This window comes from Mesoplodon bidens, assembly GCF_964165515.1.
Source record: "Mesoplodon bidens genome assembly, chromosome: 12".
Taxonomy (NCBI): Eukaryota; Metazoa; Chordata; class Mammalia; order Artiodactyla; family Ziphiidae; genus Mesoplodon; species Mesoplodon bidens.
In genome coordinates this window covers 62,799,869-62,911,658 of record NC_138168.1, presented here as the reverse complement: position 1 = coordinate 62,911,658, position 111,790 = coordinate 62,799,869, and the positions used below count along the sequence as shown (strand labels likewise).

At 38.2% G+C, this 111,790-nt stretch overlaps 2 protein-coding genes across 5 annotated transcripts; one reads left to right on the top strand and one right to left on the bottom strand.

Annotated features, from left to right (window-relative positions):
• The first annotated feature begins 20,439 nt into the window (after window positions 1-20,439).
• MED23 (mediator complex subunit 23) lies at window positions 20,440-64,241 on the top strand. 3 transcript variants are annotated; one of them, XM_081250597.1, is made up of 30 exons: window positions 20,440-20,637; window positions 20,991-21,022; window positions 21,181-21,268; window positions 24,038-24,162; window positions 26,502-26,613; window positions 28,530-28,628; window positions 29,204-29,305; window positions 29,790-29,859; window positions 31,145-31,257; window positions 32,580-32,675; window positions 33,221-33,238; window positions 38,315-38,515; window positions 40,085-40,228; window positions 41,803-41,948; window positions 42,927-43,172; window positions 45,013-45,155; window positions 46,310-46,484; window positions 47,166-47,329; window positions 49,835-49,959; window positions 50,511-50,716; window positions 50,805-50,985; window positions 51,938-52,108; window positions 52,548-52,764; window positions 54,424-54,660; window positions 55,630-55,795; window positions 56,376-56,448; window positions 57,251-57,465; window positions 58,123-58,243; window positions 59,211-59,342; window positions 60,987-64,241. In XM_081250597.1, exons 1-30 carry the CDS (start codon window positions 20,590-20,592, stop codon window positions 61,152-61,154), a joined length of 4,134 nt encoding a protein of 1,377 aa, XP_081106723.1. In that variant the 5' UTR covers window positions 20,440-20,589; the 3' UTR covers window positions 61,155-64,241. The 3 variants fall into 3 exon arrangements, with proteins under 3 accessions (XP_081106723.1, XP_081106724.1, XP_081106725.1); XM_081250598.1 differs by lacking the exon at window positions 33,221-33,238; XM_081250599.1 differs by lacking the exon at window positions 60,987-64,241 and having other exon boundaries at window positions 58,123-58,232.
• An 87-nt stretch (window positions 64,242-64,328) lies between these two features.
• On the bottom strand, window positions 64,329-76,309 carry ARG1 (arginase 1). Of its 2 annotated transcripts, XM_081250634.1 has the most exons (9): window positions 74,639-76,028; window positions 73,383-73,422; window positions 71,693-71,765; window positions 69,117-69,291; window positions 67,093-67,252; window positions 65,765-65,859; window positions 65,326-65,430; window positions 64,964-65,100; window positions 64,329-64,720 (listed from the first exon to the last, which is right to left on the bottom strand). In XM_081250634.1, the coding sequence occupies exons 1-9, from the start codon at window positions 74,722-74,724 to the stop codon at window positions 64,554-64,556; spliced, it is 1,038 nt and encodes a 345-aa protein (XP_081106760.1). In that variant the 5' UTR covers window positions 74,725-76,028; the 3' UTR covers window positions 64,329-64,553. The 2 variants fall into 2 exon arrangements, with proteins under 2 accessions (XP_081106760.1, XP_081106761.1); XM_081250635.1 differs by lacking the exons at window positions 73,383-73,422; window positions 74,639-76,028 and adding an exon at window positions 76,035-76,309.
• Between the last annotated feature and the right edge of the window lie 35,481 nt (window positions 76,310-111,790).

The window sequence follows — 111,790 nt, the reverse complement described above, 5'->3', positions numbered from 1 at the left end:
TTTCTTATTTACATAGATGAGAATGGTCTCATGATACATATATTTCATGCTGAGAGGGGGTTACTGATTTCTGATGAAAGAAGCTAAATTAGTAGCAGTGTGGCCAAAGAGAGTTCTAATAAATGGTGGGTTTTACACATTTCTATTTTAAATGGCCCTAAGGCAATAATTCTCCAAGTGTGATTCCATGGAACTGATAAATGAAATATTTTCTGCCATGTCAGTAAGCAAAGGGTGTCACAGTCATCAACGATTGCCACCCTCCAACATGAGCCGGCAAGCCCTGAGGAAACCCAAGGCTGAAAAGAATACCTGCCATCTAGCAGCCATCAGACGGCAGCTACTCCCTACCGTGAGCCCTGAGGAAACTCAGGATATGAAAACACAGGATACTGGCCCCCAGAGAGCTGAGGTGCACATCAAAGGAATGATTTCAGTGAGCCCAGACTCTTGCATCTTCCCATACATAGAAGAGTACTAAATTCCTTAACTTGAGGTATCTGGTTTTCTTTAATTTTTTTTTTTTTTTTTTGAGGTACGCGGGCCTCTCAGTGCCGTGGCCTCTCCCGCCGTGGAGCACAGGCTCCGGATGCGCAGGCTCAGCGGCCATGGCTCACGGGCCCAGCCGCTCCGCGGCACGTGGGATTCTCCCGGACCGGGGCACGAACCCGCGTCCCCTGCATCGGCAGGCGGACTCTCAACCACTGCGCCACCAGGGAAGCCCTGGTTTTCTTTAATTAACAGTAATTTTTTGACGTTCAGACTACCTGCCCTTTGTTACAAAACTTCTATATAAACTGGCTCCTCGCCTTGCCTCTTCGGAGCAGTTTCTCAGAAGCATCTTAAACGCCGTCTCCCAGGTCGCAGTCCTCATTTTGCCCCAAATAAAACTTTACTCGCAACTCTCACGTTGTGCATTTTTTTTAAGTCAACAGAACATTAGTCCTATGATAACCTCCTTTATTTAATCAAATAAAACTTGAATACTCTCTTTTAGTGTAAAGATTATAAAAATCCTGTAGACTGCAGTACATTCTTTGGAAACCACTATTCAAATTATTCCAACCCTAAAGACCATGAAAAGAAATAGGTAATCAATCTATCCTAATATACAATATACAATATGACATAAATATTAAGAATATTTATGAAAATTGTAGCTAAATCCCTTTTTCTGTTACTGAAGTGCACTCCCTTCATGAAAAAATCTGCAGCATAAAAGCCAGGTTTCCTTTTGTGGCTTTGAGGATTTGTGCTATTCTTTCCCATCACATTCTCCATCCACTATGCCCCCCACTTCACCAATTCCACCTACAGACTTACTAGTGGAAGCATCTGTATTTGTTGCAGTAACAGAAGGAATTAAGGTTTAGAGAAAATCTAATTCACGGTCTTGCAGACTTCTTTCCATGGACCACAATGAACTACCAGGTCTTTAAAAATTCAGAAATGAACAAAAACATATTTGAATACCTTTGGCAAATGGTTCTTTGTACCGGGTAAACTTAGTAGCACCCAAAGTAGTTTTTTAAGTTTTTAAATTCTGAAGCCCAGGCTCCACATTGATTGAATTAGAATCTTCTGGACTTTTGACAAAGGCAGCAGTATTTTTAGGTATCCTTCCACGTGATTTTCTTTATGTAGCCAAGATCAATCTGAGGCAGGAGATAGATGGGCTCCAGGCTAGGCATTTACAACTGGCCTCCTGTTTACATTTCATGGGGCAGGAACAAGTGGGCTTCAGGCCAGACACTTACCAGTAGCCTCCTGTTTACATTGCCTGAGACAGGAGATAGGTAGGCTCCAGGGTAGGCATTTACCATCAGCCTCCTGTTTACTCTGAAATGGAAGTAACAACAGAAAGAGGGTAAATAGCCAGGCTTTGTCTCCTGTGGACACCTTAAGATACCAGTCACAGGAGCTAAACCCTGTTTGAGTAAAGGCTCAAGAGGTAACATATTTCCCCTCCTTGGGGCAAGGGAGACACTACACATGCAAAGAAAGGCTCTTTGGGGGTCAAAAGTCAGGGGATGCCGGGCCATAATGTCCTGCTTTTTTCTTCCCAGATACCTTTGCATTGAAATCCATCTTGGCTGAGGGGTGCACGTGCACCTAGGGGAGGGTCCTGAGACAAATTAGCCAAGGGGACAAAACAAGACAATTGGCCAGAGGGAAGACAAAGACTGGAAGAACTGACCTATATAAATGACTTAACCACCTTTTACGGGGCTCCTCCTCATTGGGGGGGACGCCCATACCCTTCCTCTCCTGGTGTGTATCTCTGCCTTGCTTCTGTCTTAACTAAACAAACTGTCTCTCTGTGCGCTCTTCCACTTGTTGTGCTGTGTCTCTAATAATAAACTTTGTACCTGTTTTTAAAGTTTTTGCCTCCTTGAGAAATGCATTTTTCAATGGGGGGAAGAGCCAGGGAAAATTTGCTTCTAGCCTCTACCCCTTGCTGGTCTAGTGGCTAGGATTCCTGGTTTTCATCCAGGTTACCCAGGTTCAACTCCTGGGCAGGGAACTAAGATCTCTCTTCAAGCCACCACTCACTGCTGCCTCTCTGAAATCAAGTCTAAACACTTGCTTTGAGTCCTGTATGCACTTTTGGATTCTCTTCTGCAAACTTTCACTCTGGATTCTAATCAAAATTGATGACTGTACAGATAAAGCTAGAGGACCCAAGGGACTTGATCATCTGCCCAGATCACCTTGGTGAGCAATCTCTCAGAAATGAGATTCTGCCATGTCTTCAGGCTTCCACTGCAGAGTATTTTGTTGTTATTGTTGTGTTATAACATACTGATTTTATAAAAGATAAAGTCTACATCGCAATTTGCCTCAAAATTAGGAGATTCCTAGGACCTACGGCTTTTGTGTACTCATCTGACTTAAGCCTTCAGTTTTTCTTGGGTTCTGGGTTCTAATTGCCTATTTGCAATTAGGACAATCTATCTAGTCTCCTTGAGTCTGGTTCACAGTGCTCCTGGCTTTATCTACCTCTCTGTGGTGGTTTGTTTTGTATGTCAACTTGGCTATGCTATCATAACCAGTTGTTTAATCTCCCACACTGTCAGAACACCCCTCCTCTCTTCTTCCACCCTTGTTCCCCAACCCCCTTCAACCTTGAGAACACAAGAAAACATTAGGTAAGGAATTTAGGAGGCCTCTGATAAAGTCTTATGTCTGTTACAAGTTAATTGACTCTTGACATTAGATTCTTCGTTTTCAAAGTGATCTCAGATTATCTCCATGCTAATAAATGTTGGATATTATAATGGAGAAATATCTTAATCCTTCAGTTCCTGAGGGTAGTAAACCTCAGAGAATCTACCTGGGACATGTACAGGTATGTACAGTAGAGATGTTGGCATTGCCCAGCTTCTAGTCATATTTTCTGCTATAACAATTCCCCTGAGTCCTAAGCTCCAACCTCTTTTGAGTTTCTCAAGTCTTAGAAACTTCTTAGCAGTTCTCCTAAACATTGCACACCAGCCAAATCCACAGCTTCCAGGCAATTTAGACTTTGGACTAGACTGCCTGTGTCATCTGAACCTACGCTCTCTAAGTTACTTGAATCTTGGAAGCCTCACTATTCTTCTTCCCTTCCGTTTTAGAACAATCACCACCTTCTGGGTTCTGAAAGCTCCACTCCGCATATTCTAATGCTTAGAACACTTGGGCTCTGAAAGGCAGCTATCATTACACCCCCCACCCATCATAAATATGTTTTACATTCTACAAGGTCCCCCTGTCCACAGATTTCTGGGAATTTTCTAAAATTACAGAAAGCCCACTTGTTAATGTCTCGGGAAAACCCCAAGGGCCTGCCAACATCAACTTCCATAGGTCTTATAGAACGGCCCTTCCTGGTTCTCCCACTTGAGCTTGGGTGGTAGTTGGACAAGCCAGACTGGGAAAGTTCAGAGAAACTAGATACTCTGAGGGTGGTGGAGGTGAAGGGGATATTAGGCTCAGGTCCAGCAGAAAAAGTCCATCAAGACAGGGAGACCTCAAGTAACATAAGAGCAGGGATGTGTGGGCAGGTGGCCAACTTCAAGGAAGGCTTATTATGAAAAAAGGCTAACCAGATAGGCAGGTGGTATAGAAAGCACAGATGCTAGCCCTTGGAAAGTGGAGATCCAATATTGGAGCTGAATCTAGACCAAGCTGTCCAGGTGGGACTGGTGTTAGCAATATGCCAAACCAGGGCCAAGAGGCAGCAGTATATAGGAAGGGACAAGGCAAAATCTCACCATGGACTATAGGACCCTTGTTCTTGGAACTGAAATACTAATAAAGTGACTGGGTTACTAGACATCCAACCAATGATTGATAAAGTAGAATCAATGCTGTGGACTGCATACCTACGTGTATGAAAAAAACACTTTTCAAGATGAAATACATAAAATCTCATTACCAGTCAGCACAGATGAATATTGAAGACAGGTAACAGTAATTTTGAACCTCAACTAAACAAAATGTTATCCCCCAATCCTAGGGGAAAAAAAGCTCTACTACTTTATTTTTATCAATAAAAATTTGTGAAATTTGTTTCCTTTTGCTATATAAGTACACACATTTTTAATTTCATACACATACCTACATAGTATCTTTGGTTATGCCTCTTGGCCCACAAAGCTTAAAATATTCACTAACTGACCCTCTGCAGTTTTGGAGGCTGGCACTAATGTACTTAACGAGAGAAACCCACCCCAGCTCATCACTTGAACCATTGATTACTACCTCTGATGATTCAAAAAGTCAGAAACCTGATTTGATGCCTCCAATTGTGGCAATTGTCTTCTACTGAACAGTCAACTTTTCTAAGGTTGTGTCTGGGGTCTGGAGAACTACTTCTCTTTCTTTGCCTCAAGTGCAGATCTGCCCTACTAGTGTTAGAATTCCAGTGGCCCACTCTTGTTCATTTCAAAACTCAGAAATAATTTTATTTCCAAAAAATGTCCAAGCTTTCCTAGGCTCTTGGTGTTTTTAGTGTTTTCAAGGGAGTGTCATTCATGACACAATTTCTAGGGACATCTCCAGAAGAGACATCCCAAAATCGGAGTCCCGCCATGCTGCCTGAGTTCACCAGTGTTTGGGACAGCAGCCCCACAAGTGTCAGTCTATGAAGATAAGGGCTGTGAGTTCACTCCACTTCTTTAAACCCTGACAGGCACTGGGCTATTTCCCCAAAACCTGGAATCTCTCTGGCATTCCAGCCCCATTGAGGCAGGGGCTACATTAGTTTAGGCTTGCCATTTTGTTCCATTTTATCTAGCACAATGGCTGGCACCTAGAAAACATTCAATGAACATTTGCTGAAATTATTTAATGGTTTCAGACATGACCTCGGAGGTTTAAGTCATAAATGTCTAGTGAAACAAATTGTTATAAATTATGACAACCTTACAGGTATGTGATCCAAATCTTTCTCTACATCCAGCATTTCAGAAATAGCTATTATCTCAAAGGGAGCCTCACCCATGAAATAATGCCACGTTGGGTGCTTTTATTCAATGCAGAGTAACAATAATAACTGAGAACCACCAAGCCCCAGATTTTATGCCAGGTGTTAGGAGATGCAAGAATGTTCCGTTTCTGTATCTCTTCTAAAGAACTTCAGTCTGGTAGAAGAAAGAGACATGTTAAACCATAATATAATGTGAGATGTGCTATACTAATAGTATTAATGAAATGCCAGGGGAATAGAAGAGGAAATAATAAACTTTTTTCAGGGGATTCAGAAAGGTACCTATATTAGTTTGCTAGGGCTGCCATAACAAGGTAGCCCAGACTAAGTGGTGTAAACAACAGAAATGTATTCTCATAATTTTGGAGGCTAGAAGTTTAAGATCAAGTTGTCAGCAGAGTTGCATTTTTCTAAAGCCTCTACCCTTGATGTGCAGATGGCTGTCTTCACACAGTGGTCTCCCTGTGTGTGCACTTCCCTGATGTCTTTGTGTCATAATCTTCTCTTCTCATAAGGACACCAACCATCGTGGATTAGGACCCACCCTAATGACTTTATTTTAACTTAATTACCTCTTTAAAGACCCTATTCCAAAAACAGTCACATCCTAAGGTACGGAGGATTAGGACTTCAACATATGAATTTGGGGGAAACGAGTCAGCCCATAACAGTACCTTAAGAGGTAACATTTCTAATAAGCACTATGTGACTTAAAAAGTAACTCAAGCACCGTTGTTGAGTAGTGAAAACATGAGTCCCATCACCCGTGCCAATTGTACTTACAGCAGAAACTTTGCCAAGATTTCATGTGCTTACATGGATAGGCTTAAAGGGAAGGTCTGTGGACCACTTGAAATTATGCACAAACTTTATGTGTATATATGTGTAGGTATATGCATAGGTATATGTATGTATTTGTTTTCTATATAGCTTACCTCAGAGTCTCAAAGGCAAGAGCTAAACCTTCTAAAAATAACACTTTTAAGGATACAATAGCATACCTACAGAAAACAAAATATGTTTAACCTGAATATAATCATGAGAAATGAGACAAACCCAAATCAAGGGACATTCTGCAAAACAACTGCCCTGGAATCTTCAAAAATGTCAATTTTATGAAAAGTGGGGGAAAGAATGGGTTAGTGAACTCTTTCAGTTAAAGGAGATCACAAAAACCTAACAACTAAATGCAATGCAAGACCCTTGTTTGGCTCCTGGATGGGAGAAAAAAAAATATATGTGAAGGACATTATTGGGACAGTTGAGGAACTGTGAGTATGGATGTATTTTAGATAACAGTATTATACTGATGTTAAATTTCCTGAGTGTGCTGTGTGTACTGTGGTTATGAAAGTCAGGTCCCACATGCATGACTTTCAGAAAGCACACAGTGAAGTATTCAGGAGTGAATTATGACATCTGTAAATAATTCTCACATAGTTCATATAAAGATAATAGATTGATAGAGAGAAGACGAGGGACAGAGAGGAGAGAGAGAGACAGGAAGAGACAGAGAGAAATAGCAAATATGGTAAAATATTTAAAATAACACGAGATGATTGCAAAATTCCTGCCATTTTTCTCTAGGTTTAAATTTTCTCAAAATAAAAAGTTGGGGGGAAAAGAAATAGTCTTTCTGAGGAAATAAATGGAGGATATGATCTCTTCCATCTTCAAACAGGAGAGTATATTGAGAAAGAGGAAGACATGAAACTGAGCAAACAGAAGATGCCTGTAAGAGAGAACAAAAGAGAATCTCCAGGACACTAGCCAGGATAGTAGCCAGGAGGCAAGCTTAGAGAGTAGCCAATCCACACGGGCAGAGGAGGACAGAAGTTCCAGGAGGGATGTCTGCAAGAGGAAGATAAAATCCTGAGAAGAGACTATTATCTCAGATGGAGGTTTCTGGATGAATTAGTCATAGGCACATCCCAAACTAAGCAAAGAAAAAACATGGCACAATGATTAACCCCTGAAACAAAACAAAAAGTTGTACAGAAAAGGAAAATATAATCACAATGCACTCTATTGCATTGTGTAAATAATAGCTATAGAGTCAGAACAATATAAACAGTCTGTAATCTAACCGATAAATTCTGATACACGAGTGGGATAAAGAAGGAGGAAATGTGAGAGGTATTCAGGAACACTAAACGCTCATCTTTCATTGTAAGTCAATATATAATACCTAGAACTGAAAGAGCAAGAAATGGTGGGATAAAGCATATTATTTTTAAAAAGAAATGAAAGTGGTTATTTCTGGGGCATGAGAGTTGAAGGTGGGGAGGAGTTTGGTTGGAATGGATATACTTTAAATATGAGGTTTGGAGAATTAGTCATCTTTTTATTGAAGTATTATTGATGTACAATATTATATAACAATTAGTCATCTTTTTACATATATTATTACTTTGACAAATTAGAATACCAAAAAGAAATTAACAATTATAGTAATAGTATTATCAATTGATTTCACAGTGAATAACCAAAAACTAAAGTTTTAAACTCTGGACAGCACAGTGATCACTACTGGTCTGAGTTAAAGTACTATTTGCATCCAAGTTTCTATATACAAATAAAAGGACCCAGGACAGTGAAGTTTTTACATGACTGAATCGATGATAAAAATCAGATTTCTTCAGTCTGTAAAATCTATGTGATAGGATTAAAAGAATAATAAATTTGGAGGCAAAAAGCATTTTGTGGCAAAAGAAAGAAAGAAGAAATGAAAAGGTCCAAACTGAAGAAATTGAAATGTGAGTCTGTTGAAAATGAAACACCAAGGCTGGATTTAGAGGCAGAGAGTAACATGATAAAAGATGTGCTTTAGGAACATTTTCCCGGTTCTAGAGAATGGAATGGACCGGAGTGGGGAGAGATGAAGGCAGAGGGGCCAGGTAGATGTAGCTGTCACAGTCCCGTGAGAGGTCACAAGTCAGATGAAGGCTGTGGAAAAGGCTAATACATGTTGGGTTTGAGAAATATGAAGCCTGAGCTTGGAGAATGAGTCTAAACCCAGGTGACCCAGAGAAGAGTGGGGCCTGAGCAGAGAGAGCGGCATCAGGATGGGAGGCTAGTTTTCTGGAAAGCTGACAAGTAGGTCTTGGACCGAATGAGGCGGAGGTATTTATAGAACACATATCTTGAATTATTCAGCACCAAAAGTAAAGATAATATCTTTTAGGAAAAAAGTGTAAAAATGCCTCTATTGTATTTTTTTAAAGTAGTACTTCATAATAAATAGTATAACACATCCAATAATCTCTCCCATCCCTCTCAGGTAGCCAATGTTGATACTAGGCATTTATATAAGTTTTCTGTGGCTGCTATAGCAAATTACCACAAACAATGGCTCAAAACACCACAGATTTATTATTTTACAGTCCTGCTGGTTTAAAGTTCCATCCAGATCTCACTGGACTAAAATCAAGATGTCAGATGGGCTGAGTTCCTTTCTGGAGCCTCTTGGGGAGAATCTGTTTTATTGCCTTTTCTAGCTTCTAGGAGCCACCTACATTCCCTGTGACTCCTTTCCTCAGTTTTCTAGGCTAGAAAACTTGCATCTTCCTGACCATTCTTCCTTAGTCACATCTCCTTCTGACTCTCCTCTTCAGCCTCCCTCTTCCACTGCTAAAGGCCCTGCAATTGGACCTACCCAGATAATCCAGGATAATCTCCTTATTTTAGGGGTAGCAGATTAGCAATCTTCATTCCATCTGTAAATTTAATTCCCCTTTGCTATGTAATCTAACATATTTTCAAATTCTGGGGATTAGGACATGGACATCTTTGGGGGGAGCCATGATTCTGGCTACCATAGGCAAAAATACTTTTATGCTTTGATGAAATAAAATTTCTATTTTAAGGAAGGACAAGAAAAATTAAACATAAAATTCTCTGTGTTTGGGGCTTCCCTGGTGGCGCAGTGGTTGAGAGTCCACCTGCCGATGCAGGGGACACGGGTTTGTGCCCCGGTCCGGGAAGATCCCATGTGCCGCGGAGCAGCTGGGCCCATGAGCCATGGCCGCTGAGCCTGCGCGTCCGGAGCCTGTGCTCCGCAATGGGAGAGGCCACAACAGTGAGAGGCCCGCGTACCACAAAAAAAAAAAAAAAATTCTCTGTGTTTGGGCCTCCTCCCTCCCTAATGTGCTGTGTGCATCTACACTGCACAATAACCAGAGCTCCTCAAAGATGGGAGAGCCTGTTCAACTGTAAAGATCAATTTTTTTCTTTCTTCTGACGCTAGCAATGTAACTTCTTAAAGAATAGCATGGGGTCATGGTGACTTCCTGCTCACTTTGTACATGCTTACCTGGACTGTGCACCCTTGGTGCACTTTATGTAAAATATTATTATGTCATTTGATGTATGATCCTTTGCCTTGAAAATGTATAAGGCTGTGCATTTGACTTCTAACAGGCAGAAAGTTCTCAGAGCTGCCCAGGTTATAGTCCTCAGTTTGGCTCAAATAAAGTTCCCTTTTTTTCTTCTTAACTCGACAGTTAATTGAATGTTTGTCAACATTTTCTTGGCGTAGTCGGCAGGATATCAAACCTGGCATCTGCCCTGAACCAGTGCTTGATATCAGCATGGGCCCTTTGAGCCCCACCTGTTTACTGGTATTCCTCAGGTGCTTTGGTGAGTTCTCGTGATATCCAGACATCATTGCTTTAAATGTCCTGAATTTTACTCCAGCTGTTTTTCTTGGGATTTGGAGTCCTAAGAGTATACCAGTACATTTCCTAGGTAGGGACCTAGGGGGAATTTTGGAGTAAACTGGCTGGCTGTCCTTTTTTCAAAGTTGCCTTAAATTGGAAAGATATGTATATTTGGTCTGAACAAACTGTTTGCTAGTGAAATGAAAGACTGAGCCTGGTCAAGTCTGAAGAAAAAGAGACATCTGCTCCTTCTGGCCACAGCACATGTAGTGTCTGAGGGTCAATCCTCCTGCCAGGTAGTGGTCCCACAGAGGATCCCACTACAATCACTAAGTAAATCCTGCTCGCCAGGTTGCATTATAAAAGCTAATCGCCTAGTGCCCTGAGCAGTTTTAGACCATTGGAGGGAGAAACAGACTCAGACTCAAACACACCCAGTTGAGTCTCTAGAATTCTAAACTCTCACCACATTCAGCAACATTCTGAAAGCCAACAAACTTCTTATGAAGTAATGTTGCTTTCTGCACCTCATACCACCTTGGTTTGATGTAATAACATTAATCTTGTAACCTTGCTTCCAGCATCCCAGGAAGAAAAGAACTACGACTGCGTTTTGTTGACAGATTATCTTCTTGCTCCCTGGAATGACTTACAAGAAGCCCCATTGATAAGGCTGATCTAATTAGATTTACAGATGGTTCCTACGTAAGGGATGAGCAGGGACATTACAGAGCTGGAGATGCAATCACATCCGTAGAGGATATAACTGAAAGCTTTTATTTATCAGAAAAAAAGTCAGCACAACAAGCCAAATGAATTGCCTTAACTCTAGCTTGTCAACCAGCTAAAGACCAGGTGACAAATATTTATAAAGATGGTTGCTATTCTTTTGGAGTGGCACAAAACTTTGGAATGCTATGAAAACGATGAGGTTTTTAACCTCTTCAGCACAACCTGTAAAAACTTAAATAAAAGACAAGTTGCAGCGTTATTAACTGTTATACAATTGCCAAAACAGTTAGCAATTATCAAGACAACAGGGCATTCCAAATCTGACACTAGGGAAGCTAAAAGAAACAGCTTGCTGTTGCTGCAGCCCAACAAGCAGTTTTAAATATTCATCCTGTTCAGCCTCGAGAATGCTGGCCGTTAACCCTGCTAACCCAGTAAAAGGTTTCTTTCTACAGAAGTAAGTCAGAAAGAGAAAGACAAATACCGTATGCTAACACATATATATGGAATTTAAGAAGAAAAAAATGTCATGAAGAACCTAGGGGTAAGACAGGAATAAAAACACAGACCTACTAGAGAATGGACTTGAGGATACGGGGAGGGGGAAGGGTAAGCTGTGACAAAGCGAGAGAAAGGCATGGACATATATACACTACCAAACGTAAAATAGATAGCTAGTGGGAAGCAGCCGCATAGCACAGGGAGGTCAGCTCGGTGCTTTGTGACCGCCTGGAGGGGTGGGATAGGGAGGGTGGGAGGGAGGGAGACGCAAGAGGGAAGGGATATGGGAACAGATGTATATGTATAACTGATTCACTTTGTTATAAAGCAGAAACTAATACACCATTGTGAAGCAATTATACTCCAATAAAGTTGTATAAAAAAAAAAAGAAAAAGAAATTGCCACTACAGAAGGGAAACGGACACGGCAACAAAAGGGGGGAATTTTGATCCCACTACGCATATATGGTTTAGACCTGATGAAACAAAACAAAACAAAACTTATAGAGTCTAGTGAAACCAAATTGCCGTTACTCCAGCATGTACATTCTTTTTTTTTTTAAATAAATTTTTGGCTGCGTTGGGTCTTTCTTGCTGCACAAGGGCTTTCTCTAGTTGCAGAGAGCAGGGGCTACTACCTTCGTTGCGGTGCGCAGGCTTCTCATTGCAGTGGCTTCTCTTTGTTGTGGAACACGGGCTCTAGGCACGCGGGTGCAGTAGTTGTGGCTCGCGGGCTCAGAGTGCGGGCTCAGTAGTTGTGGCGCATGGACTTAGTTACTCCACAGCATGTGGGATCTTCCTGGACCAGGGTTCAAACCCGTGTCCCCTGCATTGGTAGGCGGATTCTTAACCACGGCGCCACCAGGGAAGCCTCCCCAGCATGTACATTCTTTAATCCATTGGGCATCTGAGAAAATGGTTTTCTGGGAAAACAATATTTTGGAAACTTTCACCCACAATGGTTCAAAGGAAATATATTACGTTATTGCCAGGGTCTTATTAAGACACTTTAAAAAAATTAGTAACTACCTTTACAGCAAACACCCAAGAAATGAAAAGGATCATAAATTACAACCTAGAGATTTTGTTTATTGGAAAGGACATCAAATAAAAGATTATTTGCAGCCACAATGGGAAGAACCTTATCAGGTATTAGTAACTAATCCATGCACAGCCAAACTGAAAGACAATAATTCATGGTTCACATCTCTCATTTTAAAAAGCCTCCTCCACCTGAATAGGGCTTCCCTGGTGGCGCAGTGGTTGAGAGTCCGCCTGCCGATGCAGGGGACACGGGTTCGTGCCCCGGTCCGGGAGGATCCCACATGCCGCGGAGCGGCTGGGCCCGTGAGCCATGGCTGCTTAGCCTGTGTGTCCGGAGCCTGTGCTCCGCAATGGGAGAGGCCACAACAGTGAGAGGCCCACATACCGCCAAAAACAAACAAACAAACAAAAAAAAAGCCTCCTCCACCTGAATGGACTTTGACCCCTGTTTCTACACCTGGCTTCAACTAAGACAAGCATCACCAAGCTAGGGGGAGAAGAAGATGACAACAGTAGGAGACAACTGACTGGTCTCTTCCCATCCTCCAAAGATTCTAAGCTGCTTCATCTCCATCCTCAGCATCTATGGTTTCCAGCTTTCCGTTAGAATTGCTATATCCTATTCCTTAGGGAGGTAGGTGCATCCCCTGATCCTCAAATCTGGCCCAGTATTTCTTCTAAACCAAATGTTTATTTTCTAAGAGACTGAAAGGAAACCAAATTTTCTTTCTGTCTCTTAGCTCACTCCATTATTTACAAGCCCAAAGTGATCATCACATTAGCTGATGACTCAAACAACCCATCCTGGCTTTCAGGGCTCTCCAATTCTGAGAGGTACTACCTTTGACTCACTCTCCAGGATGATTCAACTATTTGTCCTAAGACCAGCTCTAACAGCGATCCAAATATACTAGCCGTTTTTACAAAGACATCCTGGTTGATCTCACAAGTCCTGCTGGTCTCACAAGATGTCATTTTTACAAAGACATCCTGGTTGATCTCACAAGTCCTGCTGGTCTCACAAGATGTCATTTTTACAAAGACATCCTGGTTGATCTCACAAGTCCTGCTGGTTTCACAAGATGTTGTTTTTACAAAGACATCCTGGTTGATCTCACAAGTCCTGCTGGTCTCACAAGATGTCATTTTTACAAAGACATCCTGGTTGATCTCACAAGTCCTGCTGGTCACCTTTACCTCTATTTCTGCCTTAGCTTGTTTTCTGAACTTTTGACATATTTCCTGTTCTCAGCACCAAGCCTCCACTATGCAAAATTGCACTGATAAATCACACTGATTTGAATACTACTATACTTCCTTAGGTACAGTTTTATGTTCACCCTTTTGCTCAATCTGCTGCTCCACATAATTTTTCTTTCTGCTAAAGCTTTGGTCATGTTTGAGGAAAGCTAGGACAGCTCATACTGTATTTATTTCTAAAACTACCCATCTATTAAATCCATGAGTTCATATCAAAATATCCAATTTCAATCAAGCACTGTAGGGTTCATCCTAGTTTTCTCTTTCCACATAGGTATTCCTCTTCTCCCACAATGTGAAACCAGACTTTCACTGAACTTACTATTTCTGCTTAGTTGATAAACTCCCCTGTATGCAACCAGCCTCTCAACCTCACCACCACCCCTCCCATGCTTGGATGCCCATGTCACGCCACTTAGGTGTCTACAAGCTTCACTGAGCCACCCCCCCCACCCCCCATCCTGGAGGACAGAGCAAATAATCAAACTGAAAAGGATTATTCTCAAGCCTCAAAATCTAGTGGAAATTGCCCAGCTAGATTTCAGAGTTGCTTGGAACTTGTGACCCCTTTATTCTTTTCAATTTTTCCCTTTTGGAATGGGAATGTATATCCTAGGCGTGTCCTATCACTGTGCTTTGGAAGCAGATAACTTGTTATCTGGTTTCACAGTCTCATAGCTGAAGGGGAATTTTGCCTCAGAATGCCTCACACCTGAAGCACCTATACTGATTTAGAGGATATTTAGACAAGAGTTTGGACTTGGAATTGATGCTGGAACGGTTAAGATTTGAGAGCTGTTGGAATGGGTTGAATGTATTTTGCATGCTAGAAGGACATGCATTTGGGGGCCCAGAGGAAGGAGTTTTGAGGCTGAATTGTATGCCTCCAAATTCACATGTTGAAGATGTAATTTATTTGGACAGAGGGTCCAAATAAAGAGGTAATTAAGTTAAAATAAGGTCATAATGGTGGGCCCTAATCCAATATGACTGGTGTCATTATAAGAAGAGGAAATTAGCCACAGACATGCACAGAGGGAAGACCATGTGAAGACACAGGGAGAAGACAGCCATCTGCAAGCCAAGGAGAAAAGCCTCTGAAGAAACCAACCAACTGATAAATTTATGAATCATAAATATTTCTTATATATTTATCAAAATAAGTAATGATAATAATGGATTTTGACTTATTGAGTAAAATAGGAAACCTTGATCTCAAATTTCTAGCACCTTGATCTCAGACCTCTAACCTCCAGAATTATGAGAAAGTACATTTCTATTGTTTAAGCCAGCCAGTTTCTATTGTTACGGCAGCCCTAGCAAACTAATACACTCAGCCTAACTCTTGAAGCTACTCTGTAGCAGGAAATTTGAATTCTTTCATTTCAGGTTTTTAGAAGCTCTTACGTGGTAACAAGGGCATATTGTGTTGTATATACATATTACAAATGTTAGGGAACTAAATATCTGCCAGGTCAAAGCCACGACAGGAGAATTATTAGTTCGTCACCTAGCAAGTGAACGACACGAGTTCAGCTGTACAAGATATTCCACAGCCTTCAAAAAAAAAAAAAAAAAGTTAAAGGGCTTTTGGAGACCTATGACTCCTAGCAGTTTTCTTCACTAGTTAAAGTTGATTACTCAAAAAAAGGCATGTTTTGTTAGGAGTTGGCGATGATAGTAGCATATGAAAAAAAAATACAATCTCAATAAAATATTAGCAGATAGAATCCAGAAATATATAGAAAGGATAACATATCATGACCGAATAGTATGTATCCCATGGAAGCAAAATTGGTTTAGCATTTTGATGGGGTTCAGGGCAGGCTGCCCCAAGATGTGCCACTCTGGCATGCTGAAAAGGCTCAGGAAGAACCTTTGAACTTCCCCCATTTATTGTCTAAAATAATTTATGATAGAAGACCTGTTTGAGGAAGGAGTCAACACCATAGATACTATAGTAAAAATATAAGCTAGGTGTGGTAGACACCTTGGTAGGAGGAACCTACCAAGGCTAGTTAGATTAAAGTCCTATCTGTGTTCTACTGTCTCTAGATGGCCTAGCAAACATATGCTTACCAAATATTAATTCTTTTCATCTTCCTGTGAATGCCTTATGTCCCTTTGAAGTCCCAGACCCCTACCTCCTTCTCTCCAGTCCAGAATAATAAATATACCTCATCTTGCCTTACTGTCTTTGGAATTCTTTACGCTTATGAGGGTTCCCTGTATATATGTAATAAATTTGACTTTCTCCTGTTAATCTGCCTTATGTCCTTTTAATTGCCATCCAAAAGAACTAAGAGGAAAAAGAGGGGGAAATTCCCTTCTCCCACAATTCAAAACCCCATCAATTAAACCCATCACATTAACAGAGTAAAACTGAAAAATCTCAATAGAGGCAGAGAAACATTTGACAAAATTCAATATCTATTCATGATAAAAACTTCCAGTAAACTAGGAATAGAAAAGAACTTCCTCAATCTGACAAACAGTATCAATGAAATGATAATGAAAATCAGTGAAAAACCTACAGCTAGCATCAGACTTTATGAAAGGCTGTTTTCCCCCTAAGATCAAGAACATGGCAAAGGTGTGTGTTCTCACCACTTCTATTCAACATTGTACTGCTGAAGGTCCTAGCCAATACAGTAAAGCATGAAACAGAAATAAAGGAAGAAGTAAGTTGGAAAGGAAGAAGTAAAACTGTCCTATTTACAGATGACCAATTGTGGACATAGATGATTCTAAGGGTTCTATAAAAAACTACTAGAACTAAAAAGTGAATTGAGCAAGGTCACAGGATTAATGACCAATATCCAAAGATCAATTGTATTTCTATATGTTAGCAATAAACAACTGGAAAACAGAATTTTTAAAATGCTATGTGAAATACCATCTCCCCCAAAACGCATATAAAATACATAAGATTAAATTTAACAGAAGATATGTAATATCTGCACACTGAAAACTATAAAAGATTGCTGAAAAAAATAAAAGACTAAATAAATGGAGAGATCAACTCTGTTTGTGGACTAATAGAGTTAATATTGCTTAGGTATCAATTATCTCCAAATTACACTATAGCTTCAATTTAATCCCAATAAAAATCTCAGTATTTTTTAATCAAAATTTACAAGCTGATTTTAAAATTTATATGGAAATGCAAAGGATTTAGAATAACCAAAATAAGCTTAAAAAAATAAATTTGGAGAACTTAAGCTACCTTACTTCAAGACTTAGTAATTAGCTACAGCAATTGAGACAATATGATATTGGTATAAGGATAGACAAATAGATCAAAAGAACAGAATAGAGAGTCTAAAAAGAGACCCAGACTAATACAAGGCAATGCAATGAAGAAAGAAGGGTAATTTCAACAAACAGTGATAGAACAAATGGATGAAACTAGAGGTATTATTCATCCTTTGGCAAAATTCCTTTCTATGAACATGTGAAACTACAAAACAAGTTATCTGCTTCAAAATACACTGGTGAGACCAGCATTCCTATTCCAAAAGAAGAAGTCAAAAAGAAGGGGTCACATGGGTCCCAAGCGAGTCTGGGACCTGGCAGGGAAAATTCCATTAGATTTTAAGGCTCAAGAATAATTCTCTTTAGCTTGAGGCTCTGTTCTCTAGGCCCATCAGGGTGGCAGCTGAGCAACTCAGCCCTAGGCAGCAGCCATGACCCCTCTGGAAACAAGGAGGAGAGAGCCCTGCCCCACCTAACACATACACACACATGCACCCCACCTACAAAAACTAATTAAAGATGAATCATGGATCTAAATATTTGAAATATATATCTACACTATCTATACTAAATATAAAGCTTAGTTCTTAGAAGAAAACATTGGAGGATAGCTCCATGACCTTAGGGTAGACAAAGATTTCATAGGCTACTTAAAACAATAACCATAAAATTTAAACATAATAAATTGGACTTCATCAAAATTAAAATTTTCTGCTAATCAAAGACATCATTTTTTTTTCTTTTGCGGTACGCGGGCCTCCCACCGCCGCGGCCCCTCCCGCCGCGGAGCACAGGCTCCGAATGCGCAGGCCCAGCGGCCATGGCCCACGGGCCCAGCCGCCCCACGGCACGTGGGATCCCCCCTGACCGGGGCACGAACCCGCGCCCCCTGCATCAGCAGGCGGACCCCCAACCACTGCGCCATCAGGGAAGCCCAAAGACATCATTTTAAAAATGAAAAAGCAAGCCAAAACAGAGAGAAAACGTTCACCATACATTGATTTGATAAAAGGCTTGTATACAGAATATATAAGTACTCCTACAAACAAATGAGTATATAAGAAATCACCTGATTAATAGTAAGCAAAAGGCTTAAACAGACCCTTCACAAGAGATATCTGAATAGCTTATAAGATACACATTTAAAAAAAATCAACATCATTAGTCACTAGGAAAATCCACACCCATTGGAACGGCTAAAAGTAAAAAGATTGACAACACTAAACGCTGACAAGGATGTAGAACAATTAGAAACCACACAGATCTGTAGTATCAGAGTGTAAAAAGAGTAAAAACCATTCTGGAGAACTGTTTGCCTCTTAACTTCTTATAAAGTTAAGCATATACTCACCATATGACTCCAAAATTCTGCTCTTAGAAAAATAATATATGTCTCTACAGAGAGACTTGTTTGAGAATGTTCATAGTAACTTTATTTGTAGTAGTCAAAACTGAAAATGTAAATATCCATCAACAGGTGAATTGAAAAATCATCTGTGGTATATTCATACAATGGAATGATATACATGGATAGATCTCAAAATACAAAGTTGTGTGAAAGAAGTTAGACACAAAAGAGTAAATACTGTGTGAATCCAATTATATAAACTTTGAGAACATGCAAACTAATTAATGATTACTTAAATTAAACCAGTGTTTGCCTCTGGGAGGGGGATTGCGTGCAAAAGGACTCTAAGAACTCTCTGGCAAGATAGAAATATTCTATATCTTGCCTGAGGTAGTAGTTAAACAAGTGTCAACATTTGTCAAAATTCATGGAGCTGTATATTTAAAATATCCATTTCACTGTATACAAATTATACATCAATTTAAAAAAATGACTTGGGGGGAAACACTTGAAGAAGGTCTAGAAATGGATGGCCAACTTTTATTCAATGAATAGAGCATCAGCAAGCATAATATAAAAATTAATTTGTATTTGGTAATGACAAATAATTCTTACCTGACCATTTTACCTACTTAATTGTACAAGCCCTGGCCAATATCAAGAGTAGCTGGCATTTGCTGAGAATATACCGATTTCCCTGAAGAACCTAGGAGCAGGACAGGAATAAAGACGCAGACTAAAGAATGGAGTTGAGGACATGGGGAGGGGGAAGGGTAAGCTGGGACGAAGTGAGAGAGTGGCATGGACATATATACACTACCGAATGTAAAATAGATAGCTAGTGGGAAGCAGCCGCATAGCACAAGGAGATCAGCTTGGCGCTTTGAGACCACCTAGAGGGGTGGGGTAGGGAGGGTGAGAGGGAGATACAAGAGGGAGGAGATATGGGGATATATGTATATGTGTAGCAGATTCACTTTGTTATAAAGCAGAAATTAACACACCATTGTAAAGCAATTATACTCCAATAAAGATGTTAAAAAAAAAGAGAGAATATACCAATTTCTAAACACAGAGCCGAAACGTGGAAATCTGCTAGTAAATGAAAGCTGTCTTAGAAGTGAATCTGGTTGAAGACAATCCACAATAAAATAATCTGTTTAGCATACAAAAAAGAACAATAGGTTGCTAGGGTACTTGGATTTTAATAATTCTGGCTCTGTCACTCTTCTATAATAGCTCAGATATTCTGAAAAATACACTCTGCAATACAGTTCATTGAATACCTAACACCGCGTCTAGCACTGAGGGAACGGTGGATAAATATTCCATAAATGAAGTCCTCTACTACTTATACACAAAAGTGTTATATGAAGACAAAGAAGAGACGCCTAAATCAGCTTGAAGAATGAGAGCAAGTTTCCACAAAAATGTCAACGGATGCTTGAAAGAATACAGCGGTGGGGGGCACACCACTCAGTGTATCTGCTCCGACCATGCCACTGAATCAACCTTCCTCTTTGCCACCCTTCTCCATCCCTACCCACCACCAAAGAGGCTATATGTATTCAGTTATTGATAAATATTATTTTAGATGATCATAACTGAAAACAGTATATATTATTATTCGATAATTTTAATTAAAAATCAGCAGTGATGCGTTCATTCACCTTTTCAACCTTCATTGAAAGCCTGCTGTGCTTCTGGCACTCTGCAAGTCACTGGGGTTACCATAGTCGAGAAGGCATTGTCCCTGTCGTCTAGAAAAGTGAGCTTTCAACTCCTGGCTCCAGGCTGCTGACAGAGTCCTAGAAGGTCAACAGCTCGTAGACATCAGGTTGACCCAGGTCGCAAGAGGAGCATTTCCAGCAGGCTCTAGCCCCTGGGTCTCAAGCTTGTTTTCTTCCCGCCGTGCAAAAGCATCAGCACCAAGCTGGAAGCAATTCCCGCTTCAGCCGGGAAGTGGCGGCCTGCAGCCGACCGGGCCTCGGGGTGACTTAGGCTCGAGGTTCCACTTAGGGGCGCTCTCGTCTGGCTCGCGAGCCGCACTTCTCCACGTGCGGAACCATCTGACTGGGTCCCCGGTTTCTGCGGGTTTCGTAATCAGAGGGCACCCAGCGCTCCGGCTTCCGTGCAGCTTCCGGTTGTTTGCTGGGCCCTGCAACAAACAGGGGCTGGACTCAGCTGGGCGCTTGGGGAAGAAACCGACCCCGGCGAGCTGAGGTTTCCTACAGGCGTCTGCGGCCCTCTGCCCCTCCATTGCCGAATCTCGGGCCTGACCCGGGCAGCGCGCCTGGTGTCCAAGGAAGGCGGGGGAGATGGTCCAGATGGAGACGCAACTGCAGAGCATTTTTGAGGAGGTGGTGGTGAGTGGAACGGCCAGGGATCCAGGACGATGGCTGGGAGAGGGGGTGGCTCGCGGGCAACGGCTCAAGAAACGTAGCCCGGGCAACCTCTCCACCATCTCTTCTTTGTTGTGAAACCGTGTATGTGTGCAACTGTTGAGCAGTTCTCAAACTGCTGTCCAATTCCAAGTCTCCTTTGAAATCCACAACACCCTTTGTTACAGGCCAAGCAGGCAGGTATTGTTTGTTTCTGCGTGTTGCTGATTAAGGTGACTTGCCCTTGTTGCACTGTATTATTTTGCTCGGCGACGCCCCTCCCCCTCCCTTTTTAAAAAACAAAATTCCCATCGTTTACTTTTTTTTTTTTTTAACAGAAAACGGAAATTATAGAAGAGGCTTTCCCTGGGTGAGTATATGCATGGCAGATTTTTGTGTTTTTACCTGAGTGTACCTTTGTAAGATTTTATTTAGGCCTGTCTTGGAGGTTTATAAGATCCACTATTCTGGTTATGTTGGATTACCTTTTTAAAACTAGTGGCAAATAATGCTATTTTTGTTTTTTAGCATGTTTATGGACACCCCTGAAGATGAAAAAACAAAACTAATTAGCTGTTTGGGGGCCTTCAGACAGTTTTGGGGTGGTCTTTCTCAGGTGAGCTCTGCATTTTTAATACACTCAGCTGATGATTTTTGACCCTTTCTTTTTTCACATTTTCTTTGATGTTGCTGTTAAGGTCTTTCTGGGAAAGGAGAAATAAAATTGTCATCATCTTTTATTTGTCTATTCTGATTTCCATTTGTTTCAATTTGTATTCTTCCAGTAGAGAATCTGTATTGAAAAATCAGGTTGACGACAGCACAGTGTGAGTTGTTTTTATAAATTTCTCCCAAGTTAGATTATATAAAACCATTTTGATCCTATGCTGATTTATTTGGTGCACTTCAAAACAGCTGTGTCAGGGATTGTAATGGATAAAAATTTCATTCATTTACTCAACAAAGGAACTGGCCCAGCATTGATACAAAGATACCACAATAAGGATACAAAGATATAATAAAATTGAGGAAAGGAACAGTAAAACTTAGTAACAGAGAACATTCACCAGAAAATGCAGCCTTGAAAAAGATAAAGTGTGTGATCCTTAAAGAGCTCATAGTCCATTAGTACCTTATCTTCTCATGGTGCATTTTGGTAGGAAAATGAGAACTGTTTGCACTTGAGCTGCTGGTGGTTAAGACTTGCTACTCAGACATGAATCACAGAGTTTCAATATATTAGTTTTTTTTTATTTCTTTTACTTTTAATTATTTTTTTTCTTTTTGTTTATTTATTTATTTTTGGTTGCGTGGGGTCTTCATTGCTGCACGCGGACTTTCTCTAGTTGCGGCGAGCGGGGGCTACTCTTAGTCGCGGTGCACAGGCTTGTCATTGCGGTGGCTTATCTTGTTGCAGAGCACGGGCTCTAGGCGCACGGCCTTCAGTAGTTGTGGCACACGCGCTCAGTAGTTCTGGCTCGTGAGCTCTAGAGTGCAGGCCCAGTAGTTGTGGCACACGCACTTAGTTGCTCCGCGGCATGTGGGATCTTCCTGGACCAGGGCTCGAACCCATGTCCCCTGCATTGGCAGGCGGATTCTTAACCACTGCACCACCAGGGAAGCACCCTAATTATTTTCTAATAGATAATGTATTCATACGGTATAAAATGCAAAGGGTTGGACCAAAAGTTGGATCCAATGATGAATCTGCCTTCCATCTCTCTTAGCTTAATTGTTTGTTTCTTTTTCTGTCTGCAAACAGCATTCCCAGTTTATGTTTCCTTCTAGAAGTGTTTTTTTTTTTAATACATTTATTTTATTTATTTATTTTTGGCTGCGTTGGGTCTTCGTTGCTGCGCGCAGGCTTTCTCTAGTTGGGGTGAGCAGGAGCTACTCTTCGTTGCGGTGCGCGGGCTTCTCATTGCAGTGGCTCCTCTTGTTGCAGAGCACAAGCTCTAGGTGCACAGCCTTCAGTATTTGTGGCATGCAGTCTCTAGAGCGCAGGCTTAGTAGTTGTGGTGCAGGGGCTTAATTGCTCTGCAGCATGTGGGATCTTCCCCGACCAGGGCTTGAACCTGTGTCTCCTGCATTGGCAGGTGGATTCTTAACCACTGCACCACCAGGGAAGCCCCTAGAAGTGTTTTATGCATAGAATCATTTTTATAGAATGTTCATATGCCGTGTACACTGTTCATTAGCACCTTGCTTTTTTCCTCTTAATATTAAATTCTCAAAGTAATTCTACATCAATCCATTAAGAGTTACTTCTGCCTTCCTTTCTTACTTATAGCAACATAATATTCTATTATATGGCTGCACCTTCCTTTATTTAACCAGTCTCCTACCAACTGACAGGTTGCTTCTTACCTTGTTTCGCTTTAAATAATACTATAATGAACAGTTTTATGCATGGGACACAGAATAAATTTATAGTATTGCTGTGTAGCTTTTATAGAAATTGCCTAATAGCTTTCCATAAGGGTTTTACCAATTTATACTCCCGATAGCAATGTATAAGAGTATCTGTTCCCTAGAGCCTCAGAGTAGAGTGTTAATCTACTTTTTGATCTTTGAACTTTTTGATCTTTGCCAATCTAAAATGGGAGAAATTTTATTTCAGTGTGGTTTTATTTTTGCATTTCTCTGAGTGATGTTAAACATCTTTATGACATACTTTAATATTTTGATAATTCGTTAAACATTTTATGAGTTAAGATACAGCCCTTGTCTTCGAAAATTTTATATTCTAATGGAGGATCTGGGAAGAAAATAAGTATTTCTAAATCAGCATTACATGTTCAACAGTAGAAGTGTGTATCAGGGACAGTGGTAGCACAGAGGAGCAGGACATCTTGAGGATATCCTAGAAGATAATCTGTGATTTGGGTACTACATTTTGGTATCAGATTTAAAGTTTTGCAAGTCTAGAAATTGGTTATGTCATTAGATTCATAACTCATTGGGCTCTTAGGGATTAGACTCACGAAATTCTCATGAGGCTGATATACTAATTCATAGTGGATTTTTCCCCCAGTGACAGGGATATTTATATCTGCCATTAAGGGCACTGCTTACAATGCCGTACACAATCTTTGCTAGAGTTTTCTGTTAATCATGAATATGCTAATAAAATCGTACTCCTTTTGGAGGTGCCATGTAGCAAAAATGGTGGAAGTTTATATAATTGTATGATTTTAAGCTTACTATAACTCCAGTACTAAATCTGAATTTTTTCAGTTTATTTCTTTAGAATTTGTTTTCATCCATGAATTTATAATGGAGTATCTCATTCATAGTCTTGATATACTCCCAGGTACTATTAGCTATTTGTTAGTTATAAAATGTAAGTTTAGACCTAAAGTGTAATCATTTTCTGATTTTCCAGGAATCTCACGAACAATGCATCCAGTGGATTGTTAAATTCATTCACGGCCAGCATAGTCCTAAAAGAATTTCTTTTCTTTATGACTGCTTAGCAATGGCAGTCGAGACTGGTCTCCTTCCACCCAGGTACGTTTAATGGTGAATATGAGCAATCTAAAGAATTTTCTTTCTTTCTTTCTTTTTTATAAATTTATTTATTTTATTTTTGGCTGCACTGGGTCTTTGTTACTGTGCGTGAGCTTTCTCTAGTTGCGGTGAGTGGGGGCTACTCTTCGTTGCCGTGCGTGGGCTTCTCATTGCGGTGGCTTCTCTTGCTGCGGAGCACGGGCTCTAGGGCGCCCAGTCTTCAGTAGTTGTGGCTCGCGGGCTCCATAGTTGTGCCTCGTGGGCTCTGGAGCGCAGACTCAGTAGTTGTGGCGCACGGACTTAGTTGCTCCACAGCATGTGGGATCTTCCCGGACCAGGGCTCGAACCCGTGTTCCCTGTATTGGCAGGCGGATTCTTAATCACTGCGCCACCAGGAAGCCCAGAATTTTCTTTTTTATTAATGTTTAGAAATTGGTTGAGGTTGTTGTTGTAAAAGGATAAGGGAATGAAGAAGGAAGTTGGGCTCAACAAGAAATCCTTTGTAATATCTCATTTTTAATTTCTAGGATGCAGTATTCTTAGAATTGTATACTTACAGCACTCAAAACCAGGCAGACTTTGCCTTTCAGTCCAGAGACTAAAATCACTCACGTTGATGAGCTTGTTCCAGTTAACTTTTGTTGTTTTTGTTATATTCACTAGTTTGTTTATTGTATTTTTTAGATTCTACATATAAGTGATATCATACAGTATTTGTCTTTCTCTGTCTGACTTATTTCACTTAGCACAATACCCTTCAGGTCCATCCATGTTGTTGCAGATGACACAATTTCATTCTTTTTTTTTTTTTTTTTTTTTTTTTTTTTGCGGTACGCGGGCCTCTCACTGTTGTGGCCTCTCCCGTTGCGGAGCACAGGCTCCGGACGCGCCGGCTCAGCGGCCATGGCTCACGGGCCCAGCCGCTCCGCGGCATGTGGGATCTTCCCGGACCGGGGCACGAACCCGTGTCCCCTGCATCGGCAGGCGGACTCTCAACCACTGCGCCACCGGGGAAGCCCTTCATTCTTTTTTTATTGATGAGTAGTATTCCACTGTGTGTGTGTATGTATGTGTGTGTGTGTGTGTGTGTGTGTGTGTGTGTATGTATGGCATGTCTTCTTTAGCCATTCATCTGTTGAGGGACACTTAGGTTGCTTCCATATCTTGGCAATTGTAAATAATCCTGCTATGAACATTGGGGTGCGTGTATCTTTTCAGTTTAGTGTTTTTGTTTTTTTTGGCTATATACCCAGGAGTGGAATTGCCCGGTCGGTTCTAGTTAACTTTTGCTGCGTGATGAATTACTTCAATACTTTGTGGCTTAAAACAATAATAATCCTTTTATTATTAACATTCATGATTATAGTGCTTGACTGGGCAAGTAGTATGTAGTTTTTTCTCAGGTTTAGTGATTGCAATCAGATAGTGGCTACGACTGGAGTCATGACAAAGGTTTCCCTATTCATATCTGGTGGATGATACCTGGCTGTCATCTGAGACATCAGCTGGCACTGTTGGCCAGAACCTACATGTGCCTTCTCCATGTAACCTGGACTTTCTCACAGCATAGTGGAGTCCAAGAGCAAGCATTCATAAGAGGGCTAGGCAGAAGCTTTATCACCTTGCCTTGAAAGTCATACAGCGTCCCACTTGCCAGTATTAGGCCTGCCCAGGTTGAGGGGTAGAGAATGACACTGATACTTTTCATGGGAGGAATATCAGTGTCACATTTTAGAAGAGCATGTGGGATCAAAAGTCTTCTTGCAGCCATCTTGGAAAAATACAGTTTGCCACAAACTGGTAAATGGTAAATATTTAACCAATAGCTTTTGGTACATATCTTTCTAGTAAAAATATAATGTAGTTAATATTATTTAGTTCTACTTTGTGTTTAGTCTTTCATATAAGCAAAAAATGTAAAATACTATATGTAATTTTTTGAAAGTGTGCTTGAGTAATATGTACCTTTATGAAAAATACTTACTGGGACTTCCCTGGTGGCACAATGGTTAAGAATCCGCCTGCCAATACAGGGGACATGGGTTCGATCCCACATGCCACGGAGATCTAAGCCCGTGTGCCACAACTGCTGAGCCCATGTGCCTTAGAGCCCGTGCTCTGCAAGAAGAGAAGACACCGCAATGAGAAGCCTGCACACCACAACGAAGAGTAGCCCCCGCTCACCACAACTAGAGAAAACCCGCACACAGCAATGAAGACCCAACGCAGCCAAAAAACTTACTATGGCAAATATAATGTCCAGAGTACGCAGACCTTGGCTATTAGAGAACTTGCAAAAATTCTGTCTTGTAATTGAAATGGGTATTCCTTTTTTCTAGGATGGTTTGTGAATCCCTGATAAACTCTGACACACTTGAATGGGAAAGAACACAGCTTTGGGCCTTAACATTTAAACTGGTTCGGAAAATAATTGGAGGAGTGGATTACAAGGTATTTTTTTCCTAATTATTCTATATAAAAAGTAATCATTGTTAGGTATGATTACTTTTTCAGTGTACATATCTTAATTTCACATGGGAGAAATGAAGTGGAACCGCTTACAAAGTCTCCTTTTTTGTTGTATCTCCTGAAGGGATTTAAAATTGCTCAGTGTTTCTCACAGCTTCTCTGCTCCCCTCCCAACATTCTTAAAAATGCAGGTGGCTGGTAAATTTCTGTGACAAGTAGGGAAGTCACCAAGCAGACTCTGGGTCTCTTCATGCCACAGATCTTAGGATGTTGGGGCCCCTTTCCAGTGAAAGCACAGAGCAGGTGTGTATGGAACTGAGAAGAGCTGCAGGTATCAGCTGATGAAGGGAGCAAGTCCTGCTTCACCTTGACCTCCCTTGGACACATTTCCTTCCTTAACTGGTGTCTTCAGCACTCTGGTCTTGACCCAAAACAACAGCATACACTCTCTAATTGTGTCTCAGAATACATCTCAGGAGCTCCATAGCTGCAGAAGCTTCTCCTTCATTCAAGCCACTTTTGTTATTGTCCGTTGTAAAAGACTTGCCAGTACCTGACCCTGTACTTTATGTCTGTATTTTTGCTAATCTAAAATGACTTAACTGATAAGTATTGGCTTGAATCGTGATTTAATACAGAATTAATTCTAAGAAGCTTTTTTCTGATTATTTTCTCTGTACTTGTACTTCACTTGTCTTAGCATTAATATGTAGTTTTTACCTCCTTACTTATTTGTATGGTGCTTTATAATTGTTTCTAATTTCTTTCATATATATGTTTTGTCTGTCTTTTTTACAAGATTGATCGCACTGTTTATACTATGGAGTGAAATTTCTTCTCTATATATCAGATTCTGCTCTGAAATAATGTAACTGGTAATAGATATGAGTAGATGACCAGTTAACACAATGGCCTTATTCAATAAGTTTTAGGGGTTAAAGTATGTGATGGATGATGAGAAGTGGGAATAAAGTTAGAATATGCAAGGGAAGGAGTAGAAAAAGTCATCTGCCAGAAAGTTTGTATTATTGTCCATGTTTTCAGAGTATTTTCAAGTTATATTCAAATATATTTCTGTCTGTTAAGCTCAAATTAAACTTTTTGGACCCTCATAGTAATAGAAACTCTTCTAATGTTGTGAAGGTCAAAAAAGCTTAGCAGGGCTTCCCTGGTGGCGCAGTGGTTGAGAGTCCGCCTGCCGATGCAGGGGACACGGGTTCGTGCCCCTATCCCGGAAGATCCCACATGCCGCGGAGCGGCTGGGCCCGCGAGCCATGGCCGCGGAGCCTGTGTGTCCGGAGCCTGTGCTCCGCAACGGGAGAGGCCACAGCAGTGAGAGGCCCGCGTACAGCAAAAAAAAAAAAAAAAAAAAAAAAGCTTAGCAGAGTGTGGAAAGTTTAATTTTTATTTATTTATTTATTTTTTTTTTTTTTTTTTTTTTTTTTTTTTGCGGTACACGGGCCTCTCACTGTTGTGGCCTCTCCCGTTGCAGAGCACAGGCTCTGGACACGCAGGCTCAGCGGCCATGGCTCACGGGCCTAGCTGCTCCGCGGCATGTGGGATCATCCCGGACCAGGGCACGAACCCGTGTCCCCTGCATCAGCAGGCGGTCTCTCAACCACTGTGCCACCAGGGAAGCCCTAATTTTTATTTATAAGTGACTTTCTTCGTTCATTCATATTGCAAACCATTCTTCAGAATTCTGCTTTGGAACATGACACTTCTCTTGGGTTAATGTTAGGGGGTTGAATGTTAGCTCTGGTTCAGAAAAAAATCAAAAGTGTGACCTTGAGGGTAACATTTTTTTTTCCAAGTGTATAACCTTGAAAACTTTAGATGTTTTAACTAGCACCGGGGACGTTCTTATATTTTAACCTATGACTATTTTGTTCTATCAGGGTGTTCGAGATCTCTTAAAAGTGATTTTGGAGAAAACCTTAACAATTCCCAATACAGTGAGCTCAGCTGTTGTACAGCAGCTTCTAGCAGCAAGAGAGGTAATTTAAACATGTCTGCAATTCATTGATCATATCCTAAAAGAGGTCTAGTTTTACATAGTTCTGTGCTTTTAAAACTTATGGTAGTTTGTAAAACGTTCCATTTCTTTACTTCTACAAAAATCGTGTTTTAAAGGTTCTATTTCACTTTCATTATATTTCAAAAGGAAATTTTATATTTTAATTAATTCATGGTTTTTAACTATGAAAACAACAATATTGATATTAAAGTATTTTCAACCATTTTAAAACATCAGCTGTGGACCACTTAAAAGATCTTTGTGCTTTGTAACTAATGTTGCAAGAATTGTTAGTCTGTTGCCTTCCTGTTGGAGTCTACAAATAATTGATGAATTTTCAATGTTTCTTACTATCAGCAGTCATTTTATTATTTATTAATCTTCATTTTTAGATATTCACATATAAACAAATTTTTTGTGCTACAGTTGAAGCCCAGTGAATCCATGAAGTAATATCTCTACTTTTTAATACCATAGTTCTTGTTGTTGTTGCATTTAAGGGGCTTTTCTGTGGGACTAGTCAAAATAATAACATCGCCCTCTTATTTTTCTTAGGTTATAGCATATATCTTGGAAAGAAATGCTTGTTTATTACCAGCATATTTTGCAGTCACAGAGATCAGGAAATTATATCCTGAGGGAAAACTTCCACACTGGGTAAATTTGATATTTTCTAAAATTTTTAATAGAAAGTTTTATTAAAAATCGTTATATTAATCTGATTTTTTGTGTGCTTATTCTTTTAATGGTCACTTTATTCTTAGATAATAATGTGATTTTTTTGTGTGCTTATTCTTTTACCAGTCACTTTATCCTTAGATAATACGTAATATGTATTTCTTTCATTTCTCTGCTGTCCTGCTGAGACAGTTTATATATTATGTGATGAAATATACATAGCTTCATCAAATAGCTAAGAACATGGTGGTATGACCTGGCTTAATTTAGGAAGAAATGAACTGGTAAGTAATTGGAAGGAAGGAAGCAAAAGAGAACTAACCTTTGAATAATTTTATGTGCCAGGAATTGTACTAAATCTTTACATATTATCTCATTTTATGTAAATGATTATTGTATTCAGAGCAATCTTGATTTTATTTTTATACTTATTTGTTTTCTGTTTTGTTTTGTTTTGTTTTAGTTACTTGGAAACCTGGTATCAGACTTTGTGGATACCTTCAGGCCCACAGCAAGGATCAACTCCATTTGCGGTAGGATTATAATTCAAAATATACTAAATAGTACCTGGTCTTTAGTGATCTGACTACTGAACAAAGTTGATAGATGGTATCTTATATATGTCTTGGTGATTTGTCATTTTAGTATAACTCTAGGAGCTTAATAATGTCCTTTTACTTGCTTCAGGTACTTTGTGTGTTAAGTACAGGGAAGGAAAAGCAACTGTCTGGACTGGTCTAAGCTTCAGATAGAACCATTCTAGAAGATGTGTTTCCTGGTGATTAGAGGAAACTTTTAGTAGAGCTAGTAAAGCACCATGGAATCTGTAGGCAACTGGAAGTCGCAGTAGATCTGCCCCTCGATTATCTGACTCTCTCAACCCATTCCAATTTACACCTTTGCTCTGTATTTCATTTATTTTGTTTTCCATTTTTTCATGTTTGTTAGATTCTCAGAATTTTCTTTTAAAGATAAACACGTGATTTTCAATTTTTGCAGTGCTCATATATATTCCTGAATAATTTCTAGAAATCATGGTGGCCTCAGAACAGCCTGGAATATAGACATTATTTAGTCAATGATGAAGTTTTTAGCACTTTCTGTGAGTCAGGTGCTATTCTGGACACTGGAAATACAAAAATAAACTAAACAGATACTAGACAGATAATTCTTAGGCTTTTAGCTTTTGTAACTGAGTAGATATTGACATCATTTAATGAATTATGGAAGGATTGAGAAGGATGATGATGAATTTAGTTTAAGTTATGTTGAACTTGAGGTGCCTGTGGGACATCACAGTGACAGTATTTATCAGGCCTTTGGATACATGAACTAATTGATGGTCATATACTACATCTAAGGCTTCTAGGAGCATCATGTTTAAAGTTACTCAGTTTGACCCTAGATTAAGCGTCTGTAAACTTTTTCTATAAATGGTGATATAACAAATATTTTAGGCTTTGTGGGCTATACAGTCTGCTGCAACTACTCAACTCTGCCATTACAGTGCCAAAGCAACAGTGTTCCAGTACAGCTTTACAAAAACAGGCGGATTTTGTCCATGGATTGTAGCTTGCAGACCTCTGTCCCTGGACAGATGCAACATTTGTGAGTTTGGAAGGCCTGTACAAATTGGTCTTTAACCATCTGGGCTAAAAATAATCAAAGAAAATTCCCAAACTTATATCTAATTAAAACATATCTTTAACCAGTGCCTGGTTCAGCATAGATATTCATTAAATAGTTGTAGAGTGAATGAAGGACCAGGCATTGCTATGTTCACATTTATTTAGAAACATTTTTTTGTAATGCATACAGGCCGTTGCAGCCTTCTGCCAGTTGTAAATAACTCAGGCGCCATTTGTAATTCATGGAAATTGGACCCTGCAACTCTCCGTTTTCCTCTGAAAGGCCTCTTGCCATATGATAAGGTATGTTACTAAATACGATGGAACTTTTTTGATCCATCTAAGAGTCTTCACCCTGGCTTATTTGATGTGTAATGCTAAATTGTCTCTTCGTAGACTGAAGAAGTAAATATTTAATGAAAGATAGTTTATGGTTTATCATATGATTTCAATATCCAAGTACAGCCTGTGGTTTATGATACTGCAGGTGTCTATGTTCCAATGGTCCACTTCTGGCAAAGCACTTGGTGTTAGAAAATTGAAGTTTTTAATTGATTGCCTGTTTTCACTTTTCCTTTAAAAAGCAGGGACCAAAAATGAATTTGCAGTGTCCCTAAAATTTGAAGAGTGAGCCTCCTATTTGTTAGATTTTTTTCAAAAGGGGAGGACAAAAGTAGAGTAGAAATTTCTCAAAGGAAAAAAATCCACAAATATCCATAAAATGAAATATGTGATATAGACATAAAGCTATAATGAAATATGAAATTTATTTTATTATCTTGGGGTTTGGAGTAGTGACAGAGCAGGGTATGGGGAGGGCAAGATAGTTCTCATGTAAATGTTTCATGTCAAAAATGACATAGACAGTGATTAGGAAACTTTTCCAAAAGTGAGGAGCGTAAAATAGTGCAACTAAAGTGACAATTCTGGGTTCTTGGCATATTAGTCAGCAAAACTTTAGAAGATGAAAAAGTGGTAAACTAAATGGAATTTGCAATCATGATAGCAGTAATAATGAAAACAGAGAAACTTATTGTGAACTTACTATGTGCCAGGCACTGTTTTAAGAGCTTACTTTGCAACAACTTTTATTCTTAACCATCATCTTAATATTTCCATTATCCAGATGATGAAACTGAGACAGTGAGTGGGGTAGTAACTTGCTTAAAAGACCCCACATTTAGGAAATAGTAGAGTCGGGATTTGAACTCTTAACCCGTGTGCTATCAAGTCCTCTCCAAATTTGGAAATGATGTTTTTGTTTACACTTGTAGGAGAATGATTAGAAACTTCCTCCATTCCTCTTTGATTAGATCTCTGGGGAAAAAAATCCTTTCCCTACAGTGATGCTTAAGACTTTCACGTGACTGTAGCTGAAGCCATTTCTAAGTTTTCCTCTATGACCTTGGGCAAGTCCCTTCACCTCAGTTACATCATTTATCAAATGAGGGGTGGGAACAGATTAATTGTAAGCACTAAAATCCTATGATTTTTTTCCACTAGATACTGCCTACTGTGTGAAGGTAACAAGTGCCTTTAGAGGATTTTCTGGTCCCAATTTCAAATTATTTGAATTAACATTAACTTTGATCTTGAAGCAATAATTTTCTTTATTTTCTTTAAAGGATCTGTTTGAACCACAGACCGCTTTGTTGAGATATGTTTTGGAGCAGCCTTATTCCAGGGATATGGTCTGCAATATGCTAGGTTTAAATAAGCAGGTACTGTACTGTGCTGGAAACCTAGTAAATTCTGCATAGAATCTGCACTATTCTTTTCTCTTTTCTTTGCTATAGCTAACTGAGCAAAACAGTTAAGAACTATTCGGTGATTTTTTTTTAATATATGGTTTATTAAACAATGTATTGTTCTTATCATTTATATATTGCTTTAAGAATATTTAAATTAAGAAAGAAATATTTTTAAAATTGGTTTATTTTGCATTGCTTTTTTTTCTATAAGGCCAGTTTCAAGTATACCTTTTGCCAGAGAAACCTACACATGACTTAACCATAATTTTTGACTTTTTTTGTTGTTTGGGTGTCTATTTTTATAACCCTTGGTATTTTCAGCATGGCCTCAATTGCTGATTTTTTTTTTTTCTTTTTGGTGTGTGTTTGTTTTTGGTGGTTTAACATGTGGGAGGGTTTGTGCTGACTCTGGGTTCCTTGAGGCTGGCCTCATAGTCACTGTTTTGTCTTTTCTTTTTTTCTTCCTTTATTTTTGTTCTGTCCTGTCTTGTCCTGCCCATCCTCCAATGCTCTAGACCTTGAACATTGCTCAGGTATGTTCACAACCTTACTGTTGTATTGTGACTAACGATACGCTGGCCGCTTTGTAGCCACTGATTCCATTTAGAGAATACATGTATGGTCGGGGCTTGAAATTGGCAGGACCATGCTGAGACCAAGGCCACTAAAATGAATTTCTTCTTGGGATATGAGAGTTGTTTTTGGTGGATTGTTTTTGTTTTTGGTTTTTGGTGTTTGTTTTTTTTTAATATTCTTTTTTTTTTTAATCAAATCAAGAGACAACACCTGGCACATGATAAAGCCTGTCGCTTTTTTGACGGGTTGTTTTTCCTTCCCACTCCATTTTACTGTTTTTCATACTTTAGGGCTAAAGCTAGCCTGGTGGAATTTTCAGAGATGGAAAGATTTGTGGTGGCCTTTATCTTTCCAGACTATTAAAACATAAACAAACAACAACATCAATAAAAATACTTATGTTGCTTTGCCTAAAAACAAAAACAAATTAAAACAAAACAAAAAAGAGAACAAAAGCACTTTAACAGAGATATGTTACTTTTAAAAGTTGGAGTGGTACGCTTTACATGGGGAAGTTTTTTTGGAAACATGGAGATTGACTAAGAAATGTCACACTCTTAGGTGACCCCACACCTGCTTGACAAACACCCTTCTTTGTCAGTCTTTGCCAGAAGTGTCCTCCTCCTGCAGTGAGCGCCTCGCAGCTGAAGTCCACCTGTGGCAGGAGGAACACAAAATGGCCAAACTTTATAAACCAAACTCTTATACAGTCCCAAGTCTGTTCCAGGACTTTTCACCTTTGAGATTTTAAGCAAAATAGTGGTTCTCTTTATTTTTGTTAAAAATTTTTGAGCCCAACATATTAAAATAGACCAGCTTTTTGATTTTAAAAAGACGTTCTTGTCTAGGTTATATAAAATAGCGTTGCTGTTTGCAATACTATAGTGAAGGTTGTGCCAGTGCTTCCATTTATAAAGCCCTATTTTTAAGGACATATAGCTTGGCCATAAAACTTGCTCAGTGTTGAAACTTTGCATGCCAAACCTCACCCTAGTAGCAGTATCTCTTTTATTATTTTAAGTTTTTTCTTCTGAAAAATTTACCAAGTCTCCTTGTTTGGACAAGCCTTTGTTCATGTGAAACTGAAACTGCTTCACACCACAGTATCTGACAGTTAACCTCACATAACCTGTCAATGTAACATCTTAAACACCAAGTCTTTAACTCTGATCAGCTTTCACTTGAGTTAGAGGTAAGTATTCAGTGAACCTTGAAAGAATGCTTCATGCTATGTCTTAAAACTAATTTTTGCCGTGAACTTTAAGGCATACTTGACTCAGTTTCTTTTTGCAGTTTGATGAATAAATGTACCCATGGTCATTTGAGCTGCAAGTACCTTCCCCCAGATATCCTTAACCATCCTTAGCTTTTTGCTTTTGGGGGGCAGCTCTTCTCAAACTAGAAATTGACAAAATTTAGAGAAGGGTGTTTCTGATCTGATCCTTTCAGTAACAAGTTTCAACCTAAAAAAAGTTTATGACTAAGACATAAATCCGTAAAAAATAAAGTTTATAATGGAAATGCTGACAGAACATTATTAATATTGATCTCACTGTAGTGTAAACATTGTCAAAAGTTCACAATTCATCATTAATTGTTTTGGGAGAAAACTGTAGTGAGCGCACTTGTAAGATATATGCTGCATTGACTTGATATATTATTTTTACCACCTGGACAGTAGGGTAGACAATGAGAGCACACTGTATAAGAAGCATATGATTAAAAATAAACAAGTTATCTCATCACATCTTTTATCATTACAGAACTATATCCTGCACTATACTTTCTTGTCCTCTCTCTAGCAATGCAATAACTTACTTAAAGCTTTGAAACCTTTTAAGAGCTGTCCATATTGCATTTTCCAGTAGGAATTGGGCTATGGTATTTTATCCGATAATTGGTTGCATTCAGAAGGTCATAAATAGCCCAGTTCTGTGACCAGCAAGGTAGTGTTCGTAGTGTAAGAATCCTGTTTTGTGTATTTGCACAAGAGTTTGTATTCTTTCTACTGAATAAGAGCATTACAGAACAGATTCACTCCTCAAGCTCTTATGTGGTGGTATATGAACTCTGGCTACCCTGAGACAGTGAAGTACTAGACTGATCACTCAGTTTATCCTTAAAAGGCACCATTGAAAGTGGTATTAACTGGCATGGGACTCCAGTTCTGATTGGTAGAGAATATGATAAATGACATACAATGGGATTTTGCTTCCCAACCTGTCCTAAATAGATACTGCTTTAAAATTGATTTCTAGCACTGAAATAATGATTTTAAGTTAACTTACGCCCACCTAAGTACAATATGTTAAAATTGCGCCACATAAGCAGTACCAAAACTGTTATATGAAAATGTCAGGGACCACTTAATATAGGATATGCTTACTAAGACGGAAAGCATTATCATTTGCCATTTTAAACAGTGGTGGGAAAAAATCAGGGGCATGGGTGGGGCTTAATGTTAATGTTTCTATTAATTCCTTGTGCCTGATTTTCAGCGTTTACCAAAACTGAAAATTTAATACAAGTTTCCGATACAGTTTGAGCTGTTATGCAGAAATTGCATTGTTAAAATACTGAATTTAGATTCTTATTGTTAAAACAGAATTTAACTAAACATACATATACATATGATGTAAACTAATTCAATTTGTATGCCTGTATCTTGAAGACTTAAATTTATGAAAGCTTTCAGCAAGTTGTGAATAGCCATAGACATAGCATCCATTGGCTACCAGAATTATCACACCCTATGATTGATAATTAGCCTTTATTCACAGATCATTAAACTGATTTACAAATTTTCATTTCTTCCACTTTATAAAATAATTTATGTGGTGGAGAATCTTAATTTTAATGTCGTTATCTTTTAGCAGTTGAAAACTAAAGCAAAACTTATTCTAAAGTAGTTAGTAGCACAGATCATTTTATATTCCAGACTTTTCCCTCTTTTTTTTTTTTTTTTGGTATTATTAAAATGGGCAAGTAAAAAAAAGGAACATGTGTAAGCTATCCCTAAACTTGATTTGAGAACTATCCTTGGATTTAACCAAAAACACCTGGGAAATATAGAGTTCATTCTGACAGATGTTCTGCTACCCTCAGACTAACCAGTGCATTTGGTGCCATAGAGATTCCTGACTGATTTAATTGTTAACAGAAAATCTGGGGGTAGTCTTGAGTCATGGTATAAACTGAAAGCTTATCAGCTTTGGCTGTAAATTTCCTAGCTGTTCTTACTTTGCCAAAATCTTAATATTTTTGGTTTTCCTGTAAATCATTAACTATATGACCACCAATCACTGCAGTCCTAAAAATATGTAGGTAAAAATCCAGTTCTCTGAAACAAATAGCTAATACTAATAAGGGAAACTCAAAAATGACCCAGGTGCTAAAAACCAATTTTGTTTAGTTTATTCTTTTTTCCTGAAGCAGACTGATGGAAGATCATCATGGACGGAGGATAGATGCCAAATTGGTCAGTTTCCAACAAGCAGCAAATTCCCATCACTGAAGAAAAATTCCTACTGGAAATTCTGGCTTTACTTCTTTTCACAAATTTTTCTGACTCTTGTATACTTTGAATGATCTCGCTCTAAATTCGTGTTGTCTGACACATTCCTTAGGTTGTTGGTGGTTGGCAGAACTAGTGAATTTCAAGCCCTGTACACAGTAGTTGTGCATGCCGATTTAAGAACTAGTTTGTAGTGTTGTCTGTTGCACTTTGCTCTGCTTCATAATGATAATTACATTTGGAGGAAAAGTACTGTAGTCCCAACTGGTGGTGTTAATATTGCTCTTCGTAAACCTGTAATGTGATTGAACTGTGATCATGGCATTGTGTTTTTGGAAAAAATATGAAACAACCATTGATGCTTACTGTTTTGGATAGATGTTTGTTTTATTTGCATGCTTTAAGTGCAGCTATATTGGAGCTTTACAAGTTTGGAGCTGGCAGAAAGCATGCAAAAGAGGGGATGCTATTCATTATGTTTTGTTTTTTTTCCAAATTCGTCCCCATTTTGCATTTTCCCCCTAAATTTAAAGAAATCATATCCCTTTTTCATGGCAAAAGACTAATAATCACATCTAAAGTTTATAGGGAAAGCATCTATGTTAGTATTGTATTCATTAGAAAGGCTTCCAACTGCCTGGCTATTAAGTCATATAACATTTTATTAAAAGTATAAAAATGGCTTAAAATATGGCTTAACATATTTCCTTTGGTAAAAGTACATTTTTAAAAATCACTTTAAAAAAGCAAAAATCTTTTTGCCTCTAGAAAGGGAAGTTGCATTTTCATTTTTAGTGTTTAAACTCAATTCTTTTTCTTGTTTTAGATTTTTAAAATAGTCTAATTTAAAATTAAAGCTGCATTATGTTTGGCTTCTAAGAGGGAAGAGCAGAGATTTAGCTTTGAGATCAAGTTGTTGTTGTTTTTTTTTTTGTAGAGGAAGTTTTCCTTTCAGTATCAGATCAATACCACACGCTGAAAAATAGACACTGAGTAATCTGGAAGCTATTTAGATACACCTCTGTATATAAAGTTAGTATAAACATGTGGTGATTGCTTTTAAATAAATAGATCACACACTGCTTTGTTTGCTCTCCTGTCGTAGTATTTAATTCCTGGAAATCCAGGGTTTTCATATTTTGAGCTAGATTGCAAAATTAGTACTGTTATCCCCATTTCGTTTGTCTTTTAAATGATCTTTGTTCAAAAAATAAATAACAAAATTTTCTACTGTGCAGTGCCCTTTGTCATATTGGAACAGTGATGTCTATAGTGAAAGTCAAAAGTTAATGGGAAGGCTGTTTTGTGTGAGACCTGAAAAATAATTTTTTATGATACTCATCCTCTATGATAATGTAACATGATGCAGCTTTAACAGACTAAATCTAACCTTAACTTTCTAAGTTCAACTTCATTCCATGCTTCTCAGCCTCTTGTTACGATTAATGCCCATTAACTGGTAACTTCTGAAACTAACCGGGAGGCTTTTGGAATACTGTATTTAATCTCTGCCCTACAGCACAAGCAGCGCTGCCCTGTGCTGGAGGACCAGTTGGTGGATCTGGTGGTTTATGCCATGGAGCGATCGGAGACCGAGGAGAAGTTTGATGATGGGGGAACAAGCCAACTCCTCTGGCAGCATCTCTCGAGTCAACTCATTTTCTTTGTGCTTTTCCAGTTTGCAAGTTTTCCACATATGGTCCTTTCTCTTCATCAGAAGGTAAGTACCACACCCTTTGTCAGAGCCACTTTACCTGTTGATTAGTATGTTTTAGACTGGTGTGGATGTTACCTAGTGAACAGAAGTTCCGAGCTCAGATTTCTGTTTTGTTCGGTGCCTTTATGATTTCTTAACTTCTCATTTTCTTGTCACCGTAAAAACTGCATTCACTTATTCATCCACATATTCACAGTGCAAGGACCAGGAGATACAAAATGAAAAGGCACTAGTATAGTACCCTCAAAGATCTCTTTACCGGTGGGAAGATATGCGTATAAACAATTTGATTATAATATTATAGTTCACATAATGGAAACATGTTTCCTTGTGATAGGAATGAGAGAATAGTCCCTATTAAAGACATCAGGAGTGGCTTTATCAAAGGGACCTTGAAACTACTACTTGAAAGACAAGTAGAAATTTGCCAAGAGGAAAAGATAAGAAAGTGCTTCCATAACAATAAGATAGTCATTTGGAAAGGGACAGAAGTGTGTCATAACTGGAAAGAAAAATATAAAAGGGAAAGTGTTGGTGAGATGAAGAAAGCAGGAAGGTAAGACCAGACATGGAGAACTTTATATGACCCTGTGTTTGTTCTGAGTTAAATTTACTTTGGGAAGCAAATGAGGAAGGGAATGACATCATCATATACAAGGTGGAAAAATTACTGCTAATGACCACATGTAGGAAGACAGTGATGTAGAGATGGATAGAGCCAAAATCAGAAGCAAAGAAATTAGTAAGGGAGCTGTTGCAGTGGTCTGGGTGAGAGATGCTGAAGACCTAAACCAGGACAGAGAGGAGGAGCCAGAAACGTGGTATGCTGGGAGGTGAATACGACTTGGTGACAATAGGTGACAGGGAGTAACAGGAATCTAGGATCACTCACTGGTTTCTGCTTAGGCAGTGAATGAAAGAGTAGATCAATGAATCCAAAACAGGGAACACGAGTGGAAGAGTAAGTTGTGGAAAGGGTTGGTTTTAGGCATAAGGCTTTGGACACATTGAATGGGAATAAAATAGTGTTGTTGTATCTGTAACATCTTGATAGTCTAGATTATTTGGGGGAAATTTTTTCAAAAGAGTTGTTAAAATCCTTTCAACCACCTCTTACCCACCACCCCTATCACCACCACTGGTTTCTGTTATAATCTACAGGAAACCAGGAAAAGTGTTTTTGATAACCAGTCCTTGAGGAGTAAAAAAAATAAATTTAATCCTTTTGGTATAATAAAGTACTCCTTGTGTTTTGATGAAATATTTTTAGTAATATTGCCAAATTAAACTTGATTCTCATGCATACATTATCGACTTAATCATGTTTTAAAACATTTAATTTTTGATACGCATAGTTGTTTTGGAGGTCAGGGAGAAAACATATAATATTAAAATAATTTAAAAGGCTTTGCTGGTGTGCCTTGAGTGGAGAAAAAGTAATCAGTAAATGCAAATGTTAGATGCTAACTTTCTGAGAACAAGGTTTCTCTCTCTCTTTTTTTTTTCTTTAAACTTTACTGTATCTGTTTCTTTAACTGGCTGTGTAGATTTGTATTTAAACATTTTTTACAGTTAGCAGGGCGAGGACTGATTAAAGGCAGAGATCATCTGATGTGGGTTCTCTTGCAATTCATTTCTGGAAGTATTCAGAAAAATGCACTAGCTGATTTTCTCCCTGTCATGAAGCTCTTTGACCTTCTGTACCCAGAAAAAGAAGTAAGTTTTACTAAATAGTTAACAATGTGATTAGAATTATGTCTAATTTATGTTTAAGGATTTTAGTGTGATTTTGTGAAAAGAGCACTGGACTTGAAAGCTGGAAACATGGTTCTTTTCCCAGTTTTTGTGATTGCTGTGATCATGGGATAGACATTCAGTTTTTCTTGACATTAGTTTACTCCTGTATAAAGTGATGAAATTGAACTAGATTATTTTTGAAGTTTATCTTAAATCACAGTTGAACATCTAGTATGACAAGGCCTTCCTCTACATTCTAAACAGGGTTACAGTTTTTAAAAGCATGAAACTGTTTTAATCTATACACATTGAATGACCACATAATATCAGTATCTGTTAATATGGTTTTTTTGGTTGTTTGCCAATTGAGTGTGTTACACTAGTGTTTTATTATATAAGGTATTTGAATAAAATATGGTATATATTGATGATTGTCATTTTCTAGAAACATTTTATTATGGAAATTTTAAAATGCACAAAAAATGTAGAGTAAATAGAAAAAGAAACTCCTGTCCCATCACCAAGAAATATTCTTTTTTTTTTTTTTTGGCTGCATTGGGTCTTCATTGCTGTGCATGGGATTCTCATTGCAGTGGCTTCTCTTTGCTGCAGAGCACAGGCTCTAGGTGCACGGGCTTCAGTAGTTGCAGCACACAGGCTTCAGTAGTTGTGGCACACGGGCTTATTTGCCCGTGAAATATTCTTATTTCATCTCCTTTCCTCAGCTTTTTTATTAATGCCGGATGATTTTAAAGCAAATTCCAGACATCCATGTCATTTCACCCATCAATAAACAATATGTTTGATGCTACTCATTTAGATTGCATGTCTCTCATATGTTCTTGGAAAGCATATATGTGACTTTTAGAAACTGTATTCATATTTATCACACTCAGTAAGATAATGGTGTGATTTTTTTCATAATGATGTGTTTAATTTTTAAAGAATAAAATTATTTTTTTAATAAATTTATTTTATTATTTATTTTTGGCTTCATTGGATCTTCATTGCTGCACGCGGGCTTTCTCTAGTTGCGGCGAGCGGGGCTACTCTTTGTTGCAGTGCGCAGGCTTCTTGTTGCGGTGGCTTCTCTTGCTGTGGAGCATGGGCTCTAGGCGTGCAGGCTTCAGTAGTTGTGGCTCGCAGTCTCTAGAGCGCAGGCTCAGTAGTTGTGGCGCACGGGCTTAGTTGCTTCGTGGCATGTGGGATCTTCCTGGACCAGGGCTCGAACCCGGGTCCCCTGCATTGGCAGGCAGATTCTTAACCACTGCGCCACCAGGGGAGTCCAAGAATAAAAATTTAGTGATTATGAATGCTTTGTGGCAGTAGGAAAAGCTTGACTAAGCACCTGTGGATTTCTGTTATTTTCTTGGCAAGTAAAAACAATCTTATAATAATTTCAATATTTGATAGCTGTTAGATCTTCTGATTTGTGTTATTGAACAGTCAAAGGACAGTTGGGCTAAATTATGAGATATAGCAGAAATGGATTACTAAAATATATATAATTAGTTAATTCTACTCTTTCTTATATTTAAATTGTTCTTTTTTAGTTTATCCCAGTTCCTGACATTAACAAACCCCAGTCAACTCATGCCTTTGCAATGACCTGCATTTGGATTCACCTCAATAGAAAAGCCCAAAACGACAACTCCAAGCTACAGATTCCAATACCTCATTCCCTAAAGCTTCACCATGAGTAAGTTGTTTGTAGCTTGACAGTTCATTTTTTTAATTTAATAAATAGTGGGTTGTAGACTAATATTGGTCTCAGTATTTATGTGAAGTATGGAAATCTTCCCACATCCACTGGAGGTAAGGGTAAATATTTAATGTGTACGTTATAACTAAGGGAACCTGATCAATTGCAGCAGAAAGCAACTAGAAGATTAACCAAGCCTGTTTATATGTATGTGGAGATATATATTTATATATATATATATTCTTTTGACTTTCAGGTCTAATCTTTGCTTTTACACGTTTTACCTTAGTTAAAATACTTAATTTCCAAAACTATGTGAAAATGTTTCAAAATTGCTTAAGTACTTGGAATTTGAGCATGATCTGACTGAGATATCTTTCACTCCCTGGGCTGCCAGGATTGATTGAGCTGATCTGGCTGGCATGCTCCCTTGCATTATTTCCAAAGCTGCAATTATTCAAAGAAGATGCCCTCTTTTAGATAGGACTGGGCTTCCATCAAGGGTGTTAGGAATAGCTGAACTTCTGAAAAGGACTGACTGTCAGATGTCTTCATAGGAGACTGTAGGGTAGTCAGACTTCACATTTCATTTGGCTTTCATTTTATGAGGTAACCCTTAACAATTTTTTCTTAGTGACATCTGTAATGAAGGTATATTATTATTATTACTTAAGCAGACAGATAAGTAGAAGGCTAGTTCATGAATCTGTGAGTTATTTCTTCATTATCTGAATATTAGTGCAGTATATCTAGTACATACTTAACAACCATTCAGTGTTCACTTATAATTACTTACATTCTTTCTGAAATGCTTCTCAGGCTTTTATATGTGTTAACACTATGTTTTGGGCAGAAACTATAATACCTATAGGAATAAATATATAGTTGCATGAAATTAAACTTTTTTAGAAATGCAAGTTACCTTTCTAGAAATTATTTGCATTTTTTTCTGTTGAATGGAACTCGAAATTTTAGGTTCCTACAGCAGAGTCTTAGAAATAAAAGTTTACAGATGAATGACTATAAGATCGCCCTGCTGTGTAATGCATACTCTACAAATTCAGAATGTTTTACATTACCCATGGGAGCTCTGGTAGAAACTATTTATGGAAATGGAATTATGAGGATACCTCTTCCTGGAACGAGCTGTTTGGCTTCAGGATCCATTACTCCCTTACCAATGAACCTCCTGGATTCACTGACAGTTCATGCCAAAATGAGGTATGTTCTTTTTTATTTATTTGGTCCTATGCCAGGGAAGATATCAGTGCAGCAAAGACTTGATTTCATGATTATGTGTGTATATTTTATGGCCAGGTATATTTTAAAAATCCTTTAGGTTTATTTTATTACAAAAATGGTATTGTTTATTATAGGAATTCTAGAATATACAAATAAACCCAAAGAAAATGAAAATAATTGCTATAATCCCTCCATAAGAAATAAGCATTGTAAAATTACATATATGTGTTGAGTCTTTTTTCTATGTATAAATATATGAATTTATAGGGGGTATTTTTGTTTTTTCAAAATGTGTTCTTAACTACAGTACTATTTTATAACCACCTTTTTCTCATATAATCTATTAAACACCTGTTTGTTTGTTTTTTAATTAAACACGTTTTTAGATCTAGTGCTCTTCAGGAACATCTGTTTTAATTGCTACAAAGAGGTCTTTTGTGTGTCTATGTATGATTCTTTAGTCAGGTCCATGTAGTAGGATACTGAGATTGCAGTGTCTCAGTGTTATAAAGATGGCTATGAAGATTATCTTTCTGGCTGTCTTTGCACCTTTCTGGCTGTCTTTGCACCTTTCTGGCTGTCTTTGCACCTATCCATAATTCCATTTTTATTAAATAATTTGCTGAAAGTAGAATTGCTGAGTCCAGGGATGCAAAAACTGTAATATCTTTCCTATGTTGACTATACATAAGAGTGCTTTTAGAATTGACATTTGTGGTTTCTAAAAGACAGAAAGGGCTCTGTTGGGTGTGATTCTAGAACCTCAGGTGCCCATAGGAGCCAAGCTGATAATGTAAGTGAGTGATGCCTGCCTGGGGCTGCGTGAAGGCGAGTCAGGTAATAGTGTGCACAGAAGCCTGTGTGTATAGAGGGGTTGAGGCTGACTGGAACGGGAGGGGCTCAACTTACGGTGCTGCCACTTGTGCTAATTTCTGCAATGTAAGAATGAACATTAGTGTAGCTAGTTCTTGTTTTTTTTTGGAAAGGGCTTTTATTTCTAGACTCTCAACCATTAAGTGTTGGCTCAAACTTCAAACACTGCCTAGGTCAAAGAGAATGTATGTGTGGGCCTCCAGGTGGGGGGTCATTGGTTCTAGAAAAACCATGCTCTTTTTCAAATGGTTAACATTGTGCTAGAATTGTACAAGCACTTTACTGGCATATGTGACGAAATTGAGGAAAGTCCCTTTAGTACCTAACATTTGGGTCTTACCAGTGATTTGTTAAGTAATTCTATAACAAAAGTTAATTTCTTAAATGGTTTTAGTTACATATTTGAAAAACAAAAACAGCCTGAAACCATTCAAGCATGTACCCAAATTTTGAGTTCGGTACATGAGTTGTACCCAAATTTTGCTTTTCCGTGAGCAGAGAGATCCTGAGGCACATTGAAAGCAGCGTGGAAACCAGAATTAGTCTCAGGTTGTACAGTGCATCACTACCATGTGTCCTGTACAACCTAAATGATTAAAACAGCTGATTCATTTCATATATTTAAGTTCAGATTTATACCAAGTTCTCTATAAGTAGAATAATTCCTGTGTTTATGTCAAAAATAATGAATTTTAGGGCTTCCCTGGTGGCGCAGTGGTTGGGGGTCTGCCTGCCGATGCAGGGGACAAGGGTTCGTGCCCCAGTCCGGGAGGATCCCATGTGCTGCGGAGCGGCTGGGCCCGTGAGCCATGGCTGCTGAGCCTGCGCGTCCGGAGCCTGTGCTCCGCAGCGGGAGAGGCCACAGCAGTGAGAGGCCCGCGTACCACAAAAAAAATAATAATAATAATGAATTTTAATTTTCTTTTATTTTGTTGTTTCTCCTCAGCCTTATCCACAGCATTGCTACCAGAGTGATAAAACTTGCTCATGCAAAGTCCAGTGTGGCCTTGGCTCCAGCCCTAGTGGAAACGTACAGCCGTTTATTGGTCTATATGGAAATAGAGTCTTTGGGCATCAAAGGATTTATCAGTAAGACAGGACTTTCTGGTGTTTTTAACTATTAACGCTTCCATTCATTCAACGTATACTTTTCTATTTGCTAGGGATATAGCAGTGTACAGAAGTCACTGCCATCTTAGAGATTACCTGCTAAATGAGGAAGACAGACAAAAATTGTAAATAATCGAAATATGGAATATGTCAGGTGATAAACCTTACAGAGAAAAATAAAACAAAAGAGAGGGATAGACCCTCACAAAGGGTCAAGGGAGTGGGATGCATGTTTTAAAGTAAAGTTATGGTTAAAAAGGGGGGGCATGCAATTGTGCTAGATGCTTGGGATGCAGTGAGCTGGACAGACGTGATGCCTGTACTCATATAAAAACCAACGGTCCCATTTGCCTCTCTTTCTGGTTTGCCCGGGACAGCAATGAGTACCAAGTCTGACTGGCAATAGGCAGGGGGTGTTCCTGCATTGCAGAAGACATTGTACGATGTCTGTTGGTTGTTACGCAGTTCTAAATAATAGATATTTTCTAATATGGAAGTGTTTTTCTGATTTGAGGTAATTTTAACTTTTTATTAATACAGTATCATTTTAACCATGGTTACTCTTTTTTTTCCAGATAATTGAAAGTCAAATTAAACTTTATTAGCAGGGAGGAAGGGGTGTGATACAATTTGTGTATTAGAAAGTGATCCTCAGGCTTCAAAAGGCTGGGAACAGTAACGTTATAAAAGTAATTTAAAAGATAACTAAATAAAAATAAATAAAGAAGTGAGGAAGGTTAGAGTAATTTTTTTCCATATCCTGGCTCTTATTTTACCTTTCCAGATGGACTTGAGTATCATTTGTCAAATTCCAGGAAGAAAAAAAAAAAGCAAAGTTGGTATTGTTGGGTTGGCCAAAAAGTTCGTTTTGTAACAGAAAAACTCGAACGAACTTTTTGGCCAACCCAAAAATAAGGATCTGGATTTTCTTCCTTAAAATTAAAGTACAAATTATGGAGAAAATTTGGAAAATATATGAGTATATATGTGTGCATGTGTATCTGTATGTTTGTATGTGTGTGTGTTCATGATCAGAATCTTTGCATGGATTTTATTCAGTGTGACTTCTCTTCAGGTATCTTTTAATACATAGCTTTTACTGATTGGTACCTTAAATTGTCTTGTTCCTCAAGGTCAGCTTTTGCCAACTGTTTTCAAGTCTCATGCCTGGGGAATCTTGCACACGCTTCTTGAGATGTTCAGCTACCGGATGCACCACATTCAGCCTCATTACAGAGTTCAGCTCCTGAGTCATCTTCACACTTTGGCTGCAGTTGCACAAACAAACCAGAACCAGCTCCATCTCTGGTGAGCTCATTGGAGACTGTCTTTCCTTGGATTTATTAGAAACTTTGTTGGAGATGGGGAACTTAATCCATTACCTTACAGTATTTTTGTTCACTGTCATAAAACTCCAGGGCTTCTGGAGTGTTTTATTTCCAGTATAGAAGAAGTAGAGTCCAGCTTTTTAAATAGAAACCTAGTAAGAGAGTTGAATTATTGCCTAGGGATCTTTGGACTGAGAACAAGTACTTCCAAGACCTTTGACACTGTATTCTAACTTAGCCCTTTAGAATACTGGATTCAAATATAGTTCAGATTATGGTTAAAGTATCATGTCATTTTGATTTTCTCTAAGTGAAAATACATTTCAAATTTTAAAAGATGTACTTTTTGAAATGCTGTGCATCCAGGTGAAATTTTTTAGTCCTGCAGGCTACAAGCTGTCTTTTTCAAATGTGTAAAAATGTCAGTTGGTTTTTGCTGTACAATTTGGCACCTTGGGCTTTTAAAAACAAATTAAGCAAAGCTCATTCTCACACAAAAGATGAGTTCATCTGTCTGTTTGTTTTTAACCAAAGAAGGGAAATTTATAGTTTTTATGTTTTCCCGTTGTGATTAACCTAGAATTAGATTTAATTCTATAGTTCTGAGATTTTATCTGCAGCTTAATCTTTTAATGATTGTTTTTGTTTTCCCACTTTTCAGTGTTGAGAGCACTGCACTCAGGCTTATAACAGCATTAGGTAGCTCGGAGGTACAGCCACAGTTTACGCGTTTCCTTAGCGATCCCAAAACGGTGCTTTCAGCGGAATCTGAAGAACTGAACCGCGCCTTGATATTGACCTTAGCTAGAGCAACTCACGTAACAGGTACAGTGAATATGCAGCCACCACCAACAAACAGATGAGTCAGAGTGTGCTGTGTCCCTCCTGACTACTAAGAGGCAGGGGGGAGGGTAACCTTCTGAAAAGATTCTTCTCACTTGTTTCCAAAAAACCAGTTGTTGTTTTGATATCTTCACCATTTCAGTAATTAACGTAAATTCTTCTGTGTGTACTACCATTTTAACTAGGTTGAACATCAGTTTTTGGTCATCTAACATCATTTTAAAGTCATGGTTCCTGAGCTTTTTGGTCTCAGGACCACTTTATACGCTTAAAAAATAATAATAATAATTGAAATTCCCAAAGATTTTCTGTTATATGGATTACATATATGATATTTACTTTGTTAGATATTAAAGTAGGAGTTTTTTAAATATTTGATTTATTTTAAAATAACAGTAATAAACCTATTGCATGTTAACATACATGATGTAATTTTTATGAAAAATAAACCCTATTGTCTCCAAAACAAAACTTTAGTGAGAAGTACCATTGTTTTACTTTTTTTTTGCATCTTTCTTTTTTTAATAGAGCTGCTTTCATTTATTTATTTATTTATTTATTTATTTATTTTTGGCTGCATCGGGTCTTTGTTGCTGTGCGCGGGCTTTCTCTAGTTGCGGTGAGCAGGGGCTACTCTTCGTTGCAGTGCGCGGCCCTCATTGCGGTGGCTTCTCTTGTTACGGAGCACAGACTCCAGGCGTGCCGGGCTTCAGTAGTTGTGGCATGTGGGCTCAGTAGTTGTGGCTCGTGGGTCCTAGAGTGCAGGCTCAGTAGTTGTGGCACACGGGCTTAGTTGCTCTGTGGCATGTGGGATCCTTCCAGACCAGGGCTCAAACCCGTGTCCCCTGCATGGGCAGGCAGATGCTTAAACATTGTGCCACCAGGGAAGCCCTTTGCATCTTTATTTAATGTCTGATGTAAAGGAACATTGCTGGATTCTCATATTTGCTTCTACATCTCATCTATTGCAAATGTTATTTTAGTAGAAGTAAGTAAAAAAGAAATGGCCTCACACAGGTAGGAGATGGAAAGGGGAAGAGTATTTTAATGGCTTTTTCAGCTAATTATGAATATTGTTTGATGTCGCACAAAATTGAAAAATTGATAGTTTCTTAAATGGCATACAAAGTCCTATCAGTGAACTCTTCGTACTCTGTTACCTTATAACCCACTGGTCTATTTTGTACATTTAATGGATTTTGTGTTCATGCATATTTTGTAAATTCATGAATTGTTTTTTTAGAAAACATTGGTTTACTGAGTTCTGTAGATAGAGCTTGGAAATGTTGACACATTTCATTATGTAGTATAAGAAAATTACATTTTTTAATCTCACTACAGATTTCATTAGAAAAATTCTTTAAGTTTTGGAAAACTATTAGGTTTGTGGTAGTGTATATAAGTTTTCCAAAATTCTAATTTTCACTTGAAAGGTCAAATTTTATCATTGGCAAAAGATGCAGTCATTTGTTCTTCTTGAAGTGACAGACTCCCTTTGTTAATTTTCAAGAAAATGTCTGCCTAATGCCCAAATCCAGAAAACTATATGTTCTTTCAAGTAAAATTGGAATTCCATTGAAAAAAAGAACTAATTTGACCCAGTACTCAATCGCACAAGTATTTTTCCTCAAGATACCCATCATACTTTGGTGTGTAGGTGGAACACCTTATGCGTACTTCCATTTTATCACACAGAATATTACAAATAGATGTACTTAAGGGCTGAGATACAATCTTTTTTTACTACTTTATCAAGGATATTCTTAAGTGAAACGGGCACTTTCTTTTTTTCCTGCTAAGAGTGTTTTGTGGTGAAGATTACAGTGGCTATTAGTATTGTTTGGTGCCACTGTTTGATTTGTTCTGAGGGCCAGCAGTGTTACCCACCATTGCTTTTGTGACATCAGTGCACATTTCAACACAGTAAAAAGGCCAGTGATATCTTAGTAGTAGTAGTATTTCCATAGCATTGACCTCATCGAATCCTTGAAAGGATAGTGGGGACCCACAGAGTCTACAGACCACACTTTGAGAATGGCTATTTTAAAGAAATAGCTATTGAATTTCGCAACCTTTGTGTACACTGTCTTATTTTACATAAATAAACTTCTTTGGTTTAGAGAGTTATAGTCTATAGCTGTTTCAACCACCAGAAGAGATATGTGGTACTTTATTAATTCTATTTCCTTGGCTCAGTAAAGTGCTAATACCTCACTGTCAGAGTGAGCTAAATGAGCAGTCATGATGGGCCTGTACCAATCTTTTATCATTGGTGCTCTGTAATTTAAAAAAAAAAAGATACCAAATGTCTTTTGTCTTCTTTTCACTAGTTATGTTCATATTTACCGATGTGATTACTCGTTAAGTAGTGAATGCACTGCAGTGAAATTCTCTGAGTGTACATACTTGTGACTTTTCTGTGAAATCATTTATGAATTGTGGCCATGATCTTTTATATCTGGGTTACATTTGTTTGCTTGTGTTTAGATTTTTTTACAGGCTCTGATTCAATTCAGGGAACTTGGTGTAAAGACATCCTTCAGACCATCATGAGTTTTACTCCTCATAATTGGGCTTCACACACTCTTAGTTGTTTTCCAGGTCCACTGCAGGTAATTTCCTCTTGAATTATATATTGAATATACAGTATATGAAATCATTCTTCCCATTTACTGTGTTATTCTAGAGAGTTTGGATGATACCCAGAGAAAATTAGCTTTTATTTCTTTTTTTGTAAATCCTTGCTATTACTTCCAAAATCTCTTGAGTTTTTCCTTGTCTTATTATAGGACTGGATATGTTTCTAAAAATTTAATTGTTATGGCTTCATCTTACTAGTTAACAGTTTTAGAATCTTGTGAGATTTAACACATTAACTGAAAAATTCTTTCTCATAGAACAGGAATGGGGAGAAATACAATGTAATGGAGCTTCACAGAACACACATCATGTACATTTGACTGATTTTTTAAAATCACACAGAATCACACAATCAAGCCTTTGTATTTTCCCAGTATAGAAATTCAGGCCTTGATTACTGAGCTGCTTGAAGTCACCTGGAATTTATTAGCATTAGAGTCAAGCCTGGAGCTGGTTTCTTGACTCTGTAGCCATAGCCCTTTTTACTACAACCATTGAAATAAATTTCTGATCTTCCTTGTAGGCATTCTTTAAACAAAATAATGTACCTCAGGAAAGCCGTTTTAATCTGAAGAAAAACGTGGAGGAGGAGTATAGGAAGTGGAAGTCAATGACGAATGAAAATGACATCATTACCCACTTTTCTGCACAGCGCTCTCCTCCTCTCTTCCTTTGTCTTCTCTGGAAAATGCTCCTGGAAACAGATCATATTAATCAGATTGGCTATAGGTAAGCCAGAAACCTAGATCTGCATTCCATTTGGCAATCCATTATACCCTACAGCAATGCAATTTATTTTTTACTCTCTGCTTTCCAGAGTGTTAGAGCGAATTGGAGCTAGGGCCTTGGTAGTCCATGTGAGAACATTTGCAGATTTCCTGGTATATGAGTTCTCTACATCAGCTGGGGGTCAGCAACTCAACAAATGCATTGAAATTCTTAATGACATGGTATGGAAGTACAACATTGTTACATTGGACAGATTAATTCTCTGCCTGGTAAGAGTACACTTACTTAAGAACAGATTTCTAAGCAGTCCCATTCTCTTTTGGATTGATGTGTATGGCTAATGGATCTTGTGCTGATCTGTTCTATGTTGTTTCTAAGGATTTAATAAATTTATACTATAAATCAAGTATTGCTATCAATTCCCTAAGGAACTAGAGGTTCCCCAATTTCTTCATTCATTCAATAAGCATGTATTGAATATCTACTGTGTTGTATGCACAGAAGGTATAGAAGTACATAAGACAGATGTGGTCCTGGCCTTGAAATGCCTGAGTTGATTCTCAAAGGCTCCTACTAGAGGCAGGAAGTAGTAAAAAGTCACTGAATCTTTTTTGAGTACTTATAACCATTTCTGTGCACTTTGGTAGCCGTAGGCATAACTGAGTGTTTCTTATAGCCATCCAGTATTCCCCAAGCATTTTTTCTCCTGGTTTTGATGTCTATTTCAGGCCAAATTTTAAGAAAAATCACTGAACCAGGCTGGACAATGCTACATTTCTTTTAATACTATAGTGGTGATATTTAGGGAGCTTAAGTGGTTAACATTTACCTCTTAGCTGTAGAGCATAGATATAAAGATGGTTATAGTCTAGTAAGGGAAATAAGGTCAGTCTATAAATCAGTAAAATAAAAGGGTAAGTTAGAGGTGTAGGGAAAATATTGCCAGGCAACAATGAGAGAGGACATCTACCTAGGTGGTGGATCTTAAAAGGTAGGTTAAATTTCAAAAAATAAAGATGGACATTCTAGGTGAGAGCCAAAAATAGGCAAGAAAGGGTCAGATATGTTTGAGGAATGCCGAACAGTTGTTTTGGGGTAGACTAGACATATAATGAAATTCTAATAATCGTGAGTTTTACTGTTTTCAAATTTAGACTCTTTAGAGCCATGCTTTTGCACAGGTCGGGCATTTTCATTTAATTTTTCTGTTCTTCTCCAAAGGCCATGCGTAGTCATGAAGGGAATGAAGCCCAGGTTTGTTATTTCATAATTCAGTTGCTGTTGCTCAAACCAAATGATTTTAGAAATCGAGTAAGTGACTTTGTGAAGGAAAATTCCCCAGAACACTGGCTACAGAATGACTGGCACACCAAGCACATGAATTATCACAAGGTACTAATTAAAATTAGTGCTTCAATTAATCCTTTTTAAGGCCAAACTTTAGGTATTTGGCTAACTGACTTGGCTGTTTTCTCTGAAGCTCTGCTCTTTTCTCTCTGGTCTGTATAGAAGTGAATTAGCTCCTTAAACTTTCTCAAGGTTCTAGAGTATCTCTAATGTTAAGAATAAATTGAAGCTACAGTTTTAGTAGACATGGGTACTTACGATACAAAATGAAAAGAGTTATTACCAGTCCTTTCGTATGTAAATCTCTTTTGGTATATCTTTGGGATAATAGAGATTTGGGGTGAGTAAAAGACTCTAGATTTCATTGCATTGCAGGAACAAACACAGTTTCATATTCTTTGAAAAATGACAGGTTTATTTAGCTCCTTTTTTAAGAAAATTACAAAAGATTGCGTAAACATTTACCATTTCCTCACTTCCACAGAAATATCCGGAGAAGCTCTATTTTGAGGGCCTGGCAGAGCAGGTCGATCCTCCTGTGCCGATCCAGTCTCCATATCTGCCCATCTATTTTGGAAATGTGTGTCTCCGATTCCTTCCAGTATTTGATATAGTAATCCACAGATTTTTAGAGTTGCTCCCAGTATCCAAGTCATTGGAGACTCTACTAGATCACCTGGGAGGTTTATATAAATTTCATGGTGAGCTTTTTCAAATTTTAATTCCATCTAATAGCTCTATAGACAAAAGTAGGCTGGGCATGACCATTTGAGTAATAGTAGTTCTAAAGGTTTTATTTTAATAATTTTTAATAAAAGTGTTTTTGAGGGGCAGTGCTATGTGAAGATGCCATGAAGTATAAAATAGAAAACATAAAAATATCAATAGTTAAATCATAGCCAAAAAAAAGTAATATATAGGAGATCCCTTATTTTATATATTGTGTGATTAATTACCAAATCAGTATAGAAGGAGGGAAGTATGAGTTCAGAACAGACTAATGTTACTATGAACTGAACAGATCTTGGCAGGCTTCTTGGATGGATAGTGTTTGAACAATGATATATGTGATTTGTATAAAGAGAAAGGAGAAGAGAGCATGATAAGCAGAAAGAATCCTTTGGAAAAATCATGGAGGTGTTAAAAACAAGGCATTTTGAAAACAACAGGCTAAATTGTACCTGGTGGTAGATCACCGTAAATGCCAGGCTGAGAAGTTATGATTTTATAACCTGCAGATAATAAGAGTTAACTAGAAGTTATTGAGTAAAGTCATGGTATGGAAAGCATTCTTTTAGAAAAGTGAATCCAGTTCTAGCCGCAGCATGTCTTGGAAGGAGGAAGCCATTTCAAAGACTTAGGTCAAGATGTTCAGGTGTATGATTAGCATCTAAACAAGCATGGTGGCATTGAAAATGAGAAAGAAGGGACAGATAGTCAAGGAAGTAGGAATTGGGCTTGATTGACCAGTTATGGAGAAAATATCAAAAGAAAGAAATCAAGGACAACTCTAAAGTTTTGAGCCTGGTAACTGGAGCATGGTGAGGTCAGTGACAGAGCACAGAAGTCCTGGAGCAGCCACTGTGGGGACAGGGCATATTTATCTGGGGGGCAGTTCTTCTTAGTCCTTGATCTGAGATGTCTCCTTTCAAAGCAGAAGTCTGAATTGCGGTTTAGCACAGCAGAGTAGTATGAAGTTCAAGGGAGCATTCCTTTAAAAATGCTTTTCTTCTGTGTTAGGTAATGTCTGCACATGATGCAGTGAAAAGTAGTTAGTCCCATCCCTCTCCTCCAGCTAGGCAGTTTCTTTCCCTATCGGCAATCGCTATTACCAGTTTCTTGTGTATCCTACCTTAAATACTCTGGAGTTGGTAGTTTATTTTTTTTCACAAATATTATGTAATATACACATTGTTCTGCACCTTATTTTTTTTTAACCTTTATAATGTATTAGGGTTGATTATTTTGTATCAGTACATACAAATCTGCTTCACACATACCATAATTGACCTAACCAGTCCCCTGTTTTTCACCGTTTACACTGTTCTAATCTTTTGCTAGTATAAACAGGGCTGCAGCAATGTTGCTTACACATAAGTCATTTTTTCAGGATAAATTTCCAGGACTGGAATTGCTATGTCAGAATGTGATGAATATCCTTCAGTATAAGCTGTGTATATTGTTAGAAGCCTTCTGCGTTGTCCTAGAGTAAAAATATTCATTGTGTGCAATTACCCAACATGTGAAATAGTTTTATAACCTTCTGAGCTGTTTTTTGGTAATCTTGAAAATAGAGGATTCGTTTTTCACAGTTGTCAGTAACCAGGTAACACTGTAATGATCTGTTTTCTTCTTGGCAGATCGTCCAGTGACCTATTTGTATAACACTCTGCACTATTATGAAATGCACCTGAGAAATCGCGAAAGTCTCAAACGAAAACTTGTCCATGCAATCATTGGGTCGCTCAAGGATAATCGACCACAGGGCTGGTGTCTAAGTGACACTTACCTGAAATGTGCTATGAATGCACGAGAAGACAATCCCTGGGTCCCAGATGACTCCTACTATTGCAAATTGATTGGCAGACTAGTAGATAATATCCTTTTTACTGTGATTTTTCCAGACTCTTCAGAAATAACTATATGTTGGTTTGTGTGAACATATATTGTCTTTAAATATTCCAAGATTTTGATATATTCTAATATTTCAGTTTTTTAAGATCATTTTATTCGAAATGTTTTGAAGGTTTTGAAATCTTAAATTAGCAGCATTATGCCAGATAGGCCGAAATTTACTCCATTAAAATTTGTATTTCAAAAAAGACCTTAGAGAAGAGATCTGTTTTAAAGAAAAAAAATCCTATTCCTAAATAAATGTACTATGTGTTATAGTACATACATCTGTTTGCCACTGGAGAACATAGAATTTTGTTGCTTTAAATAAATCCCTAAATGTTTTTTAAAATATTAATAGATAACAATAAAACCTTATTTTTTTTTTTTTTAGTGAAAGAGATTCTATATCGGTATTTTTATTTCTTCACTTTTATGTTGTTTTAAATTATTAGCACACTGTGCTTAATATATCTATACACCATGCCACTATTTACTAGATAGAGCAATTTTACATAAATGGGCATGATTTCGTATGCAAGGAATTATTTCCTGAAATAAAAGAATTACTCATGAGAAGGTAATGTTCTTATTAACTTTCCTATAACTATTAAAAGAAAATAGGTTGATAAAGCCTACAGATACCTTGGTTGCATCTATAGCTATCATGTCACAGTTACAAGAGCCCACTTATATAAGACCAACCGTTTATACCTGTGGTTGACCACATGGTTGCTATCAGTACACTTTGGTCATGTCAAGTTTATTTGTATTTCGTTTGTAGTGTTTGCCTCTTAAGCTCTCCAATAAATCACTTCTTGAGGCCTCATAATCAGATGAATTGGTAATCGAATGAGATGTTTACATGTGAAACATTTGAAAACTGTAAAGCATACAAATGTGAGCCTTTAATCTCAAAATAATCAAATAGTTATTGCTTTAATCATCTGCACCAATGGCTGGCAAATCTCCTGGTCCCTTCCCAAACTGTGACTGGAGATTCAATGAGTTTCCCAACCCCGCTGCACACGCACTGCACGTTACTTGTGTGGAGCTCATGGCCTTGGCTGTTTCAGGCCAAGATGTTGGAAATGCTCTTCTAAATGTTGTCCTGAAAAGGTGTGTATCCTGTTTCCTGCAATAAGATTCATTGTTTATTTGTAGAGAATGATATTTTATTTGGAGCTCTTTGACAAACCTGTTGTCCCAAGGCCAATGCACGTTGAATAGCGACTGTCTTTTGGGTGCAGATCTTGTCTTTGTAATATAGATGAAATGGAATGAGCCCTGAACAGGGTCAGAAGACCTGGGTTTGTTCCCACTTCTACTCTTTATTAGCTGTTTGACATTTAATTTAGGAATAATGTTAACTTCTCACTAAAGATAGTCTTTCAAGATTCCCTTCTTAAAGACCAACATAAAGTAGGGGATAATGATTGGAGAAGAAGTATACATAGGTGAAATAGTCTTTTAGCTCAGCAACCATTGTTAAAGAAGACAACCAAAAAAAGAAGAAAAGCCTTTTTAGCTCTTGTTTATATTTTTACTCGCTAAAAATCCATTGTAGTTTTATTGAAATAGGTCAGTTGTCACCCCCCAAATGATATATGTTCTCAAAATAAGATCCATTGTCACTTTTTTTTTTTTTTTCATTGTCACTTTTATAATTTCACTCTTATTCTTTTTTCCCCACTAATAGTCAGCCTTTAGTGCCAAGAGAGAACATTACAGCATGGATGAATGCAATTGGATTGATCATCACTGCCCTACCAGTGAGTTAATCATTGTGATTTGTATAAGCTCGTCATGCAATTAATGAAATGTTTCATATTTCTTAAGCTTTCATGTTGTTATTGCTTCAGAAATCTACAATGACTATTTTGTTTGCATTTTGCATCAGATCTAAATAAATCTACCTGACTTATGGGACCCTGCATCTCTGGTCCCACCTTACCTATCCAACCTTAGTTTTCCCATTAAAATCTGATCTACTTTCAACCCGTAACATGTTATGTATCTAGAGCCTTTGCTCCTGCAAATGATGCTTGTTGAGACATGTTTCAGGTACTTCTGCCGTGTAAGAGAATATATCAGAACGCTTATTCCTTCTGTCACCTTCTCTAAAGCTTACTCATTCTCTGCTGGCTTAGGGCTTGCTTCGTCAGTGAAGTCTTCCATGACTTCTCCGCCCATGTGAAGTCTCCCTTCTGTGACCTCCACATGTGTCTAGTCAGCACCACACAGTTGTCTGACATCTTTGAATGTCAGTAATATTGTCTAAACCTGAGCTTTCCACACTTGTTTTTTATGCACCTTTATGAATCACTTTTTCCTTACACTCCTCCAAAATATATATACACACACACACACATAGTCATGAATTATAAATGTGTACCAGTGTTATCTGTATAATAAATATAGGCAAAGACAATTTACCATGTAGTAAATATCAGATACTAAATGAACTGGACATGAGAAAGTGCTATTATTTTAAGCTTTGGAGTAGAATACTGGATATGGGGTGGAATACTGGACAAATGCTATTTTTCACCAGGCTTTCTCCTGGTTTTAAAGGAGCCGTATTGGATTGTCCTTCATGATCGAATTGTGAGTGTTATCAGCAGTCCCAGCCTGACGTCTGAGACAGAGTGGGTCGGCTATCCTTTCCGCCTCTTTGATTTCACTGCCTGTCATCAGTCCTACTCTGAGATGAGCTGCAGCTACACGTTAGCTCTGGCACATGCGGTGTGGCACCATTCTAGCATTGGGCAACTTTCTCTCATTCCCAAGTAGGTATTATGATTTCTTAAAGACATTTGATTTATCATTTTGTTTTTGTTTTTTAATCTCATTTATGCATAGGTATATATCTCATTCAATAGAACAACTTAGAAGTAAAAGTCTTAAGTAGATTCTAGGTATCAGGAAGCCTCCTTTATTTCAGAATTGTTTGAATGAAATTAATTTGTATGTACAAGTAACAATCTGGTATCTTGTTTTCCATTACCATTTTGGGAGCCTTAGTCAAATGCATTCTTTTTCCAGAATATATCCCAAAAGTTGGCTTTTGAACTGCATAACTAATATTAGGCTATCTTCTGATTTTTTTTTGACTGTATAATTGGTATTAATTAGATTCACATTTCTTGAGAATGGCCTTTGTATTAGGTTGGTTATTCTCTTTTTATTTCAAAGAATTCACATTCTGTCATTCAGTAATTTTACTATTAGGAATGACTTCTAAATCTGAAGTAATTTATTTCAATAATCATATGAAAATAAGAGCCAGTGAGAGATGTGAGATTAATTTAAAATGTTACCAAAATTAAAGGAAACTTTTTTAAAAAGATTACAAATTTTGCAAATACTCGGGTAGGCTGTATTAACAAAGTTCAAACAATTCAACTGATTTCAAGTAACAATAAATTTTTATTTTTAAATTTTAGGTTTCTCACTGAAGTACTTCTTCCTATAGTGAAGACTGAGTTCCAGTTGCTTTATGTGTACCATCTCGTGGGACCATTTTTACAAAGATTTCAGCAAGAGAGAACTCGATGTATGATAGAGGTAGAATAAAATCTGGGTTTTCTGTGATAAGATTAAGTTCTAAAAGATATATTAAGTTTTCTTTCCCAATGTTCTTCAAACTGCATATCATTACCATTAGTAGGAAAATCATTTTAGTGGGATCTAAGAGCAATTTTTGAGGCCTTAGTGTCCCCATAACTTAGTATGCCTATAACGAGTTTGATGTGTGATGTGTTGAACTGGAGCTGCAGGGGAAAATATCTGTCATCAAGGTTGAGAAGAAAGTTAAGGACGGAGAAGTGCATTTGAGAACATTCTCTGTAGTACAGAGGAATTCATTAAAATCATGGGAATGGTTGAAGTCAATCACCTATAACAAGAGTATAGATAGGGCTTCCCTGGTGGCGCAGTGGTTGAGAGTCCACCTCACGATGCAGGGGATACGGGTTCGTGCCCCGGTCCGGGAGGATCCCACATGCCGCAAAGAGGCTGGGCCCGTGAGCCATGGCTGCTGAGCCTGCGTGTCCGGAGCCTGTGATCCACAACAGGAGAGGCCACAACAGTGAGAGGCCCGCGTACCGCAAAAAAAAAAAAAAAAGAGTGTAGATAAAAGAAAATGAGCCAGGAGTAGACCCTTAAAGTATGAGCCACCAAATGGAACTAAGAAAGTCCAGTATAAAGGCTCCCTGAGATTGCAGATATCCCAGAAATTGAGAGGTGGTTTCTAGAAAAGGGATTGTCTAGCTCTTAAGTTTAAGAGAGTACTATTAGAAAGAGAAATTACATTTAAGCTCTAATAAGGAGGCAGTTTGTAGCACTCTGGATTCCATTATAAATGCAGGCAGTATCATGTCACCCATGTGCATAAGGTCTGTATGATAGTGACAATCCCTCAACAAACATGTTGTCCTCTGTGCTAGTCCTATAGTGGAGTCTAGTTGCATCAAGCTGAATTACTGAACCATTTTCTAACCATTTAAATAATTTTATATTATTTGTTAAATAGATTGGTGTGGCATTTTATGACATGTTGCTGAATGTAGACCAGTGTAGCACCCACTTAAACTACATGGATCCCATCTGTGACTTCCTGTATCATATGAAGTACATGTTTACTGGTGACAGTGTAAAAGAGCAAGTAAGTTCACTTTAATTATTTTTTAATGACATTTAGTTTAGAAAACTTAAATATATGGCGGATAGACTTTTTTGTTTGGGTGAGTGGGGTTTTTTGGTTAATTTTTTTCTTTTAAGGGGACAAGTTTAATAGACCTTTTTAGGCTACATGACATATTACTGTGGACATAGTGTTAAAGTAAATACCTATTATAATTTCTCACACTTTTCCCCTTGATATTTGCAGCAAAACATCTGAAAAAGACCTGGGGGTTTATTAACAGTAAACTCATTAGGAAGAAACAGTACGGTATGGCTACTGAAAAGATCAGAGAGGCCTTGTGTTATAAGTGAAGCAGGGCCTAGTTTTCCTCACAGTGATTAGGGTACACTGTGAGGATGTGAGACAAATCGCAGCATGACAAGAAGACTAAAACCGGGAGGGTCAGGAGAATAACTAATGAAGGGTATTTGAAGGAACTGGGGGTGCTTAACTTGAATTTTTGAAGTTCTGGGGAATTAATTGTATTCTTACTATTTGGGCGTTGCCATTTGGAATAGGTATTAAATTTGTTCTGTGTCACTTTAAAAGGTATACAAACTGGTGAAGTTAAAGGGAGGCACGTTGTAACTCAACATATAAAGAGCCATTCCCTGGGAGAGCTGTCTCAAAGTGGAAGGGTCCTCCTTAAATCATAACTGAGTTTCCTGTCTGTGGGAACCAGGATCTCAGCTGTTTTAGAAGGGTGGAGAGAGGGCAGATAGGTGGAATTAAGTGACCTCCCCTCCATACTTCAATGTTATTTCTCTCTAAAATGGGAAAGGAACATAAATTGATAGACGTAAACATATGACTCCTAGTCTGAGGGATTCGTTCCTTGGAGCTGGTGACATGGGATGGGGAGGGTGTCAACTCCTTCATGCCTCAGCAGGATTGTCAAGTGGGAACCAATTCAGAAATGTTCTCGTTAGCATATTCCTTATATTTGGGCCTAAGAAACTTTGACACAAGGGGAATACAAAAAGGAAGAATTATTAATGGGCTGATCTTTCCTAGTAAGATCCAAAAACATTTGAATAAAGCTAAGAAAGCTATGGAACTGCTTGATGTATTTATTTCTTTAAAGTTTTTTAAGTAAGAGTAGATCTAATATTATTTAGTTTGAATTCCAAGTGTAAATCAAAACCAAAAAGTTGGCTTTATAGATAAATGTTATGAATGTAAGTTATTCAAAGAACTTCGACTATAATCGTGCTTTATGCTTCCCTTATGTGATACCTTACGTGAAGATGGTATCTTAAAAGGATGATCCCCTTGGTGGGTATGTAGAATTCCCAGTGTAAACTCTACTTGCTATCCTCAGTGGGACGACTGGCTAGCTAGGTAAATGAGTATGTTTTTGTAAGTGTATGCATACATAGATAGACGCACATACACATATATACATATATATATAATGTGTGTGTGAGGGACAACACATGTTTTTTCTCATGTAAGGGAGAAAGAGTTTTATCTGCTTTTGTTAAAACACAAAACATGCAGAGAAACATCTACCCGTTCCACTCCCTAGTTTATTGTCTCAGGATATGTATAAATTGCTTCTTTAAAGGTTGGAAATTGAAGTTCTCTGGTTAAAATACTTTTTAATGTGTTTTTATTTTTTAGGTAGAGAAGATTATCTGTAATTTAAAACCAGCTTTAAAACTTCGTCTTCGATTCATCACTCACATCAGCAAGATGGAACCAGCTGCAGTGCCTCCACAAGCCATCAATAGTGGGTCTCCAGCACCTCAGTCTAATCAGGTGCCAGTGTCTCTACCAGTGACTCAGTGAAGTCAGGGTGTGCTGTGGTGAACACGGACTCGAATCTATTAAATCTGAACATGATCGCGCTACATAGTGGTGGAGTAGAGGCAGTGATGTTCAGATTGTTTTATTCTGATTCAAATGGTGAATCTGTTGACTTCCAACTCCCATCTCCCTATGTTTTTGTCTCTAAGAGATAAAGTAAGCTACACGTTGTTCATATCCACAACAATGTACTAGAGCTACCTAGGAATGGGGACATATCTGATCAAATGACTTTTACTAGGCACTCTCAATCTTTCCTATCTTGGCCATTGTTTTTATTTTTTAGTATTAATGACTTATTCAGTCTTCAAATACACTGTTTTAAAGGTACCACACATGTAAAATAGTTATTACAAATCCTTTTATACATAAATCTCTTTTGGTGTATCTGGGATAAGAGATTTTTGTCAAGTAAAGGACTCTAGATTTCATTGCATTACTGGAGCAAATAGGTTCATATTCTTTTTAAAATGGCTTAAATTTTTGATCATAGATTTCCAAGTAAATGGGCTAATATTTCTAGTGTAGATTGGCAAGTTTTTGCCTTTGCCGGGGACTTGAACTTACTATATGAAATGAGTTGGAAGTCCTGTAAGAAAATAACATAGCTAGGGCTTCCCTGGTGCGCAGTGGTTGAGAATCTGCATGCTAATGCAGGGGACACGGGTTCGAGCCCTGGTCTGGGAGGATCCCACATGCCGTCGAGCAACTAGGCCCGTGAGCCACAACTACTGAGCCTGCTCGTCTGGAGCCTGTGCTCCGCAACAAGAGAGGCTGCGATAGTGAGAGGCCCGCGCACCGCGATGAAGAGTGGCCCCCGCTTGCCACAACTAGAGAAAGCCCTCGCACAGAAACGAAGACCCAACACAGCCAAAATAAATAAATAAACTCCTACCCCCAACATCTTCTTTAAAAAAAAAAAAAGAAAAGAAAATAACAGCTAGAAATGCATAAACTTAATAAAATCATCCTTAAGTGGTGATTCTTAAATCTCTGTTTTTAAAAATAAATCAATTGCTTTTCCAGGTTGACACTCTCACCTGACAAATGATGTGATTCTTTGAATTTTTATAGTGTCAAGATTTTTAAGTATTTATATTTTTAAATATCATGTACATTTTGGTTCTTTTGAGTTTATTAGATTATGAGAGACATACTATCAATGAGGGGGGTGGCATTAAGATTGTAAAAGAGTTGAAAAATAATTAGTAAAATCTGTTGAATGAATAAACTGTCTGATTAATTACTCAGTTTGAATGAGCATCTGCCAGGCAGTGTACTGGCTGGATCAGAACAGAGAACTGAGCTACTTCCATGGGTTGTACACTGTAGGTGGTGACTGACATTGACCTAGGAATTAAGAGGTACATCTTTTTTAAAAAAGAATTAGTGAAGTTTAACCAACTGTACTTCAAATTTTTATTTCCAAATACATTCCTCCTAGACCTTCATCTTCTTCATGTTTCATATTATCATAATCACTAAATGTTTATTTGTCTTGCAAGGACAGTTTAAAATTTATATAATGGTATAAGCAATTTTTCTAAGCTAATAATATTCTTAAAATTCTCCAGAAATTTTATGCTAGAAATGATTTCAAGTATAACTCTTAACCTAGTCTCAATATATTTTTGCTGCCTCAAGGACTATATTGCTTTGAGATCCTAGAATGGGAATAATTGTAACACTGGTATTATACAACCATAATAAAGGGAAATGAAAATCAGTATCACTTTCTTAAGGATGTACACATTCCAATTAATTTTATTAAAAATTCAATTTTTCCTCTCTAGCTTAAAAAAATGGGAATATGATTTTCCCCAAATAGGCTTTTAAGAGATTATTATTATTAATCAGTGGCATTAATAGAAGACAGAAGCTTTATGTGTTTAGAATGCAGCTGAGGAAAAAATATTTATTTCCATTACATCCTAAAATTTTTCTTTTTGAAAACTAATAGTAACTTTGGAGTGGCTGTGTTCACTAGGCATTTCTGCAATGGTAGAAATAGTCTATATCTGTGCTGTACAGTACAGTAGTTAGTAGCTCCACATGCCTGTTGAGCACTTGAAATGTGGAACTGAATTTGTTATTTTATTAAGCTTTAATTAATTTAGCCACCTGTGGCTGCTGTATTGGATGATGTTCTCTAGAGTAAGATCCATTATAATTGCTCTTACCTAAAAGTCATTCAGTAAAATATTTATTCTACAAAGTCCATAGTGTCAACAGGTTTAAAATTCTGGGTTGCAGGCAAAAAATCAGATGGTAGAGGCTTTTTAACACATAAAGCAATTATAACAAGAACGACAGTAAAAATTCTTTAACAGAGCCTGCTTCATTACAGTCCACTTTGAGTTCTATGTAAGTTAGAGGAAAGGGGAAGAGTTTGCTTCCCTTGTTTTGATTATAGTTTATTCTAATTTATTTTTCCACTTCCTTCACTATATAACAGCCAAGCTGAGTTTTTAGGATGTTTAGGAGTTCAACAAATGAGACACACTGTAATTGCAATGAGTGAAAGGTGGGGGCATTTGGAAGCCACAAATAATTTTAGGTGAAATTCAGATCTGAATTAGCATATCTTAAAAATAAAACAGTTTGATTTCTTTCCTCTTTCCCAAAAGACTATCATCAGAATAGCAGTCATACTTAAAATATCAACCAATATCATGTTTGAGGCTTAAAAAAAGTAAAACATGGTCATCTAACAATAATGAAGTTGGAGATTGCCCAAGCCTTATGATTGCTCATTTTATAGATGAAGGAACCAGAGCCAGAGAGTTTAAATAACTTCACCAAGCTCTTACAGTGTTTTGGGGCTAATGATTTCACTGTGGCTTTTTAATATTTATAGTAGTCTTAAGCAGGATGTGTGTGTATCTATGTCTGTGTGTGTGTGTTTTGCATGTATTTAGAAACCTGTGTAGCAGTGACAGAATCTTACAAAGAATAAAGGTAAAAGAAATTTCTAGGGATTACAGCTTTGAACAACATGGAAATATGGTCCCTTTTCAGGTTGGGTAGCTTTATCTCCTGAAATCAAGAGTTCCACTCTATGTGCGGGGGCTGATAATAGGTGTTTATTTTTAATGCCAGCACATTTTTATTTGGAAATGAATGTGTATTTCTCTAACGATAAGGCTTTTGCCAAAATGGGAATGTAAGCTTTTTAATTTCACAAAAGTTAGCATTTCCATATCTTGAATTTCATACCCAGAGGGAATTGATACAGTTTATACTAATTATACTAACTTTTACCAAGGCAAAACATTTTTCTGAAAGACCAAACCTTTGGGAGGATAACTAGGAGTTTAACTAATCTAGTCGATTTGCTAATTATGTCATTAACTGTGAGATTTTTATATGACGTTTCCATGTTTACTTAGGCGGGTTAAGGTAATCAATAGGCTTATGGTTACCCTCCCGAGCAACTCCAAAACAAGCCAAGGTTATTGCTACTGCTGTGTTCACTGTCCGAGTTACTTCTTCTGGTGTCTTCCCCAGAGATGGATTCACTTCCATTATATCTAATCCTGACAGTAGCCCTACAACAACAAATGGAAATAATGTAATTTATTAAATAGTTGACATTTTTAATTTAGTACAGACTGACTTGAAATATTATCTGGGAATAGAAAGAGGTGTAACAACTGAAAACATTTCAGTCATTTCATCATGCAGTGGACATTTAGGAAGTCTGTTGGGGCTCGATTTTCAGGTTTGGGAGGTATCAATATATATTGGCCGGGTGTACACTTCCTTCTTTATTCACTCCGATTTTTACATACCTGTTTTGTAAATTTCTTCTGTGATGTAGAGACCTTCTCTGTAAGACAGACCTCCCTGGACTGGTGTGCCAGTAGCTGGTGTGAAAGATGGGTCCAGTCCATCAACATCAAAGCTCAAATGAATTGGCCTTTTCTTTCTTTTAAGAGGTGCGAAAGGAATTCAGTTTAAAGTTGGTGGTTTAATATTTCGTAGAAAAATACAGTTCTTACTTTGCTTTATAAAAAGTAACAACCCAGTGAAGTTCCATGATTGTACTTACTGGCTTTATTAATAAGTTACATTGACCAGTGTCAGTAGCAAGTCCTTTTCATAATATTTATGTTACACACATAGAAACACACATACACACAAAGTATCATACCTTCCTAGTAGATAGCTGAATGCTTCTTCCATCACCTTGCCAATTCCCAGTTTATCCACTTCAGTCATTGAAAAGTATTTAATTCCCAGAATTTTCAAAATGTAGCTATGAAAGAGGATATATTAATCTACAATTTATAAGGAGGCTGACCCTATGCCCTCTTGTTTCCTTTTAAAGAAAAGATCAGTGTGGTGAGATTAAAAAAATATTTAAGTTTGGTGAACTATGTATATATCAATATATTTCTAAATAGCAAGTCAAGGTAAAAATCACCTGAATACATACACATATATGTATGTACATGTATACATATAAATATGTGTAGATATAGATATATAGACTTGGTGCTGAAAATAATTTTTTCTCATCGGCTCCACCAGCACGCCTAGCAAGAGAAAGGACAGAAAGGAAGATAAGTCACATCAAGGAATAAACTTACTGTTCCCCAGGGTCCACGTCTCTCAGGCCGATATACACAATATCTTTGGCAGATAGGCAGGGAGTCACCCAGGAGAAACCTGGGACATCGGGAATCTAGAATTGCAATGGTTCCATTGGGTTATATATGCTTCTCTTGAGTAAATCTTACATTGAAAGTTAAGGACACTTGGTAGATTGCATGTATCTTGTTTAGAACATAAATCCCAGGGAAATCATTAAAATATAATACAAAATTAAGAATGAAGTGCCTGCCTGCCTGTGCTACCCTTGTTTGCTTTGGCCTTACCCAGCTTCACCCTGTGGCCCACACCTAACCTGAATCACTTGTCAGCGTTTACCTGCCCTGCGCCCCATTTCCACTCCGCCCTGCTTTCCTGGAACTCTTCTGTAAAGAAATCAGTGTGCTTCCATTACTTTCATAGCTTCCTTCTTTTCTTCTCTTTCTCAGTAAAGACTTAATCCAGAGGGTGGTTGAGAGTGGCTAAGGGAAATTTTCGCTCAGACCTTTGGTTTGACCATATCTTCAGATGTCCTGGAGCCGAGCTTGGCTGTTCCCATGAGCTAGCTACGCATTTTGCAAGCCTATCACTTTGGTCATCTGTTCAGAAAACATTGTTGCCGACATTTAATGTTAAGGAGGTTTTGATCCCCAACTATCATCACAACGGCCAATTTGCTACGGTTGAATCAATAAAAATTGTTTTATTGATATGCTACAGCATACCAATAAAATTATGAACCACAATGTTAAATCTTATTCTGGAATTTTATCTTAATGTCTTTTAGAAAAGAAGTTTCCAAGGAGGAGGTAGTTCTTCCTCTTGTGGTTTAGATATATGTTTCTCATAGTAAAGATGTTAAATAATAAACCACCATAATCCTCATTTTAAAACTCCATGTTTGAAAAGGCCCTATGATGTGGAGGGGACACTTGGTAAGAATGAGAGGCTGACTATGGGGTTTGTAGTAGAAGGAGGAGGTGCCAGGAGACCAGTTCTGGTCCTTGCTGCACATTTGGTATGTCTGTTTACCTCTGAACCTCTGTTAACTTTCTTATAGAGGATTCCTCTCTGCCCCACCTACTAAAAAGGGTAGTTTAAGAATCAAAAGGGAAGCTACATATGAAGTCAGTTTGCAAACTATCAAGTAAGGTAGAGGTACAGAGCCTCACCACCTCTAGCCGCCCACCCATTGCTTATTGGCTGCCCAGAAAAGGGTTTGAGAAATTAATCAAGAAGATGGCACAGGGGTTCTTACTTCCCTTCCGCCTCCTGAACTTCTGCTAAAGATAATTCTTTTGTAACAAAATACCAACCAGCTGTTTACCTTTCCCTTTAGTTCCTTCAGGAGGAAAGATACAGGTTGTCCATGTAAGTTCCCTGTTGTGGTTGTCAGTGGAGTGTTGATGTCGGTGTGAGCATCCACCCAAATGACACAGAGATCTGGGTGGACCCTGGCATGGCCAGAGATGCTGCCAATTGCCAAACTTTAGAGGAAAAGAAGTTTGTATGGACATCAGGCTTGCAGTATTATTACATACATTATATCATAAATGCAATATCCTCACCTGATTTTCCTTTAAGTCAAAGTGGCTAATATTTCTGAGAGGTTTTAAACGAGATGCCAATTAAACAATTACAACGTAGAGAAAGTATAGCTTATACTTAATATTTACTAACAAGTTATATTTATTCACTTCAATGGCATTACTAATAAATTTGTAATTTTTTTCAAAACCACCTTCTAATAAAATTGCAAATTATAGTTTAACTAAAAATTAACTGTGTGAAAAGATAGTAGCCACACAAGAAATTTTTTAGCATGAGACACCACTCAACTCTCAGGGTTAAATCAGGCTCATTTTCTGTACTCTCATCTCTCTTGGTAAATATTAATTCTCCCAAGTGAATTATGACTTTGAGTCATAAGAGTCCTTCCATTTTTCTTAAAATCCAATTCTTTTACAATAGGGGAGCACCACTCAGAAGTCCTTACATCCACTTCAGCCAGTGTATCCTGGGAGCTCACTCACTCAGATCCTCTGCTGGAAATTTCTAGTCTCCTGCTACATATTTAAGGACCCCCTTTTAGCCAGATCCAGAAACCTCAAAGTTCATCTCAAATATTCCAAGCTCCAGAAAACTTGCCGGAATGAAAATGCTAAGTAATATCTTACACAAAAGTTAAAAGATCAGGATTTGCCATGCAGTGCTTGCATTCTCCCACTTGTGAATGTTCAGGAATCCTCCAGAGAATCGTGAACTTTCAGATTCTCAAAGTGGAAGCAGTCGTTTCTTGATGTTCAGGTATTGATGATTCAGCTTGATGTTTGTCTTTTCCTACAGGTTTCTTTTCCTTTGGCCATTTGCCACTCTTAAAATTTCCACTTACAAATTTTTCCACTTAAAAAAGAAAGTGAGCTCCAGTTTCTCAATGGCAGTTTTGTCACAGAAGCCCTGGTAACACTTTGGCTTTAGGGGAGAAAACGGAGGAGGATGAAGTAACTGACTCTTGCATCAAGAGCTATTGTAATGTTTGTACTTTTTATCTAATTATACTTCTTCTGATAACATATCGTGGGACCTTGAGAGTAAACATGGAAAGATGTGCACGCAAAAATTATCTTTGCCACACTATTTATAATGGTGAAAATTTGAAAATAACCTGAATATCTGAAAATATGGATATATATAGTGATATCATACCTTGATGAAAAATTAAGCAACAATAAACAATTATGCTTGTATATATCATGAAGTAACATAAGGAAATTTGTAGTGTAGATTAAGAACAAAACAGGATAATACACAATTGTTAAAATCATACACAAGGAAAAAATTATGGCAGAAAGGAAGTATGCCAGATTTTCAAAATTCCAGTAGAAACGGTTGTTAGAGAATTACAACTGCCATTGTTTTTTCCCTTTTATATATGTGTGTGTATTTCAAAATTTTTACAATTATTAACTTTTATAATGGGAAACACATGCTTTAGTTGTTGACCTAAATGAGTTGTTTCTATTATCAGTAATCAAGTACAATAAGCTGACTATGAATTTCCTCAGTGCTCATTTATTTAGAAATGTAAGCCTGAATATTTTGCCTAAATCCATTCATATGTCATGTATTTTCTGCTGTTATAAAGATAATGCAAGCCTTCAAACAGAGCTAAATTTATGTCTCCAAAATAAAGTAGTAACCAATAAAATTAAAAGAAAAAAGACAGAAAATTTGGTATAAAATATTGATCAATGCTCTCCCTTCCTTATTTTATCTCTTCTCATGGTTTTGGTGATACTTCCTTTACAGTATTTGTGCCTGACTTCCATAGAGATAATCATTAAAAAAGACCTGTGGTCTCCGCCCAGTACAAGACTGGTCCTTCCGTTCCTCTTGATTTCTGCCACCACATCAGCCAGCTGTTCAGTTGCTTTTCCCACAGACCTTGGATTCTTCACGATTTGAAAGGGACTGTCATTAGGGACATCAGCAAAGGTCAGGGCCCCATAATCTTTCACATCACACTCTATAATTAAAATTAAAAGTTTCAGGTTACTAAGTAAAAAAAGAGATTACAAAACAGCCTGTAGGATGATTCCAATTTTACCAAATAAGTGTATTTGCAAAAAAAAAAAAAAAAAAAAAAAGTCCGGAATGGCTGTAAAAACTTGTGAAGGTAAAAACCTTGTCCACTGTTGCCTGACAGCATCATCCCACCTTTGCTGTACACCCGTGCCTGCTGTATCCTGGGTTCTCTGCAAATATCAATACTTCTTGAATCGAGCCAGTTAGGCTAGACACGAAAGTGTAACAGTGATAAGCTGGTTTGAGCTTAATGGGTGGCATCACTGTCTTGGTCTCTGTCTCTGTTTATGTGCTGTCTACTTTTCTACAATAAATGTGTTTTGTATATGTAATGAAGAAATTGTTTTTAAAAGAATATGTATACATATATATTTATGCCCAGAAGAAAATACACCAATATTTTCTAAATTTTCTTACACTATATTAACAGCCCGTGGTTTCAGTCCAATCTGTCACCAGCTGAAGCAGCTCAGCTCCCTGCTCTGTCCATCGTACCTGCCTCATAGTGGTACTGTCTGAATTAAATAAGAACGTATGATTAGCAACGAGCTTTAAAGCTTTTGTGAGGTCAGGAAATAAAAGCTCTATTATTATACTTCTTTAATAAAGAAATTGCAGCTAGCCCAAAGTTTCTAAGGACCTAGGTCACTCCCTAAAAGGCCCTGTTTAGGCTTCAATTTGCAGAACTTCATGTGATATAAGTACAGTGTTCTGAACTAACCAGTCATTGTACGCTGTAGTCATTAAGTGTCTGTGTGTATCCATAATTCACTAACACCTTCAAGAGATTCAACCTGTTATAAAATATGACCAAATTATGCTTGTTAACAGACGGACTAGTCTAGTCCATTTCCCCAAGCCTTCTGTTCTCTCTTGGGGTCTTTTTTTTTTTTTTTTTTTTTGGCTTTATGAGGTATAATTGTTATTCATTAAAATTCACTCACTTTAAATGTACAGGTCAACCAGTCTTAGAAATATCTACAGTCTTGCAACCATCACCATAATCACGATTTAGAATATTTTCATCACCCCCTAAATTCCCTCGTGCCCCTTTATGGTCAATCCCTCCCCCACCCTCAGGCAACTACTGATCTTTGTCTTGCTATGCTTTCGTCTTTTCTAAAATTTCATACAAATCATACAGTTGGTAGTCTTTTGTGTCTGGCCTCTTTCACTCAGCATGATGTCTTTGCCATTCATCCATGTTCTTGCCTATGTCAGCAGTCTGTTCCTTTTTATTGTTGAGTACTATCCCATAGTATGGATGTACCACTTTTTGTTTATCCATTCACCGGTTGATAGGCATTTTGTTTCCATTTCTTGGCTTTTATAAATAATACTGCTACAAACATTCAGGTAGTAGTGTTTATAGTATATGTTTTCACTTTTCTTGGGTAAATATCTAGGAGAAGATTTGCTGGGCCAAGAGGTAAATGTATGTTTATTTAAGAAACTGCTTAAGTGCTTTCCAAAGTGGCTGTATCATTATGCATTCCCACCAGAAATACACGAGGGTTCCAGTTGCTCCATATCCTCCCCAACACTTCATCAGAGTTTTAAATATAAAGATGACGTTTACTTTTGCCCATACTTTTAAAATTATATCACTTTGCATTTGCATGCTCGTATATATGTATGTATATGTATATGTGTATACATACACACATATACACACCATGCAAACACTAGGTACTATTATTATTATTATATAACTGTCGTATTTTCTTTCCTTTCACAAATAGGGGTCCTCTTGCTAGTAGTGTACTTCCTGCTGCCCTTGGCTTTTCGTTTTCAATTCCCCTGACTCCCCTACCACCCACCCCCAGTTCTTGCACACACACATTCTTTTATACAAGAGTCTGGCTGGAAAGACAAAATATCTGAGTGAGGATATTCATCCAACAGTATTTACTGAGCATGCTCCCCATCGCTGCTTTTTTTATAGGATGTACTCCTAAGGTTATAGCCAATGCTGCAATTCTGTGGTATAAATGTCACTCCAGACACACCCTCTTTTAGCAGGAGCCTGGTCCTTCCTTCAGAGTGAGAAGAAAATCAGGCTGATCTTTCAAGTTAAAAATTACCTTGCTCAAACTAGTGGTTACCAGTGGAAAGGGGCAATATAAGGGTAAGGGATTAAGAGTAACGAACTATTATGTACAAAATAAGCTACAAGGATATATTGTACAACACAGGAAATATAAGCCAACATTTTATCATAACTGTAAGTGGAGTATAACCTTTAAAAATGTGAAGCATTATATTGTACATATATGTAACATATAATATTGTACATTAACTGTACTTCAATACAAAGTAATTAATTAATTTTTTTAAATTACCTAGTTCTTTAAGTTTCTCAAGCAGACCAGCCTTTCTCAATACTGTAGGGCCTTCTTCCACCCCTCCTCGTGGCTGAGCAATTAAAAAATAGAGTAATTCAGACATTATCATGACCATCTGATGCCCACAAAAGAACCCTTTTCATTAATCAATTGAAGAGTATCAATTTTTGAATACCTACAGACTCAGGAATTTACATGATCTCATTTAATCATCGTGGCAAGGTAGATTGAATTACCCCTATGTCAAATATGAAGATCCAGGATCAGAAAGGTTATATAACTTTCCTAACAAGTGGGAGAGCCTTAGTTCACATCCACATTCTTTAGATTCCAAAACTTGCATCTCCTCTTCTCCATCACACCGTGTTACCAGCACAATGAACACATATTTTGTACAAAAGCACTCTGAGAGATGGAGATACAGTGATTAAAAGGAGAGGGCTTTCGTCTTTGAGTAACTAACAAGCTAATAGGGGATTTGGATATGCAATCCCAATTACAGTAGAGACTTGCTTCAACGCAGATACAAGATTCATAACCACAAAAACAGGATGATCCTAACTCTGCCAGGGGCAGAGTGTGTCAGAGAAGTCTGCGTGGAGTAGGCTGATATTTCTGCTGAGTCCTGCAACATGAGTAGGTGTTCAGGAAAATAGATAGGGTGACAGAGAAACTTTGCAAAGCAGGGGAACAGCTTGAGTAAAAACATAAGGAAAAAAAAAAAAGAGTCTGGCGTGAGAAAGACCTACTTGCAGGTCGTCACGGTCGTAAGTTAGGGCTCTTGGGGAGAAAGCAGGCAGCAGGGAAAATCATCACCCAGGAGCCGAAACCACAAAACTAACCCGGTATTTTAAGTTTTGAGCTGCTTAAGCACAGTTGGCACAATTCTTCCTTTGCTCATTTTACATCAGGGAAGCTAACACGCTTCTTCCCGGCTGTAAGTCTTCTTCAGCCTCCTGGCAGATTAGCCATCTAAAGAACCGGTTCTTGCATGTGTCTCTCTGATTCTAATTTCCAACAAGCCTTTTCAATACAGCAGGTTACTTTGTGTTCTCAGGGGAGAAGGTGTGCCAAAAGACAGGTGGATCTATCCCCAGGATTGTGCTGTGGCACCAAACTAAGTAGATATTTCTTCCCAACTCAAATTACCGGATGACTTGCCCTGGCTGCCAGGCAAACCCTCCTTGTCAAATTCCTGTCCCTGGCAGCCAGGGATGTCCCACGCTCAGCTGGACATATTTGCTCCTTCACGCCACTCCTTTTATGTATGACTCCCACCCCCTCTCAAGTAGACACAATTTCTCCTTCTTTAAACTCCAACAGCATGCTACTTGGCTCAAATTTTGCCTTGGTTTTATGTTTGTTTTTGTCTTTTCTCCATTATTAGATTTCAGTCCAGTTTTTTCTACACTTCCAGCACTGTATTTTGTAGTATGGAGCTGACACTTAGTAGATGCTCAAAAATTGTCAATTTGATAAAACTCCCTGCCCTTTTTCCCTCTCCCTTTCAAACTTTAGAACAAATCTCATACACCCCTTACAAATGAACTTATTTACAAAACAGAAATAGACTCACAGACCTACAAAACAAACTTATGTTTACCAAAGGGGAGATGGAGGAGGGGATAAATTAGGATTAAAATATACACACTACTCTATATAAAATAGATAACCAACAAGCACCTACTGTATAGCACAGGAAACTATACTCAACATCTTGTAATAACCTATAATAGAAAAGAATTTAAAATTTATGTACATATATAAAACTGAATCACTTTGCTGTACCCTCAAAACTAACACAACATTGTAAATCAACTATATTTCAATAAAAATTTAAAAAATAATAAAATAACACCATTCTGAACTTTAAGAATTATAAAAAAAAAAATCTTATACACCCCTTAGTTGATACGAAAGTCCTTCCTCAGTGTCTGTAGAGGATTGGTTCCAGGACACCCTCCCTACCCCACCACCTCCCCATCCCCCCACCCCTACTCCCCCCTATCCCCTGCCCCCTGCTCGGATGCTCAAGTCCCTTGCATAAAATGACATAAAGATATTCCAGATACAGAACCCGCAGATATGGATGCCTGGCTGTATATTTATTACAATATCACAGTCGATCAATTTCACAGAGTGACACTTTTTAGCTTTTTTTTTTTTTTTTTTTTTTTGTCTGATTCAAACTGCTTCTAATGATTGGTCTTTTCTCATTGCTCTTTGTTAGCTCTACTGACTTTGAAGCTGGGCTCCATTCCCTAACTGACCGCAACTCTTAAGGTCCGCTGTAGATCTAAAGTTGCACCAGTGCAGGTCAGGAGCACAGGCTTTGGTATCAGACAGTCCTGTCTGGAATTACACAGTCAAAGCTGTGTGACCTTGAGCAAATTCTCAAATCTCTCTGAGCCTTAGTTAACTCAACAGTAAAATAAATATAATACCTACTTCATTCTTTGCCACCACCTCCTCCCCTTAACCACTGCCCTGCAAGGGAATGGAGTCCTTTTTCAGATTCAACCTTCTAGCCCTTTAATCCTCTCTTTTGCCTATTTATCCAACTTTACCTCCTTTAAGTGAGGACAGAAATTTATATGTTGGCCATTTTTTCCCCTTCTATGCTATGGCTTAGTGTAGAAAAATCTCTCTCTCTGAGTTCTTACTATCACAAGACAATAAGCTTCATTCTCATGGGGCCATGTTTTAATAAGGAAGAGCTGTAGAAGGCAGGAAGGAAGAATTATGGAGAATGGAAAATGCATCTGGCTATATTTCAAAATATTATCCCCTAGAGTGGCTGTTATTATCGGCATTTGGCCTTCTGCTGAGGTCCAGGGGTCAGCATATTCAAGCCTTTTCCTCCCTTCCTTCTTCCCTCCTCTCTTCTTTCCTTCCTTCGTTTTTTTTTTTTTTTTTTTTTTTTGCGGTACGCGGGTATCTCACTGTGTGGCCTCTCCCGTTGCGGAGCACAGGCTCCGGACGCGCAGGCTCAGCGGCCATGGCTCATGGGCCCAGCCACTCCGCGGCATGTGGGATCTTCCCAGACTGGGGCACGAACCCGTGTCCCCTGCATCGGCAGGCAGACTCTCAACCACTGCGCCACCAGGGAAGCCCGTTCCTTCTTTTTTTATCAGTTATTTCAGTGCTATCTTTGTTAGAACCTGTCCCAAGAATAGGTGAGCACATTGTGGATTTTGCAATTACCCCCAGCATTAAAAGAAACACTTCTTTGTCAGCAAAATGTCCCTGTGTTTCAGGAGAGACCTTTGAAAGATTTCCAGGGAAAGTGAAGCAGTATTGACTGACAGTCCAAATGCAGCTTGCATCTCTAACCTCCGACCTGTCCCAATTTGTTTTGTAATAAAAAAGCCAGAGTGCAAAGCAAGAGTTCAAAACTAAGAGAAGAAATACATTGCTCAGATGGGCAAAGAGAAAGTTCTAAGAAACCTGAGAAACCCCATTTAAAACAGCCACAACCACAAAAAATCAGCCTGGGAAGGTGTCAATTCACACTCTATCCTGTTTGGGTTTTTTTGTTCTTCCACATCCCCTCTCTTTTAGCACAGATGCTTACAGGGGTCGAAGATATCTGTAATCTCATTAGATTTATCAGAATGAGTGTGCCTGGGCAGAAAAAAAAAGACTATATTTATGTGTTGCTGGCATGTTTTGGAATCTGGGAGTTTGATAAATTCATTAGTCCTTTCAATGTGGTCAACTTGTAGGTGGGTTTCCTTTTTTGTTTTTCTTTTTTCCTCCCTCAAAGAGAGGTGCACAAGGGATTCTACCTAGTCCATGAAATCAGTACTTTTATAGAATCATGAAAGCCCTAAAATAATATAAATCACTCACAAAGTTGATAAATCAATAATGTTTAGGTTATCCACATTTTTAAATTCTAAAGGTTGCTGCCCATCTATGAAATTTTTCTAGGTGTTAATTACATAACTAAACAAATGTGTTTTAAAATTCTATCTCCTTCTACATATACACAGTAACACCGAAAGCAACGAAAGCACGGAAATCTAAATGAGTAGCTACAATGCAGAAATAGTCTATCACCATTCAAATAAAAATATTTTCTCTTAAAAAATATGAGGAAAAATTCAGCAGATTTAAATAAAGTTAGCTGTGGCTGAGATTAGGAGCCATAAGAATAAATGGATTTGTGACCATAATTATACAATGATGCAAAATGGTGACAGTACTTTAAAATATAGAGATTTCAGGTCAGGTTGTATCAGGGAATTTAACTAACTAGACATTAACATCTTACTAATTTTGAAGTTCGAAACTTTCTCATAAATTCCGGTTATTCAAAGCCAGGGTTTTTACTCACCTGGCCCTTTGAGAAAGGAGCTCCGATGATCCCTATGGATTTTGGCTTGGAACTCATGCTCCAGCACTGCTCACCGCTGCACCCAAGGTCTCGAGACAGTCGTCACTCTGTGCAACTCTCCGTGACAGAGAGCACACATTTTTTTCTATTTATAATTGAGTTAAATCTGTTTACTTTATTCTAATGAGGGAGAGTGGCTCCACCTACTGAAACAAAGCAGCAGTCAAGTGGAAGTCCAGCAAGTTCATACTTGGAATAACTATGAGTCCTCTGGGTCTAAGTCTCTAATTAAGTGAGATTATTCATGTAAACAGTTCACACCCATTTGACAAAGCCATCTGGTGACATTAATCTTTCCTAATCACCACTTTGATTTCCTAATCGTCATTATCTTTTCGAGTCATAAATAATTAGTCAAAACCACAGAAGAAATGCTATGGTTCTTGTGGTGCAAACTCAAGGCATGGCACTTACCTCCTCCAGGTCTTTGCATCCTCCTGTGTCGAAAGGGCTGGGACTAGCAAGATGGTCTCCCACATCCTTTCCAGCTCTACAACGCTGAGTTCAGTTTTCACTCTGGGATTAATAGTTAATCCACGAGGCACACCTCATACACCACCAGAGCACAGTCTCAGGGAAGGCATATAACTTCCTTTTCTGATTATTAATTAAAGAAAAAAGTAATTGCCTGATTAATAACCCAGAAGTGTTACCATACTAATTTTGAAATACGATATGTGGGAAAGTAACAGTTATTGGACTCATAATATCAAAATGAAATAGAGATGCAAAAACAGCCACGACTGAGTTTTTATCATGTGCCAGATGCTGTTCTGTTTTATATTATCTCATTTAATCCTTATGTGAATTATGACCAGTCTCATTATTTGTGTTATTTTATTGATGAAGCAACTAAAGTTCAGAGGGGTTGCCAAATGTCACAAAGAGGAAGAGTCATGACACAGTCATAGGCATTCTGGATCCACCTAACCACTGGACTTTACATTCTAAACGCAGATGAAGTGTCAGCTATGTGTGCCTGTCAGACCAGTGTGTAAGATCTTATAGAAAAACCCAAATGAAATTTTTGGCCAACCCAATATATCCTAGATATTTACTTGGGGTATTTTGTATAGCTAAGTATTAACCTCTTATGGTTTCACATTGCAAATAACTTTTTTCTAATCTGTCAGTAACCTGATAATTTTATATGTCATCACTCAAGACTCTTATTTTTGAAATAGACAGTTGAATAATTTTTTCCTTATGCTTTGCACTTTGGAAGTTTCATTAAAGTCCTTTCTACTCCAAAATCACAAATATATATTTCTGTATTTTCTCCTATTTGCTTTAGAGTTTATGTTTCACCTTCAGTTCTTTAATCCATCTACACCCAACTTTGTACATTGTGTAAGTTTTTCAGCTCTATTTTCCCTTGTAGAGTCCATCAGTTTCTTCAACAACACCCACTGAGCCATCCTTCCATTTTGCCTCATGGATTCAAGTGGTATTTCCCTTGTGTACCAAGTTCCCCTAGACACATGGGCTCTTTCTTCTGATCCACTGGCTTATTTACCTGTGGCTGTACCAGATCCACACTCTTTGATTATCCTGACTTTACAGTATATCTTACCATTCTTCAGTTAACAGTAACATTTTACTCTTCTTTTTCAAAACTGATTTAGCTATTTATGAGCCTCTGTTTATCTACATATTCAGAATAAGTTGTTGGGTTCCTTAAAAAAAATCCTGCTAGGATCTTTACTAAATTTGTAGATGAGTCCATAGAGATTTGATATCTTTCAGGTTTCATTGTGGGTGTATTATTTTTACTCTGTCCATAGAGATTTGATATCTTTCAGGTTTCACTGTGGGTATATTATTTTTACTCTAACATCTGAAAGTTCCTTCTATATCAAGCTGAGGTTGCCTTCCTATTACTTGACCCGGTGATTACAACCCTTCAATCCAATAAAACACACTATCCCTCAGCTTCATGTCTTTCTTGCATTCTCTATTGTTTAGCCTGTATATCCCCAAATACCTCACCAGTTTCTTCTATTACATTGATGGTTACTCTCCTTCAGGTCATCAACTTGGTCATTCCCTTCAAAACATCTTCTGGCTTCCCTATGGCCTCCTTAACTATGTGATTCCATCCAGAACCAAGTGCACACATCCAGGTGTAGATGGAGTCATCTAGCCCATCAAAGACAAATTTGGTAATGCTTGACTTTCCAATTCACTGATAAAAATACTGAACAGGGCAGCACCTATGAAAGAGCTCCTTGGTATTCTGATGGAAACCTCAGCCCAGATTGCCATAGTTCCATTAATTAGTCATGGATCCATAGGTACAGCTGTTCCCTCAATTCCCAGCTCAACCACTCTATCTTGGCTGTAAGGATATCATAAGGAAAACTGCCAGGTATGTCAATAAATTCTTGCTACACTTTGCCTGCTACATTTTGTCACTTACCAGTCTGACTTCCCTGTCAAAGGTGATGAATTGACCCTGAGAGACACTCTCTTCTTGGTAAACCCATGCTGACTTCTAGTGATTACTGTTTCCTTTTTGTTGTGAACATAAACCATCTTTTTGATCTCCAAAGCTGTCATCTCAGGACTTCTAAAGGAAGAAGACAGAGGGAATCTTACCTGTATCATCCTATCAGAGCTCCAGTTTTTCCAGCTCAATCTTTTCATTTATTTTAGAGTGTACATATTAAGTTTTTAAAGCCCTTCTCCTCGTAATACAAACCTCTTATCTAATATCTCTCCTTCTCTCCCTCCATCTTTCACTCTCTCTCTCTGTCTCTGTCTCTGGCTCTGTCTCTCTCTCTCTGAAGTCCTATCTAGCACTTTCCTGAAGATGGGACCACATCTTATTTGACTTTGATCCAAAGCCACTAGAATGAGGTTTGACACATAGGCCCTTGTATTAGTTGCCTAGAGCTGCCATAACAAAATATCACAAACTGGATGACTTAAAAGAGCAGAAATCTGTTATCTCATAATTCTGGTGGCTGGAAGTTTGAAATCAAGGCGTCACAGAGCCATGCTCCTCCTGAAACCGATAGGAGAATCGTTTCTTGCCTCTTCCTAGCTTCTGGTGGTTTTCCAGCGACCTTTGGTATTCCTTGGCTTGTAGATGCATCACCCTAATCCTCCATCTTCACATGGTCTTCTCCCTGTGTCTCTGTGTTTTCCCATGGCCATCTTCTTATAAGGTCACAGGTCATATTGGATTAGGGCCCACCCTACTTCAGTATGACCTCATTTGACTAGTTATACATGTATGCAATGACCCTGTTTCCAAATATGGCCACATTCTGAGGGACTGGAGATAAGGACTTCACCATATCTTTGGGGGAACACAGTGCAACCCTTAACAGCCCCCCAGCTAATGGTTTTGCAATAAAAAGAAAGGATGAATAAATAAGTTACATGATGAGAGAAACCAAAAAATCATATAGCTCTTACTCTCTACCTCTTTCTAAGGCTTCAAACTGTGGCCCATCTCTGCATTGTCCTTTCATCAGCCAACTAAGAAACAAGACTGTCTTCCAATGAAGCCCAGGAGTCTTAGCACATTTATAAAGAACTAGAAAGTACAAAAAATCCAAAGGACTAAATCTCTAATGAAGTGATTTCAGGGAACCATTTTGTTTGATGCATTGCCCAAACTTTCTTTTTTTCTTCTAAATATTTTTGTATTGTGTATATTCTTTATGTTTTGTTGTAACATATTATTTGAGAACTGATTCCATTAAAGATTTTCTTTTTCTTTAAGCCATCTCTTACTCAGGAAGCGACCTGAAAGTCTGGCTTTGGAGTCTGTTTCATCTCAGTCTGGGTCAGGGCGGGTGTGAGAGGTGTGGGTACGACAGCAGGGGGGTGGGTCTACGATGTATGTGCTACAGATGGGACATTCGTGCTCGGCACCAGTGTTTCCAGCTTGGTGGTTCTTAAGCTTTCTTGAATTACTGAGTGTTCTTTTTTTTTTAATTTTTATTGGAGTATAGTTGACTTACAATGTTGTGTTAGTTTCTGCTGTACAGCAAACTGATTCAGCTATACATATACATATATCCACTCTTTTTTGCCCGAACTCTTTAAACCCAATACAATAAGAAGGGGCCCGCTCCTGGAACACTTTGATTTTATAGAAATGTTCAAACTAATGATCCCTGGTACGTTACCTAGTCATGTCTCTAGGAAGGAACTCTTCTAACCTTTTGAGGCATGCTAGAAGCTTAAGCAGAGTGGGCGGCCATGAAAGAAGCTTCACTCTGAGTGTCTGGCTCATGTCACTTCATGACTATGTATTTATAGCCTCCTCCTCTTTCTTTGCCTTCCTCTCTTTACCCAGTCAGACTTGAGGCAGTCCTCCTGAGGGTGTGGAGGCTATAGGAAACAAAATGTCGGGATGCCACTGATCTCTCTATGAGCATAGGAGCTCGGGGCAGCACTGCACCAGGAGACAGTGAGTAACCCCAAAGTGGAAGACCCACCCACCTGGTGCCCTGAAGTCTCCAGAGCTAACCCTCAGTTCCCAAGGGGACCCTGAACTGCAGCCTTGGGATGGGGAAGATATTTAAGTTTCATTTTGGAAGCTGCAGCGGCAGACTCCCAGACAGAATCTAAGAGAGAAGGAAGAAGGTATAAATCACAGAAAATGATAATCGCTTGTTTCATGAGCACATGTGAGTCACCTGAGAGTACCCTAGAAATAGTGTGGGGACTTAAGGTCCTGCACTAACAAGCAAAGATTGGAGCCAGAGAACTACTGTGTATGCCTGTTATTGGGATCTAGATTTACTCCAAGGTAATGTGGCTGGGAATGTAGGAAGGCAGGCATATGGAAAAACCATGTCCCCTGAGGTAGAGCAGCTTGTTCAACTCACACAACGAATTGAGTCTAGAGCTGAGAACGGAGTCCACGTTTCTTGGACCCCTCTAATGCTCTTCCCACTTCTCATGCCACCTCTCTTCACCTGCAAGACTTCTTTATTCTTATAAATGAGACAGTCAAACCTTAGCTTTTAAAAAATTAAAAGGATTTTCGGAATCTTTCAGAAATGAAACCTGGTGAGTAGTGAACCATATACTCTGAAAAAGTTGACAAAGAATCTGTAGAAAATTCATCAGGTTCTCTACCTAGACCCAGAGAGTCAAATCATTATATATTATGTTTCAGTGGTTACTTTCTTTTGATTTGTCCTACTAAATGGTGGATGCCCTCAAAGTCTGACTTCTCTGGAAAATTAAACTGAAATTAAAAACAAAATTTTATTTTTTGCGGAGGAGTTTTAGTGTGTCTGTGTATTAATCGGCACTGGATATCAATTTCTTGTAACTATTAATGGAAACCAAAAGTGTGTTAATCTAAGAGACGGCAGGATTTTGTTTTAAGGTTATCTTGGCTCATCCTCTGGAAATTATGTTATCTAAGCTTCCAATGAGGCATTTCTGGAGGAAAGTGGGGTTTTGTCTAGTTGTTTTCAAGATTTTTCTCTTTGCCTATGGCTTTCTGTAGTTTTGGTGTGCTGGGTCTAGCTGTGCATTTCTATATATCTTTCTTGGATTTGTTTGGATAAATATTGTTTATCAGGTTTTTTTTAATTCCCAGCCATTTTTATATGTGCAAGTGTCTCATATTCTCTGCCTCAGCTTCTTCCTCCACTCCTTCTGGGATTAAAGTTAAAAGTATGTTAGGCCTTCTAAGTCTATTCTCTTATCTCTTGCTCTTTTTGTCTTTTTATCTTTCCATGTTGCATTCTAGGGAACATCTTCTGATCTATTCCCTGGTTCAATAATTTGTCCATCAGCTAAATCTCTTTAATGAATTCTCAATTATTATCCATTTTTTGATATGGGTTTCTTCTCCCTGCAGCTATTTCCAAGTTTGTCTTTCATTTCTTTAAACATAGTAAATATAGTCAGCTTGTAGTCTGTAGCTGGTAATTAGTGTTTGAAATCTTTGTAGGCCTACTTCTATTCTTATTGTTTCTTTCTTATAGTGATTTATTTTTTTAATGCTAGGTCACCTTTGTGCTGGTCATTGTTAATGAAAATATTTTCAGGAATAATGTGAGGAGATGATAAAAGTATCTTCCTCCGATAAAATCTGTGTAGTTTCCAGGTACCTGGGGCACAGCAAGTCTAGAACTACCTTAAATCCAATTCAGGGCTCAGGGTCTCAGTGTTACCCAGGTGAATTGAAACTTGGATGCAAATCTTTGTAAAAACTGGTTAACTTCTTGTCCACCTTACTCTGAGGATAGTCCCTCTATAGGGTCACAGCTTTTTTTTAAGGTCTCTTCTTTACTTCTGAACTTTTTATATGCCCTGAGCTTTGATTTATATCCATTTCACTCCACAAGGCTGTCAAAACAAAAGTTAAAATTTACCTGAATTTTCAAATGCTCCAGAGCAAAAGCAGCTTCTGTTCTAGCTTACTTCCTGAGGCTCCCATTTTCCCTTTTAATTTTAACCTCACAATTCTTTACTGTCATGTTAGGTCATCACTGCTTTTAAGTGAGTTTTGCCCATTATTTTTAGTTGTTGTCATCAAGAGAGATGATCTTAATAACCTAGCCTACTATTCTTGGAAACTGGAAGTTTACAGGTGAATTTTTGAGAGTATTCTGGCAAAATACAGTAGAAAGTTGAACTTATGGTCTTTCCAGTGACATTTCCCAAAAGGGGGCATCGACAAGATATCCACTCTCTGGGTAAACCGTTTGAAGATGTGTCATCAGGACACATCAGCAAGGAGGCTTGGCTCTCTGGCTTTCCAGAGTTAAGGACGAATGAGAGTCACCTCTGAGATCATGAAACATCTTTACTTGGCAGAGTCCAGCACTTTCAAGGCAGCCACTCAGTTTTTTAGCTTATATGCTATAAATTCTCTGGTGAAGGACAGAGCTCCTCTGACCTGTATACTTGCACACTTACATTTACTATCTTTATTGTATATTTGCCTTTACCAATGAGATTTTCCTTTCATAATTGTCATGTTTCTAGTTGTGGCCTTTCCTCTTTTGTTTAGATAAGTTGTCTTAACATTTCTTGTAAAGCTGGTTTGGTGGTGCTGAACTCTTTTAGCTTTTGTTTGTCTCTAAATATTTTGATCTCTCCATCAAATCTGAATGAAAAGCCTTGCCAGGTAGAATATTCTTAGTTGTAGATTTTTCCCTTTCATCACTTTAAATATACCCTGCCACTCCCTTCTGGCCTGCAGACTTTCTGCTGAATAGTCAGCTGATAGCGCTATGGGAGTTCCCTTGTATGTAACTTGTTGCTTTTCCCTTGCTGCTTTTAATATTCTCTCTTTATCTCTAATTTTTGCCATTTTAACTACAATGTGTCTTGCTGTGGTCCTCTTTGAGTTGATCGTATTTGGAACTCTCTCTGCTTATTGGACCTGGATGTCTGTTTCCTTTCCCAAGTTAGAGAAGTTTTCAGCTATTATGTCTTCACATAAGTTCTCTGCCCCTTTATCTCTCTTGTCTAATTCTGGGACTTCTATAATGCAAATTCTATGCTTGATGTTGTCTCTTAAACTGTCCTCATTTTTTTTTTCTTTTTCCTGTTCAGCTTCAGTGTTTTCTACTACTCTGTCTTCCAGTTTGCTGATCCATTCCTCTGTATCATGTAATTTACTATTGATTCCTTATAATGTATTTTTCATTTCAGTTATTGTATTCTTCATCTCTGTTTGGTTCTTCTTTATATTTCCTAACCCTTTGCTAAAAACTGCTACTTCTCCCTCTGTTCATCCAGTCTTCTCCTCAGTTCTTGGAACATCTTTATAACCATTATCTTGAATTCTTTAGAGTAGATTGCCTATCTCCACTTCACTTAGTTCTTCTGAGATTTTATCCTGTTCCTTCATTTTGCACATATTCCTCTGTTGCCTTACTTTGCCTAATTTGCTGATTTTATTTCTATGTATCTTGTAGGTAGGTTATGTTCCCTGGCCTTGGAGAAGTGGCCTTTGGTAGGAGATGTCCTATGCATCTGAGGAGCTCTGCTGCCAGTGTCTATGCCCCCAGATTGCCTCCTGCCTCTTCGGGAGGTCCTCCAAGATTTGCAGGTAGGTCTGACCCAGGCTCCTTTCAAATTACTGCTTTTGCCCTGGGTTCCAGAGCATGTGAGATTTTGTGTAGGCCCTTTAAGAGTGAAGTCTCTATTTCCCACAGCCCTCTGGCTCTCCTGAAAGTAAGCCATGCTGGCCTTCAAAGCCAAATGTTCTGGAAGCTCACATTCCTGGTGCAGGATCCCCAGGCTTGGGAGCCTAATGTAGGACTAAGACTACTCACTTCTTGAGGAGAACCTCTGCCATTGTAATTATCCTCCCATTTGTAAATTGCCCACCGAGAGGTATAGGTCTTGACTATACCATATCTCTGCCCCTCCTACCCATCTCATTATATCTTTAATTGTAGAAGATCTTTTCTGCTAGTCTTCCAGTTTTTCTCATCAAGAGTTTCTCTATATATAGCTGTAATTTTGGTGTGCCCATGGAGGAGATGAGCTCAGGGTCTTCCTACTCTGCCATCTCGGCCACTCCCCTATTAGTTGATCTTACAGTATTTGCCTGGAACATCCTTCAATCAATGACACTTTATACCTACATCTATTAATAGATGAGTGATCTTAAGTGAAGCAATTAATCCATTCTGATTTGTGTGTGTGTGTGTGTGTGTGTGTGTGTGTGTGTGTTATGCAGGCCTCCCACTGTAGTGGCCTCTCCCGCCGCGAAGCACAGGCTCCGGATGCGCAGGCTCAGCGGCCATGGCTCACGGGCCCAGCCGCTCCGTGGCATGCGGGATCTTCCCAGACCGGGGCACGAACCCGCGTCCCCTGCATCTGCAGGTGGACTCTCAACCACTGCGCCACCAGGGAAGCCCCATTCTGGCTTTTTTAAATGTAGGTTTTATTCAGGGTTTGAACCATAATCTAAGAAAGTAATATCCTTGGGCACTGTTTTGATTCACTGCAGACTGATCTCCCAGGATTGCTTTTTAGTATCATGAAATTGATCTTTTTGGAAGGACACAATAAGAAGAAGCCTTATATCTTATAAGCCTTAGATATAAGCAGCTTTATATCTATATTTGTAGTGGAGTTATTATTGAAGTTATTGTGTGCTATATCTTTAAGTGGGCCCTACACGAAGTCCTCTGAGTAATTTCTTTCAGAACTGAATGGTATAAAGTGTTGCTTGGCCTGAGAAAGTTAAGTTTTCTTCTTTTGGACTTTTCTTTGGGGCTACGTTTTCCAGGAAGCTCAAAGCTGATTTTGTGTGTGTGTGTGTGTGTGTTCACTTTCATTTTATCTGATCCTGATTTTTAGTATATTTTTGATTACTAGATTATGTGTGTTGCCTAAAAGCACCCTCAAATTCTTCATAGTCTCAAAGCATGGGAAAAATAAATAAGCAACTAAATAGTAAATTTTAAATGTTTTGATATACAATTATTTTTTCTTGAAATGCCATAGGCTGATTTATTTGTATCTGTTGAAAAAGTGGTCCTAAATTGTTTGTGAGAGTCAGTGGCAAATAGAGACTGGGGGAACAGCCACAAAGCCCTAAGAGTATAAAAATACAACTTTAGTTAGGGATAAGTAGTTTCTCATTTGGGTGGATCTAGTCACTGCTCTTTTCTCAGATTTAGGAATATCCATTGTTTTCCATTCCCACTGAGGTCTACCTTCTGGTACGGTACTTCCAAAGTTTCAAAATTTTTGCCAACAAGGCTGTTGTAAGCAGGGATATAAGTAGTATTTACAGTGTAATGTCCATGGACTTTGTTGCCAAACTCTATTACAAGTGAACTTCCAGGAAGATTTGTGCTATTGGGAAGAGCTTCTACTGTTTTCAAGGATTTCAGACAATTGTATGCAAGTTTAAGATTTGATGCTTTCTTTTCTACATTGACAAAAAGAAGTTACACCCTCATTAAGACACATGTAGTTTTAGTATTAGTTGAATTCATATTTCTGTTTTAAGCATATTTACACTAATCCTCCAAGAGAAGGCTTAGAGAAAATTATGATTAAAATATTTATAGGACAATGCTCATAAACATACCGGCTGATTGATTAAAAAAAAAAAAGAATCCAAGATTGCAACGGTAAAAGAAAGTTGACAGAAAGTGACCTCTTTATGCAATACAACCTGAGAAATCATCTCCTACTCATTCATTCATTCAGCAAATATTTATTGAGAACATACTTTGTACCAGGAACCTTCTACTCTATTTCTAGCATGAAAACAATGAATATATATAAACCAATATTTTATAATGCCAAACTCACAAGGAAAGTGTTAGTAACGTGTGGCTTTCTATAAAACAGACGTAGTTTCAGAAAAGTTTTATATCCAAACATGAATATCTCTAATGAGACTGATTGGAGACATTTATCATTTCAATTAGACAACTCAATTATTAATAATCTGTCAGGTTCCTCATAATTTTTATTTTTCTTCCTGATGATAGAGCAACATAATATTTTTATTATTAAAAATGGATATGTGCCCATTGTAAAATATTGAAAATATAGAAAAAATAAGAAAATGAACTTTACTCACAACCCTACCTCTCATATATAAATATTGCTAATATTCTGCTATGTTACTAATATTTCATGTATTTACATGTGTGGTTCATTGCAAACAATTTTGTTCATTGGGAACAATTTTATATCTCGTTTTATTCTCTTAAAATTATTTTCTAAACAGTTCCTATATTATGAATAATTTTTGGAAGAATGCTTTAAAGAGATATCAATATTCTATCAAATGATCTTACCATAATTAACTTGAATAATGAATATTTAGATTGTTTCACTCTTCACTACTATCGAAATTGCTGTTAAAATTCCAAAGTTATCCATTCTACAGGCTCTCATCCAACCGCCAAGATAAACCCAATACTGAATAAGAGTATTTTACCAGCTTAAAACAGAGGCAGCTCTCATAGGAACTAGAAAGGGTGATGATGAGCATTGTGCAGTTAGTTCCTCAAATTTTTTTTTTTTTTTTTTGGCCACAGTGCACCGCTTGCAGGATCTTAGTTCCCCGACCAAGGATTGAACCCACGTTCCCTACAGTGGAAGCACTGAGTCTTAACCACTGGACTGCCAAGGAATTCCCCTCAAACATTTTAAACGTTCAGTTACACGAGGAGTTTGGAATTCTGTCATAATAGTCTTCCTCATGGTAATTGATGAAGCATGATATGAATATTAGGACTCTATGTGTCATAATAGGATGGAAGATAGTGCAATACTGTGAAAAGTTCATAGATTCTGGAATCAGAAATGTCTGGCTTTGAATCCAGAGTATTTGACCTTGAACAACATCTACAAAATGGGGATAATAATAACTTTGAATGAGTCTGGTGAAGAATATACTAACTAATGTATGTAATGTGTCTAATACAGTGTCCATCTATAATAAACACTCAAATTATTGTAGATTAATTATAATGAATAATAATGGCTATTATTTTTAAATTATATATACATGCATGTGTATATTTCCTTATTTAATAAAAATCATTCTATTGGGCAAGGCAATGTCTTTTACCTGACCTTAGTGACCCTATGCAGATATTCCAGAAGACAGTGACTTGCAAAAATTTCTTCTCGTGTGAATCAAAAGCCTACAAGCTCTTCAAAACAACAATTTCTCCATTAGTTGTGAAATAGATGTCTTAACAGAAACTGTTAGCAGAGCAACTGATCAGTAACAAAAATTGATCTATTTGTCACTAAGGACAGCAATTGGAAGTTAAAAGCCTCCACCCCAGGAATGGATTTTCTATCCTCTAGTGTCATACAAACCACTCAGAGATTGTGTTTTATATTTTCCATTAAAACAACTCTAAAAGATAAATTAATATTTATTAATTAACTAGAAAGCAGGACCTGGAGCTTCTGCTCTTAAATTAGTTGGAAGGAGGAGGAGCATTGGAACATCACCTCCAAAGTGACCTCATGACTGCAAAAGGGCTGCCTGGTCGTAATGGACACCTTTAAAACTCCAAGCCTAGTGTCACCGTGCATGCTGGGAGCCATAGATACATAGGTGTGGACATCGAATTTTCTTCTTTTGGGGACGGTGAGTGTTTATCAGGGACCAGAAACCACATTTCCAACGTTTAAACCAATGAGTCTCAGCTCTGCCTGTGTATGAAAATTTCCTGAAGAGGTTTTAAAAACACCAGTGATGGCGCCCCACAAATAAATCAGAACCTATGGGGAGCATTTTGGTTTAGGCCAGTAGATATCAAACTTTAGCATACATCAGAATCACCTGTAGGGCTTGTTAAAACACAAATTGTTACCCCACATCTAACACAGTGCTTTTGCATAGTGTAAGTGCTCTAAAAATATTTGCTGAATAAACAGTGTTAGATTTGCATTTGAAAAGAGCAAACTTCTAGGACAAGGTAGATTAACTGGTGTCCATGGATGGAATTTTCTGCAGTGCTTCATGGGCATGTGCATCTGTACACTCAGAGGCCAGTTCCTCACTTTCATCAGATTCTTAAGAGGGGGTGGGGTTCCATGATCTAGAAATGTTACAAGGCACTCTTATAGGAATTAAATGTTATATTCTTCACGAGTAGAATGAAGAAAAAAAGTAGTCTTTTGTTTTCCAAAAAAACTAACTTCAGTATTGACTAGCACAAAAAGCATTTCATCTCGTTAAAAGTAATCAATTAGCCACTAAAGACACTAGCCTCTCAATCTAAGAGCCAATCTGTACCCTGCCTCTCTCACATGGTTGACGTGGAGAGGAAACAAAAGATGTGAACATGCTTTGAAAACTGTCTATTTCATCAGTGCTTTGTATTCTCTTTGAATACACTGCATGCCTAGTTTTACTCCTGATGCCCAGTTTTACCCTGTGCACCCAGTAAATGCTTGTTAAGTGGGAGACTATAAATGGGCCTTCCCAGTGTTTCTCAAATTGTGGTCTGTGTACCACCTGCCAATGAGTCACCCAGTGGACGAGTTAAAAAAACAGATTCCTAGGACCCCCTCCCTGGTCTAGCAAATTAGAATCTGTGTGGAGGGGGGAAGTGAGTGAAGAGGACCTGGATTCTGACTTTTCTCAAATTTCTCAAATGATTTTGAAGCAGATGAAAATTTGAGAACCACTGAACGAAGCTGACATTGGCATTGCCAGTCCTCATTGAAATCTCGTTAGTAGGCAAAGGTAACTTACCTCCTTGGCTGGAGGAGAAGCAAGTTCAAAACAGGAAAACGTCTCCTGCACGTTTTACTGACTTGAATCCCATCATAAGGTCCTTAGAGATCCATCTCAGAGTGGACACACTACCCAAACAAGGCAGTACATTTCCTGCAAGGCAATTTCCCAAGAGGGGCTTCAGCTTTCTTATCAAGATTTAGGCTTGTGTGGATGTCTAGATCCGGCTGAATAAAATATTACCTGCCATGATGCTACCAGTCACGCTGAATGTGGGCTGTGCAAAATGTCCATGTGGAAATAGAAAACTAGGCTGGCCCTTTCTGGGTAATGAAGGCCATGAATAATGCACAGAGAATGCAGTTTCTTTTCATGTACTTCTTACTGTGCTAATATTTGTGACCACTTTAGAAAGTAGCAAATGCAGGAAAAATAGGAGGAGGCATACCTTAAAATATATATCAAGCAAAAAGTTAAACAACTTAGACATTGCTTTCTCATATAGTGGTATATGATTATGGGAGAGAATGATGAATAAGGTGATATCTCTGAAGATCGGGTAATAAGATTAGCTCACGTAGGGAGAGCTTGCTTGGTGTCAGAGCTGTGTTAAGTATTTTACATTTTTATCTTATGAAACCTCATTAATTTACCAATTAATACAATGTTTTTTAAGAAAATTAAATGTGGAACAAAGTTAAGAAAACATGGACAAGCACTCCAGATACTTCGAGCCAACAGGTGAATCCAGAAATCCTGGTTTGTCCTCAAGGTTATTAGCTTCAGCTTCTATGAGGTCATTTGTCAGACAGGTTTATTGGGCAGAGTTACGGTTTGATGAGCCACCAGGAGAAATGGCTTAGGGAAGCACAAGGTAGTCCTCTTGGGAAAGAAAAACAAACACTTTTGGAACATCTCGTGCTATTTGTTATTTTCACCTGTGACGCTGAGGATGGAGCTGCCAGCATTCCCATCAGAATGGAGGGGTCTAGTCAGTCAGTTAATATTTGAAAACTCTCCCCCGTTTGCATAGTACATAATAGAAGGCATCTTGTAGAAGGCGGGTTCCTCTGTCTCAGAGGAGTTTACAATCTATTATGAGGAAAGGGGGATAAATTCCCATATGTTTTTACTTATAAACTTGTATGTTAACCCTAAAAAGCAGCCTGAGCCTTACAGATTCCTGGGAAGGAATCAAGAGATGAAAAACAAAAGTAGGGCTTCCCTGGTGGCGCAGTGGTTGGGAGTCTGCCTACCGGTGTAGGGGACACGGGTTCGTGCCCCGGTCCGGGAAGATCCCACATGCCACGGAGCGGCTGGGCCTGTGAGCCATGGCCGCTGAGCCTGCGCATCCGGAGCCTGTGCTCCGCAACGGGAGAGGCCACAACAGTGAGAGGCCCGCGTACCGCAAGAAAAAAAAAAAAAAAAAAAAGAGAGAGAGAGAGTGAAATTTGTCATAAAACCACGCTCCATATGAAGGACTAATAATGCCGTTTAGCCTGTGCTGCCCTCACACGGTGACAGCAGTATTTGCACAGGAAACACAAATGCCAACCACTTCCTGCCTCTCACTAGGTCTCCATATTTTCTTCTTGCCCTGAAATTCCAAGAATCAGAACAAATTCTCCTGTTTTACAAAGTTATTTTTCCTTTATTCATGAGAGTGAATCCGATTTTCTTAAGAAATGTCCTGATGCATAAGCGGTTTTTGTTCAATGACAGTCATAGGCATAGTATGAAACCTGAAAATTTCAGTCTCACTCCTTTCTATATTTTTTATTATGTATGCCTTTCGAAATACCAAAAAAAAAAACAAACAAAGGTAAAATAATATCATGATCCAATATTCCTTTAGAAATTATAAATCAAAATATAGTATATAAGCCATCCTAATGGGTGTGAAGTGCGATTTCATTGTGGTTTTGATTTGCGTTTCCCTAAGGATTAATAATGTGAGCAAATTTTCATGTGCTTATTGGCCATTTTGTATATCTTCCTCGGAGAAATGTACGTTCAGATTCATTGTTCATTTTTTAATTGGATAGTTGGGGGTTTTGTCGCTGAGTTGTAAGAATTGTTTATATATTATAGATACCAGAAAACATAGTATATAAATACTGACTCCCAAACTTTATTAAAATCTATTACACAAGGGGGCGCTAGATTAACATATAATAGGTTGACGCGCGCAAAAACCAACATTTAAATTAGATTTAGAATATAATTTAACCTAAAATAAATTTTAGCTATTGTTTTCCACAGCTGAGAATTGTCAGTATTCACCAGTTGAAGAGTTTTTCCACATTCCACGTGGGAATTAATATTTTTTTACACCTGAGATTTCAAAAGTTTCTTTGAATGAATCCTCCCAGCACACGCACACACACATACACACACACACACACACACAAATGCCTGGCAAATCAACACACACACCTCTCACTTGATCCGAAATAGCAATGAGGTCTCATCCTATTAAGCATTTTTATTACCCATGCAATGCGTTATATAAGTAATTAGAAGCAGTTGTCAAAATAAATTAAGTAAATTCTACTGGTGATGCAGCATGTCTGTTCTTAAAAAGGTTATTCATTTACATGCATTCTTAGTTTAAAACTTTAAGGGAAAAAAAAAAACTTTAAGGGAATTACGTGCTGTCATTAATCATAGTTCATTCTGGTAAACTTGTTCCTACTAACTTTACACTACCCCACCTCACAAAGTTATTTATAAGAACTATCAGGCCAAATCAGCAAAATTTTCAGGAGTGGTAAGAAATATCCAGAAACATTCATGTCCTCATTTCAAATTTGTCCCGTAAATGTCCATAGTATAAAAATTTGAATTTATGTAGAGGAAAAATCAGCAAGCTGTAATTAAAGTTTAAGGGAAAAAATGCTCACAATTCTAAATCTCATTCTACAGACTGGGTATTCAATTAATAACTTTGTAAAGATAACCCTAAATTTTATTGTCTCTCCCTATCCCCATCACACTACACTAAGTTAAAAACAGTGTGAGTTCTTGGTATAGATGGATGTGGATTTAAATTCCAGACTCTGAGCCTCAATTTTCTCATCTCTAAAACAGGATCACTATTCTCAATGTATCTGGTATACCGTGATGGCATTTTAAATAAGATAATGTTTGTACATCATGCTGGACAAATAATATCTACAAGCGTCAGATATTCTTCCTCTTTCCTTTCTTTTCCTTCCTTCCTTCTTCTCTCTTCTCCTTCCTCCCTTCCTAAATTCTCTGATTTTAAAAGGTGTCAGGTTTCAAACCGTGGCAAGGTTTATAAAATATGCTGCTCTTACCGCCATGTTTAATATTTTGTTGTTTTTCTCTGTCAGCTTCTCCTTGCCTCCCTCCCAAACCATGCCATTCCCCACACCCACGTACAAAAACGCTCATGGGGAGCTCCTTAGGGGCTGTACTCCAAGCACTTTGCAGAGCACAACACCTGCTGCAGACTAAGTGAATCGACTCTACTCTTTCAAAGGTCTTCTTCTTTTCCTATTATGGTTCATTTCAGCTATACCGAGGATTCAGTGATACACTATACCAACTGTTTTAGGCAGAGTCTTTAGTGGTAGGCAACAGAATCCACTCCACTAGTGAAAGAGTTTTTTTTCAGGGATAGAGACAACTCCCAGAATTGTTGGGGTGAGTGCAGAAATGGGCTGAACTTCAGAAGCTGCTGGCTCTTCCACAATAGGAAGCTGTTGAATCTGAAAGCCACTACTGCTGACAGCAATATGCCACTGGTGCAATGATTTCTATTGGCGAAATGGATGCCCCAAACTCTTCTTTTCCCTCCACATAACTCCGAGGGAGAACCTCTTTGAATGTTGCAACCTGAGTTACACCTGGAACTCTACCTTTAAGAGAGACGGCGGAATGTAACTGTTAGTTTTACACACAGAAAGGCACAATAGAATTGATGTTGGGGAGGATTTTAAATGAGTCAGTCCAGAGAATCTCTACATTCTTTGTTTTCTATTTGGTGTATTTTCATATAATTATTAGAGCTTTTAAATACATTATTGGAAAAAGAAATGAAGAAAACAGTAGTAAAGATCAATAAAACTAAAAGCTGATTCTCTGAGATAATAAACAAAATTTATAAACCTTTAGCCAGACTCATCAAGAAAAAAAGGGAGAAGACTCAGACCAATAGAATTAGAAATGAAAAAGGAGATGTTAAAACAGACACCGTAGAAATACAAAGGATTGTAAGAGACTACTACAAGCAACTATATGCCAATAAAATGAAAACCTGGAAGAAATGGACAAATTCTTAGAAAAGTGCAACCTTCCAAGACTGAACCGGGAAGAAATAGAAAATATGAACAGACCAATCACAAGCACTGAAATTGAAACTGTGATTAAAAATCTTCCAAAAAACAAAAGCCCAGGACCAGACGGCTTCACAGGTAAATTCTATCAAACATTTAGAGAAGAGTTACCACCCATCCTTCTCAAACTCTTCCAAAAAATTACAGAGGAAAGAACACTCCCAAACTCATTCTATAAAGCCAACATCACCCTGATACCAAAACCAGACAAAGATATCCCCAAAAAAGAAAATTATAGAGCAATACCACTGATGAACATAGAGGCAAAAATCCTCACCAAAATACTAGCAAACAGAATCCAACAACACATTAAAAGGATCATAAACCATGGTCAAGTGACATTTATCACTTGCAAGGATTCTTCAATATACGTGAGGATTCTTCAATATATGCAAATCAATCAATGTAATAAACCATATTAACAAACTGAAGGATAAAAACCATATGATAATCTCAATAGATGCAGAAAAGCTTTTGACAAAATTCAACACCCATTTATGATAAAAACTCTCCAGAAAGTGGGCATAGAGGGAAACTACCTCAACATAATAAAGGCCATATATGACAAAACCACAGCAAATATTATTCTCAATGGTGAAAAACTGGAAGCATTTCCTCTAAGATCAGGAACAAGACAAGGGTGCCCACTCTCACCACTATTTTTCAACATAGTTTTGGAAGTCCTAGCCATGGCAATCAGAGAAGAAAAAGAAATAAAAGGAATACAAATTGGAAAAGAAGCAAAAGTGTCACTGTTTGCAGATGACATTATACTATATATAGAAAATCTTAAAGATGCCACCAGAAAACTACTAGTGCTAATCAATGAATTTAGTAAAGTTGCAGGATATCAAGTTGATACACAGATATCTCTAGCATTCCTATACACTAAACATGAAAAATCAGAAAGAGAAATTAAGAAAACCATCTCATTTACCATTGCAACAAAAAGAATAAAATACCTAAGAATAAACCTACCTATAGAGGTAAAAGACCTGTATGCAGAAAACTATGAGACACTGATGAAAGAAATCAAAGACAACACAAACAGGTGGAGAGATATACCATGCTCCTGGATTGGAAGAATCAATATTGTGAAAATGACTATACTATCCAAAGCAATCTACAGGCTCAATGCAATACCTATCAAATTACCAATGGCATTTTTCACAGAATAAGAACAAAAAATTGCACAATTTGTATGGAAACACAAAAGACCCCGGGTAGCCAAAGCAATCTTTTTTTTTTTTTTTTTTTCTTTTTTTTCTTTTTGCGGTATGCGGGCCTCTCACTGTTGTGGCCTCTCCCGTTGCGGAGCACAGGCTCCGGACGCGCAGGCCCAGAGGCCATGGCTCACGGGCCCAGCCGCTCCGCGGCATATGGGATCCTCCCAGACCGGGGCACGAACCCGTATCCCCTGCATCGGCAGGCGGACTCTCAACCACTGCGCCACCAGGGAGGCCCTCTTTTTTTTTTTTATGACTTTCTTTTCTTTTTTTTAAACATCTTTATTGGAGTATAATTGCTTTACAATGGTGTGTTGGTTTCTGATTTATAACAAAGTGAATCAGTTATACATACACATATATCTCCACATCTCCTCCCTCTTGGGTGGATCATCTTTACTATCATTAGTCTGAATTCTTTTTCAGGTAGGCTGCCTATTTCCTCTTCATTTGTTAGGTCTGGTGGGTTTTTACATTGCTCCTTCATCTGCTGTGTATTTCTCTGTCTTCTCATTTTTTGTAACTTACTGTGTTTGGGGTCTCCTTTTCACAGGCTGCAGGTTCGTAGTTCCCGTTGTTTTTGGTGTCTGTCCCCAGTGGCTAAGGTTGGTTCAGTGGGTTGTGTAGGCTTCCTGGTGGAGGGGACTAGTGCCTATGTTCTGGTGGATGAGGCTGGATCTTGGCTTTCTGCTGGGCAGGTCCACGTCTGGTGGTGTATTTTGGGGTGTCTGTGTCTTTATTATGATTTTAGGCAGCCTCTCTGCTAATGGGTGGGGTTGTATTCTTGTCTTGCTAGTTGTTTGACATAGGGTGTCCAGCACTGTATCTTGATGGTTGTTGAGTGGAGCTGGGTTTTGGCGTTGAGATGGAGATCTCTAGGAGATTTCCACCATTTGATATTACATGGAGCTGGGAGGTCTCTTGTGGACCAATGTGCTGAGCTTGACTCTCCCACCTCAGAGGCACAGCCCTGACACCTGGCTGGAGCACTAATAGCCTGTCATCCACACGGCTCAGAATAAAAGGGAGAAAAAGAAAGAAAGAAGAAAATAAAATAAACAAAATAAAATAAAGTTATTAAAATAACAAATAATTATTAAAAAAATTTTAAGTAATAAAAATCAAAAGGAAAGAAAGACAGGAGAGAGCCACCAAACCCAAAAACAAATCCACCACTGATAACAAGCACTAAAAACTATACTAAAAAAAAAACAAAAACAAAAACCTGGACAGACAGAACCCTAGGACCAATGGTAAAAGCAAAGCTATGCAGACAAAAACACACACAGAAGCATACACATACACACTCACAAAAAGAGAAAAAGGGAAAAAAAATATATATCGTTTGTCCCAAAGTCCACCTCCTCAAGTTGGGATGACTCATTGTCTATTCAGGAATTCCACAGATACAGGGCACATCAAGTTGATTTTGGAGATTTAATCTGCTGCTCCTGATGCTGCTGGGAGAGATTTCCCTTTCTCTTCTTTGATCGCACAGCTCCTGGGGTTCAGCTTTGGATTTGGCCCTGCCTCTGCATATAGGTCACCTGAGGGTGTCTGTTCTTCGCTCAGACAGGACAGGGTTAAAGAAGCAGCTGATTCGGGGGCTCTGGCTCACTCAGGCTGGGGGGGAGGAAGGGGCACCGAATGTGGGGCGAGTCTGTGGCACCAGAGCCGGGCGTGACATTGCACACAGAGCCCGAGTCGTGCCATGTGTTCTCCCGGGGAAGTTGTCTCTGGATCATGGGACCCTGGCAGTGGCAGGCTGCACAGGCTCCCAGGAGGTGAGGTGTGGATAGTGACCTGTGCTTACACACAGGCTTCTTGGTGGCTGCAGCAGCAGTCTTAGTGTCTCATGCCCGCATCTGTGGTCTGCGCTGATAGCCGTGGCTCATGCCCGTCTCTGGAGTTCCTTTAAGCAACGCTCTTAATCCCCTCTCCTCGTGCACCAGGAAACAAAGAGGCAAGAAAAAGTCTCTTGCCTCTTCGCAGCTCCAGACTTTTTCCCAGCCTCCCTCCTGGCTAGCTGCACACTAGCCCCCTTCAGGCTGTGTTCACGCAGCCAACCCCAGTCCTCTCCCTGGGGTATGACCTCCAAAGCCCAAACCCCAGCTCCCAGCCTCCACCTATCCCAGCAGGTGAGCAGACAAGCCTCTCGGGCTGGTGAATGCTGGTCAGCTCTGATCCTCTGTGCGGGAATCTCTCTGCTTTGCCCTCTGCACCCCTTTTGCTGTGCTCTCCTCCATGGCTTCGAAGCTTCCCCCCTCCGCCACCCGCAGTCTCTGCCCGCGAAGGGTCTTCCTAGTGTGTGGAAACCTTTCCTCCTTAACAGCTACCTCCCACTGGTTCAAAGCAATCTTGAGAAAGAAAAATGGAGCTGGAGGAATCAGTCTCCAGGACTTCAGCCTAAACTACAAAGCTACAGTAATCAAGACAGTGTGGTACTGGCACAAAAACAGAAATATAGATCAATGGATCAGGATAGAAAGCACAGAGCTAAACCCACACACCTATGGTCACCTTATCTTTGACAAAGGAGGCAAGAATATACGATGGAGAAAAGACAGCCTCTTCAATAAGTGGTGCTGGGAAAACTGGACAACTACATATAAAAGAATGAAATTAGAACACTCCCTAACACCGTACACAAAAATAAACTCAAAATGGATTAAAGACCTAAATGTAAGACTGGATACTATAAAACTCTTAGAAGAAAGCATAGGCAGAACAGTCTTTGATATAAATTGCAGCAAGATCCTTTTTGACTCACCTCCCAGAGAAATGGAAATAAAAACAAAAATTAATAAATGGGAGCTAAAGAAACTTAAAAGCTTTTGCACAGCAAAGGAAACCATAAAAAAAGATGAAAAGACAACCCTCTGAATGGGAGAAAACATTGACAAAGGATTAATCTCCAAAATATACAAGCAGCTCATGCAGCTCAATATCAAAAAAAGAAACAACCCAATCAAAAAGTGGGCAGAAGACCTAAATAGACATTTCTCCAAAGAAGATATACAGATTGCCAACAAACACATGAAAGGATGCTCAACATCACTAATCACTAGAGAAATGCAAATCAAAACTACAATGAGGTATCACCTCACACCAGTCAGAATGGCCATCATCAAAAAATTTACAGGCAGTAAATGCTAGCGAGGGTGTGGAGAAAAGGATCCCTCTTGCACTGTTGGTGGGAATGTAAATAGATACAGCCACTATGGAAAACAATATGGAGGTTCCTTAAAAAAATAAAAATAGAACTACAACTACAACTACAACTATAACTACAACCCAGCAATCCCACTGCTGGGCATATACCCTGAGAAAACCATAATTCAAAAAGAGTCACGTGGGCTTCCCTGGTGGTGCAGTGGTTGAGAGTCCACCTGCCAATGCAGGGGACACAGGTTTGTGACCTGATCTGGGAGGATCCCACATGCCGCGGAGCAGCTGGGCCCGTGAGCCATGGCCGCTGAGCCTGTGCGTCCGGAGCCTGTGCTCCGCAACGGGAGAGGCCACGGCAGTGAGAGGCCCACATAACGCAAAAAAAAAAAAAAAAGAGTCACGTACCACAGTGTTCATTGCATCACTATTTACAATAGCCAAGACGTGGAACCAACCTAAGTGTCCATCGACAGATGAATGGATAAAGAAGATGTGGCACATATATAAAATGGAATAATACTCAGCCATAAAAAGAAACAAAACTGAGTTATTTAGTGAGGTGGATGGACCTAGAGTTTGTCACACAGAGTGAAGTAAGTCAGAAAGAGAAAAACAAATATCATATATTAACACATATATATGGAATCTAGAAAAATGGTACTGATGAACCTATTTGCAGGGTAGGAAAAGAGATGCAGATGTAGAGAAAGGACTTGTGGACACAATGGGGAATGGGAGGGTGGGACAAACTGAGAGAATAGCATTGACATATATACACTACCATGTGTAAAATAGATAGTGGGAACCTGCTGTGTAGCATGATGACCTAGACGGGTGGGATGGGGGCGGGAGGTGAGAGGGAGGCTCAAGAGGGATGGGATATATGTATACATACAGCTGATTCACTTTGTTGTACGGCAGAAACTAACACAACATCGTAAAGCAATTATACTTCAATAAAAAAATGTAATTGGAGACAGAATTGAAACAACCATTAAAAATAAGCAAATAAGTACTTTATTTAAACACAAGTACATGTTCTTCTAATGTGACTAGTAAGGAAGATGGAAAATGCAGAGATTCAGTAATGTGACACTATTTTTAGGACTGCCTATTTTAAAACTATGTATCTAGAATATTTTTGAAAGTAACCAAACTCAGTAATATATTATCTATTTTTCTTAACAAGACTCTATATCATACCTATATAGATTAAATACTGAATTTTTAACACCACGGAAGAGACTGGTCAGTGGATTATTGTTTTCAATAATACTTTTTTCCAGAGGTATTTGTTTAACCCCTGAAAAAGCTAGAAAGCTGTAGTCTCCAATAACTTGGATTTTTAAATTCACCCAAAATTTCTTTTTATCTGAGAATAATTCAAAATATACTATAAGGAAGAATATAATCAAATGAAGGATTGCTACAGTTTTCTCACTGGGATGATTATTGAACAATTTTCCAATTTCAACTTAAACTCTACTAGGCCCATTATGTCCGTCTATGACCTTTTACAAGCTATGGAAGACATTCCAAAATGAGAAAGATTGTCAGCATAACCAAGAAGAAAATTAGAGTAAATGTGGGTTCCTTTTGATATGTTAAATAATTTCCATATCTTTGCCTTCCAGATCTGACTTGTGCTCTATAATTTCCATTATAATATCACAAAATGGAAGTAATATTAGGTTTGCAGAGCACAGTGAGCTTGAAAGTTATTAAAATGGCTCAAATTTCTACTCCTGAAACCCTTCACAATACCCTTTATTTCTTCCTTTTAAACAAAACAAATGTTAGAGTGCCTTTAAAATGCCTCAAAGCATAGTGCTAGGTGCTTTATATACATTACTTATTCAACTCTGATTTGAAAGCTGCAAGTATTTCCAAACAATTACAACAGAGAAAACAGTTTTGACAAAACCAGAGATAATAATTATTAATTCAGTCATTTAAATCAGGACAATGAATAGTTGTTCCACTGAACAAAAGAAATACTTGATTTAAAACTCATCCATCTGGACAGCTACATGTAAAAGAATGAAATTAGAACACTCCCTAACACCATACACAAAAATAAACTCAAAATGGATTAAAAACCTAAATGTAAGGCCAGACACCATCAAACTCTTAGAGGAAAACATAGGCAGAATGCTCTATGACATAAATCACAGCAAGATCCTTTTTGACTCACCTCCTAGAGAAATGGAAATAAAAACAAAAATAAACAAATGAGACCTAATGAAACTTAAAAGCTTTTGCACAGCAAAGGAAACCATAAACATGACGAAAAGACAACACACAGAATGGGAGAAAATATTTGCAAATGAAGCAACTGACAGAGGATTAATCTCCAAAATTTACAAGCAGCTCATGCAGCTCGATATCAAAAAAACAAACAACCCAATCCAAAAATGGGCAGAAGACTTAAATAGGCATTTCTCCAAAGAAGATATACAGACTGCCAACAAACACATGAAAGAATGCTCAACATCACTAATCATTAGAGAAATGCGAACTAAAACTTCATTGAGGTATCACCTCACACTGGTCAGAATGGCCATCATCAAAAAATTTACAAGCAATAAATGCTGGAGAGGGTATGGAGAAAAGGAAAGCCTGTTGTGCTGTTAGTGGGAATGTAAATTGATATAGCCACTATGGAGAACAGTATGGAGGTTCCTTAAAAAACTACAAATAGAACTACCATACAATCCAGCAATCCCACTACTGGGTATATACCTTGAGAAAACCATAATGCAAAAAGAGTCATGTACCAAAATGTTCATTGCAGCTCTATTTACAATAGCCAGGACATGGAAGCAACCTAAGTGTCCATCAACAGATGAAAGGATAAAGAAGATGTGGCACATATATACAGTGGAATATTACTCAGCCATAAAAAGGGACGAAACTGAGTTATTTGTAGTGAGGTGGATGGACCTAGAGACTGTCATACAGAATGAAGTAAGTCAGAAAGAGAAAAACAAATATGCTAACACAAATATATATGGAATCTAAAAAAAAAACAAAACAAAAATGGCCATGAAGAACCTAGGGGCAAGATGGGAATAAAGATGCAGACCTACTAGAGAATGGACTTGAGGATATGGGGAGGGGGAAGGGTAAGCAGGGACAAGGTGAGCGAGTGGCATGGACATATATACACTACCAAACATAAAATAGATAGCTAGTGGGAAGCAGCCGCATAGCACAGGAAGATCAGCTTGGTACTTTGTGACCACCTGGAGGGGTGGGATAGGGAGGGTGGGAGGGAGGGAGATGAAAGAGGGAAGAGATATGGGGACATATATATATGTATAACTGATTCACTTTATTATAAAGCAGAAACTAACACACCATTGTAAAGCAATTATAATCCAATAAAGATGTTAAAAAAAAAAAAAACCTCACCCATTTCCACTCAGGCAGATTGCCAGTCTTTTAAATTTCCTAAAATGCTTTCATTGCCTGAAAACTGTGAAAATAGAGGGACATTAAAAAATTAGAATTGCAAAAAATAGATAAATAAATAGCTCATCCATTTCCATATTCAAGTTGTAGTGGGATGGAATGAACAATTTATTTATTTTTCTCTGTATTCATCAGGTTCCCAGGATGAAACATAGGCACTCAAACTGAATCATTTGAGGACAGTTAAGTAAAGGGACATTTTACAAAGATGTGGGCAGAGATTAAAGAAACCAAGGTGAAGAGAGCGAGACTCAGAGTCTGGTAAGTGCATGTGGGTGTGGAGAACTATATCACCTCTGGACTCAAAGAGGCGGGAGAGGGTATGGTTAACAGAATCTGGATGAGGCAGCTCTGTGGAGAGGGCTACATGATAGGAACTGACCTCTTCAGTAGAGAAATGCACACAATCTGGTGTGGCCTGTTGAGGACATGGCTGGTAGAATAAACACTCCATTCACCCTTTTCCAATACTTCAGTAGCCTGCTGCCACCGCCCGTTTGCTGAACTTAACTAGAGGCAGCAACAAAGGAGCCATTAATTATTAACACAGTCCTAGGGCACAATGTCAGAGCAGAGAGTGGATCATGGAGCAAACTGAAGACATGGGTGTGGTCTTTATTTTGTGTCTGCGTGGCAATTCTTCATAGACACTATTTAATTTATTCCTCACCAAAACAAGCAAAGTAAAGATTTTTCTCAATTTTCAGATGAGAAATCTGAAGCTCAAATCTATTACTGTAATTTACCACATCCAATAATGTAAGTCACTGCAATAATAGTTTGGAGGAAAAAAGTCTAAGTACATACAGAAAAAAAACACTAGAAAAAATTTAGTTTCCATTGATGAATGTTTGAGCAATATTTGCATAGAAGTAATTTCTTAATCTAGTATAGGGGATATATATATTTATATATATATTTAATTTATATTTAATTCTACAGTAAATATCATACCTGATGGTGGAAATGTAGAAACAGTTCTTTAAAACCAAGAACAAATCAAGAATGCCTACTGTATTGCTTATATTTTATATTTTAATGCAAGTCCAAGCTACCCCTGGAAGTCTTAGCTATTGCAGCAAGAAAAATATATTTAAAACATAACAATTCAAAAAGAAAAAGTCTTCAAAATAAAATACATAAGAATTGAAAAAAAGAACAAAAAGAATCAATCAAACAAAACACTAAAAGATGGAATAATGAAGAGGTAGCATAATTGAGTGGTAAAAGAACACAGGCTGTTAAGTACAACAGATCTGGTCTTGAACCACAGCTTCCCTGCTCTCAAATCATGTGACCCTGGCTGAGTGACAACATCACAGATCCTCATGTGATAAATATGTGTATTGGTGTATGAGTATAGTCATTATGTTTGTCTACTTAGAAAACCCAAGAAAATCTACAGACAACTTATGAGATCTAAACAGAGAGTTCAGCAAGATTGTTGGATATAAGAGCAATGTACAAAAATCAATTGCATTTTTATATGTTAGCAACAGATAGTTAGAAAATGTAATTTTAAAACATGAAGAATCTAGAAACAAACATAATAAAATATGTGCTTGACTTGGAGAAAATTATAAACTTTACTGAAGGGTATTAAAGAAGATCAAAATAAGTAGAGATGTATATATATTTAGGAAATCAAAATATAATACTTCTTTCAGATTAATCTTTAAATTCAATATAATTCCAATAAAAAAGGCCCACAAGATTTGGTAGAACTTGAAAGTTTACCCTAAAATCTACATGGAGAAACAAAGGGTCAAGAGTATTAAAAACAATATTAGATAGGATCAAGACATACGCTACCAGATAAAGACTTATTACAAAACTGTAATAACAAAGACAATGTGACAGGAAAGACAAATAGAAGAGAAGAGATAGCCCAGAAGCAGATCTATACACATTTGGTTAATGTTTATGTGACAGAGGTGGCAATACTGATCAGCGGAGTTCAGGAGTGCTAGAACAATTGGTTATCCATATGAAAAATACAAAATCGGATTCCTACATTACATCACATACAGAAATCATCTCTAGGTGTGTGAAAGACTTACATTAAAAAATAAAACTTTAGGGACTTCCCTGGTGGCACAGTGGTTAAGAATCTGCCCTCCATTGCAGGGGACACAGGTTCGATCCCTGGTCCGGGAAGATCCCACAAGCCGCAGAGCAACTAAGCCCATGTGCCACAACTACTGAGCCTGCCGCAGAGCAACTAAGAGCCTGCGAGCCACAGAGCAACTCTAGAGCCTGCAAGCCACAACTGCTGAGCCTGCATGCCACGAATACTGAAGCCCATGTGCCTAGAACCCATGCTCCACAACAAGAGAAGCCACCACAGTGAGAAGCCCACGCACCACAATGAAGAGTAGCCCCCGCTAACTGCAAATAGAGAAAGCCTGCATGCAGCAACGAAGACCAAACACAGCCAAATAAATAAATAAATTTATAAAAAAATAAAACAGAATAAAACTCTAGACATTTTATAAGAAAATGTTGTCATGACTTTGGGTAAGAAAGGTTTTCTTAAATGACACACAAAATGTAAATACCGTAAACAAAAGGATGATAAATTTGTCAGCATCAAAATTAGTGATGCTTGCAAATGATGCGACCGACAAGGGCTTAATTTCCAAAATATACAAACAGTTCATACAACTCAATAACAAAAAACAAAATACCCAATCAAAAAATGGACAGAAGACTGAAGTAGACATTTCTCCAAAGAAGACATTCAGATAGTCAATAGGCACATGAAAAGATGCTCAACATCACTAATTATCAGAGAAATACAAATCAAAACTACAATGAGGTATCACCTCAAAAAGTCTACAAATAATAAATGCTGGAAAAGATGTGAAGAAAAGGGAACCCCCCTACACTGTTGTTGGGAATGTGAATTGGTGCAGCCACTATGGAAAACAGTATGGAGGTTTCTTTAAAAACTAAAAATAGAGCTACCATATGATCCAGCAATCTCACTCCTGGACATATATCCAGAGAAAACTCTAATTTGAAAAATTACTTGCACTCCAATGTTCATAACAGCACTATTGACAATAGCCAAGGCATGGAATCAACCTAAATGTCCATCGACAGATGAATGGGTAAAGAAGATGTACATATATACAATGGAATACAACTCAGCCATAAAAAAGAATGAAATAATGCCATTTGCAGCAACATGGATAGACCCAGAGATGATCATACTAAGTGAACTAAGTCAGACAGAGAAAGATGAATATATCACTTATATGTGGGATCTAAATAATGGTACAAACATTTTTAGTTATGAAACAGAAACAGACTCACAGACATAGAAAACAAACTTATGGTTACCAAAGGGGAAAGGAGGGGAGGGATAACTTATGAATTTTGTTTTAAAAAATAATGGTATTAACAACAGTATCCGTATCATGTGGCATGAACCCACTCCATGCCATCCTCCAGGGAACGTGCTTAGCAAACTGTCTGGCCTCTGGCAAATCTGCCTTCTGTGGTTCAACCACATTGATCTTTCAGAATGCCTGATGCTTTCTCCAACCATAGGACCTATGTACATGCTAATGCCATGTACTTTACTTCGCAGCACTCATCTGACTGGGTAGTTATGCATTTACATGAGCAGTTGTTTGATTAATTTCCATCCCATCGCTAGGCTTTTAAGTTCCACAAAATCAGAATCAGTATTATTCTGGCTCAGAATCATATCCACAGGACCTAGTATATTTCCTGTCTCCTTCAGTACACTCTGGCTAAAAAGTGAATGCATATGCACTTAATAAATATTAACTACTGATATTTTATTATTCTGTAACTTGACCAAGACCATACAGCTAGTAAATAAATGAGTTGGAATTCAAAGCCATCTGAAGGAGTGTAGAAGTCCTTACCCCTATATAGGTTGACCCTATATAGATAGGTCTCCTGAAGAAGTGTCAGCTGGGTCACCACACATTATAGGAGCATGAACAAGGGACGTCTAAGCCATTGGTTCTCTAAACCATGGGTGATTTTGCTCCATATGGAACACTTGACAATGTCTAGAGACATTTTTGATTGTCATGACTGAGGGAGGAGGTATGTTCCCAGCATCTAGTGGACAGGGCAGGGATGCTGGTAAACATCCCACAATGCAAAAGACAGGCCCCACAGCAAAGAATCACCTGGCCCTAATGTCAGTGGTGCTGAGGCTAAGAAACCATCGTCTAGGCCACCCTAAGATGCATCTTGGAATTAGGACCATATTTTAATCACCCCTGGAAGACAAGAATCTTGCAGAGCAACCTCTTTTTTCCTGTCACTGTAGATCTGAGTAATTGGGCTGCTCCTTAGTGAAGTCTCAGACTTCTGGATGTTCATCTAAGTTGCTTTCAAGTGGCCAGCACTTTGGAGGTTTACCCATTAACTCTGAAATCCTAAAGAGCTCTGCTTTTTATTTCTTTCCTTTTTTAAACTCTGATTTTTCTTCTTGGACCATTTACAGGACTCTGGGTGAAATCTAATTCTTTCCATTAACTTTCAGGTTTTAGTTTCAGTGGGTTTTGTTTTTTTTTTTTTTCTTCTGTTTTCAACATTAAGAAATACTCAGTCATGGAAAGATGAGAATAAAATATTTTAAGGGGCTTTGTACAGTACGGGGTCTCTAAGTGAATGATAACTGTGCCTTTCACAGTTGTACTCCCATTCCTTTCTGTTGCCTCAGCATACAGTGTGTATTTTTATTTCACCCCAAACTGAGAGTTGTTTTCACTTCCACCCACAACAGTGCTGACTGCTAATGGGCTTATTAACTAAGGCGGGTTGCATCATTGCCACCCGGAGCCGTTAGCATGTGCTGTGAGTCAGGGATGCAGAGCATGGTTCCCAGAAAAGAAGAGGAAGAAGATACAGATGGAAACATCAACATCACAACGACCTCAGGGGTAGTGTTCTGGATTCCACAGTCTAACTAACTGGAGATATTTTGGTATTACAGAGCGACAGGAAGTAGATTTAACTCATAACAAGAGAGACGTTAATAACCCAAGATATATGACAAGGGACTAGAGCGACAGGAAGTAGATTTAACTCATAACAAGAGAGACGTTAATAACCCAAGATATATGACAAGGGACTAGAAATGTCTTGGCTTAATAAAATATTCCCTGATAGTAAAAATTCTGCTGCAAATGGTCCGTGTGACATTTACCTTGAGAACAATGAAGATGGACTTTTTATTAATGAAGATGAGTCCCAATAAGATCCAAAACTTCCTCCGCTCTCCTCCACTATTTAGGAGCTCAGCAAATTACTTAATCTCTTTAAGCCTCAGAGTCCTCATTTTTTAAATGGGGCTGATGATAGTACATATTCCACTAGATTATTATAAGGATTAAATGAGGTAATGAGTGTAAATAGGCAGATCACCATGCCTAATACATATAATAACTATTATTACCATTGGTATTACAAATCCCAGTTAGTTCTGCACATTCTTCCTACGCCTAGAAAAATCTGAAAGATAATCATTAAGACGGAATATGAAATATAATTAAATAGGGTGGAATTTTTTTATTTTCTGGAAACTTTCCTAGAGCATATTTTATTACCTGAGGTAAAGGAAACTGCTTCTCTACCAAATGTATTTTGAAATAAGACAGGAAGACAACCCACTGATTGGAATTAATGTACTGTCTCTTCTTTCGCTAATTTGACTGTCTTGTCATTTGACAGGTTATAAACCCTTCAGCATTAGGATAATCTGAGACTCTCAGAGTAAAATCTAAAACAAACTGCAAATATGAGGACATCAATAGTTGGTTGTGTTTGTGTTAGCAGAAAAGAGGGAAACACTATCTGACCATATTATCTCTAATTTTAAATTTACAGATCCATGCATCATACACATGAATATACTAGGTGTTGTATTGTTAGTGTCCTCAGGGAAGGAAAGGCGTTTTCGCTTATCTTTGTGTTTCTGGCACCTAATTTTACACTTACCAGATAGAAGTTTCTTGCTACTTGTTGCAAGGACAAAATAAATAGTTTCTAAATGTTAAATGTTCATGACAAGTCTCACATGACCTGTGTGAACTATTAAATCAAAACCTCATGAAAACACCATAGTCTGAGTTTTAAAGCAAAGACTTAATATGTTGTTTAGTATCTCTGGTTTTATCACACACAAAAAAGTTAAGTCAAAATGGGGTAGAATGAAACCAAGTATTCTATTTATAAAGTATATCTAATGGTCTGAATGGGACTAAGGACAGTGTGTTGTCATGGTGACAGGATGTGGGACTGTTAAACCCAAAGACAGTGACAGTGTATAAAAGGAGACTATTTGGAGAAATATTCAATTATTCTTTTCTTATTCAAAGGTCCTAACAACCACCATCCAAGGATGATGACAATGTAGCAAAGTAGCCAGGGATTTAAATTAGAGACTGTGCACTATGCACTCCAATGTAACAACTGAAGAGGACTGAGACATTCACACAATAGGCACTTAATGAGTGTCCCTGTGTGCCAGGTACTTTGAGGCTTGGGACTAAATAGCTAGGATTCTTTATTAATGTAGACTTACTGGTATTGGTAAGGGGATGTCTAAGTCCATTTGGGCTGCAGACTGGGTGGCTTAAAAATAAGAGAAGTTTATTGCACACAGTTTTGAAGGATAGAAACCCAAGATCAAGGTTCTAGCATGGATGGGTGAAGGTCCTTTTGCAGACGGCAGGTTTCTCATTATACCTTCATATGGCAGAAGAATGGGCAAAGGATCCCTCTGGAGTCTCTTTTATAAGGGAACTAATCCCATTCATGAGGGCTCCACCTTCATGACCTAATTACCTCTCAAAGGCCTCATCTCCTAAGAGCATCACCTTAGGGGTCAAGATATCAACATATAAATTTTGGGGATACACAAGCATTCAGTTCATATAGCAGGGGGTAACTTTAGAAAGTTACCTGGTTTCTTTGAACCCCAGTTTCCTTATTTGTTATGTCATTATACACACAGAGAATATTGTCAGAATCCATTCAGGTCCCTACCAGACTCCCTTTGTCCCTGGAATCCAGTCATCTTCAATGTCTATGCCATTCATTTGGCATGTGTTACCTGTGGCCTTGAACATTATAAGAATCACATCATAATCATGAAATAACACGGGCTGCATGAAGCAGCTATAGTACATAGCTTGTTTAATTCTTATAACCAAGAAGATAATATACAGATATGAGGGAGGAGGAAGATGGGAGGACTCACAAAATAGAGGGCTAATCATATGGAAGTACAATGAAGAAAGCAGGGGAGGTAAAGCAGGAAGGTGAAAGGAATGAATTCAAAAATGGCAGCGGTTGATTTAAAGCAATGAGGTGGAGAAGAACCATTCTCCAACACAGCCTAGTTTTGTATTTATGCCTTCTGTCCATTTTGTGTTCTACCTTTCTTTCTCTTCTTTCTTCTCACTGTATTTTTCTTTAATAAGTTTTTTATTTAAAAATAATTGTCAATTTACAGAAAAGTTGCAAAGATAGTACAGAGAGTTCCCATACACCTGTATGAGCCTGCTAAGGTTGCAACAACAAGATACCACAGACTGGGTGGCATAAACAACATTTGTTTTCTCACAGTTCTATAGGCTAGAAGTCCAAGATCAAGGTGCCATCAGATTTGGTTTCTGGTGAGGCCTCTCTTCCTGGTTTGTAGACAGCTGCCTTCTTATTGTATCCTCCATGGCATTTTTGTGTTCACAGAGAGAGAGAGAGAGAGAGAGAGAGAGAGAGAGAAGAGAAGAGATCTGGTGTCTCTTCCTCTTCTAACAAGGACACCAGTCCTATCAGATTAGGGCACCACATTTATGACCTCATTTCACCTTAATGGTCTCCCTAAAGACCCTATCTCCAAATGCAGTCACATTGGGGGTTAGGGTCTTCAATGTAAGACTTGAGGGTAGAAGACACAATTCATAATCCACAGTAACTCTTCTCACCAAATTTCCTACTTTTCTTATCCAAAGACTATAGTTCACTGACCCATGACGCCTCTTTTGGACAGCTGGACAAAGAAAGGATAGGAGAAAAACCTACACACTCCCTTTTAAGAAGATTTCCTTTTGGTTGAGCAGTTATGTGGCCAGCTTAAAATCATGACTTTCTTATTAAAGGAAAGGGGAGAGTAAATCTTGTTAGGTAGCCAATGCCTGCCACAGTGTCTAATATATTTTGGTGTTTGGTGACTCCTAGTTACTCTGAAAGCAAGACTGCGTCTGAACCACATGTGTACAGCTGAATTTAAAAACCATTAGTTGTAAGAGGAAAATGAGGGTAGGCAAAAAATTCAAAGATGGTTGAGTTCAGGATAGGCAAAACTAGGAGGTTCGGAGACCCATGAGGAGATAATAATAGGATGGAAGAGAATAATGTGAAAATTTTCATTTTAAGAGGTTTATGGGGCCCAGGTTCTTGAGGCCAGGGAATTAAAGATGGGGGATGTAATGAAAATCGTTGGACATTGCTGAGAGCAGTACATATAAATGCTTCATTATCTGGTTTGCATTAAATGCTGGGACAAATTTTATATGTTCTGCATTCAAATTCAGTAAGACAGACACTTGATCCCAGAGGAATCTGAATCCAAGGAATTGCTTCTCTGTAATACTTTATTAGTTGTTGAAGCCTGAGACAAAGCCCTCCATTCCTAATTCAATGTCAATTATTCTCCTTAAGTTATCAAAATGGCAGAAGGATAGTTTGCTTTCCCAGTGGCATTAAAAACCTCTTTCTGCTCATTAGGAATCTGCCTTTGTTTCAAGGAGAGATTCTACATCTTGATGTGGGAAGTTCATAGCTCTGGGTGGAAGAAAAGGCATCACTGAATAACAAAATATTTCATAAATTTGAATTTAGAAGTATAACCTTCTGAGTAATTTTTTTCCTAGAAATCATGAAGCTCTTGATTGCTGTAAAACAATTTGACAGCAGTCAGAAAAGAGTAGATCTACCTAAGCACCATTAAATATGCTCGTTTTATTTCCTTTCTGTTCTTTATGCCCTACTTACTATAAACATCTTTAAATGATTCATTACATTTCAGGGAAATCACTCAAAAGGACTGTCTTTGGATTACCACTCATACTAAATTAAGTGGTCCCTCATCTCCCAACTTTGTTTACTGATCATTCAGAAGGCCCTACCACATCCAACAGCCTCCCTCTCTACCACATGCCTCACCACCAATTGCAAAAACTTTCATACCCACGTTGAAATTTTACCACTCAGTTTTCTCAGCTTCTGGACTTTATCAGTAAACTGAGAGTAGTCACAAAGCCAAAGAAATTAATAAAATTAATAAATTAGAAAGCAAACAGAAAAGTAAAATTAATAAATAGAATCAGAGCTTTTTCTTCCAAAAAGACAATAAAAAAGAAAAAGGATAGCTAAGATTAACCAAGGAAAAGAGATAAAACAAAAAGGAAAAACTATCAGTGAGAAAGACAGTAAAACCACAAATAGGGATACATTTGAAGGTCATAATAAAGTATCATGTGCAGCTTTTTGCCAACAAATTCGAAGATCTAGGTGAAGTTGTTGATTTTCTAGAAAAATAAATTTTAAAAATTGATTCAAGAATAAATAGAAAACTAGAATAGACTGTCACTGAAAAAATTTTTTTAACTTATCAAAGGCCTATTTCTAAAAAATGTGTCCTACTCAAAGAACAGATGGCTCCTGTGTTATTTAAATTTTTGCTGAACATGCAAAGATGGAAACCTTTCCAGTTCATTTTGGAAAACTAGCATGTCTCTTATACTAAATCCGATATAGATAGACAGCACAAGAAGTAAAACATAGATCACTTTCATTTATGAATATGGCACTTTCTTAAACAAGTTTTGGATAGAATCTCTGTGCCAAACAACCCCAGATTTCTTCCTCTTCCCTCATAAATCCTCTATTCCCATGCTGGGGTATGATAAAAGGTTAAAAGAGCAGAAAGTGGAATTTGGAACTTCAGGAAAGACAAAGGCAGACACTAAAATGTAGTTTAAATAAATTCTGAGGTGTTTACAAATGACTTGCAAATTATCATAGCCAAGCTTTCAAATTTAAAGTGTTTTGTGATTGATTAGCTCACAAAGCAAATACTGATGATTAGCGGTTCATCTAGATTCTAGAGGTTGCAACCAAGAGACCCAGGTCCTTCAGGAACAAATGCCCTCTACTTTAGCTCATGTGCCATTTGCATGTGATGGATTTCTATGTCTGAGTCCCAATCTTGGGATCAGCACATCACAGTAGTCAAGTCAG

What these genes read in the sequence shown, in the direction of transcription:
- MED23 (XM_081250597.1), top strand. Translation starts at nt 20,590, where the DNA reads ATGGTCCAGATGGAGACGCAACTGCAGAGCATTTTTGAGGAGGTGGTG. An exon ending in GGGCATCAAAGGATTTATCA is followed by an intron (nt 45,156 to 46,309) that starts GTAAGACAGGAC and finishes TTGTTCCTCAAG; the next exon opens with GTCAGCTTTTGCCAACTGTT. An exon ending in CAGAACCAGCTCCATCTCTG is followed by an intron (nt 46,485 to 47,165) that starts GTGAGCTCATTG and finishes CCCACTTTTCAG; the next exon opens with TGTTGAGAGCACTGCACTCA.
- ARG1 (XM_081250634.1), bottom strand. Translation starts at nt 74,724, where the DNA reads ATGCCGCGGAGTGGCTGGGCCCATGAGCCATGGCCGCTGAGCCTGCGC. An exon ending in GCAACGGGAGAGGCCACACA is followed by an intron (nt 73,423 to 74,638) that starts GTGAGATACCCG and finishes TTTCTATTATAG; the next exon opens with GTTATTACAAGATGTTGAGT. An exon ending in GTACTGGGCGGAGACCACAG is followed by an intron (nt 67,253 to 69,116) that starts GTCTTTTTTAAT and finishes TTTCCTCTAAAG; the next exon opens with TTTGGCAATTGGCAGCATCT.